Source organism: Anoplopoma fimbria, chromosome 20 (assembly GCF_027596085.1).
Source record: "Anoplopoma fimbria isolate UVic2021 breed Golden Eagle Sablefish chromosome 20, Afim_UVic_2022, whole genome shotgun sequence".
NCBI lineage: Eukaryota > Metazoa > Chordata > Actinopteri > Perciformes > Anoplopomatidae > Anoplopoma > Anoplopoma fimbria.
The window spans coordinates 1,556,737-1,699,184 of NC_072468.1; the positions used below are offsets into that span (position 1 = coordinate 1,556,737).

The 142,448-nt window shown below is 40.4% G+C and overlaps 9 protein-coding genes across 20 annotated transcripts; 1 reads left to right on the forward strand and 8 right to left on the reverse strand.

The window, feature by feature from the left end:
- Positions 1-1,265: 1,265 nt before the first annotated feature.
- On the reverse strand, positions 1,266-6,886 carry LOC129110146 (serum paraoxonase/arylesterase 2-like). Of its 2 annotated transcripts, none has more exons than XM_054622330.1 (9): positions 6,698-6,886; positions 6,523-6,593; positions 5,261-5,316; positions 4,655-4,814; positions 3,480-3,603; positions 3,125-3,328; positions 2,955-3,036; positions 2,160-2,288; positions 1,266-1,971 (listed from the first exon to the last, which is right to left on the reverse strand). In XM_054622330.1, the coding sequence occupies exons 1-9, from the start codon at positions 6,772-6,774 to the stop codon at positions 1,810-1,812; spliced, it is 1,065 nt and encodes a 354-aa protein (XP_054478305.1). In that variant the 5' UTR covers positions 6,775-6,886; the 3' UTR covers positions 1,266-1,809. The 2 variants fall into 2 exon arrangements, with proteins under 2 accessions (XP_054478305.1, XP_054478304.1); XM_054622329.1 differs by having other exon boundaries at positions 3,480-3,606; positions 6,698-6,885.
- A 2,019-nt stretch (positions 6,887-8,905) lies between these two features.
- LOC129110141 (casein kinase II subunit alpha-like) lies at positions 8,906-14,643 on the reverse strand. 3 transcript variants are annotated; one of them, XM_054622322.1, is made up of 15 exons: positions 14,552-14,643; positions 13,697-13,788; positions 13,352-13,428; positions 13,052-13,180; positions 12,835-12,946; positions 12,598-12,699; positions 12,444-12,494; positions 12,292-12,351; positions 12,030-12,113; positions 11,820-11,930; positions 11,564-11,665; positions 10,570-10,670; positions 10,307-10,455; positions 10,050-10,139; positions 8,906-9,771 (listed from the first exon to the last, which is right to left on the reverse strand). In XM_054622322.1, the coding sequence occupies exons 4-15, from the start codon at positions 13,150-13,152 to the stop codon at positions 9,656-9,658; spliced, it is 1,179 nt and encodes a 392-aa protein (XP_054478297.1). In that variant the 5' UTR covers positions 13,153-13,180; positions 13,352-13,428; positions 13,697-13,788; positions 14,552-14,643; the 3' UTR covers positions 8,906-9,655. The 3 variants fall into 3 exon arrangements, with proteins under 3 accessions (XP_054478297.1, XP_054478298.1, XP_054478299.1); XM_054622323.1 differs by having other exon boundaries at positions 13,697-13,785; positions 14,552-14,624; XM_054622324.1 differs by lacking the exon at positions 14,552-14,643 and adding an exon at positions 14,426-14,507.
- A 3,877-nt stretch (positions 14,644-18,520) lies between these two features.
- Positions 18,521-19,590, reverse strand: tyrobp (transmembrane immune signaling adaptor TYROBP). 2 transcript variants are annotated; one of them, XM_054622357.1, is made up of 5 exons: positions 19,444-19,590; positions 19,333-19,353; positions 19,088-19,231; positions 18,935-19,002; positions 18,521-18,822 (listed from the first exon to the last, which is right to left on the reverse strand). In XM_054622357.1, the coding sequence occupies exons 1-5, from the start codon at positions 19,478-19,480 to the stop codon at positions 18,766-18,768; spliced, it is 327 nt and encodes a 108-aa protein (XP_054478332.1). In that variant the 5' UTR covers positions 19,481-19,590; the 3' UTR covers positions 18,521-18,765. The 2 variants fall into 2 exon arrangements, with proteins under 2 accessions (XP_054478332.1, XP_054478333.1); XM_054622358.1 differs by lacking the exon at positions 19,333-19,353.
- A 2,238-nt stretch (positions 19,591-21,828) lies between these two features.
- On the reverse strand, positions 21,829-23,717 carry hcst (hematopoietic cell signal transducer). 3 transcript variants are annotated; one of them, XM_054622363.1, is made up of 5 exons: positions 23,666-23,717; positions 23,071-23,144; positions 22,859-22,879; positions 22,530-22,664; positions 21,829-22,207 (listed from the first exon to the last, which is right to left on the reverse strand). In XM_054622363.1, the coding sequence occupies exons 2-5, from the start codon at positions 23,111-23,113 to the stop codon at positions 22,164-22,166; spliced, it is 243 nt and encodes an 80-aa protein (XP_054478338.1). In that variant the 5' UTR covers positions 23,114-23,144; positions 23,666-23,717; the 3' UTR covers positions 21,829-22,163. The 3 variants fall into 3 exon arrangements, with proteins under 3 accessions (XP_054478338.1, XP_054478337.1, XP_054478339.1); XM_054622362.1 differs by having other exon boundaries at positions 23,071-23,166; positions 23,666-23,707; XM_054622364.1 differs by lacking the exon at positions 22,859-22,879 and having other exon boundaries at positions 23,071-23,166; positions 23,666-23,707.
- Positions 23,718-27,947: 4,230 nt separating this feature from the next.
- Positions 27,948-35,426, forward strand: LOC129110136 (NF-kappa-B inhibitor delta). The gene is made up of 12 exons (XM_054622318.1): positions 27,948-28,009; positions 30,495-30,631; positions 30,722-30,755; positions 31,060-31,250; positions 31,353-31,540; positions 32,019-32,124; positions 32,266-32,412; positions 32,512-32,563; positions 32,726-32,883; positions 33,208-33,324; positions 33,472-33,636; positions 33,735-35,426. Exons 1-12 carry the CDS (start codon positions 27,994-27,996, stop codon positions 33,804-33,806), a joined length of 1,383 nt encoding a protein of 460 aa, XP_054478293.1. The 5' UTR covers positions 27,948-27,993; the 3' UTR covers positions 33,807-35,426.
- Positions 35,427-38,933: 3,507 nt separating this feature from the next.
- Positions 38,934-46,090, reverse strand: LOC129110173 (FXYD domain-containing ion transport regulator 6-like). Of its 2 annotated transcripts, XM_054622361.1 has the most exons (9): positions 46,077-46,090; positions 45,846-45,971; positions 43,853-43,912; positions 42,620-42,643; positions 42,374-42,397; positions 40,843-40,917; positions 39,233-39,269; positions 39,082-39,119; positions 38,934-38,996 (listed from the first exon to the last, which is right to left on the reverse strand). In XM_054622361.1, exons 3-9 carry the CDS (start codon positions 43,902-43,904, stop codon positions 38,989-38,991), a joined length of 258 nt encoding a protein of 85 aa, XP_054478336.1. In that variant the 5' UTR covers positions 43,905-43,912; positions 45,846-45,971; positions 46,077-46,090; the 3' UTR covers positions 38,934-38,988. The 2 variants fall into 2 exon arrangements, with proteins under 2 accessions (XP_054478336.1, XP_054478335.1); XM_054622360.1 differs by lacking the exon at positions 46,077-46,090 and having other exon boundaries at positions 45,846-46,063.
- Positions 46,091-47,522: 1,432 nt separating this feature from the next.
- Positions 47,523-71,214, reverse strand: LOC129109211 (IgGFc-binding protein-like). Its single transcript, XM_054621232.1, is given in 41 exon segments — positions 47,523-47,541; positions 48,142-48,428; positions 48,551-48,931; positions 49,252-49,283; positions 49,390-49,467; positions 49,513-50,080; positions 50,232-50,244; positions 50,439-51,066; positions 51,168-51,320; positions 51,488-51,629; positions 51,795-51,810; positions 51,980-52,057; positions 52,059-52,167; positions 52,299-52,535; positions 52,684-52,864; positions 53,042-53,359; positions 53,486-53,751; positions 54,001-54,559; positions 54,660-55,258; positions 55,371-55,460; positions 55,571-55,931; positions 56,003-56,821; positions 56,938-57,032; positions 60,440-61,013; positions 61,189-61,385; positions 61,461-61,970; positions 62,237-62,387; positions 62,676-63,010; positions 63,083-63,221; positions 63,380-63,579; positions 63,710-64,253; positions 64,747-64,806; positions 64,808-64,947; positions 65,382-65,912; positions 66,473-66,613; positions 68,024-68,162; positions 68,679-68,749; positions 69,111-69,246; positions 69,622-69,818; positions 70,541-70,793; positions 70,879-71,214. Coding segments are annotated over 41 exon segments (10,683 nt in total).
- A 13,487-nt stretch (positions 71,215-84,701) lies between these two features.
- Positions 84,702-93,628, reverse strand: fxyd5 (FXYD domain containing ion transport regulator 5). 5 transcript variants are annotated; one of them, XM_054622350.1, is made up of 10 exons: positions 93,396-93,569; positions 91,785-91,830; positions 91,284-91,404; positions 89,762-89,905; positions 89,624-89,674; positions 89,003-89,077; positions 88,575-88,604; positions 88,413-88,487; positions 88,276-88,321; positions 84,702-87,796 (listed from the first exon to the last, which is right to left on the reverse strand). In XM_054622350.1, exons 3-10 carry the CDS (start codon positions 91,327-91,329, stop codon positions 87,787-87,789), a joined length of 477 nt encoding a protein of 158 aa, XP_054478325.1. In that variant the 5' UTR covers positions 91,330-91,404; positions 91,785-91,830; positions 93,396-93,569; the 3' UTR covers positions 84,702-87,786. The 5 variants fall into 5 exon arrangements, with proteins under 5 accessions (XP_054478325.1, XP_054478324.1, XP_054478323.1 ...); XM_054622349.1 differs by lacking the exon at positions 91,284-91,404 and having other exon boundaries at positions 89,762-89,914; positions 93,396-93,628; XM_054622348.1 differs by lacking the exon at positions 91,284-91,404 and having other exon boundaries at positions 93,396-93,567.
- A 4,431-nt stretch (positions 93,629-98,059) lies between these two features.
- nphs1 (NPHS1 adhesion molecule, nephrin) lies at positions 98,060-136,112 on the reverse strand. The gene is made up of 30 exons (XM_054622365.1): positions 136,059-136,112; positions 132,742-132,828; positions 128,775-128,969; positions 124,951-125,073; positions 119,400-119,522; positions 118,639-118,720; positions 116,946-117,049; positions 115,003-115,124; positions 114,622-114,793; positions 113,109-113,266; positions 112,029-112,170; positions 111,445-111,569; positions 111,159-111,327; positions 110,836-110,965; positions 110,509-110,681; positions 109,649-109,789; positions 108,855-108,995; positions 107,231-107,352; positions 106,465-106,624; positions 106,174-106,330; positions 105,095-105,246; positions 102,225-102,336; positions 101,635-101,816; positions 101,447-101,497; positions 101,000-101,122; positions 100,379-100,427; positions 99,904-100,036; positions 98,884-98,959; positions 98,503-98,669; positions 98,060-98,337 (listed from the first exon to the last, which is right to left on the reverse strand). Exons 2-30 carry the CDS (start codon positions 132,803-132,805, stop codon positions 98,254-98,256), a joined length of 3,732 nt encoding a protein of 1,243 aa, XP_054478340.1. The 5' UTR covers positions 132,806-132,828; positions 136,059-136,112; the 3' UTR covers positions 98,060-98,253.
- Between the last annotated feature and the right edge of the window lie 6,336 nt (positions 136,113-142,448).

The window sequence follows — 142,448 nt, forward strand, 5'->3', positions numbered from 1 at the left end:
GACAATGACTGATGTATTTGTGTTCAGGACATATCTGACTATACTTGTACAGAAAATATAATATTTTTACTGTACAGATTAAGAGATTTTTCAAAGTAAATGTCCTATATTTGTGCACTAAAAAAGATAATTTATGAATTTCTAAATTGCTATAAAAATAATTTTCTCAATAATTCTAGACAATGACAGATCCATATATGTTCAAAAACATCTTTGACTATACTTGTAAAGAAAATCAAACCTTTTTACTGTACCAATTAGGAGTTCTCTTAAAGTAAATGTCCTACATTAGAACAGTCAAATAAGATAAAAAGCATCTCTGAAAATCAAACATTTTTATTGTTTAAAGATTTTAGAAAGTTAAATTACACATTTGAACAGTGAATTAGTTACATTTATGAACATTTAAGGTGCTATAAAAATAAAACCAACCCTTTGTACACACAGACAAAGATGGAAGTTTAGCAAAGGAACAAATATAAAACAATATCAACATAGCACATACTTTTTGTGGAATACTTATCCACACAGACAGCAAATCCATCCAGTATTCTTTACTTTTGTCCATCTGTAGGCACTGGATATGAAACCAGCGGGAGCAGCTGTCACACTGAATCTGAAAAAGGGTAAATTAACCACCTTTACTTGATAAAGAACAAAGTTACATGCTGTTTAGTCATTTTAAAAGTTGCTCCTTAAAAGCAGGCTTTATCCACGTTTCCGAGCGTTAATATGCTCTCACCAAATGTCCCATTGCTGTTTTCATCTAAGCATAGGAAGTGTAGTCAGAGATGTCCTGAACACATACACATCAGTCATTGTCTGGAATTATTAAGAAAAATATTTTTATATCACCTTAAAAATGAAATAAATTACCTATTTGAAGGTAGAAAAGTTATTACTTTGTTAAATATAATATACATTTGGTACAGTGGAAATGTTAGTCAGTCACGAGATGCAAGTAACTGGGTTCATTTTTAATGTGAATAAAATAAAATTAATCTTATTTCAAAATATTTGTACATAAGCTTGTTTATATATTATTTTGAAAACCGGAAGTTATGTCACGTTTTTCAGTGTCTGCTGAGTTGAGGTCAAAGGCTACACAGGAAGACTTCAGACAAGATTGTATTTATGTAGCTGCACAAAGATGGAGCTACAATGCGTCCAGATTTATGATCAGTCTTTTTGTGTACATTCATCTGTCTGCACACTGTTCTGCAACTTTTTATTGCACACTGATTGAACCACAAGACAAACTATAGTTGCATCAAGACTTTCTTTATTGTTTTATTTACAGTCAAATACACAACACAAATGTCACAAAAGCAATTGAAACAAGTAAAACATTCAGTTGCATATAATCCATCTGTAGAGATTTTAAATAACCAGGGGACCAGTGAAAAATATATGAAAACAAATTATGATGCACAGCAAAGCAAATAAATTGGATTGTCTGGTTGAAAATATTCTATTTTGCAAGTACTTATTTCACAGCGGTTCAAGTATCTGGGTAGTTCAGTAACTTCTGTGTTTGAGACCACATTCAAATATGCTGTTGTACCCATAGACTGTAAATAAGAAGGTTGTACACAGGGCTCATTGCGATTAAATCATGTAAAACACAATTTACCTATCTTCCTCCAGCTCCTCCTTGTGGATTTTCAGGCACTCTTTTCGGGGTCTGTTATCAGCATTTCCCCGTAAAACCAGTGCTTTAATATCCATGTAGATCATCATTCAAATCATCATTGCCTTGTCTTATTGAGAGCTCTGCAAAGAGGTCAGTACTTTTCTAGCAGTAATTGCCTACTTCAAATCACAGCACAGAGCTTTATGGTACACAGTACCGATAAGCAACTTCCCCCCATAAGTAGCTGCTACGGAGGAGCCAATGATCACTTGGCCGTCGTCAGCGTACACCTGAGTCACCACTGGCTTATCAGAATGAATGCTCTGGATTTGGATGACCTGAAGAAGACATAATCATGAGAAAGGAAGAATTATCAACAAGATCAATACGTGTGAAAAGCCATATCTGCAGTTTAGGTAAACAGAACATTGCAGATACAGCAAAAATATACTTTATGTTTAGTCTGTTATTGTAATGTTGTCAGGCCTCTCACAATTTACTAACTGGTAAAAGTGAACGGACAAACCTCTGATCCAGCTGGGTCTTTGGGGTCTGACATGAAAAATTTCCATCCATTAGGGTGACAGCCTAACCACAGGTCACCAGTTTCAGGGTCCACCTCAACGTTGTCACAGAGGCTACCCACAGCCACAGACTGGTGAGGTGTCACAGACAAGGTAATGATTATACATGCATCTTGGTGCCTTCATAACTATAATTCTAGCATGACTTGATCTTGTTCTTATCTGTTTGTCATCTGTGTGCATATTGGTTTTCCAATGCTTTATTCACATTACATGAAAAAAAACGTGCTACTTGCACCTACTATTATTTTTATTTCAAAGTATAGAGATTGAAACATAATTAATTTAACTATTTACCTCTTGAAAATAAGTAACTGTTGGTTTACAGTACCAGCTTTTACCAACTGCATCTGGCATAATCAGATGTCCTTCATTTGCATATTTATATAAAAGATTATTAAAAATAAAAAGGTATGCAAAATAAGAAATACTCAAATATTGATATTTAATTCTGCATATATGAGCCAAACTGTCATGTCAATATTGAAAAAATATTATTACTTACATCATGATAATCAATAACATGATATCCATTTTACCCATACTTCCTAGCCCACTAAACTACCACACTAGTCTTGCAGTGTATGGTCTAATATTAGTATGATAATAACAAAAGCAAAAAATGTTTCATTATTAAAGTTGATGAAGAATAATCCTTCATCAGTGGAAAAACTGATTCTTGAAAAGTTCTGTAAGAAATGTGCACTTTCATATTCCTGAAACATTAAATCATTTACCTTAACCGAGACCAATGCATTGTCATCTTTCCGCTCCAATACATGCACATTGTGGTCAAACAGATCAACCACATATACATGCCTATACATGAGAAAGAAAATTAAAATTAAGAAATTCACTCTTTTGAAGTTCGAATAACCACACACACAGCCCTGCATGTCATTCTTACCTTTCGTCTGGTGAGATATTAATGCCATTTGCAAAGTAATATCCTTCAGAGACCACTTTTACTTCCTCAGGACTGTAGTACACAACATTACTCCAAGGCTGAGCCAGAAGAGGCTCCACCGTACCTTTGAGTATTTCATGGGTAAAGTAGTGATCATTGGTGGCATAGAAGCTGTCCACTCCAACTGCCACAATATCGTTTACACTGGTAAGACAAAATCAGAATTGCATAATTATTATATACAATATTTACATTATTAATCATAATATGTACATGTTTTTTTAATAAAGTAAATTTCAAGTGTAGTAATCATGTCATGGTAGGTACTATTTAAATGTGTCACCCTATACTGTACCTGTGGAGAAGTTCATGTTTTATGGTTTTCAGGTGCACCAGTGAGTGGTTGTCCTCAACAAATTCGAACACCTCAATTTGGCTTTTGTGTTGAGGATGACTGACGACAAACAGGTATATTGAGTCTTCTGATGGGAAACAGAGAAAGCATTATAAAGAAAGAAAAAGGAAATGTACTGGTTGTGAATATTTCTATTTACACTTCATTTGAAATATAGTGTCACGCCCAAGATAGTGCAAGAGTCTTAACTACTCCCATTATGCCAACATTATACCCATTGTAAATATCACCCACAACAAACTCAATACATATGTCTCCAGTAGATATACAGTGGGTTGAGTTGAAAATACAATTACTTTTCCATCGCAAAATGTACTCAAATTTCGGCTATTAAAAAGGTATACTTTACCCGCAAAATTACCATCTGTATATCAGTAATTCACCGCATGCCTCAATGATGAACGGAGAATAAAAATAACTGTAAAATGTCTTGATGAACTGAAGTAAATAGTGGCCCATTTAACAACAGCAAAAACAATATCACTATCCCTTTACAAGCTCCAACACACTTTGTGCAGGATAATCCAAGTGTCATTTAACCAGTAGTGTGCTCAGTACTTCTTAAACACATGCATCTTCGCTAAAACCTTCTATTTAAAACACTTGTGAATAAACAGTCTCATGCACTACTCGTCCATCCAAGACCAGATGAGTCCCAAGTGTTTTAAATGGAAAGGTTTTAGCAAAAATGCATGTTTTGCATGTGGGAAGTAGTGAGCATTCAACTGGACATATGAGACCTGGATTATACTGCATGAGCTGTGTGGAAGCTTGTAAACAGATGTTTCGATATAGTTTTGCTGTTGGTAACCGCTCCCCCATTTACTTAAATTAATTAAGACTTCTCTCCATTGTTTGATTCTCCGCTCTCAGTGGAGGCATGAGAGGAAAACTAAGTTTTCTTCAAGAATTCAAGGCAACACAGGGTGTGTAATTGACAAATGGCCATTTTGTGGTTGAGATTTTCCTTGAATGTATGTCATCTGATAAAACAAAATGCTTTTTAATCTGGATCAAATTGAAAAAGAGGTAGATAGGCCCAAGACTAGGGTATTTGCCCTTAAGGTGCAGGGGCTTGTGTGCAGCCACACATAAACAATGAGTGATTTTACCACCTGGATCGATGTATACGCTGATGCCATGAGGGTTGAACGACTCCAGATCAAAGTTCCTTGGCATGCGCAGCTCCATTGGTTTCATCCGGGAATCTTTCAGATCAAGGGTGTAGATCTTTCCGGGGGTATCTGAAGATGCGATTCCAGGATACTTCAAACCCTGGAAATAAAAAATAGAAGAAAAACGTATTCATGCTGAACCTTTGAAACATTGCAGACCAGGTTGGAAAAGATCAGGCCTTAGGTCACACTTCTCATCAGTAACTAAGTTACACTTTTTTCTGCAGTTTATAAAGCCAAATACAGATAAACCAACCAACCTTTATGGAAATTCATGCAGTATTAAGTTGGTTTAAATTAGGTGAGATTAAACAAACATTATTTGAGGTTATGTTGACCATATCTATAACAATAAAATGAATGTAAAACTAAAGAAGAGTAACATTTTTCTCTTTTTTTTATATCGGGCAATGTTAGGTTAGGTCACACAGGTTGACGGCCCTGTCTGAGTCTTGCCATAATGGTATTTTTATTGACAAAAAGCTGACTTCTCTAAGTGGCACTGTTTTCTATTAACACAAGAGGCTCAACAACTCAAATACTCACAGTGCTGATAAAGGCAAGTCCGTCTCCAATGATCGTTATATCCTCTGAGCCAAAATCTGAAAGTACCGTTACGACAGTTGCACAATTAGTTTTTCATGATCACCGAAATTAATCTCAATCTGTGTCTAATCCCACAGCCACAGACTGGTGAGGTGTCACAGACAAGGTAATGATTATACATTATTATTATTATTATTATATTCCTTTATTGATCCCCATGGGGGAAATTCAAGTGTTGCAGCAGCTCAACTACACAGAAACAGATAATAAATACACATATTATACAATAAAATAAAAATAAAAATAGAATAAAATAAAAAATAAGAATACAAATAAAAAAAATGTACATGCATCTTGGTGCCTTCATAACTATAATTCTAGCATGACTTGATCTTGTTCTTATCTGTTTGTCATCTGTGTGCATATTGGTTTTCCAATGCTTTATTCACATTACATGAAAAAAAACGTGCTACTTGCACCTACTATTATTTTTATTTCAAAGTATAGAGAATTAATTTAACTATTTACCTCTTGAAAATAAGTAACTGTTGGTTTACAGTACCAGCTTTTACCAACTGCATCTGGCATAATCAGATGTCCTTCATTTGCATATTTATATAAAAGATTATTAAAAATAAAAAGGTATGCAAAATAAGAAATACTCAAGTATTGATATTTAATTCTGCATATATGTCATGTCAATATTGAAAAAATATTATTACTTACATCATGATAATCAATAACATGATATCCATTTTACCCATACTTCCTAGCCCACTAAACTACCACACTAGTCTTGCATTGTATGGTCTAATATTAGTATGATAATAACAAAAGTATAAAATGTTTCATTATTAAGATAAGATAAGATAAGATAATCCTTTATTAGTCCCGCAGCGGGGAAATTTGCAGGCTTACAGCAGCAGAGAGTTAAAGTGCACACAAGAGACATAGTAAAGAAAGACAAGATAAAAATAAAAATGAAAATAAAAAAATAAAAATAAAATAAAAAACAAGTATGAATAAAAACAGTAAAAAACAAAAACTGAAATATAAATTTACAGTATATTAACTATTATTGCACAGAAAGTTATTAAAGTACCAACTGCATCTGGCATAATCAGATGTCCTTCATTTGCATATTTATATAAAAGATTATTAAAAATAAAAAGGTATGCAAAATAAGAAATACTCAAGTATTGATATTTAATTCTGCATATATGAGCCAAACTAACAGCTAATCCCCCCCCAGTGTTATTTACCAAGGTTTTTGAGAGCAACGCAGTTGGGGAGGTGGTTTTGGACCAGCTCCCTTGAAGCGAGGGTCACTTTCCTGCAGAGTTTTCAACACACACTTAACATTAGGACAGCTGGTCGCAATAAAACTGTGATTACCTGGAAAAAAAAGTCAGGAATTAAGTTTGCATCGAACTTTACCTGAAGTTTACAATCCTCTCTCCGAGCAGCGCCGATAGGGCCGCTATCAGCAGCGAGATGAAGGCTGCTTTCCCCATGTTGGGGAAGTTTCTAAAACATTTGATTCCACAATACTGCAAGACTGCGTTGGTCTGGAGAAGTTGCTGGTTTTACGTACTGGTTTTACGTACTGGTTTTACGTGCTGGTTTTACGTACTGGCAAACCAGCACAGCAGAGGCGTGCCACAGCAGGCGCACCTAATGTTGCCTTCAAGACTGTCGGACAAATGTTACCAAATCTTGTTGCTGATTATAATTAACGTTGCTATCCTGTCGTCATATATATAAAAAAAAAACTGTAAAATTTCTTGATGAACTGAAGTAAATAGTGGCCCATTTAACAACAGCAAAAACAATATCACTATCCCTTTACAAGCTCCAACACACTTTGAACACCTCAATTTGGCTTTTGTGTTGAGGATGACTGACGACAAACAGGTATATTGAGTCTTCTGATGGGAAACAGAGAAAGCATTATAAAGAAAGAAAAAGGAAATGTACTGGTTGTGAATATTTCTATTTACATTTCATTTGAAATATAGTGTCACGCCCAAGATAGTGCAAGAGTCTTAACTACTCCCATTATGCCAACATTATACCCATTGTAAATATCACAGCAGGCGACTCTACATGCACATTTTCACAACAAACTCAATACATATGTCTCCAGTAGATATACAGTGGGTTGAGTTGAAAATACAATTACTTTTCCATCGCAAAATGTACTCAAATTTCGGCTATTAAAAAGGTATACTTTACCCGCAAAATTACCATCTGTATATCAGTAATTCACCGCATGCCTCAATGATGAACAGAACAAAAAAAACTGTAAAATTTCTTGATGAACTGAAGTAAATAGTGGCCCATTTAACAACAGCAAAAACAATATCACTATCCCTTTACAAGCTCCAACACACTTTGTGCAGGATAATCCAAGTGTCATTTAACCAGTAGTGTGCTCAGTACTTCTTAAACACATGCATCTTCACTAAAACCTTCTATTTAAAACACTTGTGAATAAACAGTCTCATGCACTACGAGTCCATCCAAGACCAGACGAGTCCCAAGTGTTTTAAATGGAAAGGTTTTAGCAAAAATGCATGTTTTGCATGTGGGAAGTAGTGAGCATTCAACTGGACATATGAGACCTGGATTATACTGCATGAGCTGTGTGGAAGCTTGTAAACAGATGTTTCCACACAAAAATACTCAAATTACTTACAGTGGCATCTTGCAATTTACACGTTTGCATAGTTTTGTTTTATATCTGCGGTATAATAAAGGCCAGCATGCGTATCTCTTGATTCACAAGATACAATACAAGGCATTCATGCTTGTTGTCAAAAACAAGTCCCAACAAAAGCAATTGAACACGAAAAGTATTTAGTGTTTGTGATTTCCTATTTATGAGAAACACATGAATGCAGCGTCTGAAGCCAAAAGTCATCTGACAACAGCTCTGATGAACCCATGCTTTAGATCTGATAGAGTTAACTATGCTGTGTCCAGTACATGTTCAGTCGGTGTGTGATAGTAGAAGTACTGTTCTTTTATCCAATAGATGCTCTGAATGTAAATGGCCTTTAACGGCAGAGTTGTAACACAACTGACGTGACCTTTTGACCCTAGGCCCATTTATATGTACAGTATAATGGCAGGAGTCAATTTTGTGTGTTATTTGAACTTTTGCTAAACCTGTGGGGACAACCAGGATGTTTTTGTCACAGCCTGGTTTGTGGAAGCCTTTATTTTCCCCACATGGAACATGCATGCAGACTCATCTTCCACTTCATTGTAATCAGTTGGAGCCTCATGTGGTCGTAGGTGACCTCATTTTGGTCAGCAGTGACACTAAAAGATGGGTTCAGAATGTGGTTCACTGCTCGAGTTCACACATTCAGCTTTTAATCTTTTGAAACTTTTATAAACATGTACACCAACACAGTTGATGCCTTCATAATTTAAAATAATGAAAACACCCTATGTAGAAAATGACCTAGATAAATGCATTTCACTCAGGTCGTTCAAACGTGAATGTACGAACAGCGTGGGAAGCTGTATAAAATCCACTTCATAAACACATTAAATCATATGAATTTGAAGCTGTTTTGCTTCAAATTCACCCATATATTGCCAGTGCGACCAGTCAACGGACGGTATACTCAATAACATATAGCTCCGGCAAAGCCCTGTTTAAATTGTTTATTTTTGAAGTTGTTTTTGTAGGTGATGACTCCTCCCAACATAAAACAAAAAGTTACAAAATTGTCTATGTAATCAAAATCATGTGTAAGAGACTTCATAAAAAACAAACATGAACACATACATACACATATAGAAGTGAAAGTAACATAAAATTGGCAAACTATTGACCCTGTGATACTCAGCATTGGGTGCATGCAACCTGACAGTAACTGTAGAATATCTACAAAAGTCCAATTAATGAATTATAGCATCTAACAACTTCAAAACACCAACAACTCCTGCACATTACATTGTGTGCAACCGGCGAGCACTGTTAGTTGGGGCACACCAGATTCCCGACTCTTTGTGAAATCTTGTCAAGGTTCACAGTGTAATACAGCAGGATCCCCATCAAACAGTTTCAAGCAAGACTGTATATTTGGAACATACAAAATAAATTTTATTATCCATTCTCTTCATGTCTACATCTTATTAGAGTTTCTAGACAATGGCATTGTCAAATAACACACTCAAATTAATTCTAATAATCCTGACAGGTGCAACAATACATTTCTGTCAAGTCCAGGTGTCAAAATATAACTGAATGTGAAAAGCAATTTAAATCTTCTTCTTTGTTATTTTCAACATAAAAAGGGGAGCCATGGCCCTGGGCTGCAGTGAGAGCTAGGCAGGACATGGCCATGAGCACACATAAACACGGGTGAGGAAGTGGCTTCAGGGTTGAGCCCCGGTTGCTGCAGGGACTTGTGTGGCCAGGGTGTTGGGAGCAGAGATGACAGGTGATCCAGCAATGTTAGCCAGCGGCTGTGAGGAGGACATTGAGGTGATGCCTGGGAGAGATAAGGCGCACATTAATCATTTGGTTGTAGGTCATATTACCATGTCATCACAATCTCAAATTAGAGATACAATTTTGACTGCATCCAATTGGCAGATGGTACGTTTTTCTGACAATCTGCCTATTTATTTTTGCGGCAAATAAAGTTTTATCTCTAATTTAAAGCCCCCAAAAAACAGTCAGATTATAGTTGCAACTTTCTATACTCACATAATAGTGATTTGACTTTCTTGAAAAGTCAGATTATGAGAGGAACGCAGGGTTACTTACCAGCCATCATACTCGAGGAGCTGACTGGTGTGGAGCTGGCAGCCATCCCTCCAGGAGTGGCCCCTCTTCCCTGATCTTTAACGATGGGATCTGCAAACAAAAGTGGATTTGAGCGGCTCATAAACAAAATACGAGTGTTGACACAATCAAGCCACTTTACGTACTGCACTCAAATATTTGGTTTAAGGCAATTTACTCAAGCAAATAAGTAAGATATGCAGACAGGGTAATGAAAAACAGGCGAGAAAGAAACTTACAGAAGTAGGGGTGATCCATGGCCTCTCTGGCCGTGAGACGGGCTTGATGGTCATAGCGCAGCAGTTTGTCCAGGAAGTCTAGAGCCTCTGTGCTGACCAGGTGCTGGTTCTCGCTGTGCACAAACCTCTCCCACCTTTTGCGGGAGTGTCTATGGAGAACAAACCAGGGATCACGTTTCAATGGGAGGCATTAATTAGCCAAAATCTTGGTCAAAATGTATTTAATGATACCTCGCAGAGGTCAAACAGCCGCAATGTTTTACCTTCCGAGAATGTCATTGAACCGTGGATCCAATTCAATGTTGTACTTGTCAATGTAGTCGTACAGGTCCTCGGTGCCGAGTACTTTTGCAATTCGCACCAGCTGCGAGTTAGAAGAAGCATAATTCAACAATTAAATGAGTACAAAAAGGCATTTGTTAAATCATATGAAATGTATTTAAGGGGCATGGATCCTATTGGAGTTTATTGTGTTAGTCAATTAGGTAGTGAGTCTGTATGGAAAGTATGCTTTGTGTTAATAGAGGTAATTATGGGAGAGTAATGATATAGGAATGTACACATTGTTAATAATGTGCATATTTAATTACATATCTGTTTAGTTAGAGAAGATTTTTTATCAACAAAGCTACCTTAGGTTTATGTCAAGTGTAATACAGCAATAAAAAAAAAAAAAAATAGACGCCATATGCCTGATTACTAAAGAAATAATTACAGTTTAATCTCTAAACCCAGTGTAGAAGCTGTACACAATAATTACTTGAAAATAAAAATATTAAATTAACATCTGCTATTGTGTAGCACTAGAACTGAAACAACAAAAGCCCCAAAGAGCCATGGAATGAACTGGAAACGCTGTGTTAAGGGTGAGAATGTATGTAGGGAAAGCCTACAACACAAATGACCCCATCCATGGGGCTAAAATGTCCTTATATGATCCATATCCTATGGTACAGTCCTACATTTGTCTGTTATAGAATCAGTGTACCCAACTCCCAAAGAGTTATATTAATAAATGTCTACCCTCACTCAATAACTGCCGAGATATTTTTGAGAAAGACCTTAAATCCCAGGTGCTGGGGCAGAGCTATGTGGCCTCTGTCAAGTGTCTGTCAAGGGTTTGACTGTGTAAAACTGACAATGTTATGCTCTATGCAATGTTGAAAAAAACACAGCCCCAGACATAGCTCTCTTTAGGCCACAGGTTTGTGACAACATACACAAAAGGCTTAATGTAAAAGATCTGATTCGACGTACCTGATCATAGTTGTCATGACCGTGAAAGAAAGGCTCCTTTCTGAAGATCATGCTGGCGAGCATGCAACCCAAACTCCACATGTCCAAGCTGTAGTCATACATCTGCAAAAGAATATAGATAGAGAGGTGAAAATGCTGAAAAAAATAAAATCAATAACAGTTCTCTCTTCTTCAATGCTATAAATCCAAAGTGCCATTTTATCCATGTTGTATAAAACCGGTATGAATAGACAGAGGAAGAGTATAGGAGGCTCACCTGGTAGTCTACCAGCAGTTCAGGTCCTTTGAAGTACCTCGATGCGACTCTCACGTTGTATTCCTGGTTTGGGTGGTAGAATTCTGCCAAACCCCAATCGATTAAGCGGAGCTGGAAATTCAGTTTAATGGGTTTAAAAAAAATAGGATTAGCTGGTGTCACAGCAGGGAAAACAAGAAATAGGAGAATGGTCAGCATTTAAGACAATACCTTTCTGTGTTCATGATCAATCATTACATTGTGTGGCTTGACATCTCTGTGCATAATCCCCATACTGTGGCAGTAATCCAGAGCCTATTAGGTAAAAAGAATAATGAACGCATCATATATATATATATTTGTGTGTGTGTGTGTGTGTGTGTGTTAAAAGATATACACAGAATATTAAACGGATGCAAGTAGGGCTTGTTTCTGTGAACTATAAAACAACCAATGTAAAAAAAAAAATTGTGTACCAGAATCCATTTCTTACCTTTAAGATTTCATACATGTAGAACCGTATGTCAAAGTCAGATAGGGTTTGATACAATTGCTGTAAAAAATAAAAATGTATGAGTCATTTGAAATAAAAAAAATAGGATAAGCATATCCAAAATTACAAGTCAACAAAGAACTGATCTTTACCTTGAAATCTGTGTTGTTCACATGTTCAAAGACCAGAGCAGGGGTTCGGGACTGAAAGGAAAAAGAGAAAAAATGTACACATGTTAATGCATGAAACCTTGTACATACATAAGTTCTATGTTATTACAGAGCAGAAAAGGCAAACAACAATTACCACAGGATCCTTGACGATATCTAACAGTGAGATGATATTTGGGCCACCCCTCAGATTCTCCAGGATTTTTATTTCCCTCTTGATTTTCTTTTTCTTGACCGGCTGTGAACAAAGATGGTATTGTTAGGTGCATGAAAGCTCCACTGAGATGACAAAAAAATCATGGATATGTTTTACTGAAAAGCATTTGCAACACTTGTATAAATCATAAGGACAATCAATTAATTATTCCCTTACCTTCAGTATTTTGACGACCACTTTTTCATTGTTTGTGATGTTTATGGCTTCAAACACTTCACTATATTTGCCTCTCCCTAGTTTTCTGACTAGCTGATAGTCGTCTTGGTTCCTAAAAAAAACAAAAAGCCATGGTTAACAATGCTGAGATGGCTTATCATGCAAAGCGATACGAAACAAATACAACTAAGGCACCAACAATTCTCCATTGCCTTACCCCCATTCAACAACATGGGACTCGTAGTCCCAATATTCCCGAGGTCTCTGTGTGTTTACATCAGGGTAAACTCGAGAGCGGCTTGGGACAGGGCCAGACATATTCTACACGGGATCGTCTCTAAATGTCCTAAATCAAAAAAAAATATCAAAAACATTAGTCACTTAAAAATGAGGCAGTGAAAACATATGTACATTCAAAAGCATTTTGTGTACTAATGTACAAAGGTAAGCACTTGAGGACAGCATTTAACTACAAATAGGTGAAATAGGGTGATCTAATTATAAGGCAACGCAATACCTGGGAGCTTCCCTCCAGGATGATGGTGACAGATGAATTGAAACAGGAGCAGTTGAGATGCCTTTATGGTAAGAAAGCTAAATGGGCATACAGACATAAAACAAGCAGTTATACTACTACAGTCAAACCTTTCACACGAGTTCAACACCATATGTAGAACTGAGAACTAATCAAAGCTTTAAAAAAATGATTCACAGGATGTTAATCTGAGTGAGAGAATTTCAAATGAAACTGCAGATGTTTCATGCTGAAGGCAGCAAAAAGAGTAACACACACATATATAAAAAATATCTCAAACTAAAATATTGTTGTGCTAAAACATTGTGGCGTGTAAAATGTAGAGACCTGAATGTTAAATGGGGGCATCCAACCAGTCTAATCAGGAGGTACAGGGCTCAATACAGTCATCACTGGGGACTACAGCAAGGCAGGATCTACTGTTGAGAAGAAGAAAAAAGGCACAAAGTAGGTTGATTAAAATCAATGCTGTCAATTAAGCAAACATGAACTAAGTGAGGTAATGTCTGCCAGCCAGTACAGATAGGTTAGTTAAGGCTCAGTTAAGGCTCCATTAAATTAAAAGGGGTTTATGAAATGATGCATCACAATCTATAAATGCTGTGTCCTGTACAAGACAAGTTCAATTGTAGCCACACAGCTACATACTTTCATGAGAAGGTGAGAGTACGCACAAACCCTCAGTGGCCCAAGGCCCGCACAGGAGCAGTGGAGCTAGCAGCTAGCTAGCTAGCAGCTAGCAGCTAGCTAACAGACAAACCGGGCAGCTGGTCGGGCTGCTAGCTAGCTAGTTAGCATTAGCTCGTCAAAAGCCGGCTGGAAAGTCACAACTATCTTTCGGTCACATTAAAAGGACTGCAACGGGAATACATAACCAAGCTGTCTAAACAACCAAACACTAATCATCGTGGTTGTATTCAACGTGGCTCTGAACAACCAGCTTTGATACATATCTTTCCTAAAGCTATGAAGTGCTAAGCTAGCAGGCTAGGGGAGTGAATAGCCTGCTGGCTGGCGAGGCATTCTGACTGACAACGCCTTGAAAAAACATCTTACAGACACTGAGATCGGGCAGGAGAACACCACCACGGATACGTTACTAGTCCCCAGCTCTCCCTCACCTATAAACACTCAATAAAGGGTCTGAACCCACGACGATTTGCGGTTAAATAACACGATTACCTCTCAGCGTTGCTGGGACGTCAATATGGCGATGCTTGGGATCAAGAGCTTAGTGCGAACAGCCTCTCCAGCAGGGGGCGCTCTCCTGTTTCCTTTTTCTGCATCTCCCTTTGCCACCAACAGGTTTAACACAGGCATACAACTTTTACCTGCTTCCTGTATGAGTGGTTGTTTTGTCAGTGAATCTTATATTTATAAATCTGCAATTCCAAATAGTTTTGTAACACTGCTTTTTTAAGATAAGATAAGATAAGATAAGATAAGATAAGATAAGATAATCCTTTATTAGTTTGCAGGCTTACAGCAGCAGAGAGGAAAGTGCACACAAGAGACATAGTAGAAGAAGACAAGATAAAAAATGTAAATAAAAAAAACAAGTATTATAAATAAGCAATAAAAAAACAAAAAACAGTAACTGAAATATTATATTTACAGACAGAGAAAAAACAAAACTATTTTAACTATTTTAACTTTTTTAACTATTATTGCACAGTGTAATGTGTAATGTATTGCACAGGATTTTTATTGTCATGTGTCATGTGGTCTGCTGGGAGCAGAGCTGGTTGTGCATTTATAAATCTATCCTGAAACGCAATGTTCATTTTGAACAATGTTATAGTCACATTTGTATGTAATAGTTGGAGTACAACAGACACACACATGAAACTGCAATTCAAATAGTTTTGTAACACTGCTTTTTTAAGATAAGATAAGATAAGATAAGATAAGATAAGATAAGGATTTTTATTGTCCTTTATTAGTTTGCAGGCTTACAGCAGCAGAGAGTAAAGTGCACACAAGAGACATAGTAGAAGAAGACAAGATAAAAATGAAAATAAATAAAACAAGTATTATAAATAAGCAATAAAAAAAAACAGTAGAAAAACAACAATAACTGAAATATTATATTTACAGACAGAAAAAAACTATTTTAACTATTTTAACTTTTTTTAACTATTATTGCACAGTGTAATGTATTGCACAGGTTTTTATTGTCATGTTATTATTGTCATGTGGTCTGCCATCACCTGGTTACTGCAATGTGCTCTCAATTTCAGGATATTTCTAGCAAGAGGCCTTTCTATAAACTAATGTTCAGTATATGTTTTTTAAAAAAGGTCTTTGTTTAGGCAAAATATGTGGCTCACTGGTTAAATGGACAATGGTGAACTAGTGACAGAAAACAATGGCTGTGCTCTGTGGCTTCATTTTAAAGGCTACCCCAGTCATAGAATGCCCCTGGCATTTTCCCGAAGTAACCAACCACCTGTAAACAACACATAATAGAGGGAAAGACAAATGCTCTCTGTGAGTTTGAATGTTGAGAACATTTGTTTCCATCTTGAATTGATGTAATGAATAGACCTTTGTAGACTCCTTATGTAGCCTAATTGTTGCCCCTCTGCCTGCAAGTCACGCACTGTTAATCACACATAAATAGTCTTTGACTTGCTACTCAATCTGATGCATCTTGTCCAAATCTATAATTAACTAGCATGAGACCTATTAAAGGTGAAATTCAGGATAAAGCGGCAGTACATAAAACAGCACTCTTGCTGACAAACGGTGGACACATCTGAGGGTCAACGTCAACAATGAAGCTGTAAGTTTTTATATTTTGTCCAATATGTGTCTTTTTTTTTATCTGTCATTGAATATATTTTATTTCCCAGCACCAAATGATAATACCATCAAATTCCATACAAACATGCATTTCAACCTTGAATTGATTGTGGTTTTATTTGTTTCAGCTTCCTGTTTTGTCTACTTCTTCCGTTTTCACTGGTGGTAACTGCCCCAATTAGAGGTAAACCAACCTGAAGAGAGATATCGTCTCTGTCTTTTTTTCTTTTCAAGCGCAAAGAGAAAATGTGTTAAGCGTCCAAAATGGTGGGATCATTCATGTCATTTTTAAAATATAATTTTATGTTTTCCTATTACTGCTTTTTGAAATTATATGAATAATTATTTAAAACCATAGTGGGACATTTTACCACATAACTTGTTCTTCTCTCTTGTTATAGATGCACTTGGCACATCTACAAAAAAGACCATACCTGCAAATATGACAGGTCTGTGATTCAAAATGTAACTTTCAGATACACTGAGGTAGATTTAGTTTTAAAACAGGAAGGTATCATCTCACCAGATCCTCAAAGTACTTTTTGTTCCCCAAAAAAATAAATGTGAGTTTCAAGGGAAAGGGACAAAAACAGAAGAGAGACATACTTGGTATTTGTGTTGCTTTATCGTTTAGCTTAAATGTTAGGGTTTACTGTAGAAACCCCTTTCGACATTATCTAATTGTTACAATATGAAACCACCTCAGTGATTATTATCATATATGTATTCTGTATTTACTGTATAGATCATGTACATTAATAACTAACTCATCACTTTTATTTCTTAATTGTCTTTTGATTTGGTATTTCAGATACAACAAACTCATTAACAGATATGTCAGAGGCGCAATCAATTGGTTTGGGCTCCAATGGATTTACAGGTGTGTGGGCTTTATTCTACTTACAAATGTGTAAACAAATATTCAATTTCATATGAATATAAAAGGTTTTCTCAATACTTCAGGACCTGAAGGAGCTGATAAAAAAGGAGCTGAAAGCAAAGGTGCAGTCCCTTAAATTAAAGTTAAAACTAACATCCCAATGTCTGTCGCAGTGCAGACGACCCGTTGATGCAGACTGTGTAATAACTTTTACTCTTCACAGATGCAAGGAGGAAAACTCATGCGGGGCCGCTGGTTCAGGACCAGGGTAGCAGAGAGCGGACTGATCTTAACATTCGGGTGACTGTGGATTCTCAGCAGGCGGAAAATTTGTCAGGAAAACAAGTTATCCATTTGAGTAAGGACCAAGTGACCGACAGACTCCAAAGAAAGGCAACACCAGGAAGAGTTCATGGGTTGAATGGTGTGCTGGCCCCAGACAATAGCAGAGAACTGATGGATCGGGAAATTTTGAAGGACATTGGCAGACCTGCTCCAGTGGGAAACGGAGGAGAAAGCGACTATGATGGTAAGAGCAGATTCTCAGTTACATAAAACCAAATGCATTTTTTCCAACAATAATGCTCTGACCAATCAAAGAATGAACAATTGGTTTTAATATTCCACAGAAACCAGGGAGTTTATCAGCTCTGAAATTCATCCAATAGGTAAGAAATGTTTTATTCTTCCCCTGGAGAATATTGTAACTTTATTCTTTGATAACTAATGTATACAGTGACTGCTTTCCCAAAAGATCTTTCCATTCTCACGTATGCTCTAGCACCTCAAGAGCACATGCCCAGTAGCTTCTCTGCTCAAGCAAAGAGGAGACCCTCCTGATAATCATACAAAGGTGTGTTTCCAATACATTTGAATTAGACATTTGTTTGTGCTTTATCTCTAGCCATCCTGTCTGGATGGACATTTCATCCTTGTCTTATAAGAAAAAGTTTCCTAGACCTTGCTTTGTCATTCATCTGGTATGAATATAATGTTGAATGCCAATTGTTTTTCGTTCTTTTTACAGAATCTATTTCTTCCTCATAATGAGTCAGGGGCCGCCATCTGTTGAGTCATAGGAGGCTGACTGGCTGCTTCCAAATACAGTTGCTTCTGGGACTTTTTCATCCAATTTTAGATTTTGACAAGCATTTTGTTACGTGATCATGTGAACAAATATAATAAATAAAGATGTTTTGACAAATCTGTGCTAGGCTTACTCATTGGAACTGGTTAAAGCTGCTACAGAGTGATATTTTGGTACAAAGATCATTGTATTTAAAGATGTCACAAAATGAATGCTGAAACAAGCAAACCTTTTCTGATCACAGAATCTTCGAGAGCCTGACATTTTTACTTTTATCTCAATATCTAAAGTCTTTGAATGTTCACTGTAATGTGAAAATGTGTAAGTAATATCCTGAAATCTAAATACAGAAAAAAAGAAAATTTCCTTGATTTTAAAATGTAGTTTAATTTATAATCACTTAAATAGAAATACATATTTGAAGAAAGCTTATGAAAAAAACACGAATGTGTTTCAGTGAACATCACGTTCAACACAAAACAATACTTAATACATTATCCAAAATACATGTATTTTATTACCTATAATGCAGTTGGAGTAGTAGTGGCTCATACACACAAAAGATGTGCAGGGTTTTATAGCTTGCAGTCAAGGCATTGTTCGGAATTTTAAAGTTCTATTGTTTCACTTCCTAAAGTGCTGAAGCTCACTGTACACATCTGATTGGACTCCATGTAACACCTACAAAAGAGTAAAACATTCATCATTGAATCACAAATAATATATAGATACAACCTTAAAAAAACATATTTAGTATCTTTGAGGCTTAAATAATAATATAGTTCTGCTTTACCTGGTAGGGAGATTCTGTGACCTCTGTTGCCATTTTCTTTGATGCTGATGATGGCAGATTTCTTTTACCTGTTAAAAAGTGTAAAGTTACTGCCCACCTGCCATATTACCACCCAGCATGCTCACAAATTAGCAGCACTAAGTTAGTGCTCACCATCACGAGATTCCCATTCCCTCCTTCTCTTTTGGTGAGTCGCAAAGCAGAACACAGAAATGGTGATGAGGACGGTCAAGATGATATCAGAGGCAATAATGCCTATTACAGACCCCATATTTATCAGGTAACAGGAACTGCAGTCTGTCAAAGAGTGAAGACATAGCGTTGTAACACAAAACCAAAACATACAATATTGTATTCCAGAATCTCACAAGTAGTAAAGGTTAAAGAAAGCAAGATACCTTGCTGTCCCTCTGCAGATCCTGAAAGGGTTAATAAAAACCTTTTAATAACAGTTAAGAGAGTGCATACACTCGTCATTTTCTGTCAAACACATATAGAACACAACTCACCAAAAAACGAACCCACAATACAAAGAGCATCAGACATCTTTACGTTGGTCTCTGGCAAAGGAGGAAATGAGAGTGAGAGGTTGAGGGCCGGTCCTTCTGTTCTCTTTCAAATGGCCGTGTTGCCATAAACAAGATGTTGAAAGCCAGAGATATGAGGGTTCACAGATGAAGAACTGTCCACAAGCGACACTGGCAGGGGTGTGAGGAATGTCAGCATGTGACTGCGTGAGGAGGAGGAGGAGGAGGAGGAGGAGGAGGAGGAGGAGGAGGGGATCTACTGCAGAGAAGAGGAAACTGGTGTTATTGTAATGTCACATTCATGTGATGGTTGCAGGTCACATATAAACAGAAATCCTTCCACCCTGTCACATGTGATCATTTAATCATTAGCCTTCTTTTTGACTTCTTAACAGCATTTTGTTTTTGGAAAGTAACACGTCCATGTGGTGACAAAATAAGATCACTGTGTAATATCAGTTTCTTTACACCTGCAGTTTCTGCTGAAATGCATGCGACTATCTCCAAATAGGGCATTTCCTCCTGACCTGTGGTTAAGAGCAGGCGTTGGCCACAGTCACAGCTGCCTGTAGTCTGGGTTCTATCTAATTGTGGTGTCCTTACAGAGAAATGAAAGCAGACCTTTATTGTTTTGTTAAGGAGACTTTAATGTTTCATATTGCTGACATACAAATGTCAAATTTAAAATGCAGACCGAAAATACAAGCAAATGTGTGAACATGATGTGTACCGAGCACACACATACACAACAACAACAACAACAACAACAACAACAACAACAACAACAACAACAAAGACAACAAAGACAACAATAATAAGAATGTTTATTAGTTTAGCAAAGTGCTGCACATTATTAAAACTGATAAGACAGATAATACAAAATAAATGATTAGGACATTAATTGAAAAGAGCCACATATAATGAAAATCCTTTGTAAAATCAAGATTATAAGTTAGCAATTTAATTAAAGATAAAAGCATACAAAGGAAGAAAGCCTGTAGCAAGCCTGGGTTTCTCAAACATGTTGCTCCAGAAGCTATGTGTCCCTTGTAGTTATCGAAATCTAATAGGAACAGTCAGATGACTCATGAAAATATTAAGTAAAATTTTAGAATACATTTATTATGTTAAAAGCGAACTTATACTATGTTTTCTTTTCTTTTTTTCAGTTATAAATGTCTTGCAGCAACAAGAATTGGAGCCCTTTGACTGGATTAAAGCGCATAGAAACAAAATTTGTGAGTTGTAACCAAGTGTTCTATTAATGGTTAATTAATCATTGGCTAATACTACACACAGTAGATGGTTTTGAAACCATGAATAAAATCAACTTTTGGGTTGCGAGGTTCTGAAAAATCCTTTTAATTTCATTTCCCCTTTGTTCTTCAGAAATGTCCTACTATTGGTCAATGAAGAATTAGCTGTACTTAAGCCAGTGACCTTCAGATAGAGTCTTAAAGCCATAGGCCAGCAGGACACACTTCGGTGAGAGCTGAAGGAAAGTTTTGTTTGTCAGTAGATAACCAAACATGTGAGTGGCAATTTCTTGATTTCCCAGGGAGATGAACTGTAGGTGTTGGTGTCATCCACTTACTGAAAGACAGGGATGTACAAGGTTTGTTTTTCCAAGTGGAAATTAAAGCTATCAAACAACAGATGTATTGTCTTATGTAGGTGTCTACATACAATACAATGGTGTAAAAAGCTACTCTTAAGTTTAAGAGTAAAGAGCAGCTCTGAGAAATTATAAACTCAAGGGAAATTCCGAATTGCACAACCACCCTGCAAGAATTTCCCAAATTTTGTGAGAATGAGAGGAGACACTTTAGCTATAACCATTCAAGTCCAATCTCATGGCTAGCCTTTTGAGAAATCCCTCTAGGTTTAATTTTCAAGAGGGTTTCCACTGCATAAATACAAATAACATAGTTCATCTATCGAGGAGGTTGATCAGAAAGATGTTTTGAAGATACTGAAACGGCTTTGGCCTACATGTTATTTATGTTAAACTGAAACAGCAGACAACTTGACCACAGTATCACCTCAACACACAGGGAAACGTAACACCACCTGTCCCGGATCTAATCAGGCCTCTGAAATGCCGCTTTAGTACAGCATGATAGAGTAGTTGAGCTGAAGTGTTTGTGTGAAGAAAAACTTTGAAGCTAACAAACAAGAATGTAAACCAATCAAACACGTGAAAGAAAAATCTTCTTCCAACAGCCAATGTAAGAGATAATTTAACATAAATCTTACCAGATATGGATATTTTTTTTTACTTGATTTTCGTTTATATATTTATTTATTTTTTTATTTGACATCATCAACTTAGCGGTTTGGCAGATGCTACGCTGTAAAACATCTATGTAAAATCACCAGGTCAGTCTTTTATTTTTTGAAATCACTCATATGAATACAGCTGATATGTTTACATGAAAACGGTTGAAAATACAGTATTTACCAAAAGTCAACTGCTGTGTCGTGTTGTTAAGTTGCCAACATTTCGTGAAACTGTTTACCACATAGAGATATTTTGTCCACAAGGTTGGTGAATTGTAATATGTGCAAGGCACTCTGTTTGTGTTTATATTAAAGGAGTTGAATGTTGAATTCATGTTTTTCTTTTAATACATTTAATTTTGTTGAAAAAACAGGATATAAAAACGGAACATAATATTATAATGCACTGCTCCACTTTTGGATTAGCTCTTACAGTTGGCTCGGACATTCATGTACACTTTGTCAGCTGTGAAGAGATGAGAAGAGAGAGAATTTAGTATTTGACAATAGTAAATTACCAAATACAAATAATATAATGAGAGAGTGAGATGGATATAGTGATATCATAGACCACAGGCACTATTGGCAGGGTTAAGGAGTACCAAAGAGGCCAAAAGTTTTACAAATGTAAACAAAGAATCTTGTCAACATTGGAGAATAATGTGTGCGTCACCATGTAAACAAAAGTATGAAAAGCAATGAGCAGATCCGTGAGGCCGATTCCTCATAAACCTTTTCATCTACACTCTTGCAAACAACATTGTTTCATTTCAGCCCGATCACCTCACCCTTGTCTATCTTCTGACGCCGATAGCTGGCACATCGGTAGGTGACAATGACAATGGCAAGAGTCAGCAGCACATCCGCACTGATGATGCCTGCTATCGTCGCCGGCTCGATCCTGTAGCACGACACAGTGCTCTCTGAGAAACACAGACAGACAGAAAGGAGTGGGATGGAAGATGTGAACTAAGACTAACAGGAATAAATGAATCATCAAGTGTTGTGGTCTGGATTCTGCATTTGTGTCGCTTGTTTTTCCAAATAACATGATGATGATGATAATAACATTTATAAACATTGATTTTCAAAGTGGTGTGTGTCTTTTCTAATGTACCTGTTAGTGCCACAGTCAGGTCTAAGAGAAAGAAAAGAGACAAAAAAACTGAGATTCTGCTTTTGTCTTGCTAATGGTGACAAGCAGCAACACCTCTGACGGTTAAGTTTCCGTTGCGCAAGATGTTTGTGGTTTCATTTTCCTGTGCAAGACCACCTATACATTTGCGAATTTACAAGAAGGAGAGGACAAATATGTAAAAAGGTACTTACTATACAGAAAAACTATGACGGTAAAGAATTTGTTGTATGCCATTGTCAAGTTTGTCAACTCTGTCGTGAGCTCTCTGAAAGACAAAAAGAGACCAACTTCTTCTTGTGTTACATGCTTCTAAATGTAGAAACACTTTCAATACAACTCTCACACGTGGTGTTGTAAATACATATCTTTCAAATTTCATTTTATTTGATCTCAGTGAATCACAGCTAAATCATCTACAGTTTCAAACAGTGTTTGAAGGTGTTTGACCTTCTATATCGCCATTCATTTATTAACAACTCCTGTATCACAATGAGTCATAGGTTTCTGAGTAGGTATTTGACAAAAAACAGATGATAAAAGAGAATGAAATGATTAACAAATTCTAAAATGGGCTCCATAAAATCATCAAAATGTCAAACATTAAGCTCTGTCGAATGTGGCAAATTCTGTTTCACAGTTGTATAAAACAACTCTTTTACCAGATATTCCTGTTGTATACATTCAATCTAAAGCTACACACAAAACAGATTTTAAATGTGACAGACATTGAACTGTTAAAAGTTGGAATAAGGAAGAGAAAGTCAGTGAAAGTTAAAATCCTCATACCTGCTCTTCTCCAGCTGCACTGCTTTCTTCTGGAATCCAAAATATGATGTGAATCTAGTTTCCCATTAGTTTTCACTTTCGAAGGCTGACGTCATATTTTCTTCCTTCCTCTGCTGGGCCGAAACTCTGCCTTTTTGTTTTTGTGTTAACACAATTGGAAGATTTTATGTGCCTGAATACAAACGGAGTAGGTTTACATTTTATTAGAATAAAATAGCATATACTAAAATGTCCCCAAAAAGTTTGTCCTTGACTTTGCACTCCATTTCCAAAATAACTAAATAATATACACAATTCAGCTGCAGTGGAAGAAGAAGTGAGATCTTTTACTCAGGGAGTAGCAGAACCAAATTGTAGAAATACTGTGTTACAAATAATAGTACTGCATTCAAAATCTTACTTAAGTTTAAGTATACAAAATATACTAAAAGTAACAAAAGTAAAAACATTAATTATGCAGAATGACCAAATTCAGGATAATCTATATCACTGGATTATAATTATTGATGTCTTAATGTGTATTTCCCTTTGATGTTGTATATAGTAAAGGTAGAGCTAATTTCAACTACTTTGAGAAGTATTATTTATCAGTTCATTTAGTATCTATAAATGTACTTAGGTACAGAATTTGAGTGAATGTAGTTAATTAAAGACCACTAAGGCACCGACATAAAACATTAAAAAAGACAAGAAACGATTGAAAAAGATTGTGACACACTTATACTCAGTATGACGCTGTTACACAAACCCCAGGCGAGCTACATCCTTTACCGCTCTGAGTTTAGAAAAACAAAGATGGAGGTAGAAAAAAACTTTGTGTCTTCTGCCAGAGGGCATAAATTGGAGATGTCAGAAGAGGGCATGAGCTGGATCCTCTTCCGGGCCTGTTCACTAAGATCTCAGATCAAAGTGAGAGAGATCCCCTCGAAATAAAGGCGTTAAGTATGTGGGTTGTTTAAATGTGCCAACTCTTGACTCGCTGACTCTTTACTCGATAAACAGATACTCTCACAATGACATTTAAGGATTAATGCTTGTATCAAACAGATTTTCATACAAACATTTTGCTTCAATTTCTTCTCCTAGCCTGTCAGCCCGTCAGCCTGTGTGCCTGAACAGCCTCCAGAGGGCAGTCAACGCATGTTTATATGATCTGATTCTGGTAGCTGCTTTTGTAACTACCAACATAGATTTTGTCTGTGTGGTTTGTGTTCAGTTTCATTTTAGCTCAGCAGTGCCTTTTCTTTTTAATAGATTGATCCTGACACTTTGCAACAGCAGATGGAGCTGTGAGGCTTTTGTAGGCAGTGTGCATCACTACAGATTGATGCCTTTGAAATTTTGTGACTTTTGTGAAAAGAATGCATACTTAATTGGGGGGAAATGTCCTGAAGGGGGCGCTATACAAACCATGTAATATCTATATAGTCTATATTAATGGTTAGTTACTTGTTTACTCTCACTGGAGAATCTAAAAAAAAATTAAGATTTGTCTTTAATTAAGAAGTCACTAACCTTACCGTGAACATTCACTTTTTTGCTCACCAGCCACTATAGCTAGCCACTCAGCATTTTCACTTTCCACATTTTTATTGTTCGGAAATTAAGTTTCATTTGATTAAAGTTGAATACGATTTGCTATAATTTACTTGAATAACTACATTTGAAAATGACCACTGTAATACCCATATTAAGACTACATAAAATGTACAACACAGTCATCAAATATTCCCTCTTAAAGGGTTGTAAAGCTCCTTTTGTATGAAAACATCAACAGATCAAGGGAAAGACAAAAAGCTTCTTATGGCATTAGTGGTGCAGTGGCATAAGAGACTAGTAAAAGTTAATGTGTTTCACGCCACCGTCAAATTCTACCAGCATTTGGCTGGAGGGTGGTTGCTATTGTCAAGTCATGAAAGTAACTAAGTATTTACTCAATACAGAGTAGTATTTACTGTACTTAGAAGTAAAAATTTCGGTAGTTACTCAAATTTTTATCTATCTAATGCTCCAACATTTTTTAGCCAAATATTGCACTTTTACTCCACTACATTTAGTTAATAGCTTTAGTTATTGTTACTTTACAGATTCATATTAATAATACAAAATATATAGCAACAAATTAATTATGATGTGTTATTTACAAATTAAGTTACCCAGCAGTATACAAAAACAATTTAACCACCTTTACCAGCTACAACATTAGAGTGATGAACAAGCCAATGTTTGAATATTCCAGTAATATAATATATGTCGTTTCTTCAAAATGATTACATTTACTTTGGAAGTCTCACTGAAGTTAGACTGCAGGCCTTTTATTGTTAACAGCATATGTTATACACTGTAGTATCAATTATACTTAAGTAAAAGATCTGAGTACTTCTTCACCACTGATGTCAGACATGTTTTTAAATGAAGTTTCCTTTAGGTCCCTGTGGTTCTCTGGCCATTTGTCTGTTCTTTCCTACAGGAAAGGAGCTTTAAGTTTATTTTGATCCTTAAAACCAAACTGAAAACTTGAGGCTGTCTGAACATTCAAAGATTTTCATAAAAGAAAACATATAAATATAATAATATCACAGATTCTCACATGATAGGACCAATTTATCCATTTTCTTATCATATCCAACTTTTTTCCATTTACCATTTTAATTAATAAGTTTCAACTGCCTTTTATTTAACACTTGGCTCACTTGTTATTTCAATTTGGTCCTTTAATTATATTTAATTCATTATATTTCTCCACATTTTACATCTCTCTATACTGTTGTGTTGTTTGGCAATGGTCTATGGAGGAAAATGAGCTCTTCATGTAAATGTTATTTTGGTGACACAGAGCTTCCTGTAAGGCTGTGTCTATGCCTATAGAGTGTACCAAAAAGAAAAATAGATTTCACTAAACACACAACCTGAGAGACAAATAAACAAAACAGCCTAACTATTAAAATTCAAAACACAGGAGAGAAACTGCTCTCAATCTCATATTGATTGACAGGTACATCAATAGATGGCATAACAAATGATGTGTGTTTTCTAAAGCTGAAAACATTCAGTTTCATTTTGTGATAATTTGTGCTTTAGGAGCAATGTGTAGGACTAAGGGGGATTTATTGGCAGAAATGGAATATATTATTAGTAATTATGTTTTTCTTCAGTGTTGAATCATCTGAAACTAAGAAAAGTGTTTTTTTTTATGCTTAATCAGTTATTAAGCATAAAATGTAGACTTTACACTGATTAAGTATGAGTTTTCATCAACAATATCTTCCTTTTGGGGTAAAAAAAAAGCCTGACAATTCTACTCTAAAACTAAATTAAACTCTAAATCTATTCATAAATAAAGTATTATTGTTATTAGTAGTAATTTGTTGTTATTCTGTTGTGTTGGTGATGTCTCTTTTATTGAGATACAAACCGTATTGACACGTTTATTTATTGTTTGTCATTCAGTATTGTAGCATTGCATTAAAGTAGTTTTTTGTATTGATTGGTTGATTTATTGATTTACGGACTGACTGAGTCAATAAAGTACAAATATCCAAGTTCTGTACAATTTTGAGGCAGTCTTGGTCACTTCTAAAAAGTGCTGCTAACTTTAAGGCAAATAGTGTACTTTTTACTACACTACATTTAATTGACAGTTAAAGTTAGTGAATTTATTTATTTATTTGCAGGTTAACCTTTTTACACATAAACATAAAATCAGCATATAAAATTAGATAATTAAACCAAACAATTGATTTGTTAAAGTATGTTAAAATTACAATCCTTGACCAGCTACAACATTAAAATGTTACTAACACTTCATATATTACAACAACCAATAGTATAGTAATACTCTACAGATGGGAGCCATTCAGCATAATACTTTTACATTGAATTTGAATACATTTTTCTGATCATACCTCTATGCTTTCACTTCACTCATCAAAATGTATTTCCACATAACGCTATTCCTACTTTTAATTAAATGATCTAAACACATCTTCCACCATTGTGCCCAATTACCTTTGTGTTGAATTTTTATACTTGTAATTTGTATACTTTTTAATAACTGTTCATCACATCTGGTTTTATTCTCTACCCTGCTGTGGTTTGACATGTGTGTGGCTTCCCCTTTGCTAGAGGGCGTTGAACAAAGCTCGGGGCAGTGACGGGGAACAACGTGCTCTGTGTATACAAGCAGGCAGCGACAACAAGCCAGTCAGACATCATCACAGAACATCACAGATCGCTCCGGCGCTGTAAATCACTTCATCACCTTTTTGAACAGACTGGTGACCGAGAGGACGACCTGTTGAAGATTTCAAAGCAAAACCGTTTCTGACATGCACTTTGATAAATGTGAGTATACATGCTTTTAATTTCTTAATTATGTGTAGAATACAATTGTCATTGCTGGTATGATTTATTCATTGATCACAGATTTACAATGATCAATGGTTTGTAGGTATGGATGACAACTAATCATTTTTCAAGTTACTGCTTCGCTGAATATACTTGTTTTCAACAATTATTAATGTGTTATTGTGTTAGTGGCAGTATTTTTGATAAAAGCTAATTGATTGTATTTGTAAGCCTACCACATTACACATGTATCCCTCCATCATAAACACATTTGATATATTTAGTTTTGACTTTATTTGGGACTGTAGACCCTAATTCTCATCTTTGATTTTACAGAGGAATTGATCCTCTGTAAAATGGCAACTGTAACTGTATTTTAATGTTAGACTGTGTATATCTAGCCAAAAGGGCAATATGTATATTTTACTTTGAAAACAGTCGTGACACCTTCTTTCAGTTTTCGATGCATAACGTCATAATTCTGGCGAATCCAAGAGTCAGGACATTATTTGGGGAAACCCTGCTGAACCTCCACCCCTGCTTATTGTTTTCATTTCCCCTTTTTGATTAATGCCAGACAAACAAACTTTGTGACGTTACAACTTTACTTTCTTTGTTCGTGCTCTCTTTGACACAGGCTTGAGTGATTACATATTTTGTCAGGCTTGTCGGGCTCAGTTATACCACAAAATGAGGAAATTGTCTCCGCACTACTTCTTTCTTTCTGTACAGAGCAAGCTAAAAGAGAAAGGTCGTCGGAATCCCCAACCTCCCACGCACATGACTCAATGTCCAGGGCTTTCCACAAGTCTTATTTGAATATAGCATAGAGTAGCCCAAAGCAGTGTGGGGGCAGTTTGAGCAAACCCAACATGTATATATGTGTGTGGGCTAAGATGTCCTCGTACTCTTGGAGAAACTGTTAAAAGCCATTTCCTCACTTTTAGTTTCTCTCAGCTGATGTGTCAGACTGTGAAGTGTTGGGCAACTTCTATTATCTGGTAATTTACTGTTCAATATAGATTGTCAAGTTACATTTTGCAGCATTACGTCATCAGTTGAAAAGGTTATGGTTGCCTTTTGTTATAAAGATCAAACGAGTCAGGGTTGAGTAACCTATTGTAACACTTACTGAACTTGAAAATGAAACCTGGCGTCACTGAAATGTACTGACTGATGTCATTTATTCTGATAAAGTGACCTTTACTATTTTGTGGGGGCAGGTCACACACAGCAGCACAAGGCCTTATTGTCTAGGGCAGGTTTTCAGCTGGAAGTGGAAGTGTTGCTTTTGAAAGAGAGAAGGACACGGCTAACCGACAGAAATCTGAACTCCACAAACTCACATTTCTCTCTCACTGGTGGAATTTGCATATGCTATTTTCAGAAGTATACCTTCTTTGTATTTGTTCTGGAGAATAGAGCTGTCTTGTCCCTGTCTGGCTCACCACATAAGTGAACATCCACAGGCAGGAGAATAAGAGAAAAATGACAAAAGAACATAACTCTCTTCTTCTGCTCTGGCTCCGGATCATGTAGGTGCAATAGAAAGCACAAGGCGGCTACACGTGTCGAGGTGACGTGCCTGTGACACACCAAAGACAGGAAGATGTGGTTTTGCCTTTCTGTGAGCGTAACGGAGCGAGACAGGAAGATGTCATAGAAAATAAGCTGTGGCAATCCCATGCTAAAGGTTGTATGAATCGCTCTGGTTTTGCACGGCCACACGATCTGCGTTCCTAATGGAAGAGGTTTCTCAGAGCTTTATCTTTGTACTCCGGTTCCACAGACAACGTGGAAATATCATTTTTATCTTTCACGTGTGGGGTGAAGTTTTGGAGGAAATAACCTGTATAGTCATGGCAGCTGGAAACATCAGAATTCTGTTTTGTAATATGTTTTCCTATTTTTCTCACCTGTTAAATGGAAATCATACTTTTTGATCAGCAGGGGGAAAACATAGTCATAGTATAATGGATTTGATATTTTCTGTTTGATGTACTTTTGTCAAGTCTGGTGCAGAAAAAGGCCAGCGTGGAGAAAGTGAGCAGGTGGACTCCTTTAAGCGATAGCACTGTAATCTTATCATCACACTCTATTAATTGATTCTGCCCTACATTAATTAAAATCCAAGCTTTTACTGCTTTAATAAAACAAAGCCCCTCTTGATGAGATAGAAAGTAAAATATTGATATATTCCAGTGAGAGTAAACAACACACTAACAATAATGTAGAATATGGTGTACCCATATTCTATACAATCTATAAAATGTTTTTGGATGGACAAAACATTTTATAGATCAAATAATTAATCAATACTTGGAAAAATATAATTTGCCGATACATGGATAATTATAAAAAGTAATTCGCTGCAGCCCTTACTTTTGCATTTCCAAACTTTATCAATCTATTATGTCCATCACATGTGGACAAAATATATGACCAAATAGCCATTCCTTTTTACACTTTTTACCTTTTTCAGCGCCAAAAGAGAAGCAGTGTTGCAGTCTGCCCACAGTGAAGAAACTCTTGGAGCAGAAGAGAAGGCGAGAGACGTCGTCTGTCCCACCCTCCTGCTCTACAGCCAGCACAAGTCCTGCTCCTCCAGCTGCTGTTACAGTAAGGCAGCACACAGAGTGGATCAGCATCTCACTAAATATAATATCATAAAGATCTGATTGTTTATGGGTTTTTTTCCTATTTCCGCAGCAGTTACCTTCAGCAGAACAGTTTACCTGTACAGGTAAGAGTAGGACAACTTCTGCACAACACTTAAAGGAAAAGTCTGGTGATATTCTTTATGGCCTGATATAGCTCATTCCACCTGGGACATAGAGCTTCATCGTTGTCCAAAAAGTATTAAAAATGTATCAATAAGCCACACTGTTGCTTTGGGTGACATGTTCCTTCATTAAGATGAACATGGGCACTGTAGTTAAGACACCAATTAAAAAAAATAATTATGTGTTTTTGACCTGTGAAACATCCCCAGACTTGTTATTCTTTATTTTAAGCATCATGTCTTAATGCATCAAAACCTTTTTTAGGTGCATCAAGCAGCTACTCAGACATGGCAGTGAGCTATGAGCAGTGGACCCCGGCACCAGAGTCTGGAGCTGGTTACTACCCCAGCCATCCAGAAACCAGCTACGCTGCAGCCTACAGCCTCCCAATGGCACCTGAATACATCATACAGCAGCAGGTCCAAGGATATGCAGGCACACTGTCTCAAACATACGTAAGGGAAATCCTTTCATCATGGACTTTCTACTAATAAGTTGTATGTATCTGTACCATACCTGTGTGATGGTTTGACCTTTATTACCTGCTCTCTCCTGAGCAGGAGTGCCCTATGAGTGCAGTCTCAGATCCCGGCATGGCTTCCCCTTGGTCTCTTCTGGGTCCCAGTCAGACCGCACAGCTGAGTTTTGGTTCGTCGATGGACTCCACCAAGCTGGAACAGGCCCGGATGCTGCTCAGCGGGATGGAGTACAGCAGAGCTACTGGGCAAGATGAAGACGGAGACACGTGAGTGCTTATGAATGTTTACATATGTGTGAGAATGATGGCATGTGGATTACATGTGTGATAGCAAGACCCAAGATAGAGAACACAAGTTAAAATTGAGCCCTCTGATTTTCTTTGAGATCATAGATTCCACTGATAGTATACAGACAGATACCCCCCCCACACACGCACACAATGCTGACATCACTATTGTGTGTGAATGTGCATATGTGAGTGCACAATTTATCTATTTACTAAGGAGTTTCGATTTCAGTCACGAGCTAAAAGTGAGAGCCACATTTGCAGTTTGGTCATCCACGAGAGATTAAGAAAAGCCAAAAGATGTGAATGAGTCAGCCTCTCATGCTGAATGATTACATAAAATGAAGAGACAAATTCAAAACTGTGAAAGAGGAATAGTGTGAAATTGGTTCCAGGGATTACCATGACTCTCCTGCCAAATTTGAAACAAATTTCTCGTGTGCTCTTGTTCTGTCAGCATCCTGCACATCTACTCTGCCAAGGGGCTCAGGGAGTGTGCCTTTGCTGCTGCAGAGAGGCTGAGGGATTTAGGCAGGCTTGATGCCAAAGAACACAAGGGAAAGGTATGAACCAAAAAATCTTCCAAAGTATGCAAATTGCTCTTTTTTTGGCACACATTTTTTTAAATTTATTTTTTATCTGAAACATTAGCACAGGATGAGAATTTCTCACAATAAAGTTGTTTGATTAATGTGCTTGTGCAGACTGCTTTACTGGTGGCGGTGACGGCTAACCAGCCAGAGATTGTGCAAGATCTGCTGTCCTTTGGAGCGGACATCAATGCCTGTGACGTTAAAGGACAAACTGCCCTTCATCTGGCTGCCCAGTATGGTTTACCTGGGGTTCTTCAGGTAAAGCAGCAGTAGTGATGATGTGATGTGGCATGTCTATTACAGCAGGTCAGAAAAGTAAGCTATACCTAGCAGACCTTAACGCTTCCTCTTTTGCAGGCAATTCTGTCCAGTAGTCCGACTGTCAACCTGGAGGCCCGCAATTTTGAGGGTAACTAAATGTTAATACAATGCAAATGATTAATCAACAGGCCAGTAGTGTTAACCTAGTCATACATTATAACGTGGACTATGTTTTCAGTATCAATTACAAAGTATTTACATCATTCGAGGCTTGATTCAAATGTTACATGTGATTTCTTCTTTGCCTCAGGTATGACTCCTCTGCACAGTGCAGCCATTTCTCACAATGTTACCATGAAGGCGTTGTCCAACAGTGGGCTGGCAGATGTTGGTCTTCAGACCAAGGCTTCAGAGAAGCTCTCCTGTGTACAGATGATCTTCGCTTCCGGGGCGTCCCTAGTCAGCCAGGTGCAATATAGCTCTCCCTTTTCTGAATGTTATGTGAGCGTGTAATAAGCATATATGTGTCACAACAGAGACATCTAAGTAGTTGGTAGGTCAGCAGTCAGGTATGGAGTTTAATATGTTAAACCCTGACCTTTCAGTCAGAATAAACAGTTCATAGGGGAAGTGCCCAGGTTTTATCCAACCATGATGACAAACCATTATCCCTCCCCTACTCCCCTCTCTGTTTTGGTTTATCTGCGTTATTTGATGCTTACATGTCCCAGTCTGACTTGTTGTGTCATTATGTTATTTTTTTAATCATCACTTTCAATTATCTACTTCCAGGAAATCAAAAGTAACAAGACTGTGCTGCACTTGGCAGTCAAGGAGGGGAACATTGAGCTGGTGACTTATCTGCTGAGGATTCCCCTGCTGAACATGAAAGACTTTGTCAACTTGAAAGTGAGTCCCACTCTGACACAAAGCTCAAAACTGGATTTGAATTATGCAGTGTCTCTGGATTAATGTGAATTTATAAGCATATACTGTATACATACCTGACTATGAACAGTCTGAGTCATGCTGCATTCCCCCCCCCCTTTTGCATAGGCGCATGGTCACACAGCTTTACACATGGCAGCTGGTCTCCATGGTAACCCCCATCAGGAGGAGATCCTGCAGCTACTCCTGCGCAGAGGAGCTGATCCCAGTATCCGCAACCTGGAGAACGACCAGCCAGCTCACCTGCTGCAGAGCGGCCTCCAGGGAGAGCGGGTGAGCAGCACATCATTTTGAACAGCCAGCCAGACCTGCACTGTTTCAGTTTTTGTCAAGGGTTATTAGTTATCATTAATGTATGTTTCAATTTCTAGCTCAAGCTCATGCTGAAGAAACGAAGTGCTTCCTCTCGTCGACGTATCGTGTCCTTGCAGGACCAGGAATGACTTTAAAATCCTCACTTGTAATCCCCATTTGGAGGGAATGAGTTTTTAAGATGTGCCTCTGTTAAGAGGATTTACAGTTTATTGTTATGTTGCTTTGGGAATCTCTGGCCTATATTTTGTTAACAAACTAGTTTGGCACATTAAGCTTTATATATCATTTTCATTGGATTAGGTAAATTATGCTTTAATGCATAAATCTTAAATTCTCTGCGATTTGGTGTCTCTAAAAGAAATATCTCTATTTATTATTCTACGCATGGTGCGAATTATTCTTGTGGAGGCGAAGCATTTCATTCCAAAATGTGAAAAAAAAATCGGACTATAAGAGACATTTTAATTTATGTATTTATTTTAACAAACAGAAATGAAGAGCCTCTACAAACAGCAGAGGTTATAGACGTCTCTGCGGAAGGTGGAGTAATATTCATTCCCCCAACAGGTTTCACTCCCAAATTAATGTTGATTTCTATGAAATCGTTTGTATGACCTCCAGGACAATGTCCCTGAAACCCCTCTGACTGTCATGTTAAAACCCCCCATCATGATAAGTTATCATACTGATACACTGAGTGATGGTATTGATTTTGGTCAGCATGTGTGCTTATGTTAAGAATGCGTGTGTTAAGAATGAGAAGTAGCTATCACATTTCTGTATGCATCATACTTATGTGTTTAACATCAAGTACGTTTTTTTCTTTGTGGGAAAAGAAACTTGACTGTATGCAAGACTATTATGTATATGAAACTAGTTGTGACAAAAAAGAGACATTACGTGAGTAAGTGCGGTGACAAATTGTCTGACTAACTGTATATTTTAGTCATGAGTCATGAATAAAGGTACAATAACACTTGGTAGGATGGAAAAAATACACCATCCCACTAGAAAGGGATTGTGTCAGTAGGATTTTTATTTGAAAACCAAAGTTTCCACTGAGGTTTACTGCCGTGACAATACAACTTAGTCACAGGTGAGGTTTGTTTTTCACTCTAATTTGAGAGATTTATTAGGAATCAAGCTGCCTTTCACTTATGTGTCATCTCTATAAGATGTTATACATTCATGTAAAGCCCACAGGAAAGATCAATCTTATTAATAAACAACCTAATGATAATATTGTATATTGTATATGATGATAAGATTATTAAAAGACATTGATAAAATTATCTTGAGTAGACAAGACCTTTATTTGAAACAGGGGTCTTATTTTTCAGCTTTACAGGTTATATATATATACCTTTGCCTTTAGATTCAGACTAAATAAATGACTACTACAAAATTAACACTGTATTACATCCATTCAAATATTTTTCAAAGCATTTTTAAAATAAAAATCATAACTGAACATACCTTTAATTTCTAATCAAGATATTATGCTAGCTATTTCATGTTGGCATATTTAATTTATTGGTTTCTTATTTATTTTGTCATGCTAGATATCAACAGAATTGAAGAAAAATAACAGAAAAAGACAATTGTTACAATTGATCAAAGTGTGCAGTTCCTTTTCTTCGACCTGGAGATTTTGTTAGTTTATGAATATTCAATCATGCTCTTAACTGAATTGTTTTACAAGAGTGAGATGAAAAGAAGAGCGATAACCATTGTTGCATTTGTTTGATTAAAAGTAACCTTTCAAGTCTCATAGTTGGTAATTTTTTATTTTTTTTTTTTTTTTATTTTATTCCCAACACTCACACATTAATGAACAATCTGTAGAAAGATATTTCATCGCTATAGACCTTCTACAGAATTTAGTGAGAGACTCAATAAAACCAGGTAAGGATGCGTTGGAAAACCCTGTTTATTGATCATCCAGCTGGCAGATGTATATTAGCCAAACAGGGATGGCCAGTAATAACCAGTGTATGTTTGTATGTGTGCATTCGCAGGCGTTGTTCTTGTAACGACATCCTCTCTTTCAAGTATATACTATATTTTCTATACAGTTTGAGGAGGCACTGCAAAAGAAAAAGGAAACAAATCAGACAGAATTGCAGAGAGAAAGTGTTACCAAATTGAGTTTAAACACATAATGATCCTGAACAGTGAAGTGAACTTACCCTCTGTCTTTGGGATTTGGGTACCAGATGAGTTGGAACTGCAAACAGAAATAAGGAAAGTAGTAAGTATCTGAATTGTTTTAATTGTTTAAGATTTCAAATTTGGAAATAAAGATTGAAAACTGTGGCCACAACTTTAACTCAGAGTTGGATTTGATCAAGAGAATACATTATCAGGGTTAGAGGATCCAAAAACAGTTGGAGCCACAGGATTCGGAGGTAACTGAGAAGTAGCAGCCCTCCTCTTTCTTCTCGTCTTGCCATACAAGCGGCATGCGATCAGGTCATATCAGATCAATATACTCTGCCCACGTACTACCAACACATGAGGAGTGTGATGCATACATTTTAGGAGCAAGCACTGAGATAAAGAGAACATCAGAGTGTTTTGGGTTGAGTATGCAGAACAGGGAAAATGGGGTATTTTTAGAAGAGGCATCCAGGGCAGGGAAATTAAAAGCTGTGGGGAACTCAATTTTAGTCATAGAACAAGAAAACGTTTTTTTTCCACACTGGTCGGGTATTTCATTCAAGTCAAATTCATACAGCATGCGCAGGCGGATCATCCACTAAGCTTTGCACAATTCTTACTTGGATGAGGATTTTACACAATTTGTGAATTTTTTACCTGTTTGAAGAATGATAGATTAGTTACAAAGGTACAGGTGAGCATGTATATATGATAAAACCTCTGTATTCAAGTGATATGTGAGAGAAAGTCTTAACTTACTGAGGGCTATTAAAATGCCAGAAACAAACATGATTGCTGCAAGGACAACCCCCGTAGTCCGCAATGTCTCATAATCTACAAGGGACATAACCGTGTGGGACTTTATGAGGGTTCGGTTTATGATGAACTTGAAACATACTAGAAAATATCATATGTTAAACATGGTGCTTCTGATTTATGAAAGTAGTAGATGGTGTAAATCTTACCATAATCAAAGTCACTTTGGTCTGGAAAGATAGTTTCTGCAAAGACAGAGAAGGGGTAGTTTTAGGAAACAGGTTAAAATGTTATTTCGAGTGCGGCTCCATTGACAGAAATAATCTTTAAATGGTTGTGTTCAATTCAGCACCATGGAAAGCAAGGTTGGCAGCTCTTCAGATCTGCAGGCTTGGCTCAAAAGCTCCTCAGGAGTATTTTTTTTCCACTGAGAGGAGCTCAATGCAGCATCTTTGCTCAGCAGAAAAAAGCTGCACCATGAAAAAAAGTGGGTTACAAGCTAGCAGCAGGATACGGGGGTATCATCACAGCAGCAGAAAAACAAAGAGGGCTTGCATAATAATAAGAAAAAAGTTTAAGAAGCCACTTGAAATAGCTTCTGTTTATTTATTTTTTTCCAACACTGTTAAAGAAAATTCTCCTCTTAACCAAAACAGTGATTTTTCAGGCTACACCCTAAGCCAGAGTGTTCTGGGCGTCAATAATGCGGCTTGCATGTTGATGAACCCCCACACCCAAGGGGCTGAGCCGGCAGTTTGTGTTTCTTTCCACTGTTCTCTCTACCAAAAAGAGTCTTTGAACCATACTGAATATGTCTCTCTGTAGAGTACAGTTAGTGAGAAACATATTCAGTATGGTTCATTTATTCATCCCAGTGAGGAGTTAACTGAAGAACTCCCTTTGTTATAACACTGATCCATGCATCAGCAGTAAATTGGCTCTCGGCACTGAAGCAACAATGCAGCAAGCTAATTAAAGATATGTATGAAACAAAAACAATTAATTCAATTCATCCAAATTAAATGAAAAATCACAAAATGATTACATATTTAATCACCAAACAAGTAATTCATTCTCAACTGAGTCAATCTGACAAACTGCTTCATGCATGTTACATCCTTTTAAATCCCATAAAAGAAGACAAAAACAGTCAAACCTGTGTCGGCCATGGCTGCACTGCAGAGATGTAGAGGATTCTCCGTCTCCAAGAAATTTAGCAGGTTGCAGTTGGATATGAAAGGAGGTAGCTGGACAGGACAGCATGCACAACTGCTTAAGAACCCTCTCTGTAAACTCAGCAGGGAGCCTCTGGTGGCCACAGCAAAACACTGCATTCACAATGAATGGTGGGTTACTTGTGATAAGATAAGATAAGATAATCCTTTATTAGTCCCGCAGTGGGGAAGTATTATACACTCCTCTGTGCAGCATGGGAGTGTATGGGGGTGTTCACTGCATATAAGAAAAATGATGGTATTTTGGATATCAAAGGATTTATGCGATAATGTGTCTGGATTCTGGATTTTGCACCAGATTATCTGCAGTTTCTTACATATATAATGCTTATTAGAAACGTTGCTTGCATGCTCAATATGAACCAGTATCTTTTTCATGTGCTTTCTTTTGTGCACTGCGGTCAGCCCGTTCCTGCAACACCAGGGAGAAAATATAGTCTGCATATGCAGCTTTTACATTTGCAGAGGCTGCCATATTCACTAGGGTTAAAAAGGTGCCAATAAAATACAGCAGTGAACAGAGAGATCAAATTAAGTGGGTTTTTCCTCTTCAAGTGCTGCACTGTGCAGCATATAAATCATTCACAATCTCACTGCTGGTAGCTACTACTGCATGTGTGGCTGAAGTGTCTGCAGAGTCAGCAGAAGCGGGATTGCAGCAAAATAGAGGGCTGTTCCCTGGATGTCTACATCTAACGGCAGAGAAAACAAAATAACTGCATAAAAACGGAGGAAACCTTTTCAAATGTGTGTTTTATTATTTTGCATCAATTTGAAAGTCAATAAAATACAATTGAGAGTCACACTTTTACCACACTACACTACTAATATATAAGATGGCACATTATCTAATTATTATCTAATTAATAATAATTGATGATATAAACATTTAAAAAGAAATAAAGGAGCACAGTAACATTAAGACATTGTAGGAAGCTTCTTGTGTTCATGGAAAGATTGTTCTCAGATGTGATCAAGGTATTTGCTGCCACCTATTGGTAAGTCAATAACACTGTGAAAAAGAGGTGGAGGAAAAGTTTGATTTGTTCAGAAAAAAAATAAATATAAAAATATTTTAGCCTCCTTTCGCAAAAAAAAAAAATGGATTCACAGATGTTTATAAGACACTCACCATCTCTCTGTTGCTTTGTCTTTGTGTCTATGAAGCTGTGGACAGAGTTTTAGATTACTGTCTTATCTAAAAAGATTTAACATTGCTAGTTATTATAATAGAAGAAAGACAAATATTTACCCCGAGGAACACCTGCTTCCACATCAGGACCTCTGGACCTGAGAAACATTAACAGTTAGATAATCAGGCTGGAGGGATGTTTATCTATCTTACAGAAAACTAAATTCTTTACAGATAAGGGTTTGTCCATCCTAACTCAGACTTCACTCACCTTGACTTGTCACCCTTTGAACAGGTACATTTTCGGGCTGTTTTTTGGGGGGAAACCACAAAAGAAAGAATAATGTGTTGTTGACAAAAGGAACATGAGAAATCATAAAAATGATGTATACAGCTTGAACAGTACCCTAACGCCACCCCCTTTAGTAGGGTATTAAAAGAGGATGAGGCTGTCCTAAGCCTTGATAGGTGCATGATTACAGTCTTGAGCTTGTGCCAATAAACCCATCTGGCTAGCACATCTTGGGAGGCCTTATATGTTTGCTTGTTTAACTCTGCCCAAAATACAGGAGCCAGTGTTTTGCAAAACGTTCAGCTAGCAGCATTTATATCAGGTGAAAGTTTGGAAAATAGTTTTAACATTCATTATTTTTGATTTTCTTTTAGATGCACCTCCGTTTGCCTGTGAATGCATTCACAAAACATGTGCTGCAAGGCTTCATTTTACTCCTTATTATTCTCCTTGTATAAAAAATGAAACGTGACTAAAAGAGGAGTTGTTGTCTTTATAAATATTCTAAAGACGTGGCTGTACGTATATAGTCTTCTACTTAAGGGTGAAACCTAAAGTGAAGCACATGTCATGTAGGTTAATAACTACAGAAATGATTATCTGCACAGTGCAGGATTTCTCAGTAAGGGCAGCTGAACTTCATGGTCAACCTGTTGAAACAGCTTTCAGATATCCAAATACTCTCTAATCTAAGTTTCCCTATAGATACTGAATATATTTTTTCAAGGAACGTCTGTTTATCCTCTTCTAAAGCAAAATGTAGCCTGTATTAGAAATAATGTACCATACTTTAATTGATAACCTGCCCATAAACAGACACGTGCTATTACTACCTGAAGTGTTATGACATGTACTTGCTAGAATAGTTGGCTGGCAAAATATTGGGAAATCCCAGACTAGACCAGTGACCTACATACTCTCAGGACTGAGAATAAAGCTGTTAGCATCTTGAAAGATTACACTCCTTCTTTACTTACTCACGTTGACACTGGGAGGCACAAAAGGGTGCCTATTGCTATCAAATTTGTTTTAAATGCGATATTTTATATGTTTAACAATAATCTTCCACGGTTTGCCCTCTTTATGTTATGTTTTATGCTGTGTTTTTAATGACCTATCAATTATTTTAGTTGTGAAAGCAAGCTCCACTCTTATAACTTGTGGCAGTGTAAGATTTTCTTTATTATTTTAGTGTAATGCAACGACTTCATAGAGTGCAGTTAGGTCTCCACAGTTGTCTTGACTAACAGAAGCAGAGTGTTTGGAACCCAATTCATTATTTATTGGTTGGTTTTGGTTTCAGGGCTAGCCTTGGCAGTGACAGCATGTGCTGGCAGGTGAGGAGGAGGAACCTTGGAAGGACACTGTGATTGAGGAAATGGATAAGTGCTCTGATGCACGGATCATGACAATTTAGTGCTGAGATTGTGAGCATCAGTGTGCCTCCCTTTCAGACATCAGAGAGAAACAGAAGCCTGCTTGTTTTGGGAGTCTGCTAGGTCAACACACACAGACAGGGATCACAGTGTGGTGACGCTGACACTCGGCACTACACATCCACTGTGGACTTAAGGTGGTCAAACACTTACTGACAATGAGGGCGATCCCCATGATGAACAGTACCACTGCGAAAACCAGGCCACAGATTCTCAGAGATTCATAATCTGAAATAAAAAAAAATACTTCATTATGTTTGCAGAAGTGAATGGTAACGTGAAGCTTTGAGATACAAAATTCCAGGAATGCAAAAGCTTTGTAGTTTTTTGCCACATTTTGAGTCAAGAGCACTATTGCAGACATTTTCTGCACCCCCCCTGATGGTCAGGGGACACCACAAATTCCTGTTTGCTCACCGAAACTATCAACAATATGGTCAACTTTAACTCTACTGTATTTGTGTAGAAAAAATATGTATCTGTGTTTTGTTATCTGTGTTTCCATCAATTGAAACAAAATCAAGGTAGCAGTTATTGTTCATGACATGAATGATAACATACTGTTCATGAGGATCACAGTTTTGTGAACAGGCATCCAGCATTGCCTTGTTTAGTAATCTAGTTAACTAGCAAGATGGCAACTATCTGCAGACTTTAGCAAATTTTATTGACTACAATAAAATAAATAAAATAATGTTTTTTATCGGAATAAAGGATAATTTTTTTTTAGCAACCAGAAGGCTTCATCAATCCTTTAGTGCAGTGGTTTCAAAAGGTATCAAAGGCTTGTGACATCTTAAATGAGGTATGGCATATGTTAAATCCCTAGCAGACACTTAAAAAGGACATAAAAATACCCACAATGTCATAAGAAAAAAGACAAATCAGAGAAATATAAACATAACTTTGTATAACATAAATATACTTTTTCCGTCTTTCTTATACCTGTTAATATCTCGTGACCCCTCACATTTATCTTGGGACCCCCTGAGGAAGACCCACCCCTGGGTTGGAAACCACTGCTTTAGTGGTTTTCCAATAGGGCGGCATAATATAGTTGAAATAGTACAAAATGGGAATGGAGAACACTTCCAAAAATTGCTTATAGAGTGCTGTAGGAATGAGTCCTAAAACCTGCAAATTAGTTATCACTTTGCACTTCCGGACCCCTCTTCTGGGAGTCAATGTTTTTTTTAATGGGTTTTTGGTCAGCTTGCAACACAAGCACAAGAGACATCTTAACATTTCGTTATACAATATAAAATACAATATCAAAATCACATGTTGTTTGAAGAATGCATCTTAATAAACTAAATGTGTAACTAGCTTATTTTCAGCAATAATACAATATCCCATTGTCTACTCAAGGAAACCAGTGCAATGCTTACTGCCGGGGATGGCCAATGAAACTGAAAAATAACAACCAACTGATGGTATGTACTTTGAGTCATTTTGTGCACTACTGTGCCTTAGATGGACTTAAAATCAGGCCTACGACACAGTGGACAGGATGAGAAGTATTCGCAGGGGGACTACTCCAGAGGTTTGGCCTTGGGGTGACAGTTTTCCATCACTTCTGGAAAAACAAGTGGAAAATGCAAACTCTCTCGTCTCAACATTCCAGATGTTTCCTGTGTAGAGGGTCTGCCAATTAATAGGCCCTGTTCATCTGCTAAACACTCACCGTAATGAAAATCACTGTCACTGTCTGGTAGGAGAGAACAGAGAGAGGAAACAAATGAGAAGCAGATTTACCCACTGACACACTTCAGAGAGCACTCATGATATGACAGCTATTCAGCACTTTAAAGGCCTCAGTCATCCATCTAGTCATTAGCCCTTTTGGTGTGCCAATTTATATGCCAGCTAAAATGAGTGTGCAGCTTATCTTAATTTGACTTTTCTAAGCTTCTGTTCAAATAATACCCACCTTTGTCCTCGTCTGCCGCTAAGGCTGTGAAAAAAAAATGCAAAAATCATTAATCGTTATAAGACATTCACATGGTGGTGTAGGGGCATGTCAGCAAATGGTAACACTGATGGTAGTGGGGCAAATTCACTCTGCAGAGAGGCCCAAAAGGGTGAACAACGAGCCCAAACTTCTATTTCTGTAAAAGTTTAATGATAAAGATATTACAGTATTAAATTGTCTAAGAATTCACATTGTATGATTCTAATCTCCATACCTTTGTTTACATACTGTTTATTTCTTTGATTGCCCTGATCTGGATGTGGGAAAGTGAAGACCCTTGTGCTCTTTACATCTTCTCTCCCATGCATGTGGAACCTCATGTTTGCCACATTAATGTTATGCTCCAGTCCTTTAAATCTAGCTCGAGAGTGAATCACTATTTCTGCCTTATGTTCATCAAGAAAACAACAGGAATAATTAAAGAGACAGCTTCACTTGGTGAAGTAATAGAGACACAATGCAGACATTGTTTATAATGACTTAAAATGAATTTTTGAGGGGAGAACAACTTAAGCACATTGAATGTTATATTGAAACGTTTCTACCTGTGCTGGGCAACATCTTTATACAGCTCTCATTAAAATGTTCAACAGACTTCGAACAGCATTTTAAATGTCAGCCAGTCATAGTAGCTGTGCTTATGTATAAACTTTGATAACTGATGTTGAATGCAGTAAATGTTAATCTGTTAACCAAATGTCAGTGGACTTGAAGTGTAAATTTGCTTATTGTAACTTATTACACCTTTAAAAAACAAGTTCGGACTCTAATGGACCTGAGAGTCAGAGAGGACAAAAAAAACCTTAGTGTAGGCAAAGCTGCTTAACAAAGAGCTCGACTGATGGCATGCAGTGCGCACAGAGAAACGAATCAAAGACAAGAACTTGGCAGCTATGTGAATAAATGATTGTGCAAACTGCAGTTTAAGGAAACATTTACACTATTCTGACATGGCTTTTCTCACAGCAAAACACTGACATAATGGAAAATATAAGATGGAACTTGTACTGAAAACAGCACCACTGCAACGCTAACAAGACAAGGCATTTTATACACGTTTGGAAAAAAACATGGACATGAACATGAACATGGCAAGCAGCCATTTAAAATAAGGGGTCAGTGTAAATCAAATGGTCATGCATTGCCAGTTAACACTCAAAAGGGGAAGTAACTGAAGAACACCACGCTCACCGAGTGCAGGAGCCAGCCAGGAGCTGAACGCCACCAAGACCACAAGATCCATTGTACCTGCTGATAAGAAACAAAAAAGAAAAAGTACATAACAAAAAAGAAGTCATAAATGTGCTCACATTTTGGGGTAACAGATAAACTTTGTAACTCACTGACTCCCTTTAGACTAAAATAACTTGGCAACTTAAACAGCCTTGCTGAGAACAGAGAGATGGCTGTTGCGGAAATCTTTAGCAACTCCCCTCTAAATACCTCTCAGAAACTCACAAACAGCCAGTTAAGGTTAGTGAGGACTAGTTGTTGTACAGTAAGGGATCAGAAAAGGAGGAACATACTTTATTAACCAACTTGTTTGTTTGCATTAAATCATATTATTTATTAGGCTGCGGCTAACGATTTATTTTCACTGTCAAATATTTTCTCTTGGTCAAAGCCAAAGTTGAGTCCCCTGTATAGGTCAAGCTCCCATAATGCATCAGAATAAGTGTTTCATTTTTGCCCCTTTAATGAAACCATGCCTGGTAGGGACACAAAGCTCTATCTCTGCTAGACCCTACATATCAGTACGTATCAGGATATGTTTCTTAATAGCATGGCCTCCTAAATCTGGGTAAGAGAAGAAGGTCTATTTTAAGGCTCAGTGCCTCAGTACTCCAGCAGTACAGTTGAGGGGTGAACGGCAAGGCTGGTGTTGTGTTGCACTTGATATTTGGTCAGTGGGTTAGGCTCTGTTTTGCTGGCTCATCTGGTTTACAAATGGAACACAAACCTCCGAGGCTGTTTTTCTGTCTATATACTATCGAGGACATTCTCTGAGATTTACTTACACCCGTGTGTTTAGAGGTTGAGGTTCCACATTCAGACTGCACTTCCTTATTGGACAAGAGTGGCCACACACTGCACGACCAAAGAGCACACTGGTTGCAGTTGTTAGTTTCAAAGCCACATTATACCAATAAGAATCCCAAGGCACGACAACGAAATGTAATGCAGGTACACAGAGCTTTAGCTCCACGCTTGCAAAAAAAAAATATCTAAGCCCTGGAATAAAATGTTTTGCATTGCAAAGATTAAAGCCTACGTTAGCAGCGCCAAGGCTTCCCTCCCTGGCCCAGAGCACTGCTGGGGATTCATGCATGACTAGAGAGGGGGGGGTGAACGTGGAGCTGGAGCAGAGAAATGAACACTTCAACCCTGGGAGCAGGATTAACAACAAAGGGCTGCCAATCAGCTTTAATCAAACAAATACAGGGTGAGTTATTCTTACAAGAACCAATCCAATAATCGTGTTTGTTAGCCTTCTGAGTGATGTAGAGGAATAGAATGGGGAGACAGGAAAGACGCCCGTAAAGCAACACTTTAAAAATTAATTACCATGGATTCTAATAAAGTGGGATTAACATGGGCAGTTTGTAATTAAAAAGGGTTGCTTACATTAACCCTTGCACACAAAGGCAAGTCCATGTGAGTGCATTCACACTGTAAATACACATATCAGCCCTTTAGGTCCATTCATAATTAAAACTTGGGACTTCACGTTTTTTTTCTCGCCAATTCACGCGATAATTAATGATGGAAATTGTTGTTTGCTACAGTTCATGGGAGGGCTCAATGTGCAAATGTGATACTTAACTCCATTGAACTTCTCAGATTGCGTGGCAGTGTCAGGCAGGATAGCACAATGAACATGGGACATGAACAACAGAAACTAAACCCGTTTTGCTGGTGGATTAAAATGTGTGGGAACAACATGAGCGGTGGTTGTGTGTAAGTTATCTGAGACATTTGGAAGAATTTAGTGGGAAGTTGGAGATTGGTTGTAAATTGTGTTTCTGGATAACGGTCTAAAGAAAGCAAAACTAAATCCTGTACACATGGATGTGTTTTGGAAGTCTAAAACTGCAGATTGGAGCCGATTAAACTCATAATTGCAGCAGCATTTATATTTGGAAAATTGCATCTATGTAAATGTATTCAGTGTAAATGAACGTACCGTGTATCAGCCTCCTGTAAGCTCTAACGTCAGTCTCTCTCCTTCCTCTCAGCCGAACTTTGCAAAACAACTTTTCCACTTGTTACTTCAGAGATGAAATATGATCCACAAAACCTTCTCTTATAGCTTGGAAATAAAATGAAAAGCAGTGATTAAAAAGGGAATTATTCTGGGGAGATTCAGTAGCTGCTCGTTTGCCCCAAGTACAGCTTTGTTTCTCCTTGGTCTTACCTCGGGAATGAGAGAGAGAGAGAGAGAGAGAGAGAGAGAGAGGGGGGTGTGATTGCTCAGCCTCTGGAGTTTACTTCTTAAACCACCCTGAGCAGAGGTAGAGGAGGGCCACAGTGCTGCTGTGCAGAAATATTACTCCCATGCCATTTGGTGCCAGCACTGATAGTAAAACATGATTTCATAATGAACTGTAAATCGTGCTTATTTCCTCCCCCAACAGCCAAGTACAAGAGACACAAGCAGTGAGCTCGTTGCTCTGTTGTGTGATTTACAGGCTTTGGAGAGAAGCTGAGCTCAGTGGAAATGAAAGCATAAACACTAGTGTGCTTTCACAGGCAGCACAGTCCGTCAGTGAGATAAAGTTCTCCCTCAGCTGTATGAAAACTGCCTCACCAAGGTCTCTCCCACACCAAACTGCCAGATTCCCCCATCAGCTAGTAGCAAACACAGAGCTGGGTGGACTAAGCTTGGATGGCACAGGTCCCGTCTCAATCTGATGAATTCACACTGCTACATCCAGGCTGTTGTCCACATGTTATTGTGCTACATTCTTTTTCACTCCTACACCAAAGATCTTTAGTGCGTAAAGCTTTCTTAATGAAATGTAAAGTTTACCCAGGATTTCTTCTGTCAACAGCTGTGCTGGATGCAGCAGAAGCTGCGCACACATTTCCCATAACCATAAGAGTCATGCATTTTAATTTAGACTGGTACATAGACAGTGCTCTACAGGTCTTGCCTGGGAATCACAAACAACTCATGCAGTGTAATGAAAAAAAGTATTTATTGGTTGGAACGGTAAGGAGAACACATTTTGTAAATACATTTCAGAGCTGTTTCCATTTCCTCCTCCACTAGATGGAGGTGTTGGTCAAGAATGAGCTAGAGTTTTCCCCACCACTCCAAAGTGAACAATAGAGGACCAGATGGTCAGTAAACAACCAAAACCATATCATGAATTAAGAGGAAGTATTGAAGTATGATGAGTAAGACTGGCTGTAGACAAGAAAAGTTTAGCTGAACGTCTTCACATTCCTCATCCCGTTTAAAGGGGGTGTATAGCAGGGATGTGAGCCACATTGTACAGCTGTTTCAATCAGGAGGGAACATCAGTTCATGGTTCTGAGAGGCAACAACCTCAGTTTATACCAGATGCTTTCTATCAACGCAGAACCAACATCTCTACAGGCCACTGAAATGAAAAAGAAAAATTGCAGTCAAAGGGCACTGGAGCAAAGTAAAGACATGTTCACTCGGGCACGACAGAGATTATAAGCAACACTTCTGAAAATTGTATTTCTAAAAAGCAGATGCAAAAACTCAGGAGCAGCTCTGATTCTAAGTGGCATTTTCTTGTGTTGTTTAGTGTCTGGTGCTTAGAAATTGTTGCAAAAAGTCAACTTGTAGAATAAAGTGAGGCAGGGGGGCCTCACCAAACTCAATTCACTAAGGGACTGACTTAAGGCTAGAACACAGAACAAAAGATGAGGGCTCAAATTAATATTGCACCCAGATGAGTCTTAAGTGTCCTTGGATGACAAGCAGTGATTGGATTGCAAGCATGGTAGCTTTTGATGGCCATGCCTGTCAGCCTCACCTGCTTTTTAATCAGTAATTACCATAGGGGTTTCTCTGGAATTTCTTAATTAAATTGGACCAAATGCAATTAAAAACCACACTCTCATTCCTTTAAAAGGGCTCTGTGGAGTCCTTGTTTAGTTCTTACTGTTAAGAGAATAAGCGGTTGAACGGTCATAGCACCGTGCCATCTCTCGCTGATCTGTACTTGATTATTTCAGTGGTCAAATTAAGTTAGCTGTTTGCATAATAAAGGGCAAGAAAGAGTTCAAGATTAAAACTTCCACTCTAACTAGAATTGAAGGTTAAAAGCGGAGACATGGAGGCGAAGCAGTTTATGTTATTACAACAATTAAAGTTAACATCAGGAGTTGGGGAACATTGTGATGAGAGCATGTAGTGAAGAAGATCATTATCATGGCAGTAAATGCAGCAATGTATATTTACCCATTACATTTAAACGGAGGATATACTTTCAAATACTCACCATCTAGAAAAGTCCCCAGCACTCCAGGATCCAACAACCACAGACACATCAGTGGTGATTTTCCCATCTGTAGTCTTCATATCATCTTTGGAGTTGTTATTGTAGCTGCCACAGGCGCCGCACATTTTACCGGACAGGCTACTGCCAATAATGACGGTGACCTCCTGTGAAGCGGAGTAGGTGACCCGCACAGCAGATGCTCTCTCGATGATCACAGTCTTCTCTGAGATTTGGACAGATATCTCACTCGTCACTTTGCTGGGAAGGGATGTTTTCCTGCCATTTACCTGGATGACATGAAGAATGGGGGGAAAAAGCGGGAAAAACTAATTGAAGTAAAAGTTTCTGCATCAAAATGATTACTCTTATGGTTAAACATGTTACTATTATCCCTTCAGAGTCTACTCACCCAAGGCACGTGTTGGCTGTTCACAGTGACGGTGGCTTCCTTGAAGAACACATACACAGTGGCAACAGCTGGTGATGCACCTTTACTGCAGACCCTGACGTCCGCAACCACACGGAACCACAGCTCGGCGGTCTCGTCACACAGAGACGCCACTTCAAACGCCCCCTGAGCTCCTATGGCTCCAGACATGCCGTCAAAGGAGGTGAGGTGGCCGACTGAACTGACGCCGCAGTTGCCCCGTTTGGCGTGGCAACCTCGGATGCCATCTCTTATGCCACAAACCTCCCCACTGGCACATGACAGCTTCTCACACTTCACCAGCCCAGAGGCCTGGCACACACACTTAGACTTACAGGCTTTGTCCACAACTGCTTGGCCCACCTGGAAACATATATTATGTACAAGGCTTTCTTTTCAAGGTGGGAGAATACATTGTTTTACATTTCTATTCATGTGTCAATGCTTTGACAGGAATAGAAAGTATCAGTTTTTTGTTGTAATGGTTAACTGTCAGTTGCGGCACAAACTTTTACCGTAAGGTATTTGCCATTGTGCACACATCCACAGTTGTCCAAGAGAACACATTGAATGCCATCAAATACAAAGCCGTCATCACATTGGCACCCTTCAAAACAGCTTTCAGAACAAGAAAGTAGGGAAATAAAGCTGGCACAGGTCCCACCACAGGTGTCGGCACACACCTCATAGTGACTGTGTGCAGGGCAGGAAGCAGCTACAAGAGAAGAAGACATTTGTGAGACTTCGTATGTGCACCTGAAATATAAATCATCAAAAATATGGACTATTCTTGAGCTAAATTACTGTTGTGTGTAACCTACGGCAGAAAGAGCTGCTCCTCCATGGCTGGATCTTCACTCCTGCACTCTGTGTAACAGTGTCCAGGCCTATGCTATAGCCTGCCAGAGTCAAACAAAAACATAAAAACACAATTTCAAACTCACGACAGAAGGTATCTGTTCTCCAGGAGCCGATGGTGATTCCTTGGCTCTGACAGGCAGAGACATAGAATCCCACAGCATCACAGACTGCTCCATGGTGACCATGATAATGACAGGCATCAAACACACAGTCCTCCAGGTAAGGAGCAGGGTCTACACGACTGTGACAATCTCTGAAAGGCCCTGCCTTGTCAGCGATAATACCACAGTACTTCTGGTCTTGGTACTCTTTCCTCTGGGAGCCTGAACAGGCCTGGCACCATGCCCCCTGGCAGACTGATGAGCAGCCTGGTACGAGGGCCACCTGCCAGCTCTCCCCCAGCTTGGCTCCATTTGCGGCGGTCTGGCCGTTCCGCATGGTCAGATCATCCTGAGTTTTTCCATTGTAGTTGCCGCACAGTCCGCAGACTGCGTCCTGGTAGTTGCTGGGCAGAGTAACACTCACTGTGCTACGCCAGTCAAAGGTCACGGTGATACCAGCGACTGTCTCCACCACGGCCGTCCAGCCGCTGAGAAACACCACCAGCTCATTATTGTAATCCAGTGGTAGCGAAGCGAGCTGCCCATTGAGCTGAGGAGCAGAAAGCGAGGGAGGGAGAAATATTTTTAGGAGATTATAGATTTAATAATTCTGCAGTCCTTGCTAATCCATTCTAATGTGCAGCTGAATTTTAGTTTAATTAAGTCTGCCTGGATCAAAATTTTAATATGCAATTAAATACATATGCAGAAGAGCTGGAGAGATATCAGAATAACTACAATGACAGAAGGTTTTATCATCCACTCATTTGAATGAGACTCAGAATATCTGTCCTGTTTATTTTTAATACTGTAACTACATGGTGTGTCCCATTTCTTTTCTCTCTAAAAATCCACATGAAAACAAGATTACTTATTTAATCTTTTATTAAATCGCTCATATGATTCACATTATCCATACCCCCACATCCATACTTACCAGGACCTTGCTGGGGTATTCTCTGCTGATGGTGAGGGAGAGGTCATATATGGAAAACATGACAGTCCTTGTGTAGGACACGGCCTTGCTTCCCCGGTGGTCATTCTGCACGGTCACCTTGAATGGCTCTAGCCCTGGCTGCTGCGAGCACAGTCCCACCAGCTGATATACACATGTGCCCTGGAAGTTATACCGGCGGCCATCAAAACTCCGGTAGTGTGGGTCGCCTGAGGCTGTGCATGTGGCGTGACTGATCGGTTGGCAGGCCCGCTCTCCATTCACTACGCTGCACGTCTCCTTGGCAGAGCAGGAAGCCTCACGGCATGTCACCATGCCAAGGGTCACATCGCACTCACATAGGCGACCGCAAGCCTCGTCAGCCCAAAAGTCCTGACCGGGCTTGTAGTAACGGCCCTGATAGGAGCAACCACACGTTTTAGCAGGCACACAGACGCCAGCGCTGAGGACGTAACCCTTATCACACACACAGGCCTCCACACAGGCACTGTTACAGGTCTCCTTTTGCTCAGGGAATGGGCAGGATGGCTGGCATGGGCTGGCACAGTCTTCATAGTGGCTGTGACGCTGACAGCTCATTGCTGGATATAAATTATAGAAGTTAAACAAAATTCAAAATACTAAAACCTTTAATTGAAGTCTTTGAATAGAATGAGCAAATGAGATTCTCGTAAATACTCACGGCAGCCAAACTTTTTCCTCCAGTTCTTGATTACTATTCCTTCCTCATGACACTGCTGACTGTAAGAGGCCAATGCCTGGCACAGCATCTTTTTGTCTCCCTTATTCAGACACATATCATACACACAGCTGTTCATAAAGGCCTGGGGGTCCACTTTTCCATGACATTTCTCGAACACATTATTGGTCTTGGGCTTTCTGTGGAGGCTACGAGGCCTCAAAATCTACTCAAAATCTACTGTACATTTATTTACTCAGTTAAAAAGTTAGGACTGGTTAATACAAATATACATAGTATATAATATAGTATTTGTGTCTTGCCTGTATTGTTGCATGCCCTGATTTCTTTCTTGACCATGCATTTGGTACTTTTGGGGCAGGAATGTTTCTCACATATGAGGCCTGTGTCTGGATTGCAGGTACACTTTGTGTTGCAGTCTTCCTCATACACCACCTCACCAGGCTGGGGACATAAGGCACGTTATTCCACAGGGGGAAATAATAGACAGAAGAAAAATGAGGAGGTTATAGTGGAGTATTTTAATTCTTATCAACCCCCCTTCAAATTTAGACAATCTGCTAATGAAGTCTCAGGAGAAATCCTCAGTGCACATATCTATGATCAGACTGGCTCATGTCCAACACTATAGAAAAAGCAAAGGCAACTTAATTGCCATGTCAGCATGAATCGTGCTATGGGTATATGCTTAAGCAACTTTGACACTATAAAACTATAATTTGTACATTAATGTATATGGAATGGCTTTCTTTTTTTTTTTTTTTTTTTAAACAGGAAGCAGCGTTGAATTGTACCTTCTCCCATTGTCATAGCAGCCACACTCAGTCTCTTGAACACACGCATGTCCATTGAATAGGAAGCCAGCATCACATTCCCTCTATACAGCTGTCGGAGCACTGTACGATCTCTGTGAGGCCTGCACAGGATGCAGAGCAGGCGTCCGCACACACCTCATAGTGACTGTTGGCCGGACATTTCATGGCTGAAAGAAAATTGATTATCAAAATCAATGGAAATCATGATTTAGAGATGTGTGCTTATATTTAATAAACACAGTATTAATTTTGCTTTGGAGGAAAACCCCAAAAAAGTGAATTCCTCTTTGTCACTTACAACAGAATGAAGCCGTCCTCCAGTTTTTGACGTCCACTCCTTCCATGTGACAGTTGAGGGCATAGGCTGCTATGCTGTTACACAGCACCTTCCCATCGCCGTCAGAGGCACAAACATCAAACACACAGTCAGCAAAGTACGGCTGTGGGTTCAGTTTACTATGGCAGGCTGCAAAAGGACCGTTGGGTGCTGTAGCAATGCCACAGTAAGTGGATTTTGAAAACACAGCCTTGCGAGCTGGGTCACATATAGGACAGTTACTCCCTTCACAGCCATTCTCACACACCACATTAGGGATGGTGACCTTCCATGACTTCCCAAACACATTCACATTGTTGGAGAGCTGACGGTTGGGCATTTGGAAGTCATCTTTCAAATGCCCAACCACACAGCCCTACGACCTTACCACGGTAATTACCAGGTACTGTGACGGTCACATGATACACCAGGTCATAAGTGACAAGCAGCCCGGAATCTGTTGCAATTACATAATGCTGGCCTTCTTGATGGACGAGCACTGCTCCATCTTTAAGATTCACAGGAAGGTTGTTAAACACTCCATTTACCTAAAAGATAAAGCACAAGTCTTATTTAAAGAAAAGAATACCTGATGATGAAATATTTATTCTAAGCTAGTTTCACATCTCTCAACCCTCTGCTACTGCAATGCGTTTCACTGTATTCCAAATATAAAGCTTGGTTCAAATCAAGACCAAGTGTTTTTGCTCACCAAGACTCCAAACATGTTGTTCCTCATGATGAGAGTGAAGCCGTAGACCTCCACAGCAACCAGCTTGGTGACGGTCACCACTTTGTTGTTCATCATCCGGTTCCAGCGTACTTTCTCCACCTGAACGGAAAAGGGTGCCTTCCAGTTCACCGCTCTTTGATAGTGTGTAGGTGCAGGTGCCCTGGAAATCAAATGTTCGCCCATCAAAAGAGCGGTAATGGGGGTCACCAGAGGCATGGCACACACCCTTACCAATAGGATGACATTTTTGGACGCCGTTGTCCACTTTACACTTCTCATTAGGGCCACATGTGAACTTCTTGCACTCAACCTGAGAAGGACGGTTAAGAAACAAGATAAATTAATTAAAACATCCAACAAATTAATTTCCACTCTGATTTCACACTGATTAGTATCAAATCATAATTTTTTAAGTTGTCCTTTCAGTATCCATTACCTCGCCATCTTGTGCGCACTTGCACTCCTCCTGACACTGACCATTGGGATAAAACACTTGGCCAATGCGGTAGTAGCGGTCATTGTAATTGCAGCCGCACTGTGAGAAGGGAACGCAGTGATCTCCACTGAGGATGAACCCCTCATCGCAGGAACAACCCTCTTCACACTGAGCTTGGCAACCTTGAGGAGGGGTCAGACTCTGGCAAGAGGCAGGACAGCCGGTTGCACAAATTTCATAGTGGCTGTGGACTGAACATTTCACCGCTGTACACAGGGGATGTGACGGACAATAAAGTTCAGATTACAAAGGCACTGATTACAAAGCAACATACAATTCAGAAAAAGAAGAAACACACATTGAAGTATACGTAGAAACAGGAGCAGTAAAGAAACTAAAGACGTTTATTGAGTAATTTTCTAATATTATCGTCATACTTTCTACACTGCTAGAGTAAATTATGCTCACTAGGCCTCTTTTGTAAATGCTTTTATTTAAATGAATGCATGTCTCACCACAAAACTGACTGGTCCTCCAGCTGTGCACCTTGGCCCCCACAGCTTGGCAGGCAGATGTGTATGATGTAATGGCCTGACACAGAACATCCTTTCTGCCCTTATACAAGCATACGTCATAAACACAGTCTTCAAAGTAGCCAGCTAGGTCCACCTCGGCATGGCAGTCACGGAACGGCCCTTTGGTGTCTTTCAACATGCCGCAGAAATCTCCTTTTTCATATTGAACCTTCTGGGTTATGTCACAATCAGGGCACACCCCTTTGCAGCCTTCGACACACCCTGGGATCTCTGCCACTCGCCAGCTCGCACCGAAATCTGCTGGTTTGTCACCATTATTTGGAATCAGGTCGTCCTGGGGTTTGCCGTTGTAGTTGCCACAGAGGCCACAAACGGCTCCCATGTAGTTGCTTGGCAGTGTGACGTACACAGCGCTTTTCCAGTTGAAGGATACTTTGAGGCCAAAGTCTGTGACGACCACAGCGGACCAGCCACTCTTAAACACAGATACCTGTCCTCCATCCAGTTTGATGGGCAGGTTGACCAGCTCATTATTTACCTGGAAAAGAAAACACAATTGTATTTACATACAGAGACTGAATTTTAAAGTGACTCGCAAGAAAGAATGTAATTATATTACATTATAGTATAGTTCTTACCATAATCATGCCCTTGTGTGTCTTTGTAATGACAATGCTGAGGGAATGCACCTTGATCTCCACTAACTTGGTGTAGGAGACCACCTTGCTGCCCCGGTAATCATTCTGCACCAGCACTTCAAAGGGGACCAATTCTGGGTCCTTTGAGCAGAGTGCAACCAGTTGGTACACGCATGTGCCCTGAAAGTCAAACTTCCTCTTGTCAAAGGTCACGTAATGGGGGTCACCTGTGGCCTGACAGGTGCTGTGGGAGACTGCCTGGCACTTTCTAATACCCTCGACCACCTGGCACTGCTGCCCTGCCCCGCAGCCTTTATCCTGGCACACCACGTTTCTGCCTCCAGCAACACACGTACACCTTCGCCGACAGCCCTGGTCAGCCCAGAATGACTCCCCAGCAGGAATGCTTCGTCCTTCGTAGGTACAACCACACTTAGCAGCAGGCACACACTGACCTCTGCTCAAAACAAAGCCTGCGTTACAGGTGCAGGTCTCCACACACGGGCGTTTGCATTTGGAGGGAGCATTAGGGTCAGAACAGGTGGCAGGACAGGCATTGCCACAGAGATCATAGTGGCTATTGGCTGGACATTTTGCAGCTTTAGGGAGAAGGCAGAGTATGAAGGGTGATGAATACTAGGTAATCATTTATGATTTATTTATAATTTATAATGTAATAATTTAAGGATTCATTTAGATATCATTACTTACAACATCGTGCCATCTTCCTCCAGTCCTGGATCGGGATCCCTGCAAGCTGGCAGGCATCAGTATAAGCCTCCAGTGCCCTGCAGAGGAAATGTATACATCATATTTACAGTTCTCCAGGTATGCTTGAGGGTCAATGACGGCATGACATTTTGTGAATGGCCCATTTATTATAAGTGTGATGAGCCCACAAAACAAGTCACCCTCCCATATCTTCATCAGGCTGTGTTCACAGCGCTCATACCCACCCACACACTCGTCTCTGCAAAGAGCATCTTTCACTGGCCCTGGCACTTTCCAGCTGCTCCCAAAGGCCACAGCTCCCCCTGCCTGAGTGCCGGAGGGTGTGGTGAAATCATCATTGGGGTTGTCGTTGAAGTTGCCACAGAGACCACAAGTCTTACCAGCGTAACTCCCAGATAAAGTGACCACAAGGTAGTGTTCCCAGTCATAACTGACAGTTAGGCCAGAACAAGTCTTAATGAACACTGAGCGACCGCTCTGAAACATAGTCAGTTTGTCGTTGTTCAAGGTTACAGGCAAACTCCAAAGAGTGTTGTCAATCTGTAGATAACAAAATAAAAAAACATGTTAAGCTATTACAGTCATAATCTATTCATCTATTCATCCAGAGCCTCCAGTGCGTAAGAGGAGCAGAAGCGTTCTGTGGGCAGGATGGTCATCAAGAAAGGGTCGTAGAATTGGAGCCAGTTCCGTGTGACACCATTAAAGAGCATGAGAACCTGGATGCCATGATCAGCCTGAATGGACAGTGTTTCAGGATTCTGGAGGCGGATCTCCAGTACTTGCCCTCGAGTCAAAGTCAAAACATCTTTGCGGTTGCTGTGTTGGACTGTGGCCCGTGTGGACTGGGAGGCCTGGAGGAAGATGCTGTCAAATGTCTTCTGGAAGGTCAGGGGAGACACGATGAAGCTGGACCCCCACCTGCTAATGGGCAGCAGCTGCTCATATACATGGTTACATTTGGCAAAGCGCCAGGTGCACGTGTGACCCGTGACAACAGCAACGGGGTGTTGGGAGGCAACTCTGCTGCCAGAGAGTTCATACACGCTCTGGAGCTGGACACTCTCATACGGTTGGAGATCTATCACCATTTGGCTGCCACTCCCATAGACGCGACCCTGGAACTTGATGGAGCCACTTGGGAAAACCTCCACTTTGTTTCTCTCTCTTCCATTTGTCACAGAGAACTCTTTATAGGAGCCATAGGGGGTCCCGGCAGGTGTGAAGATGAAATATTCTGTACCCCATTCTGAAACCGGATACACCACAGAGGTGTCTGCTGTGTACAGCTTGTAGTTGAAAGAGGTTACAGTCACATCTGCTGAGGCCTCAATGCGCACCGTGTTCGGAAACCTCTGGCTGCCGTACATCTCAACACCAGCAGGGAGACTGATAGTGACCCTCTCTCCAGCATTTAGAATTTTCTCTTGCTTGAAGTTTAAGGGAGGAACTAGCACTGTCACTTTAGCATTGGCCTGAACTGTTGAATACACTTCCTGGTGATGTACAGTTGAATGTAATGTAACTAGCACTGTCACTTTAGGACTGTCAGTTGATAGCGAGGACTGTCGTACTTTTGAGCATAATTCTGCATGAATGACAGGGCGAACTCCCTCCCTGCCCATCCAGCGTTAGATGGACCTGAAAGATGGGAGGAAGAGCAAGGAAACAGGCAGAAAAAACACATGTCACAAGAGGACTTCTTTTCAAGTTACCTAAAATTATGAAGTTATGCAGAAATTGCTCTTCACAAATCTTGTGTGTGAAGAAAACATGTCAAAAAATTAAGAAATGAATGAGACAATTTGTGCCAAGGCAATCAAAGGATTCACAGACTGGAAATACAAAACTTGGCTTGAGTCTTCTTGGATCGCATACACATTACAAAGTAACAATATGACATCAAACAGAATGTGACTAAAAATACCTTCATTTCAAAGTTAAAAAGCGAGGATGAATGCTATTCTATAAAGGATGGATTGCTTTCCCCTTGATAACCATTGTGAGAGATTTAGACTGAGGAATAGTCACTTGACTGCTTCTCAACAGCACTCAATAAGTCACTTGCACGGACAATATAATTGCATAATGGAAATATTATCAATATCTGTGCCTTTGCTGTGAAAAGAAAATTTTCTGGGCTCTGCCAGGGCCTGAGGGATTTAGATTACACTCCTGTTTCACCCATTCAGTATAATAGTTCCAACTCAATAGCAGCTGAAGGTAAATGCTATTCCCAACAAAAGCAAATTTCAATTTAGATGGCTATCCTTTATGTGCTGCACTCTCGAATTCTTCACCTGTTTAACATTCTGCTTCATACACAAAAGCACCTAGTATGGCGGCACAACAATGCTTTCAACTGATGGGGTTGACAACCTGGATAAATTGCTTCAAATTGAGCAATCACTTGGCTACAATGTCCTGCGGGGGAATTCTGCGCCAAGGTTTAAGAAATGCTGCTGTGATTGATTAATTGAGCTAAGCCACGTTCAGTCGGATTTAAGAGTTGTTAATGTTGGGCAAGCTTTTGATAGATAAAGAAGAAAAGATTTTCATGAGTTTTAAATTGACATCACTACTACTGTGTTTGTTCAGTTTAACACATCTTAAAATCAGCTGTGACAAATTGGAAAGAAGATAAGCAACGTTTTATCACATTGAAATTAAAATGAGTAACATTCAAGTGGGTCCTGCCAAAAGCAAAAATAAAAATGCTTACAGCTGAGTAAAGCCCCCAAAACACAAAGCAGCAACCGGGTGCCCATGGCTGAAAGACAGACATTTTTGACATTTATTTAGTTAGTTAATTTAGCATTAATTGCACCAAACAGCCAAATATATAAACTCAAAACGAGCAGTACTTACCTGTTGAGAGGCATTAATGATGATTTTTTTCATAGTTCGATCCTTTTATGTACTCTGACAGACAAAAACACAACAACGACATAGGTGTGAGGTCCAATACCAACTACATGTATGGGATGAATCATCTTTTGCTTCAGTAACAACTGAAGGACAGGAGTCATGAACATCCTGTTTCTCTGGAATCTAGTGAGAATCCCTGCACGTCCTCCTAAATGATTTTTAGGTATGGGTAACAATAAATACTGTACTTAAAGGGAAATGCTCAACCTCCTTTAAAATTCTTATTGTATGCTCTTTTCTTAACTGGAAAATTGTCAAAATGCAAAAAATGCATTTTATATATATATATATATATTATATATATATATATATATATGCCAGGTCTGCCTTAATTTGTTTTAGAGGAAGGGTATTGTTTTTCCAAAGCCGTTGGCGTTGAGATTCAAGATTTTTGATTGGTTGTGTTTTTGTCTGTCAGAGTACATAAAAAGGATTGAGCTAAGAAAAAAAAAAGAAAGACACACACACGTATAATTACAATCATAAGTATATTCAACATTTTTACCTTTTTTCAGCAGGAAATCCAATGATATTTTAGGTCTAACACCAGTCAGAGTGAACAGGTCAATTTGATCTTTTTCTCATATTCATCTGTATTGTATATTCTGGTGTAACCAAATAATATCCATTTTAGAGTGGGCACGGCAAGAATGTGATAAGACCAAAATCACAGGTCTAATTTGATAACAAGGCTTGGTTTTGAAGAATACATAAAATATGTAGAATATTTGTATCAATAATGTCTCACATCACAAGTTGCATGCATTTCCAAATGCTGGGTTCTTTTAGAAAGGACATTAATATCCTTAGATTTTTTTTTTAAATGGTAGAAGAAAAAAACCCAGCTGTGAAGCAATTGCATTCTAACAAGTGCTAAATCTAAATGTTAAATACTGACATTTTGTAAAAATGAGACATGTTCGTTTCCTTTCTGTACCCTTGATTCTTCAGCCGCTATGTGTTTTGTAATTTGTGCCATCTATCAGTTTGAGAAAAAAAGAAAAAGAAAAACTTAACCACACAACCTATTGTGCATCGCATTGCAAGCATACAAGCCCTACTCAGTGCAAAAATCACAAGTGTTGCCAATGTTAACATCATGTCCTTTAAACCAGATTATGTTTATAAACCAAAACATGCCCTTGTCAGGCTGGAAAGACGGGGATAATCCTATGGACCTGATCGATCAAATCTTAATTAAACTAACATTTCTGCAGAGTGGTAGTAGTTTGTTTTAATGAGCGGTTTCTGTTGGTTTTGTATGTCACCCAGAATAAGAGCACATAGTGGAGGGTGCTCCAATCAGTTATGATAGAAAGAAAGTAAATATGACTTTGCCCTTGTAAACTTGCATTAGATTAAAAAAAACACTCAAATATTGAATTAGTGCTCATTTTGTCAGAACCTTTGGGCAGGGCAACAGTAAGCCTGGTTTAGTTTTTGTACACATTGCGGATTTAGATTAAAAAAGGTGTGCCCTCAATGCTTTTTTTTTTTCTGGAACCTAATCAACATTGGCCAGAGATGACTTTATTTAAAAAAGGTGCATGGACCTAACTGATAAGAGTTCTGCCAGTATTACGTAAAATGTATGAGGGGCATATTAACCTTTAGAGTTTAAATGACAGAAATATTCACAAAGTTGTTTACATTGTTTTTGTATTTAAACATTCAACAATACACATTACACAGGACATACAAATGGGTCATCATCATCCAGTCAAGCCACTGTGAAAAGAGAAGATATTCATTATTTAATTACAATATGTACATTAGTAAATTAATGCCCAATACTGTTGTGGAGGACACCATTTACCAGCCAGGAAAGTCAGGGAGAACCCATGACTTGACTGTGTGAGTAGAGGTCATTAAGGTTTCCACAGAGACCACACAATTTGCCCGAGTACCAGAGAGGGACCTTGACTGTCACTGTGGTTACACCAATCTCTATGTCCAGCTCCGACTCCATCCCAGCATCTCTCCTCAGGATCACCATGATCTCTGGTTTATGCTTTTAGATGCTTGTTTAAGAAAGGAGATGCACTTATGACTTCTGGTGACTAGTAGTTCTCTTGAATACACTTATTGTAAGTCGCTTTGGATAAAAGCGTCTGCTAAATGACTGTAATGTAATGTAATGAACTCTGATGTGTCCTGGTTCACACCAGATGACAGGGACACCCCTGACGGCACGATGTGAGGGAGGGACTCAAAGCGTCCATTCAACTGTGGGGTGAAACAGGTAGTTTTTTTTATTTTGCATTTCAAAATATACGTTTCAGTTTCTGGCATTGAAAATCCTTGGTGGAGTAATACCTTCACTGTGCCATTTTGTATGGTAAATAATGATCCATGCAGGAGGATTTGAAACACAGTGACAAGCCTGGAAGAGTTGCCATCACAAGGTCCATGGTAAGAGATCATGCTGAACCAGTGCACACTTGCCTCGTCACAGAGGGACATCAGACCATAAGATAACCGAGGTTCCAAGCTCAGATGCTGCCTACTGAGTGTGGATACTTGGAGGCTGCCCCTGAGTTCACAAACTTCAGGTCTGTCGTAACAGCCCCAGGAACCATTCCTCAGAGCACACTGTTGCCCCAGACTGCAGCCTGCCTCGTCACATATCACCCCACCCAGAGGATGGCACCAGCATCTCTTGGTGCAGTCCTCAGTGTACAATTGCTCATCCATCTAAGAGGAGAAGGATACAAAACTAATTCTGTAGTTGCTGAAATACTCAATGTGACCTTTAATTATATATATATATATATATATATATATATATATAATATATATATATATATATATATATATATATATATATAAGATTTCCTTGTGAATAAAGGTATTTAGCTTGTGTATTTACCTTGGTATACATATCATGAACACACCCACACTGACTGTAAGGTACACACTCGCCCCCATCAAACACTTTTCCATTGTTGCACTCGCAGCCTTCTGAACAGCCAGTTGAGGGAGAAACAGGCTGGAGCAGAGCAGGACATGAGTTGGAGCTAGAGTCAACACACTCCCTTGGGCTGCTGCGGTCAGGACACTGGAGGGCTAATGGTACGAAACACAAATCATTTAAAGTGGATCACATGCTCATTTAAACAGCCATCACAATTATTCACTTACCGCAAAGGGCATTCTCTCTCCACGATCCTACTGGTATCCCTTTAGCCTGGCAGTCTGCAGATAATGCTTCCAGTGTGAGACATGCGGCCATATGCCCTGCCCCAGCACAAACTGCCCTGATGCACAATTGTGTGTAAATATCGCGCTCCACACCACTGTTCCAGCAGCGTTGAAACTCTGTGCTATTGATCGACAGCATATCACAGACCCTGCGGTCGTGTGGGGCCGGCCTGCATTCATTGCATTCTCTCCCACAGGCCTCAGCGCAATTCTGTCCAGGAGCTACTACTGCCCAGCTGTGCAGGAGTTGGGCAAAACTTTCAGCAAGGTGGCCATTTCTCAGTTCCATGTCATCATATTTGTCCCCATTGAAGTTCCCACAGAGGCCTGAAGCTGTGGCGTTGTATACCTCCACACACATTTTGTTACAGACCGTGGCATTAAATTCACAGGTTGTAGGACAGGCTGAGCCACAGGTCTTGTAGTGACTGTTCGGTGGACAATGCACACCTGAAAAGATTTATTGTTGTGTCATTTAAAGATTCTATTACAATAGTGACAAGAAAATTATAACGGCATTATTTTTCATTCCTCAACACATCTACTTACCAACTGTCACACTCCATCGTGGTAGCAATCACTGGCTTCTTCACAAACAATGGAATATGAATAAATGGCTTGGTCACAAGCAACTTTTGACCCTCCATTATGCATGTAGTCGACTACACAACTTTCATAGAAGGAACCAGGATTGATTTGACTATGGGCCAACAGACCTTTTTGATCCATGAGCACTTTGCACTGTCTCCTGTCATCAGAGACATAATCTTTGGGCAAGGTCACGTCATCCAGTTTCTGCTTAAAGCCAGTACAACAGTTATGGTGCCTGTCAAAGAGCCGGTAAGCCTGAGCAAGCTCTGCACTTGTCTTAATGGGAGGGGAGACAGGTGTAGTTACAGGATATTCATCTTGATTGCTGTTAAAATTGCCCTTGTAGTGTGAATGTAGAGAAACAAGAACAGTGGAGTTCGCACCGAGGACTACATGCATACCAAAGTCAGTTGTCAGTCGAGCTTTGCCGTCCTTGTGAGACCTGATCTTACCCCGCAACAGATTGACAGGAATATAAGTCACTTGACCATTAACCTGAAAATAAAGAGACTCATTAGTAAAGTATAACCTGAGCAGATCTGTCATTCAATAACATTGACTTACATGTATGCTTCCCTTTTCACAACCAAGCTGGATGATGAACCCATAAGCTTTTGCAGTGACCACCTGTGTGAAGGATGCGGCTCGGCTGTCATTACAGCTGTTCTTTTTGGACACACTAAATGGTGTCAGACCCCATTCTGCCCCTTTGCTGGCTGCAAGCAGATAAGTACATGTTCCCTCAAAGTCATAGTTGAGGCCATCAAAGGTGTGGTAGTGGTGGCCTCCCCAGGTCCAGCACAGACCCTGACGCCTCACACAGACGGGCACGCCACTGCTCAGATGACATTTCTCAATTTCATCACACTTTCGCTCACATGGATCTTTGCTTTGATCTGCTAAAAAAAGAAAAAAGAGAAAATAAATAAAATCAGTATCTAAAAATATGTGTCTTCAATTAAAATACTCACCATCCTTGTGGCAACCCATGATGATTCCATCTGAAACTCTACAACTGTGCTGTGCAGGACATGAGTATTGCTCGCAGACAACAGAAAGCCCACAGGTGCAGTTAACAGTACAGTTTTGTAGCAGTTTGCTCTCAGAGGCCTAAAAACAGAAATAACATCAAAGAATCTAATAAAAAAATATTGGAATGTGCTTATTGAAGAAGAGGTAACATTAATTTGAAGCTTCTTAATACAAACAATGCAAACAGACATGGAGCATAAATAAATGTGTAGGACAAATCAGTGTTTACTTCTGACCTCAAACCTCCTCCCGTCCTGAACGCAGCCGCATTGCTTTGCTGGTACACAGGCAAGGCCATCATAAAGGTGTCCAGTATTACAATGGCAGCCTTCCTCACAGTATCTGGGGCACTGCACTGCTTGGCTAATGCCAGGACACAGTGAGGAGCAAGCATTGGCACACCAGCTGTAGTGGCTGAATTCAGGACACTGATAAGCTGTAATAATAACAAAAAAAAAATATATATATATATCTTAATTAGTATGATATCTTACACCATTTAATCACTTGCAATTTGAATAACTAATAATTTTACTAAAGTCACTAAACAATGTGTCAAGACTAACCACAGCCTGTGGCGTTTGTCCAGAGGTCAACCATCCCTCCTGCCTTTTTACATGCTGCATCACACAGGGCCCAGCGTTGGCCCTCTGCAACAAAAAGGCTTTCCATGCAGAGCGTGTAGTATTTCTGTGGGAACACTAAATGATGACAGGGGGAGAATGGGCCCCGAGGATGGGTAAGAAAGTCACAGTACTGCTCAGAAGTGTATTCGGACATAGGGGAGTGGTAGAGTTGACAGATACTGTCACATGTGTCACTGCAGGATGTTTCATTATCAAACAACTTCCATGATGACCCAACGATGTTGGGATCAGAGATCCTGGTGCCACTGGGTAGCTGCAGGTCATCTGAGGGATTACCATTGTAGTTCCCACAAAGACCACACGTTGTCTGGTGGTAGATGTCAGGGATGGTGACCATAATGTGGTTTTGCAGGTCTGACATGAGCTCAACTGACTTTGGGGTCTTGATGGTTAGCCATACAATTTTCTGATGCACAGTGACGTTTCCCTGAGAGAACGGCAGGTTCTCGTAAACTCCATTTACCTGGATGAAATAATTCATGTTTAAAAAACACAATATACATCAGTTTATGTATGCTGTGAAAAAAATCCTTTACAGTGCATGCTAGAAGATTAACACTAAATCATTTTGAAGGCTGTGAAATCATTACCTCGATTTTTCCAGGAAAAGCTGTTGACGTCTTAAAATACATTTTATTGACTTGCATGTAGATCTGCCTGCCCTCACTGTGGTTGCCCTGTGCAGCTATCAAAATAGGCTCTGCATCCAGTGTATTGTGGCACGTCTGCACCAAGGTGTAGTTACATGAACCATGAAATTCAAATGCCTGTCCATCAAACGTTGTGTATTGGGATCCATCAACAGAGCAGTGTGTCACTTTGGGTTTGGGGTGGCAACCTTGAACACCCCTAATAAGCTTACACTCCTCTACTCCACAGGAGACATTACGGCAAGTCATGTGTCCCCCAGCATGACATAAACAGCTTTTCTCACAGGTAGACACCTCCTCTCCTGCCTTGAGGTATTCTTCATGGTAAAAGCAGCCGCAGTTTTCTGCATAGACACAGCGGTTTGCCACTGTGAACTAAACCTGCTTCACAGAGGCAGTTCTCCCCAATATTTGGAGGCATCTCTACTGTGTTATTCTGCCAGCCGAGGCAGAGGTGAACTGAGGCAGAACTCATGTTGTAGCTGGTACTGGACGGACAGGACGATTCTGTAGAGATACAGAGAGACAGTCACTAAGGACAGGAAGACATGAAAATGTAAGGGTTGACCAGTAATGCATTAGTACCATCTAGTGGTATAATAGCACCTGGAAGGTTGTGGCCTCAAAACTACTCAGAGTCACAGCACACTGTCTTACACGTTATACTAACTATTTCAATGAATAAACAAGGAAACAAACTTAACATTCAGCACTTACAGGCATACATCTGACAATATGCACACAATCTTCAATCTCTTTTCCTCATGTTGCGTGATCAATAACAATCTAAACATGATGGAGTGTTGTGTGCTTGCACAGGCATCTGCAAACTCCATATTTCATTTGGTGTTCAATGATGCTGAACACCAAACAGCACAGTTACAATTGCAGAGGATATTAATTCACTGGCACAACAGAGATGGGAGCATATTAACACTTACCACAGAATCCAGGACTTCTCCAGGCATAAACTGTAGCCTCGAGGGAAAGGCAGACGGCAGTATACTCTGCCAGGGAGTGACACAGTGCAGGCTGGAGACCTCCATGTAGACACAGGTCACTGACGCAACGCTTGTAAAAGCTGGAGGGGTTCACTTTGCAATGACAGTGTCTGAATGGTCCATTAACTTCCAAAATCTTCCCGCAAGCCTCCGGGTCAGAGAAGCGGGCCAGCCGCTCAGATGAACATTTTGGACAACTTCCTCCTAGACAGCCCTCCACACACCAAGGATTCTGCCCACTTCTCCAAGCTTTTCCAAATTGCTCAGGACTGAGACGCTCCTTTGGGCTATTTGCAGTGAGGTCATCCTCGGGATTAAAGTTGAAGTTACCACACAGGCCACAAGTAGCATTAGCATATTTACTGGAGAGACTAATTCTAACTATGCCCTCTATGCTGAGACTCAATTCAAAGCCCTTATCTGGGTCGATGTAAGTGTGCAGCACCAAAGAGAAAGCCAGAGCACTTAGGGCTGAAGTGATAGGGCATGTTCCTCTTGAAACCATCAACCTGTAGAGGGGGCCAAAATTGCATTTGGAAATCAGATCAGGGAAAAAAATCTTAAAAGCAATCTTTGTTAAGTCTTTAAATTGTTTTAAATATGATTTATGACCAAACAGAGTGAAAACAACTACTTTGTGTGACATTACAATACAAAAAATAATGCTAATCAACAAGACAACAATAGCACTCACCTTTATGCTCTCAGGGTTTTTGCTGTTTAGCTCCACAAGCACATCACTCACATTGACCAGGACATGAAGTGCTGACTCTAGATGTCCACATAATGCCCAGTAACTGGTACTGGACAGGTGTCATTCAAGTCATAGTCATGCTGGTCAAAGGTGACCATGTGATGGCTAGTGTACATGCATGTCTGCTGTGGATGGGGCACACAGCTTCTGACTCCATATTGAAGACCGCAGTATTCATCGGGGCCACAAGAATCCGAATGGCACTGCGTCTGGTGGGTGTAGGGATCACAAACACACTGAACATTGCATCCATCACCAGCCTAGAAAGTCTGGTTGCTGTGGTAATGGTAGCCGTTGTGAGTGCAGCCACACTGGGACAAGGGAATGCAGGTGCCACCATCCTGGACGAACCCTGGGTCACACTGGCAGGTCTCCACACAAGCTAGGGTGCAGGGGTCCTCACAGGTGGCAGGGCAGGCTGAGCCACAGGAATTAAAGTGACTATTCAGTGGACAGGAAATGGCTGATAAAAGAGAAGGACAATGATCAACAATAGAGGAAAAACTGCAAGCATAAGGAAACAGACCCCTATAACCAGTTAATTATGTTTTGGTTTGTAACAGACATTTTAAATATGCTCACAGCTCTGGCAATTTTAGTGTAGTTAACGACTTCCTGGCACAGGTAGAATGGATTTTGTGTTGACCAAATATACTGGTGCATCCAGATCCATTGATTGGCTACATCTCTTTCCAGTAGCTGCTTGACAGAGCATTGTGGGCATGCATCTCCATAATCTGCTGTGCTTCCTGATCAGGAACTCTCCAGCTCCAGCCGAAGGTGGTAGCATCAACGGCCTCACCCTGCGGAGTCCTGAGGTCATCTTCTGTGATGCCATTATTATTTCCACACATGCCATTGACTTCAGTTGTATTAGAGAGGAGGATAGTGGCAATATTGGAGCAGTCATACGTAACTTGGATGCCAAGACTAGTATCCACGACAGCAAACATGCCCATCTGATAAATCTTAAAAAGTCCAAACTGTAGAGTCACAGGTAGTAGCCTTTTCACGCCATTTATCTGTGGAGCGATGTATAGAAAGCATTTTTCAAGGAATTTGGTATAATTTGTATAATTAAACGGTTAAATCACAAATTGACAGGGAGGCTAAAATGGTGACATGACTGTAGGTACAGTTTCCTAGGAATTCAAACACCTTTCCATCAGATGTGTAGAAGTGGGCACCTCCCAGTACCCAACACTGGGCTTGCCGAAGTTGGCTCTGGACACCACAAGCCTCACCATTTTCACAGATTTTATAATTATCTGAAAAAATTAGGGGGGGAATTATGAGATTAATTGCAATTTAGGTGGACGACAGAACTAATGAAACTGCTGTAAATAAAAGCATATTGATGAATAAAGTTCATAAGCAAATGGGCCGAGCTCGAGTACAAATATTCTGTCTACATAAAAGTAAAAAAGAAAAACTGCGTTATTTAAATGGCAACAACTGTAAATACACAAACTAGTTGTGACCCATCACATTTAATCATCATGTCATAGGCTTCTGTGGACAACAAGTAAAATAAGAGGTGCATTCGTATGTATGATTGACAAGCATTGCAATCATGCTCATGCCTCCAGGCAGAGAGAAGGACATGACTAACTATTCAAAGGGGCAGCAGTTTAACCTCATTCTGGTAAAATTACAGGACACTGAGAAAACACCTGTGTGCCATGTAAGAAGTTTCAAAACAACCCGGGCAGAAAAAGTGAAGTAAAAACTGATGACGCAAGACCATTGAATGGTGCATTGTGCAGCTCAGTGACAGTTAGCCTTTAAAGGAAATGTCACCCAACCCAGAAGAACCAGCTGAGCTTACCTTTACTTGCACAGCCCCGAGTATTGTTAAGGGTGCAGTTTTCTCCCTCCCGGCAAGATGCTGCCTCGCAGCACATGGTGGCAGCGGCAGAGCAGTTACACCGCTCAGGGCACCCCCCATCCCCCAATACCTCCTCGATCTACAGAGAACAGTGAGTCACTGTTGATGTGTGTTACTCAACCGTTCTGTAAAACACATAGCAAACAAACAACCCAAGGAAACACAAAGGCCTAGGATTTGTTGATTAGTCATGTCACATGCACTGGTGAGGCGTATGTACGTTTGGGCAAAACATTAAGAGTGCATCAGAAAAACTAGGGCATGTCAAATTGATAGCTCAAGTGTGGCATGTTTATAATGACCCCTGATTTAGGGCCTCATGTTAATTTGTTTAAACACACCCCAATGAACCAATGGGTTAATCAGAAGTAGAACAAAGCTCCAATGTTCAGGTCACAGTTTTAATATATGGTTTGATTAGGAAAAAATAAATAAAAATAAAATGAATTGCCGAGATGAAGTGAAAGTCTATATGGTAGTTGGTATAAACTAAATGATGTGTAGCTACTCACTTTATAGTAGTGCCCAAGGTAGAGGCAACAACATTTCTCAGCTTTGATGCAGCCATTTCCACTCTGCATGTATCCAGACTCACATTGACATCCTTCATAACAGGCCCACGGGCAGGGGGTATCGGATAGCATACCACAGGACTCAGGGCACGCACTGACACATATATTATAGTGAGTTTTCAGGGCATGAGAGTGCTGTGGGGGGGAACAAATGGGTTCATAGTCCAGCTCTCCTTAATGTACATCAATCATTCAACTTTGCTGTATACAGCTTGTCAGAGTTCTAAAAGTACAAGAGAAGCGTGTGTGCAGACCTGTATGATTTACACTGGCAAGCCACAAAAGACTAAATATTTAAAAAAAAAGAAAAAAAAAGTACGCAAAATAAAGTCAAGATTAATACTCACAGCACTTCTCACCCCTCCACAGTTTGGCCTTGGTACCTGCCTCCTGGCATACAAAAGTGTACCCTCTCAAACTACTGAAAAACAAATCTTCATTCCCATTAGACATACACAAGTCATTCACACAGTTCTGAAAGAAGGGCTCAGGATCTACAGTGGCGTGACATCCACTAAATGATCCAGCAGGAGCAAGCGGCATGCACCAGAGGTTATCAGATGCAAATTCAGCTGCCATGGTAGAGTTGCACTCTGAACAGAGATCACAATCTTCAGAACAGTTCGTTCCAGCTGGTGAAAGTGACCAGGAAGATGCAAAGGTGGAAACATCACTTGCAAGGCTGACATTTGGGCTCGGTTTGTCATCTGTAGCACCAGCACGTATGTTTCCACACAAGCCACACATTTTTCTATGGGTGGCAGGAATCACAATTTGTATCAGATCAGGCCCTCCATAAGTGACAAACAACTCCCGTTTCCAAAACACCACGAGTCAGCAAGCCAGAATGCAGTATTGCTATGTGATCCAGCTGGACAGGAAGACCCCTCAAAACACCATCAATCTGGAAATTTTAATGTAAAAGTTACAATCAAGGCAAACTTTACAGTTTGTGCAACTGCTTACCTTTACTTTTGCCAAATGCTTGTTATCCAAAGACATGTTCACTCCATGGACCCCGAGGTGCAGCTGTCCTTGCTGTATAACAACAGAGATGTTTGACTCTTCCTCGTCACAAGTCCAGGATAGAACATAACGGCAGCTTCCCATATTAAAGTCAAAGCTAAGTCCATCGTAGCTCCCGAAGTGTCTGCCACCCATGACTGAACATTTAACAGGTTGTGATGCATGACATGCCCTCTGGCCATCTTGGATGGCACATATTGTTCCAACTGGACATGTGTGGTCGGTACATTGCACTCTGTTGTGGCCCATACAGAGACAGCGCAGCTGACAGTGCACATCTGGGTAGAAGTTCTCATGGATTTCATGGTAAACATCATTGTGAATGCAGCCACACTCAATGTTTGGTACACATCCCCCACCACTGTGGAAAAACCCAGGTTTGCAGAAACAGCCCTCTTTGCATTTCGCTGTGTGGAAAACCCAAGTCCTTGGTACCGCCTATGCTTCAGTCATGTGACTGGAGCATAGGCGGTATTCACTATTAGGTGGACAGGAGATATCTACAAAAGGAGAAAAATAAATTGAAAAATATTCCTGTACACATTAAAAATAAATGCAATTTCACCATATTTACTCACTGGAAGCCCTCCATTCATCCACTATAGCTCCCATTTCTTGACACACAGCAACATAGCTAGACAGAATCTGACACAGGGTCTGGTTACTATAACAGAGGTCATGGACGCAGTTATTGTAGAAATCTTTTGGATCAACTGTTTTGTTGCAGCTTTGGAAGGCTCCCTCTGTATCCAGTAACCTTGGACAGAAATATTTTCCTTCATAAAGAGCCATATCTTGTGAAGCGCACCCTTGTGTGTTCATAGGCACATCCACGCATTCGTGTTCACTGTTGGTTTGCCAGTATCGAATGGCCCGAGATTATCAGCTTCGTCGTCAAGCATCAGATCATCTTCTGGATCGCCATTCATGTTGCCACACAGGCCACAGAGATTACCAGAGTAGACCCTTGACACTTCAACAGTCAAGACATCAGAGCTGTATGTTACAACAACGCCAAAGTCTGTCTCCACACACTTTGACATTCCAGTCACGTAGAGCTTTATTTTGCCTTTGCTCAATACAGATGGAAGACGCAGTAGCAAACCATTTACCTGAAACAAGTAGAGTAATGTTAACATTGCAAGTGGAGAAAACATTACTTTCTCTAGATGTACTGTGGAAAATAAATGAACCTACCATAACTCTGCTACTCCGATCATTTGACATCTCAATGGAATAACCGGGGACCATCACTTTAACATGACGAAAGGAAACATCTGTAGCATCCACCATCTGGTTCTGGACCTCAACACTAACAAGTCCTCCAGGTCCCCCCCAGGTTGGACAGTGAGAAGTGAGTAGGTAAGAACAGTTGCCATACACATTAAAGTTACGCCCGTCAAAAGTGCTATAATGAGGATCTCCTTTGGCTATGCACATCCCAGGCCCTTCCATGTAACAGCCCAGGACTCCATCCCTAACATTGCACAAGTTTCCATCCTGGCAATGAGACTGAGCACACATGACCCTCATGGCAGCGTTTGTCCATCCAGAAGTTTTCCTTTGGGTGATAGTAGGAGCCTTGGTCAACCACACTTGCTATGTGGCACGCACTCCCCACCACTCAGCAGATACCCCTTGTTGCATTGGCATGATTCCACACAGGGCTGCAATTACGATCTGGCTTACCACAGGTAGAAGGGCAGGCTGAACCACAGATCTGATAGTGGCTGTTCATTCCTTAGCTGTGAAATAACAAAATACTCTTAAGCATATTTTTTTAGCCAACCATGTTATAACTTAAAAAAAAGCTTAAAACTCACGGCAATTGGAGATGGTTCTCCATATTTGGACTCTGGCAGATGTTGGTATAGGCCGTCAAAATCTTGCACATAGAAGAGGCAGCATTGCTGATACACAAGCTGTTCACACAACTATGAACAAATGGTTCAGGGCCAACATATGAGTGGCAACCTACAAAAGGTCCACTGCTTCTCTGCAGCAGTCTGCACCCAATTTGGAGGCTGTTGCCTTTAATGCCAGGAAATGCTTTGGTTTGGCTTTGACTGTACACTGTACACGAGTCACCACCAACACAGTCCATAAAGCTCTGGGCCAACTTCAACCTGAAGATACAAGTCCATACAATGTTAATTAACAGCTGCAAAAACAGTTGTTTCATTTCAGTTTGTTCAGTACACTCACCAAAACATGATTTTTTTTTTGATGTCACATTTGATGTGCTGTAATAAGAGTCAGCCCATGCAGAGCATATCTTAGTTTTCAAAGAGCAGAGTGATGTTCTATCTTTGGTGGAGCACTTCCGTTTGTGACCACAGTGCAGCTGTTCACAAGAAGCTGCAGCTGAAATAGAGAAGAACATGTAGCATGTTAATGTTACACCGATAAACATCAAATTGGTGTCAAATCAAATGCTCAAAATGTAATGCAAAGTGTTAAAAATAAATAAATCAATACTTAATTTTCTCACACACTGCTGGATATAGTTGCCTGTTCATGGTACTCAGATAGTATCCCACATCTGTGTGAAGAGAACTGGACTCATCATATTCATGCAGCTGAGCAAAGTTGGGCTTCTGGGAGAATTTAACACCAGACTTTGAATCTCCTGTGTGCAAACTGTTATCTTGCTGCTCACTCATCAAACAAAGGTGCAGTCTGGCAGATATCCTATACAGATGGCAGTACTGTTAAAGTTGAAGGACATTGTGCATTGTCATGTCTGAAGTAAACAAGTTGAAGGGGACTTTCACTAGTAATGTGGATTTTATCCGAGGTCACAACTGGAATGACCTTCATAATGCCACCAACGAGAGACACGTTCTCTTGCCCGGTGCTGGCGGTGACTTCCAGGTCAGAGTTGATAGCAGCCATTGCCAACAGTAAACAAACTCATTCCTGTGATTACCAAGGGAGGGATAATGTAATCAAAACTCCAGGGTTTGGCTGGTTTCAGTTCAGCAAATCCATACAAGCAATCCCCAAGTGTGTGTCTGGAGCAGGTAAAACCAACCACTACACCTACAGCTTCTTTGGAGACTAACTCTGAGCCAGAGATGCTGGAGTTACTCTGGAGGTAAACACTCTGCAGCCCCCCACACACACACACACACACACACACACACACACACACACACACACACACACACACACACACACACACACACACACACACACACACACACACACACACACACACACACACACACACACACAACTGAAGGACACTACCCTTGGGGTACACCTTGCCCTCAAAAAGCACTTCCCTTGAGAGGAAGATATCCACTGAAGTCCCCCGGTCTGAGCTGGTGATAACCATCTGGCTGACAGCAGTCTGGTTTGGGAAGTTAGGAGTAATGGGATAGTAGTGGGTCCCCCAGGAGGACACATCACAAAGTAGGCTGTGGTCACAACCAGTGTGGGTACAGAATGAGGCAAGGGCTGAAACAGGCCTTACAGATGTTACACTGAGGAGGAAGGAGGAGCAATCACTGGTCATTCCCACAGACGATGGCCGGTGAATACTCTTTGAGTGGTCAGCAGAGAGGTAGATGCGTTGCACAAAGCTGCTTTCCAGAACTTTCACAGTGACTGAGGTCCAAACACCAGTGGCTGCAATAGTAGCTTGATGGCTAACATTTGCTGTTGGGTATTATGTTGGGAAAACATAATCAAAAAGTTCCTTCCCAGACTGGCCACGGACAGGCCTGCAGAGGAGAATACAAAATTGAGTTACTTTTTTATTCAATAAAAAACATTCCAATATGCTCCCACATCACAACAGCAGGATATGTGCATATAAAGTGAACAATAACATGATTAACAAACAAAGATGGACTACTCTGACAGCAGTTGATTGTACAACAGTAAACACCACACTTGCACTAAAGTGAATACATCTATTTACTGAGAGCAGTGAGGAAGTTGACCCATGTGCACAGTGAGTTTGCTTTTGTAAGAGATAAGACTGGTGGTGTCGGATTTCAACGAGCTCAACAGCCAATGAAGAATACAGCTCCTAGTCCCTGACTGGTTACACCTGTATTAACGTGCACACTCACTCTGGCAGTTTCCACCATAACAAGGATCTTGGCGTAGGCGCAACAACATACCAACAGAGACAACACTGAACAACCCATTTAAAAGTAAGTTCATCTTTCAGTTATTATATTAATGGAGTAAGTTGCATATAACCGTTTAATATTTTAGCACAAGCTTATACTCATACTGTTGTCATTGCACATTTAAGTACAATTTAAACTAGGTTCATTGAAAAGGTTCATATATTTTTTTTGTAAGTCATAGCAAAAGCATTGTGACAAGCAAACTGATTATTGGTGTTTTGTGTGATCCATTTTGTCTTCTAATCACATCACAATACGGAGAAAAGACAACTCAATATTTCTCAAGACACCAATTACTGACCATAATTCCCTTTAGCAGTGCACAGATTAGTTTATTTTGTTGTCCCAAGGGCTGAGACATAGCCATACCCCACTCATCACTCACAACTAGACAAACATAAGGTTAGACAGCAAAACTGTTGAGACTTGTTGCAGGTGAAAGAGTAATAAAGCTAATGCAAACATGCTGAAAATATTGAGAGAAGGGATCAGGGTTTAAAAGTGACACAGCTGAGGGAAGAAAGCACCAACACACCGGGGGTCATAGCCCACTCTTCGTGCAAAATACCATTGAATCTAATTTAATCACACCTACAAACAATAGCCTATAAACCATGCCACTCACCAAGTCACAGGAGACACACCTAGAGCAGCAGCACAAACTGCATAACTGCACAACAAGAAAAACATACATATATGGAACAACTTTAATAGCTCGGTTTTCCCTTCATCTGATATATTTTAGGCTATTAGCATGCCATGGAAGACGAAAAACATTGAAGCTTAGTGATGAGCCAGCAACGAGTAAAAGATGGTAAAGATGGCCTATTAGTACACCTGTGCCTGGTAAGCCTGCCAATCAAAACGTGATGACATTGTAATTTGTGTACTAACGCTGCCAGGTGATCCTCATTATTAAGAAGTACTACCCTGAGCATTCCACTTAGCACTTATTGTATTCGTATTAGTTTGTTGCACTTATTGTATTCGTATTAGTTTGTTGCACTTATTGTATTCGTATTAGTTTGTTTCTGCACTATACTTTTGCTCTGGTTTATGCTCTTAGATGCTTGTTTAAGAAAGGAGAAGCACTTATGACTTCTTATTATATTCCTTTATTGATTGAAATTCGGGTGTTGCAGCAGCTCAACTACATAGAAACAGATAATAAATACACATATTATACAATAAAATAAAAATAGAATAAAAATAAAAATAAGAAATAAGAATAAAAATAAAAATGTACAGTATATACACATGGGGGGGCCTGGTCAGCATGTTGACAGACTGTGGTCTCCGCTGTTGTTGTACAGTCTGATGGCAGTGGGCACAAATGAGCGTCTGAAGCTCCGTCCTGCTCTTTGGCAGAATCAGCCGATGGCTGAAAGAGCTGCCCAGCTGCCACAGTTCCTCATGGAGAGGGTGAGAGGGATTGTCCAGGATGGCTCCGAGTTTGGCCTTCATCCTCCTCTCACCCACTGACTCCAGACTGTCCAGCTCCAGACCCACCACAGAGCTGGCTTTCTTCACCAGCTTATTAAGTTTGTTGGCATCTCCAGTCCTGATGCCACCACCCCAGCACACCACAGCAAAGACTTCTGGTGACTAGTAGTTCTCTTGAAAACCTATGTTGAATACACTTATTGTAAGTCACTTTGGATAAAAGCGTCTGCTAAATGACTGTAATGTAATGTAATTAACTACCATAACTTGTTGTGGTATTTCAAAATTTCGAATTAAATGCATGTTCTGGTCCAGCTCAAGTAAATATAATCACAACTCATTACTCATTTTTACCGAAATTGTGGCATTACCACATAAGTATTATAAGTACAATATTATAAATTAAGTTATTTGGGCCTATCACTGCTTTAGGCGACATGTTATTCATGACCTTTAGCTATCATCAGCATCGAAGCAGTATCTGAACCTCATAGTTTTTCAGGAAACTATCGTGACAGCATTTCTGACAGACACACGGAGGTATTTTCCGCAGAAGCAAAAATAGCTGACTGAGAGGCGAACGTTAAGGAGCAGTTCAGGGTGTTATAAGGTGGCTGTGAATCCCCTAGTAGGTGAAATAAATGCGTTGCCCTGAACTTGGCACTTACAGCAGCGACTGCTGGTTTCCTGTTAACGAGTGTGTGGCGGTGTTACACGACTGATCGACTGACTGTAGGTGAGTGCGTCACATTTCAGGGGCAGAGATGGAAAAGGTCACACAATGATATCATTTAAAAATGTAAATTCCCCAACGATGTATACTCTATGCCAGTGGTTCTCAACCTTTTTTCAGTGATATACCCCCTGTGAAATACTTTTTCAGCCAAGTACCCCCTAACCAGCGCAAAGCATTTTTGGTTGAAAAAAAGATGGAATACTATGCGCTGTGCCATCAGTGTCTGATTTATTAAACTGTCAACACTGAAGATTGCATTGTGGCATTGAATTCAGTTCATGAACTTACACTTATATTTTATTGAATATTTATTAAATAACTATTTTGAAAGGATTTTTGAATGGATCTAATTTTAAATATATTCTTTAAAAATCTCACGTACCCCCTGGAGTGCCTTCACGTACCCCCAGGGGTACACGTACCCCCATTTGAGAACCACTGCTCTATGCAATAGAGCTGCATTTTTCTTGTATTGATATGTTAGGCTATGGTAAATTGTATGTCTGTCATGTAATAATACACACATATTATGGCCATTTTTTTGTCAGCTTATTAGCATCAGCATGTTGCCTGCAGGACAACTTCTTCGTGCTTTTCTCACCAAGTTCACCGAAGTTATTGTGAGTTGCTTATCACCTGTTCTCAGAGTGAACCTCATGGAGAGAGATTTCAGCTCTAAACAGCGGTCCTGTTTGTTATACAGTGACTCAGTGCGAGAATAACTTGATTTCATTCACTCAAATGTGCAAACTTCTTCCTCTTCTCTAAGAAGCACTGTAGCAGAAGGTGAGGGTGTTGTAAATAATATATAAAAAACTGACTTTCACACTGCAGCACTCCTTTTCCCACTTCCATTGTCAACCATTTACAGTGTGTTCATGAGTGAACTTTTTGACCTGTTATATTGGTCTGCAAACAAATAAAGTGTTATTCTGCCGTTGTTAATCAAGCTGCTTGCTCAGGAAGGTGAAGCATGGCCACCAAATATTTGCTGAAACAGCTGATCTTTGCATTTCTTTAGCACATTTTGTGGTGCTTGTTTCTTAGGCGAGGGATGAGGCTGCATTTAAGATAGACTTGACTGTGAAAAACCCTCAACGTGACTGGGGGATTTCTTGTGATGGTGTGAACATAGCAAAGACAAAACGGCTTTGTCTCCATCTGATAAAAAAGGTTAAGCTGAGGTGTTCGTGCCCAGAGCCCTCCATGCCCTAAAATCGCGTTGTTGCTATTTCAGTCACAGTAGAGGTATAAAATGACAAATGTCTTTCGGTGTAATGGTAGTCTCATATCTGTTCATTCCTGTGTGTTCACAGGGTTTGTATTTTTACACATGCAGAGAGAGAGAGAGAGAGAGAGAGAGAGAGAGAGAGAGAGAGAGAGAGAGAGAGAGAGAGTAGGCAATTGCAGGATATGTGACAGCTGTACACACTCTCATATCCTCTTAGTTGTTTAGCTGTCGGCCTCATTGGCCTCATGCTCAACAGTTAGTCAGCCACACACCACATGTGTTGGAAATAACTGCTAAGGTGTCACCCACAACTTATCGATGGTGGATTGTTCACTGGTCTGCGTGGCATCAACTGAGGTATTGTGAGTTTTGCTTAATTTAAAGTTGTCATCATTTCCCTTTTTGCCGTGTCTGCGGCCCAGTGGCATAGCAGTGTATGTTATGTTTTAGAAAAAAATTGCATCAACCTCGCTATGATAAACAGCTCTGGTAGAGATGGCAGAGTTGAGTAAACATTTCAATAAGAATATTTTCCTACTTCACTGAACCAGAGTAAGCTACCACTTTTATCAAATCATTGTGTTTTTTGAGCAGGTCTGTTTTAGTGTTAACACAGCCTTACAATAATCAAAGTCCTTTTTCCTATCTTCTGTGTTTGTTTTCCTATGAACTCACTAGGCCACAGCAGTTCTAATATCTTTGACGTTAGCGATTGTTATCACTGGTGTGGGAGTCTTGTCCGGGATGCACAGTGGTTGAGCAGAGAGCTGTTATCAGTGCGAGCTGATAAGAAAGAGATAGTCTGTGTCACTGCAAGTAGTTCTGTTTATGTACATGTAGTAAACCTCCATATGTGTGTGTGTGTGTTTTGTTGGTATAGATTGTACTGTGTATATTGGAAAGAGTGGAATGTGTTCATCATTCAAAAATAAACCTTGTAAACAAGATTTAGGTAGGCTGGCCAGACAGGTATGAGGTTCAGGGTTAATCCTGTCAATGGAGAGCTGCGTCTTGAAAACTGGAACAAAAACAAGACAATTTAACCCTCCAGCAACAAGCAGAATATGCCTTTCTTATATCACTGCAATCCAGTTTTATAAAATTCCCACATTTACTTTCTATAATCTTTGCATCTTTAGCCAGCAGCCAGCTGGCATGTCTGCTTTATAACCAAGCCACTGGTTATTATATGTTGCAAATTGGGTCTGGTATTAAAGAGCAAATTCAATCGGCATTCAAATGTACAAGAATATATTACCCAATTTGAAAAATAATACTAGCGTCCGGAGCCATTTTGATACAGAGGCAGTGGACTGGGTTGATAAATATTTCCAAATTGGATCAGCTTATTATTTTACCCAAAGCGACTCTGAAAAGCAAATTGGATACAGAAGGGGATTTTATTTGCAGCGTCTTAGGTTGTTTGCATTTGGAGATTTACTGCAGCTATTCAAGAGGCCAGAACAGCCCACACTGCACTCCCCATCCAATCAGCCTCAGTTGTGTGATTAGCATCATTTAATATAGTCAACAAAAATAGATCTTAATGCTGTTCCGCTAATTTAGCATCAAGATAATCTTGTTGCGGACTGGGCTGGAATCGTCTTGTGCGGCCCTACAGGTTGGACATTTGTCTCAAATGAAAGTTTTTTTAGACATTGACTACCATGGCAGCATTTATAGACGTGATTACAGTTTATTGCCAGATTCCTGATGCCTAGGTATTATTAAAACTGTCAAAAACCTTTTGGAAAGAATTAACTAATGTTGAATAGTCTACAGTCTTAATGCCCATGTCTCTATCTTTTTCACTTCCTTGCCCCAAAAATGGGAATTAGAATTTACTCACCATACAGTGAGCATAATCCACTTCCATTAATTGTAAATAAGTAGGAAACAGTAAGTTGGTAACTGCTCTGTGCTGTCCCTCACAGCCCTGCACCTTAACAATGAGGGTGACCTCAGTTATTTCCGCATAGTCATTAACTATTAAGGAAAACAAATACACAATGGGCACTGCTAACAATGAAGAAGCGCCTACAGTACAACATTTGGCGCAAAGTTCAATCGGAGAGTTCCATCTGTGCGCAGTATCAAACATTGTATGGCTATTGGTTCCTGATCCCATGCCAAACTCAATGGCTAAATCTGGCAAATTAGTCTTCATCCGGGGCCTAGACTGGAAGAGAAGTCATTCACATGTTTTCCCATTTCAAAAATATCTCCATTCACATTGTGTTGGATACAGCTGGGGCTTTGTTTCAGCGTGCCAAGAACATCTGCGTTTCACATCTATGTGGTTGTGGTGGTGATGGGGAGAGGATGTAGGGTTTGTTTTGAGCCCTGTGTCATGAGGAAGTTGTGGGATTTCTCCTGAAGAACAACAATACACCAAAAAAAAAAATCACAGCCAATGTGAGCCAAGGCTCCTGTAAAGTTGACAGTTGAATATGTGTTCAAGGGAAATCAAGCTCGAACTTTTTCTTTCCCAATTACCATAACAAGAATATTGCTTAGCAGGATAGAATAAACAAAAAAACATTTTTTTCAGAGGACATCATTGGACACTTTTTTGGTTGCTCAACACCTGGCATTGCACCCAGGCTTTGCTTAGGGAGGGGAAAATGTTGAATTGACACTTGGTAAAAGCTGACTGTGACCAAATACTCAGAACAGTTTTTTCTGCTGAGCACTATGGGAAATACGTGTGTCAGTCACTGACCCCCCTCATCACCACCCATCTCAGATTACAATCTAGATTTTGCATGCTTACTTTAAACCAGTTAAAACTGTACAAGGAATTGGTAGCTGGGTCAGAAATTGTGATTTTCCACTCACAGCATTATGTGATCCTGAAACTCAAAGTGCCTCACAAGCCCCAGTAATAGACAGCATTGCTGCTTTCCATCTCACCCTATCTCATAACCAAAATACCAAGACTTCGCACACATCAATGGCTGAATATTAATAGCAGATATTTTTATCTTGGTTTCTTTTCCCCCCCGCAGCATTTGAAGATGATGCGATTGCTGTTCCTGTGTCTGCTGCTGATGCTGCCAGCTGCTACTGGTATGTTCTCATCTCTGTGTGACTCTTGCAGGTGATAAACATCTAATCAGGGTCTTTGCATCCCTGTGCCGGCATGTGTTCCTCACCTATCTATGTATGTGCACTGTCTGTGCAGATAAATGTATGCACTCACTTTTGAATTATACAACCCCCTAAAAATGAGGGTGCAACAGTGAAACTAAAGGTTTGTACGTATAAGAATAACATTATGAAAAACATGCATGTGAAATTAGCAACACTATGCTTAATGCTGTACTTTCTTGACATAAATGATAAGATACCAGAACAGCACAGCTAATAGACTCCACCGAATGTATGCAATAAAAGTTTGCCATTTTAATTTACTGTAGCCCAAATAGTTTGTGGCTGTAAAGTCCTCTGAATGTATAAAGTTTTATGGATTGTGAAAAATATTAACCTTTAAAAATTGTATTGTGAAGGATTCTAACTCTAAACCTTTTTTTGCAGCTGTTTCAGAAGAGACTGAAGGATCCGCTGACAGAGGTATGTAATGCATCTTTATCTGTAAAATAAAGAAAAACAGGAAGCCTTTCAATCAGCTGGACACAGTTGTCATAGCGCCTTTCAACAAGTCAAGTGAATGTAACTAGTTTGTGCTCAAAGTCAATTTAGGGCAATTTAGTGACACAAATAGACAGGTTTTATTTAAACTGAGATTGAATTCGATTTAGAGATCACACCCATACGCAACAACAAAGAACAAGTTCTGGTAATTTGTTTTGAAAGGAATTATCACACCTTGTCCTTAGCTTGTTTCTACATGTCTCCATGACTGTCATCGGTTCCAATATGTTGTCCTTCTTTTGACTTCAGGTAAGTTTAATGGGTCCTTTAGACAACGTATAGTAAGTAATAAACAAGAGTGTGTCAAGAGTAATTCCAGTCAGATTTTAAATGTCAAACAGAATAGCTTAAAAAAAACACCTTTCAGTTCACTAAATGCATGGTTTTGAGCGATGACTCTCACTTGAAACTTTCACAATAACAATTTTTTCTTCCGCATTTTTAGTTTTGTTTGTTAATTACAGGTTTGGTCGTTTGTTTATGGCTGTGTTTTTTTGTTTTCAGTTTTGTTATTGCCTTTCAAATGGGTTATCGTTTTCTGTGCACAATATTGATTCTTGTTTATAGTTTTCATATTCTTTTTTTTTTTTGGTCCTAAACTCACTTCAGAAAAACTTGAATAACATGTATTTCTGTACTGTGTGTTCAAACAGCTGTTTTCTCCCTACTTCACAGGTAATGATGATGATGAGGATTCATATAAACCTCAAGGTGAGTTTATTCCCTCGATTCCAAAGTGTGGATTGAAGGGCAGTAGGATTTTCTAGTTTCTTCTGCATTACACCCACAAACACTGTAACAGCAGCTGTTCAGAGGAGATTATGTGAAGGTTATGGCCTCTGTAAGTATTGTCAGTTAGTCAGCATTGTGTATAGGTTGCTCTAGTCCAGTGAAATGTTCTGGGCTGTGGCCCCTGTTGGCTTTCCCTCCTCCCAACCATTAAGCCCTGAATGGAATCAATTAGCTCCCTGGAGGGGCCCTGTGGATTCTGCCGAAAGGCCAATGAACACGTCAACATCTCCACCATCCTGCTGGTCAGCTAATCAACATTGGCATTCTCATTCTCTCTCCACGCCTCTCTCTGTCGCTCCTCATCTTCGCTTTGATGGACACTTGATAGAATTACAGATCTGTTTAGAACAGGGCAGTCGGCTCCTGGAGAAGCAGCCTTTCTTCAAGAGATGCAATTCTTCTGAAGCCTCTTTGTAGACACAAGTTCATGCCCATATACTTAGTGCGATTCCTTCTTCTTTTTGCCACTTAACTGTAGATCGGGATCCTATTGGCCTCGCTGAATCTGAAGGTCGAAGTGAAACACCAGGTGAGAGACGTATTTCAATTAAAATTTGTGATACAGTACATGTATAAAAAATGTTGAATACATATCAACAAGGATTTATAATATCATATACTGGTATCAACTCACCTTACCTACCTCTTTCTTTTAGATCATTCAACCCTGATCATCATCGTTGTGGCTATGACTGTGTTGACTCTTTCAGGAGCTGCAATAATCAGTAAGTATTCTGTGTTTTGCTTGGACATAATGTAGTTTAATGTGAAATCATTTCTGTTTTGTTTTCACAGCTGACAGATGCATGGCTGAGATCTCTGTAGTCCCTGTTTGCCTTGTTAACACCTAAGCAAATATGAACTTTTCTCTTGTTTAGGCTTGACCTTTTTTCATTTTTCTTTCTTGCAGCAATACTGTTAGTAAGACGCAACTTGCACAATCGACAGCAAGGGTAAGATCAAATTTCTCCACTTTTTAAAGTTGATATTTGAGAGACGCACATTCCACTTTATGCTTAGTCAGCCTACGGGTGACAGAACCAGTCTGGTGGGTAACAGCCGTTCTGCTGCCTTGCCAGTGAACCCTACCTCATCTCACAGCATCAAATCAGATAAAAACAGGTGGAAAAACGTAACCGGCATCCACCCACCTGAGCCTGTCTGGACTTGTACAGTACAATTAGTGTCTCAGCCTGAGGCCCTCTACTGCCACCACTGAACACTCCCCATCTATAACCCTTCCCATGTTAACCATCAAACAATAGCCTTGAGACAGTGCCAATGGGTCTGTATGACCGAATGGGACAGGACCTTACTTGTCCCAAAGCTTACCTCATGACCAGCTGAGTAGATGAGTCAACTCAGAAATAATAACAAATCCTGTAAACATGAACTTGACGTCCTGACAACAATCTGCCAACAGCACTCAGACAGCAGAACAGCCAAAACCAGTTATACAGTTGTACGCTCTCTCTTTGCTTTGTCTTTTGTTCTGGGGTGCAGTTGTAATACATGACCTGCAGGTCGGGTTCAGAGAGGTTACAAAGTTCAAGTTTGTCCCTCGAACTGCCATTGTGGAGCAGACGCCCAAGACAATCTGCAAGGGTTAAATAAATTCCTCTGCAGGATTACTGGCTGCCTCCCGGGGCTGCAGTCAGCTCTGGCAGTGTTTGGTGCTGACTGATCGCTCTGCTGAAAAGGGGCTTAATCACACAGCAACCTCTGGCTTGTTGGATCAACAGTGCCTTGCCAGATTTATAAGTCCCACCTGGGGATGAGCTGTGTTTTGAGGTGGTGCAGTCGCCGTGCACCTGTCAGAGCCCTGCAGCATGAGGCAGACGTGTCGTTTCCTGAATTCTGACATGCAGAGTTGTTTCTTGTGTCTTTCTGCTAACAAACTGAAATAGAGCCTAAAAATATCTTGAAGATGACATACTTTTGCCCTGTCTCCCCCCCTCCCCCTCCCCCTGTATTCCCTTCCTGTTGCCTGTCCTACCTGTCTCTCTTCAGGATCTACTTCGTGCCTACAGAGCAGGACCAGAAAGGGGCCGTCTAGTTCCTGGTGGAGTAGCAGTCTCAATAACAGACAAGAGAGGAGCAATGCATGGGGCTATGTCATCTTCTACACTTTGACTCAGGACAGTTAGACTTCTTTGCACAACATCCTGCTTCTCACCATTCAGTTCATTGCTCGCTCTTATCAATACAAATGCAATATATATACATTTTTTTTTTTTACCGTTGTATACTCTTGTCTTTGTCACAGACGTTTATGCTCCACATACACGCAATTTATCCAGGGACATTTGGAACACATTCAAACCTTCTAATTGGATTCTATTTGAGGAATCCAAATCAAAGCCAGTGAATATGGCTTAAAGCTTCTTTTGTTAAAAGGGATAATTTAGCACAGCCAGAGCTCCCCCTCTTTTTTACTACCTGAAACAAGAAATTATTCCCATCAGCTATGCAGTGAAAATACATTTGCGTTTGATTTGGTGCACATGAAAAAGACCTGTCCTTGTGCAATGGTCGATGAGTTAGACAAACCATGCTAATCCGAGCAAAGCCAGGCCAGTGCTCACTTCATTCTCCTGTTCACTTGTCTGGCACCTTCTGTTCCTGGCCCATTAGCAATGACAGGAGGCAGTGCAAAAGGAAGGTAAAAACTGGTTCCCCCGCTTCTCAACCTCAGTAAAAAAGAAACAAGTGGAAGTAGGCAGTGTGAACATTATTGCAGGGCAGCAAATGTATTGAGCGCAATGAATGATGATGTTTTTCTTTTCCCTCTCTCTGTTTTGTTTTGAAAGGCGTTCAGTGAGTGCCGCAGATTGTAATACAGAACTTTTCTACTGGTAGAAAGTGTGAGTGAGGGATACAATCTCACAAATCAAATAAAGATGGAGATAATTGGGAAAATACCATCAATGCCTTTGTTTCATCCATAGAGAGCATGACGGCTTCTCTGATTTCATTTAAATGGAAATCAATCATGCCCTGTGAAAGAAAGCTTTCTGTCCAGGAACCTGAGGCACTGGTTGCCTTATTGCTTCCAAATTGGAGAAGGAAACTTTCTGTGGTAAATGTTAAAGGGGAATGGGACCTGCTCCTGTTTGACATGACAGTATTTCATTGGTGGCTTGATGAGGACACTTTTAATGGAGAAAGGAACACAGGGAATGGCTACATGGGGTTAAACACTGGATTTGTCAAAGCAGGATCTCACTTTGCTGCCACTAAATCTTGCAGACTTGTGAGCAAAAACAATTCTGCAGTCACGTCCTCTTCAGGGTGTACAGTAGCTATAGATTTGTGCTGAGGCGTTGCCTTAAAAATGATGCATCCCGGTATATTAAATACAAACAAATTGGCAGATGTGATTATTGTTTGTGCATTTGTTTTACTGTTCGTAGTTGAGCACTGTGTGTACAGTTTGTGTTATTTCTAAAAATCATAGCATTGCCCAATAAGCCTTCAATATCTGTCAACATTTCAAAGGGAGTACAATTGGACAAAAATCGCAGTACAAAACAATTTTTAATGTCATGTTTTTATGTTTTTAGTCATATCCACTTTTTCTGTTGGACAAACAAACCACAATTTAACATTTTAGCAGTGTTTCTCTTTCAATGATTTTTTTTTTTTTTTTTTTTTGCCAAATTAGAGAAAGCAAACACACTGCAGAGCAATGCAGTAGTTGTTCCAGCCTGCTCCCAGCATGTGACCAAACTTAACTCAGTTATTCCTTTCTGTATAGCCTCTCTGCTGTGACACTACTCATGGTAGATGTTGAGCTTTTGTTCTTTTTGTCAATGCAATGTATGTTAAGATTGAGGTTACGCTTTTTTATTATTTTTTTAAACTGGCTGATTATTTTAGTACAGTGTCCCTAAAATCTCTATGTACTACAGCTTCAGAACACACAAGGTAATAAACAAAACTCAAGCAAATGAAGAAAACATCTTCATCAATGTGAACGGCATTTAGAAAAAATGTGGCAAATACCGAAAACACAACCAAATACTAACTATAAAGGGTGCAGATCTCCATCAGGCGTGTCTGCAATGACCAACGTGTGATTGAATTAATACAACCCACTATTGGCTAACCTGCAGTCTAGACACATAAGGGCTGTTTAGCGTTGTTAAACACATTTCATTAAAACTCAAAAATAAGTGGCAATATATGCAAGCAGTTTGCTTGATGTCATCATATAAGACACATCATACAATCTTGCAAAAAACTGAATTTAAACTCACAAACATTCTTAGCCCGTGTAGCAGTAGCTGAGTTGCAGTGATGCACTCAGCAGTGTGTACTCGTAGTTTCGTTAGCTGTTATCCAACACACCGTCCAATACAACAAAGTGTGCGACCTATTTCCCTACACTGTGTCTCTAGGCACAGCGTAGCTCTGGGGTCTGTGATGCACTCAGCTGTGCTATCACTAGCGGCCCCCATCATTCGGGGTCTGGTTAAGAGTATTGAGTCAGGAGTCAGCAGGCAGTCAGTGGCAGTATAAAACAGGGAATAAAAGTTGTTTTGAGACCGTGTGATTGACCTTCAACTGGGAAACCAAAATATAATGCAGTTTGCTGCCCCAGATCCAAGATTAGCCGCTGACAGACACAGAGGCGCACACATACTCACGGAGGTAGGGCCACACGCACACACGCAACATTCTTGTATTTCGTTTTCTGTTCTTTTCAGCACGTTTTTGTATCTGGTTGTTTTCTCGCTTTGCAGTTTGTTTGTTTTTCTAAATGTGCATGTACAAAATGTTTTCTCCATTGCTTGTGTCTTCTCGAGTAGCGAAGTAGTGATTGCTGAAGTTGCACAGTATACAGCTTTCAGAACCACCGCTCTAAAGCCATTGTCAGACCTTATCCAGTTATTCTAGCTATTAATATATTGTATGTATTTACTGACCTAAATATTTTCATTGTGTCTCTTAATGGAAATGTTTTATATTTGGCCAAATGGTCCTTTTATATATTTGTTGTTAAGGGGTGATGTCTTCTCTCCATTGTTCAATTATAAATTCTGTGTAAAAAAAATTCCAAAAGCTTTTTTATGTAAAATGATGTATTAATGTATTTTAGTATCATATTGCAGCAAAAAAAGTTAATTTGGACTTAATGTTAAATACATGTTTGTATCTCTTGTGTATCCAGATGAACCCATACTCTACCTATTATTTGTGGCGATGACATTCAGATGTTTTTCATTATATAAATATTTAAGAAGTATATATACATAACCATCTCTAGCTCCTGAGAAGACAATTGCAGTCATATCAAATCATGAATAAATTCTGTTTGTACATCTGCTCTCTCCTTGATTTTGTTCTGATAGCAATTAGAACAGTGAATACTATTGTATATCATATAGGCATGCTGAACTCTGTGTTCCTTTTGACTTTAAATCTGATATAGAATGCTTGGTTTTTTTCACAGTTTATTGTCTGCATCATTTGATGCCACATGAATGCAAAGATAATGCGCCAGTGGATCTTGTTGAATCTAGGGCTTTACTCACTTATAAGCATAGAGCCACTAAGAGGCTTAGACACGCCTTACTAAATATCACGTTTTTGTTGAGATTGAAAGTGTAAAAAGCGTGTAGTATTTATCAGGAGGAGGAAGTGACCCAGGTTCAGTCTTGGTGTTGTACGAGATTTTCAAATATGGGATATTATGGGGTTATTCTTCACAACCTTTAATAATAATCCTGGCTGTGAGACACTGCCTATGGCTGTGTTATCAGTTATAAGATAAAAGGTCATTAGATACAAGCCTGCTTCATGGTTGAAGGTGTGATTAAAATATGAAACATGTCCTCATTATTTGCAAAGACAAATAATCACTTTTCAGTGCAGTTCTGCCAGGTATAGAAATGATGTTAGACAAAGATTAAGCGGGTGATGGTTCCTTTTTTCCACTTGTCAGCATAATTCATGTTTTCTATGTTTATTGAGTGTTTTTCTATGACACTGTTAACAAGCAGCATACAGTCAGTCAATCTACATTCACACAAATAGTGATTTTTTTTCTCTTGCTGGAGTCCCGGTTGGTTGGATGCTCTCTGTCACTATCCTTGGACCACTCAATATGATCTGGAAAATAAACACACAGAACCATTAAGGAATCAAACAAGATTTAAGCCATCAATTATATTTAACATACGCAAACACACGACAGTATGGAAAATAAACAATGTGGTTTTCAGTTGTTCTGTTACGGTTTTGCCCAACAAATGGCTTAATCATAATCTTTTTGACCTATTAATCATCACAGAGATTTTAGTCAGCATTCTGTTGAGCTATAATATGTCTGAAATGAATGATTGTTTGCCATATATCATCCAGTAGCTTGTGATATAAATTACTCAAATCATTCAACTGCAGTTTCCCAAGAGCGTGATATAAGCACGGCTACCCTTCATGCACATGGACTGTAATTTAGACTGTCTATCAGCTTTCATTGTCTTAAATTATTCAGCACTTGTGCTAATCATGCAACCCTCAAACACTGCAAAAATACAGAATTTGAACATTCCCTAGAATGAATGAAACAAAAAGCTGTTTGTACTTACTTTGGTGACCTTTTGTGACATCTGGCCAGCCGACAGGCCCGGCCACCTACAGTTAGAGATAAGCAAAAGAATGAGAAGGCCAGTTCAATATACAGCATAACAGTGTTTTACAAAAATGTTTTCAGAGTAGCACTTACAGCCAATGACCATGATTCCCACCATGAAAAGCACTGCTGCAATGGTTAGTCCAGCATAGCGCAGGGCCTCATAATCTGGACACATAAAACATGAATCAAACACTCAACCATAGACACAAAAGGAAAGAACAAAAAAAAAAACTGTGAAATGTAGCTTCTCACCATAGATGAAATCTTTTTCCCACTTCGGATCTATAAGAAGTAAAAGTGCAATGGAAAGTATTGAATTTAGTTTGACTGAGCTTCTACACAAAAAAAGAGGAAGAGGATCACCGAGGAACAACAGTCAGAGATAGCGTGACAGATCTACTGGCCTCGCTGACATGCCGTTGATGTTGTATCAAAACCCTATCTATGGTAAGCCAGCACAGCAGGAGGACACAAATATCGTATCTCTTCATGCATAAGGTACAATCGAGCATTAATCTGTTGGCAAGAGTGGAAGTGAGGTGCTCTGTTCTACCCCTCCGCCATGGGCTTTGTTTGGAAGACAGGGAATTATGATACTGTCAGTCTGCCATGAGATAACAATAAAACCGCAATGCCTGTGGCATTTAAGGTAACTATGTAGTAGTAAAATTTTTAGATACCCCAGGCAACTTCTTGATAGTTTCCGTTTTTGGTGGTTTTCACAGTTGTGGATGGGGAGGTTGTCACTGACGTTGCTGAAAAATATAGACAGTAAAAACAGTTTCCTCACCTTGTCTTTATTTCCGATTTCCCTCTGTATTTAATATAAGTCATATAATACACAGTTTTATGATGCAAAAGCATCATTTTATATATAGGACCATTTTATTTTGGGACATATTGACTCTTTATCTTTGCCATATGAGTCCATACATAATAAGATTAAGAGGCATTCCTATGTTTAACTCATTTTTCTAATTGAATCTTTGAATATTTCAGTGGAATGGCTCTCTTAGGACATTTAGGCTGATGCTTTTTAATGCATATCAGTGCGCTCTCTGTCGCTCTCACTCTAGTTTTCTTCCCCGTTTCCCTGGTCCTGTAAAATGCAGCAGAAACACTCCTCTTTTTATCTCAACAAGTACAGGGAGTTTTACAAATTCTAATTACCTCACAATTAGTTTTAAAGGAAAAGCTCACTGAAAGCCTTTGCTATTGATGTGAGAGGATGTTAAAGCCAAACTCAATGGCTCCACCAACTGGGTGTTCAAATATATGAGGGAGATGGTGCAGATTATTACCTGAAGTGGGTTTGAACTCTGTTATTGGTTTCGTTGTTCCCTCATTGGGAGCTGCAGGGATAGAAACATAAAAATCACCTCAGGCTGAATTTAAATTCTGGGCGTCACATAAACAGCACTTACTACACACCAGTCTACCTGTTGAAGTCTTCATTTCTGATGGGCTGGGGTTGACATTGACTGGGTTGCTGGTGCTAATGTTGTTGTTTGTGGTTCGTTCAGAAGGCAAAGTTTCCGGGGTGGAGACAGCATCTCTGGTGACACTACTTCCCGCTCCTCCTACTGTTACGACTGTCAAGAAAATAACTGATTTCACATGAAACTGACATTGAAAAGGAGATACCTCAAGACTGGTGAGGCTGCAAAGCGGCATTTCTCAGGATAGCCAAAAACGCCATAACAGTGAGAGTAAGGGTTGTTGTTAGGTTTGCCGTATTGTTGCTAACAGACTGCATTTGATGTGGGTGTGTTAGCCCTTGACACTGCGAGGGAAAAAAAGACACACATTATAATCATCAAAAGCACAAGTCAGATGAAGCCTCACAGCGCGGCCTTGATACAGTAAACTTTATAGGACGAACAAAGAGCAGTGTTGTTTACCCCTTGTGATTTTCTCGAACAATGCTCTGATGTATTCCTGGCAGAGGGCAGACTTGAGAATGTGTCTGGCCATGTCATCAAGAGGGGCCCCGCAGATGTACTGAGAGTATGTCACAGTTAAAGTCCTGTGAGTGGGGCAGGGCCACACACACAAAGAAGGGGCTCTTACAAAACCTCTGGCTACAACAGAGCTGGATTGTTGTGTGAGACTGCAGGACAGAGAGGCAGTTGTCTGTTTACACTCTCAGCACCTTCCAAATAATGCTAAAGCTCTTCAAAAGCTCTACTTTCTTATGCTAATGCTCCGATTCCACTACTTTAATGAACCCATATGCCTGGTACTTGACTAAGTACCAGGCATATGGGTTGATTTTTGATGTGTCAGATATATTGTGTGGATGAAAACCTTAATTTGGTTTGTAGTAAACCTTTTATGTTACAGTCATCTACAGTTCTAAGATGTTTAGTGTGACTGTGTCCCTTCAGTCTTCCAAGCCCACATCAGGATCCACATTATTAATATAAGTATACCTTGTATTCTTAGAAGTTACAACATTATCCTGCACTTGAATATTTGTGACAAGCCTTAAAGAAAACAAAAATCAGCTTTTTTTTAAGGGGAACTCCACCTCTCTTTTTACACATAATGGTGAGTTTAATCCTCTCTGAGAAAATACCCGTGATGATGACATGCATATGGGAATTTACACATAATAGGGTCTGCAGGTCTTTTAAAAAATGCAATACCTTGGCCTTTACTGCATCCATTTTGACGATTCTTTTTAAAATTGGTCTTTTGCAAGTCCCATAATTTTATGGAGTTGACATATTAATCTGTGGGTGTACCCCTTTTAGTTGCTAATTAGAAAGCTGCATATTAAGTGACACAATTTTGAAAGAAAGAAATAACACATTCTTTCTCTTTCAAACAATATTTCAAACTCATGAGAAATAAAACACTACCTTGCCCAATTAAATACACTCAGGGACTTTGCTGCTACAGTTTTACTTCATTTGACCAGTAGCTTATGGCGGCTAACGCTCGGGCAACACTGCCTACCTGAGCAGCGTGTGCGTTGCGGAACCTCTTTCACATCGGCGCCCATGTTAACAGATTAGCGCGTCCAGACAGCACACATGAGTAGGGCGGCAGTGTACAATTGCACACAATTTTTTGCAATCTAAAATGAATATTGATGACATTTATGATGAAATGCAATGAAACATTACATAAATGATGACCATAATCAAAGGCAATATTAATGCAGAAATATAGGGCCTGAAGATTCAGAACCGCAGCAGCAACAATGTGTGTTTTCATGCTCAAGTAGAGGTAGGCAGTGTGGCCCAGGTGCAATATTAGCAACTTCAGATAGATGTTACTGGGCCACTGACATTGGTGCTTCACTTTTCAAACGTTATGGCACTTGTAACCTGTAATACTACTTCATTTTAGCATTTATATTTTAGCATAGCATTATCCTGCTGTTGTGACTTGGGATCAAAATGGCTGCTGTTCATCAAAAGTTACATAGACTCGCTTTAAACTCAATACACTCACCTTTAAACATAATAAGCAGGAAGAATGCCAAGGAGGTAAAATACATCTGAAAGACAAAAAAAAAACATTAGAGGAGAGGAGGTAACACAATATTGTAGAAAGTATAAACAAAGTTGTATCTCAACTGGTATCTTAACAAGTTGATTTTCAACTTGTGCAGTTTTATCACAATTTGTAGGAGCTGCAAAAGTAATTTAGAGCTCCTCATATATTATAGATGAGTCCATAAATGAGGTCAGGTCATGTACTATAAATGCAGACACTGGATCTGTTGCAGAGGATTGGAGCAGATACATAACATGCAAAAAAAACATTTGCTCATGAGCACACAGAAAGACAGGATTTATTCACATCTCTTTAGCCACAGTTATAATGTTACAATTGCTTAACCAGGGCATGAGTACAAGGTACCAGTCAAAAGTTTGGACACACCTTCTCATTCAACTACTTTGAAGAATGTAAAATATAAAACATATTCTGGTTTGTTGAGCATTTGTTTGTTTACCACATAATTCCACATGTGTTCCTTCATAGTTTGGATGTCTTCAATATTAATCTACAATGTAGACTTTTGACTAGTACCGTACACTAAATGGTTAATAAAAGTATTGAAGCGAGAGAGCATTCACTTTGCAATATTTTGTACAGCACAAATCTACAAGACAGGAAGTTGCACTCATTGAGGTTTTGCACCACATGGCCAACTCTCCTTCCTCCTGAAACACACAGGCTACATCTCCCACACATCTCACGCAGCATAACAAAAAACGATTCGTACTTTGAATGTCAAACTTAAGAAGATACACATATCATAACCACACTTTTTGCAGCCTCGATCACTCATTTGTCAAAAATGAGTGATCGAGGCTGCACATTGCGTATGCAATCCACCCACACATGTCTGTGTTGAACTTTGTGGCACTATTGATCAAACTTCAATAAAAAGAAAGTTTGCTACTGTCACCAATTAAAAAATGCCATTGGAGGATGTGTCAAAACAACTCCTTTTACCGTAATGGAAATCCTGTAGGCCTACTGGTGAGCGACATACTCTTTCCTCCCCCTCGCAACATGTTGCCCCTAGCTTGAAACAAGAACACTATAGACCAAGAGAATTACGCAAAAAGCTGTCCGATATTGCATGATTTTGTAGCAATGCAGAGAATAACAGCTGCCAAGCAGGTACATTCAGCAGAGGCAGGTAGAGTGAGGGATGGAAGTCTGGGCCAGTGGCTCGGTTTGAATCCACCCCCAGCAGAAAATGAATCTTGATCTTTGACCTTTCCTGGTGGCAGCTCATCCTCCGGGCGTGGAGCGGTGTGACAGGTGAACGTCTGTGGTTGTCATGAGCTGCGACAGCTCAGATTAGCAGGTCATGCCAATCTTCATTTCACTCCAGAGCATATGTCAAGATGAGGCCTGTTTCCCCAGGGCTGTACAGGCGTCTTTGCCTTCCCCTAGCCTGACCTGCCTGCCTGTTTGTCACATCTAGCACTCTAACTCACTCTCTGTCTGTCCGTTCATCCGTTTGTCTGTCATCCTCCATCAGCCTCACCAAAAAACCCCTCAGCCCTCTAATATTTAATCATCCATCCAGGCTATTATGCTTACCTTAGTATCCATCCTGTGAGTAAAGAGATTCATCCACGGTGCTTTCCTCCGTCTGTCACTTTTGAAAGGCTGCTAACCGACCACACCCATGTGCTCACCATCACTACTTCCTCATCCAATTGTCTGAACTCCGTTTCAGTTTTTCAATCTCTCGCTCACCCACTCTTCCTCATGACATGGCCTCCTCCTTCTGTGGCATTCAGTCTTTCACCCTCCCTCACTGCTACGATCGCTGTCTGCAGTTCAGCTGTCTCTCAGCACGGCAGCTTCTCTTCCTACTTTATTTCTGTTTCTGTATCGTGCGCTCTTTTATTCTGTGTCTTTCCCTGTCTGTCATCCTGTCTAGCTGTCTTAGTCTTTCTCCAGGTTCATACAGTTGTCCATCCATCATCTGTTTCAATGTTGCTGTCTCATAAAAAAAAGAAATGAATGACCTTGTCGTAATGACAAACTGTTGATCTACTGAAAAATGCAATACGTATTGGAAGCATTTCTTGCTTCCTGTTATTTGTGAACAGTTTTATAAAATATCCTCCCTTGTAAACGTCACCATTGAGGATGTTCTAAAATATGTGTGGCTGTGAAGAACTATATTCTTTACTTTAAATACCAACCTTTTCAACATGCACCCACAGAAGAAACAATTGTATTTCTGAGAACATCTTAAAACTTCATTAAAAAAAGATTAAACACATCTAACTCACTTAGATATTACCACAGAAAACATCCACCACTCCATGTCTTTCACATTAATTTGCACTTAAGGCTTTTTAAGTCACAGTCTTCAAGTATTGCTTCAAGGCTGCAAGATTGCAGCATCACCAAACTGAAGAGGACAAATCTTGCTGTTACAACAGACAAAGCCTGCAATTCATCCACACTAGTCTTTGTCGACACGACAGTCAGCACGACAGTCTTTGTCTTTGAGTGCTGTTGATGCTTTTGGATCAGCTTGTACTGACAGTTGGTCACACTTCAATAAAGCAATTGTTAAATATTTTTTATAAGCATTCTTAATGTTGCTAAATTCCAAATTCTGAGCATAACTAGATTGAGGAATTGGCTACATGTGGCCCTCAACATGGTGATAGCTGAGCCGACAGCTAACGCTGCTAACAACACAAACAACGGCAACAGTGCTGACAGAGCTATGAGTTAACGTTAACCTGGGGATACCAGAGGCAAAAGAAATGGATAGTTGGATTAGATAATGTAAGAATATCATTTTAAGTCAATCAAGGCAGAGTATGGCAGATCAGTTACAGAGTAGGGCGAGTCATGCCAATGGGGGGTGTCAGTCGCAAAATATAAGACTGTTGACTCGCCCATTTTATGCTTCCAGACAATCATATTATGAAATGCAACCTGGTTAGTGATAGGTAGCCAATCACATCTGCTTGTACAAAAATATGATTAGAAGAAAATAGATCCTAATATTTTCTTCCTTTTTTCCATTCTTTTAATCATTCTTGCTCAGCATTTTTGTTGTTTAAAAATCATCAGACAATATTTAATTATTTGTGGATGTAGGTTCACAACCTTACATATATGTGTATATTTTCATTTGAAAATACTGTACATTTCAGACAGTGATTAATGAATGCAAAAACATAATGTAAAATGCATTTGTACACTAAGTAAGATCAGACTTAATAATAACAGCTTTTGTTATCTTTATATCGTGGTGTTGGAATGGGAATGTGTTCGCATTTAAATTATTTAAATGAGATGCAGACAGGGACGTTTGAAATGTGCTCACACATGGAAAAAATACACCCAGGTTTAAATGTGACTTGAAAGAGAAAGATATTTGCATGTCTGGATTTGAATTTTGCTTAATGAAGCCTAAACTATTTCAAATAGAGAATAATTTGGACTGTAAGTGTGCATTTTCTCTTATAATAATAATATAAATCCATAACTCCACTTATTCGACTTTCAATATCCTTCGGCTGGACTAGCATAACTACTTTTCTATTGATTTATTTTTACTATTACATTTCCATGTGGTCTGGTGCACGATGGCCAGTCATCAAACTCATCTTTAATTTAAGATGCTTTTTTTAGTTTCAATTTGCTCACAGATCCGCCCTTATCAAAATTAACAATTAATTGTTATTTTCCCTTCCTATTTATCTTTCACGGACTAATGTTATATTAATTCAGTTGTATTCTTTCATCCACAGGAGTATAAATTACATCCTCATTACTGACAACAGGAGAGCACAGCCACAACGTGAGTCATTATAACTGCCAGTAAAATCATGTTCTAATTTGTAAAACCTGCGGTTGCTTTTGATTTGATTTCTATTTAGTTCAAATTATTAGAATCCAAATAATGAGAGCAAAGACAGGGTTTGCAGAGATTTGAGCAAAATTTGAATTGGCTCCCCGCTGGTAGCACAACCTGTTAAAGTGTTAAGGGAGTATTGTTCAATTTTGTATTTTTTTTCCTGGAAAAAACTTTTACGAGAGGGGTTAAAAGGACGTGGAAACACTCTGAGAGCTGAGGTAATTAAAGTCTCTTAATTGTTTCTCTTTTGACTTAATTGTGCACTCCTGCAGCCTGAATGATCGAGCTCCCACGAGATTCTTCTGAACGCATCATATCAAAACCTTCATGCGGCAAGTGAGGAAAAATGGAAGTTGACGTACAGCATTGAGCTGTCAAGCCTGCAGTTTAGCAGATTATTGTTCTTGCCTGAGCAGAAATGATGCATCACGGACAGGCTTTGGTATGAGCACAGCAGTCATCTTGACAGGAACTTAAACAATTGTTCAGTAATGAGACAAACATACCTTGACACCTCATGATGTAGAATAGTGAGCCTAATTGAGGGAACGAAGCTCTGTGAAACATTGAGATTTATCTCCAGGCATTAAGGCCATTGAGGAAGCAGAATATTGTAGTCGGTACAATTGTGTCGACAACAACAACCTCACCTGGATTTAAATAACACCTCTCAGTACAAATTTCATCTGTATTTTACAGTAAAAACACATAAAAGAGTGACATGTTAAGGTTGGTCCAGCTAAAGAACCAGTCATGAGGCAGACCACATCCATCTTCATCAAAAATGAAAAAGTGGACATTTCTATTGAGGAACAATAAATTAAGATTATACCCTTTTTAATTTATATATGTGTCTGATTGGACTATATTTCTTGCCTGTGCCGGTTTCTGTGTTTTGTGTGTGTAGTCATGAGACTGATGTGACGCATCGTGCTTGAGGGAAAAGCAGAAGCTGGAAGCAGAACTAGGATTCATGCATAACGGCTCTGTGTAAAGATGTAAGCCCAGTCGCTATTTGCGTATTTTACAAGGCAGCGAGAACCGAAAAGAGCCATGGAAACTTTGAGGAAGTTTCTGATCTTTGCACAGTGAACATTAAAAGCTAAGTTACACGAATACACAGAGCACTCAAACCTTGTTATTGTCATACAGGAAGACGCCGTCTATTTTTTCTTGTGTTCTGCAGGTTCTCAGACTGGCTTTTCAGCATCAGTCTGCAGCTTAAAACGTACATCATCAAGAAAAATATGGAAAAATAAGAAAAATATTTCTTGACAAAATATATCGAGAATATGTATTGACCAATACATATTTCTTGATGTCAATTTAAGCAATACATGCACATAACAAATAAGGATGTCTTGTACCATTATAAGCTCAAAACTATTATAAATACTACACAAAAAAACTATAAACCATTATATTTTATAATTCGTTGATTTATTTTTTGTAAAGCAACTTTTATTTTGTAAAGTTTTCTATAAATAAAGATTTCTTATTATATTTCTTAATTCTTATCATCTTAAACTGTAGGCTGTGGTGTGACACTATACAGTGGACTGCTTTTCTTTTGACTACAATTTGAACAATCAAATGAAGAGGAGAGTAGCTTTTTTTTGTAGCAGCAGCCACAGTAGCAGCTTAGCCTAACCCTCTCTTCCTGACTCTCTTTTTTTAACTGTCCAAATTCCCTGCACGGTCTTTTCTCTCGCTCACTGATACTATGAGCTAAACTTCAATCCAAGAGAAAATAGGATTAGAGTCTGGCCCTAGATATGGCTTTAGCTCCTGAAGACATAACCATGCTAAATACCACTCAGTACAATTACATTGCAGGGATTCCAATGGACTAACTGTGAAACTCTTTGTATCAGAGTTGTTTGAAAATGTTTGAAAATGTTGACATTGGACGGGTCAAAAAGGATGCTGTATGAATAGGTGGCACTGTGAGTCTGTGCTGCTTCTGCACGAGGGCCAACCACAGCGTTGTCGGTCCATTTTTATCTTTAACTGACTGATTCATATCTACCTGCAGGCCAAAGGGAAAAAAAAGAAAAGGGGGGGGCGGCTTCAAGAACGAGGGTAAAGGTGAAAAAACAAAGTGAGATCCAGGGAGTAAGATTACAGAGGCATAATAAAATAAGGTGGTGGCTGGTTGAAGTTAACGGAAAAAGCTCATACAGTAGCATTTTGACAGTCTTGATTGTATTGCTTGAGACTCAAATATATATAAATATATATATATATATTTAAATCTCTCTGCCATTGTAATTTGCTTCTGTTCAGCTTTTTCGGTTCTCCATACTTTACTGTAGGTCAACTTAGTCTGAGGAATGTAAACAATATACACAGAAAAACTGAGAGTGAAATACTGTATTATATGACATTTTACATCAAGCGTTCAAGCTTCATTCTACAATTGTGACAGGTACGTTCAATGTGACTTGTGAGATACATTTCAAAAGGGTTTTGTTTTTAATGTCGGCTATACAACACTGTACTCAATGACTACTGTTGAATCACAAGCCCTGTCATAGCGTATTTGTCTGCTATGACCTTCTCATTCTAGACTAATTCGCCTCGGAGTTCAAAGGGAAGATCAGAATCACTCCGCAGTTGTCGGACATCCCTCGCTCTCTCTGCTGCCTGCTGAGAGACAGATTGCATCTCAGTTACCATTACGTGTGTGATAAAGCTACAGCACATCATCGACCTTTACAATAGATTTATTTTTCAACCAAATTGTGATATCTACAAATGTAAATAATATATCAAATAGGAGCTTTCATCATTGGTTGGCTTTTGTCTACTGACCTGAGTGTAGGTTGGTAGTCTCCAATCATTCCTTTGATGAGGCAATCTGTGGTCAAACAAGGATGAAGGGGAAGGAAGAGGGTAAGCCAGGATGTCCTGGAACGGACCCTCGTCTGTTACGTCTTCATACAGATGGCTGTTAGAGTTGACAGGGACGTGCGTGACACCTTAAAGAGCATATGGAAATGCATAGGCAAAACATGAATAATTACGTGTGGCTAACAATAAGAGACAGAGAGAGATCAGATAATACTCCCAAGCGTTTTTCCACAAGGTAAAACAACAACAGATTCAGCTCCCGATTGGCTGGGAATGCAATATATTTAGGAAATGAGGTGTTTACTGTTGCCTTGTTTACTCTGAGGTATATTTGTGTCTCACCGAGACCACGCATATCCTCAGGGAGTGGGCTGAGAGGTGGAAGGTCACCAGTGGGGTAATAACAATGGGAACGTTCCTGAAATATCAATGCAGAAGAGATAGTATCAGAATAGCTTGACTTTACGTCACTTCAGGTAAATTACAAAGCCACATCTGTTGAATCAGTGCAGATGGTTGAAGTGGCTTCTTGGAAAGCCCGTTCACCCACATTGTTTTGTCACTAACCTCTAGAAAATTCCAACCATACTGATAGGTTTAGTTTTATTGGTCTTGCTTTATGTAAATCCATCTTTACATTTTATGTTTGATAGTCTGCCTCCTCTCCGATACAACAGAGGTGAATAAACTTGCAGTGACCATTTTTAATTAGAACTACTGAAGAAGACGGAAGAAATAGTCCCTATGAATATGGATGACAGTGAAGTGAACCATCTTATTGGGATTTATAGATAGAGATGTTGCTATTTTCAAAATATATTTCAATATCTGAATTTAAGGCCAGATATCACTACAGGGAGAATAGGAAAATAAGTTTTTGCTAATATGGCTAAACCAATGCTTACTGGTATGAACTGTATTAAAATAGGTGAAAGATAAAGCCTTCCTCTGCTGGGATTTGAGGTTTCATTATACCCCATTCTGACAGCACAGTGCTATCTGTTTTCCTCTACCTTGCTCAACAGTTTTCTTCAAGGTTCAAATCCTTGTTGGCCTTTTTAAAGTACAAAATGATCATTTCTCTGAGATCGATGTGCATTTTCAATGCTAATTGTGAGGTATTGATCTGTGTTCCATCTCTATGCACAGCTAAATGTTCCATTAGTTTATCTATCCATTTTCCCTGTTATGGCTGAATTCTCCACTTCCTCCTCTGTCAGATCCCATCACCCCCTGTCTCACCTCTTTCCTCCCCTCATCTGTTTACTCAGCCCCTCTGTGTCTCTGCATATTTTCTCAATGGCTCTTTTCCCTTTGTCTCATCCCACTCTTTCCTATCTTCCTCCTCTCTCCAGCTCTTACCGCTGCATAGCTCTCGTAGACATTGCTGTTTGTTTCAGATCCAGAGTCGATGAGGAGGGTGCGCTGGGCTGTGGCGTTGATCTTTTCTCTGCTCTCATACTTATTGGAGTTGCTTACAGTTGACTGACTGGACCTGCAGGGCAAAAGCAGATTGTGTCATCTACTTTTACTTTCTTGATTTATTTCTCATTTCTTGATCCCCAATATGAACTACCAGAGATGCAAAAACACTCAGCACACATAGCATACATTCCGTTCTTAATAACAGTGTTTCATGTTACCCATGTACAGGTGTATTGCAGGATTGTGGTGCAAGTTTGAGGACACTAATTTAAATAGAAACTGACAGAGACTTGTTGTTTTGCGTGCCTGGTGGTTTTAGTAGCTCGGTCAGCCAATAGACAAGGTCTTTGACTTCTTAAAGTGGATTTGATGTGTGTCTCTTTATTACTGCTACTGCAGGGCTTTAACTTACCCCCCCTGATCACCCTTCCTTCCATCCAATACACTGCCTCCTCCCCCCCCTGCAGGGGGAACAGAAACAGGAGGAAAGAGGCTTAGTGTTAGGAAATTAGAACTTTAAGAGAAGTGCATCATCTCATAAGCACTGAAATTGATCGGAGCAATAAAAAGGGCCAGAGAGTGAGAGTTAAAGACAAGTAAGCTGTAAAAAATCTATATGTAAAAACCAGAGGGCAGAGGAAGGCGAGGAATGAAAAATAAAAGATAGAGAGGGAGAACCTGGCAGTTAGACTGAAGAACAAATAGAAAGAGACACAAGGAGAGATGGAGGGAGGAAATAACGCTAGCAAATGAGATAAAAGATATGGACAAAACACAGAAGTGACAGCTTTGAAGGATGAATGTGGCAGGAAGTAGAAGCTCAGACAATAAGCAGAAGGAGAGGGGCCAGGATAGACAGATAGAAAGAGGGACATGGAGAGATGAGAAGAGAGTGAGAGGCTGAGCTGACAATTGCATCATGGTACTGGAATAATCTCTTTAGAGCTCTGTTGAGGAATAGGGACATTATAATGCCAGAAAGTGATGGAGGAAACACTTTCACATCCGTGGATAAAAAGATCATTGTTGTTACCTGTCTGGCCTCGCCTCTTTTTCCACCTCAATCCAAAGAAGCAACCCAGTGAATTAAATACCAGCAGGACTCCAAACACCACCGTGAACACCACTGTCAAATAGGCTGGTAGTCCACTTGCACCTAGTTTTGACAAAACATTAAAAACATTATCTCAATGCGGAACAATGAAAGTCAAAAGAGAACTAATATGTACATTTTGGAGGACAAAAAATGGCTGAGACAAGCCCAACCCCTCTATCAATTGTCTTTATTAATTAAAGACTATCAGAGGGGGAAAAGCATGGGCGGGCTCCATGACAACTGCTACTCTCGTAGAGCAAACATTACCAGCCTTGGAGGTGCATACATTAACATGATTTAGCCAAATGAAGCTAGCTGCTGTGCAAACAGCAATTTCCAACTGCCCTTAACAGCTTTTGCTGTGAGTTGTGATAAAAGACTTACTCTGTGAGCGTGAGTCATCACCTTCTGGGACTTCTCCTGGGTGTGGCCTCTCTGAAGAGAAAGAAGGAATAACAGAGACTTACATGCCAAACTTGTGCATAATATGCTTATACTAATGTATTACAGATTATCAGATGGTTGTACAGTACAGTCCTTTCAGTGTCAAGCTGGGGTTACTCTTAACTGACCCTTGGTGGTAATGGTCAGTACTGCATTGTTGTCAGCATAGCCACTCTCTCCCCTTTCATTTAGGGCATTGACTGAGAAGTTGTAGGTGGTGACGGGCTGCAGCCCAGTGACAGTGAATGTTGTTGCTCCGGGAGGAAAGACGTCCACGTACAGGAAACTGGCTGATTTTTCCCAACGGTATCTGTCAACCAAAAGGCACTGTCATCTACAATTATTTAATCATTAAAGAATGTCATTCTAACACCATCATTCTGTTGGCGGCTGTGGGTCCTGATATGGATTGGTTCTTCCACTAATCAGTAGATATGAGGTTCGATCTCTGGCTCCTCCAGTCCGCATATTGAAGTGTCCTTGGGCAAGATACTGAACCCAAAATTGCTCCCAAATGTTTTGCCATCAGTGTGTGAATGAATATTAGATCAGAACCAGATGAGGAGTTTGGCAACTCGTATGGCAGCCTCTGATATCAGCGTATGAATGTGTGTCTGAATGGGCTGAATGATGGCATACAGTGTAAAGCACTTTGAGTGGTCGTTGAAAGGTGCAGTATAAATGCAAGTCAATTTACAATCCTTCCTATGCTTCTCACCTTACACGAAATCTTTGCCACAAACCACCATTGAAGCCAGGGATCCATTCCAGAGTGACTGAGTCGTGGGAAATGTCGACTTGACGAAATGATGAAGGAGGATCTGGGTGATCTGAGGGGGAAAGAAAATGAGAAATGTGGAAAAAGGCAAATGTGCTCTCAATTTTGTGACAATGCTGAAGAGACACCTTCACTCGACAGGGGGCTATTTGAAAAGGCTTTAGGCGCTAAGAAATGGAGATGTGTGGCATGAGATAGTCAAGTGATTATATCTGCAGACTCTGAAATAACACCTGAGGCCCTGCTGGCCTGTACGAGCGTGCCTCTCCTATGGCCTCTCTACTTTGGAGCGGTTATAAATAGACAAATTGATATTATTAAAAGAGAGTACTAGAGCTGATGTTCTTCTTGATAGAAATAGAAGAGAAATAAAATTGATATAAGATATTCTCACATTTCACATTGGTCATATTTGGGTTTGAAAACCACAACTATTCGTATTATTAAATCGGTGTATCAGAAGGAACAGTGATAACTGTTTATCTTAGAGAAATGTTTTTTATTTGTGGGTGAACTGCCTGTGACATATTTTAAGTACTGCAGTATTTTAAGTGCGAAAAAATTAAGTTAAGAAAATTGATAATAACTGCTTATGATAAATAATGAAAAAGACTGAATCAAATTGAATCAAGGAGGAAGAATGACCACCATGGTAAAAACTTAGCTGAAAACTTTTTGTTTTTTGACAGTACAGTGTTCTTAATCCAAAGAACATATTTTCAACAACACCAGCTTTGCATTTTTTTTAACAGCGCACCACTACTCATCTGCTTTTTCTGAAGGTTGTGCTATGTTGTATGAGTGATCAGGAAACATGGGCAGATGGCTGATCCCTCTGCCAACAAAGTGGCTGATTTGTCCAATTTATTTGACCCAAGTCATGCAATGAAGGATGAAGCCTCTTGATTATTATCAATATTGTGAATAAAGATCAAAGGAGGCTAACCAGGCCTTCGGCCAGGCACTGCTCCAGTCAGGGTAGTGAAGGGGAAGTGGATTATTTTGCATTTGGAGCATGGAAAAGGGAAGGGTGGTTTTGAGGGCAGAGGTAGAGATAATCAAGAAGGGGAGAAGGAGAGATAGTTGAGCAGCAATGTAAGAAGGGGATGCTCTACTCGTCTCTGACTCCAGGCTGCAGCCCAGTTTGCCGAGTAAATAATTCCCACTATCAGCTCTCCTCATTAGATTCCTGGGCAAAGAGGTCAGCCTTATTTGGATCTTGTCTCCTTCAAATCCAAAAAGCACCATGCAGAGAAAAAAAAACCCTCTCTCTTCCTCTCGAGCTCTAGAGTGATAAGGAAGCATATACAATCTATTATCACTGCATCAGATGAATTATGAATATTCACAGCACTAACAAAGTGACTGGGGAAAAACAGGGCCAATATTGGATTGTATTTTATGGTTATTATAGTAAACATTAAACGTGTCCAATGATGGCTGTGGGCCTTTGCTGGAGCAGGACTGTGTCGATAATGGCTCTGGTGCAAAGATACACTGGTAGCTTGAAGGCAGAAAAGTCTAAGCACGCCGGGAGAGCAAAGCGTATCACTGCAGCATTATCTGAGGAGTGGAGTACTGCTATAGGCTGAATGATAAGGTAGAGCTAGGGAAAGGAATAAGTACCTTAAAGGGCTGACACTCAGGAGCAACAGCTCTCTCCAGTTTACTGAATTCTGCATTTTCAATGGCCCTCCCACACTATTGTAATATTGCTGGAAAAGGCTGATAAACCTTGGACAAAGCAGCACAGACACAATTATTTTGAGATGCTGCCAAATTACAACCAAAGGAATAGTTTGTGCTCCACTGCCAAGTACGTGATATGCATAATCCCTACATACTGAGTGCCCTAACCGCTGACTGATCATTTGCCGTTCATTTAAAGATGCATTAGGTGATTTCTGACCACTAAGGAGCAGAGACATAGGCCTGGAAAACAATAATGTAGGTTTAGTAGCAAACTATTACTAACACATCTCCACTATCCAACATACACTCATCTTGCAGCTCTTGTTTACTTCGCTAACTATATCTGGGTCTTTTCCTCACTAGACGCTTGGCTTTCTTCACAATCCGCTGCTTCTATTAGGATCTCTGTCTATCTGTGCTGGGTTGGTATATTGATTATGGAGTGTGGTGATGAAAACAGGAAGAAATAGGCTAATCTAAAGCCAGTGTTATATTTGTCCATTTTGGGCTGCTGTAGAAACATGGCGGGTGAAGAAGATCATTCTAAGGTAAAGAAAATGATTCTTATTTTCAGGGGATTATACACTTAAGAAAACATACTTATTAATACTATCCTAATTCTTCTAATAGAGCCCTATACCTACTATACATTGTTCCTTTAACCATGTAGTCAATGTGCAGGCCAGATCACTAAAACAAAAAATGGCTTAAGGCTGCCGAAGCTTTGTAGAACTGCAGAACTGGGTGTTAACTCTCAGTGGTTTGGCATTAAAAGTAACCCGTCTACACAACAGGGAGTTATTTGACTCAATTAGAATAATAAAATTCTTGATCTATTTTTTACCATTTCAATGCTGTCTTTAGAAAACTGTCCCTGAATTTACTGATTTCTAAACGATACTGACGTATCAAGTGTTCCTTAAAATGAGAAAATTCTCCCTGATCAGAAGCTAAATAAACCATCGAAAGAGCTGTTGAATTATCCAATAAATGCATTTCTACATCACTGAGACAGAGTTCTTTTTCGTATTAGAGGTACATGGCTCCCAGACAACCTCAGCCACCCAGAGACACACACCCATACAAACAGAAACCACAAATGTACAAGAATGAAGTACTTGTGCTGACGAGCTGGATGTCTACGGTGTCTTCCCCAAGTGAGTTGCGAGCAGTGCAGCTGAAGATAGCGTAGTCCAGAGCTGCACTCACATTTACAACTCCAACTGTGCTGGTGTGGAAGGAGCCCTCCCTCACGGTTCGCTCCTCATACCTGCAGCACGCACGTACACAAACACACAAACCCAAAGCAAGAAAGGGATAAATCCTGAGCAGGCAGACAGCAGGGATTGCGATGTCCTGCGGATTGCACTAAATCACCCAATTTCACACATCAAAGAAGCATTAAACAGGTATTTGCATAGTCAAAAGCAAGGTGTAAAATGCACTAAATCTGGCTTCAGTGGTGAAATAGCAAGAAATAGAAGAAGAATATATTATATTAGAGTAAACCCTAATCTAATTGAGAGGATTCATCAATATGTAACCAAATGCTGACAGTAGCTCCAAAGTTAATATGAGTGCTGCAGGGATTCATTTTTTTAGGCAAACCATGGAAGTTAGCATCACACTGGTTCCCCCCCGAAAAAAAAGACCATTGGATTTGGGATGATTACAGAAAAGAAGCTCCGTAGCAAACACACGTTTCTGTTTGTTACACGTTTTCTACATCAAGATAATCTTCACAAATGAACTTTAATACTTTAATAATTTTGAGGCGTGAATGTGCGTGAATCTGCAGAAGTAAAAAGCTAATGTTAGGGTACAACATTACATCACTGCAAGGCTGTAAAAGAGGACCAGTTGGCATGACGCTCTGTAGTCTCATTTAGCCACTTGTTGGCAACCGTCTTTTTTATGATATGTAAAACCTTTAAAATTCACAAGAAGCACATTTACGGACGGATTTCCTTTGGTAGAACAAAACATTAAAATCTCTTTAGCTTTTGTTAACCACAGACCTTATTTCAGGCATCCAACCAAAAACCCACAAAAGAAAACCATTGTCTTGAGTGACTCGGGACCCGGAAGTGCAATAATGCTGACTCATTTCAGGGTTTTAGGACTCATTCCTGCAGCACTCTATAATGCAAAAAAATTAAGAAAATAATTTGAAATAACATAATGCATATTCTTTCACCTGGGGTTTGCAAAGTCCATTCGTACACCCTTTTTTTCCCAAGAGAAGTCAACACGAGGAATGCCTTCTGCACGACACACCAACTCAGCTGTAGAAGTGCCATCCCCTCTGCTTGCTACCTTCCTCCACTGGGGTCCTTTCTGAAGCTCTGGTTTGACTTCACAAGACAAAATGGGCATGTAGGTTATTCATAGAGAAAACCAGACACAATACAGAAGTAAATGTTCACAAGTATTTGTTGACATGTTTTTTCATTCTTTCTGATACTGCGAGTAAATAGTACAAACTCACATTGCACTACCAGCTGCACATCTACAGTGGCAGGGGATGCTAAGTCATTACTGGCTGTGCACTGGTAAAAACCAGCATGAGCCCGAGTAACATCATGGATGGTCAGAAGGCCAGATTCGTCTTCCTGGGTCTCCTGTCCCATCTCCACCTCCTCTTCACCCTGTGGAAGACAAAGTACGGGGGAATAAACGGCAGACAGCAGCTCTTCCTCAAAACACACTCCCCTCCTTCTGGGTGAGGGCTAGAGTGTGTGTCTATTGGGGGGGGCTTTGTGAGAGCAAGGCAGGCAGGTAGACAGTGAGGGAGAGTTGAGCAGGTAACCATCAGGGCGTGAGGTGGGGGTGGGGGTGGGAAGGGCGTCGGGGGAACGTGCGCTTAGGACAGAGACAGATAATGCCAAGGGGTCGGAGAGCTCCGGGGAAAGAGAAAGGAGGGGCTGTGCAGGTTGAAAGCGGGACACAGTACTGCCGGGGGGCGGGTTAGACCGGAGAAGGCACCGGTAGATACAGAGACCACGCCACGTTGACGAATGTGCCCTTTAGTCATGCAGCAGTAATGAAAGCTATTTTTCTGGATTTGGGCTGTGTGTGGAGCAGGAAGAGGTGGGGTGGAAGGATAGTTAGAGCCAGTGAAATATGGTTCATCTGGGCATTTAGAAAAAGGCCAGTGATGAACAGTAGGAACAGATAAAATAATAGAAGCAAGCCAGATAAAAGAAAGATAATGGGATGACTGTGTTTCTCCATAAGTGTATAAGAGCTCTCACCAGCCATTTCCAAGAGAACATGTCAGCTATAATGGGGTTGGCATCTGCCACGCATATCAGGTCTGCTGTTTCCCCCAGGTTCACTACCACAGGGTCTTTCTCTGCCTTGACACTGGGAGCATCTGAGAGTAAGAGAAAGGGACAAGGCTAAGGAAGGACCAAAGGTTAACATGCCAACATGGGACAAATCATTTGCCAACCCACTAAACAGGCATGCTATGCTGCATTGCTATAATTACTCCAACACTTGTTTGCCTTTGAAATGGTTCATAACCCTGTCTTAATTGGCCTCTGTGTTTTACATACAATGCCATTAACCTCTGAATATGTTGTGGGATGACAAATGCTTTTGCAACCAAACTGAGTATTGGTCATTTGACACAGAAGGCCCTCCACTGAAAGCACATTCTTATATGGACCATGACAGACTAACCAGTTTCCCTTTCTTCATTAAGTCCTCTCTCCTTCCTGAATGCATGGCTCCTCTTCTTGTCAATATTCGCCCCTAACTCACAAGCTTTTTATACTTCCCATGGGTGCCTTGTACTTGCAACAATAAGGCCATTAGTGCCTACTTGTCTAAACTTATGTTCACACTCGAAGAACAGTGGTAGGAAACACTAGAGAGACGCATACCTCTGGGTTGGCGAGATCCACCCATGTTGGCCTGCTAACCGAGACCGACATTGTTAAGTGGGATACACCGCCACCCATAAAAGCTACTACAATCCTCCATACATAATGAATATCTACAACTGTCAAGCCCAGTCGGATCAGGACGGCAGAATCCATTAGGCTTGTACCATGGGCTCTGGTGAAGCAGGCAGACCTACATTTTCAACACTTCCATTATTAAATCATCAGTATCGGGGCAGAGGGCCTGGAGCTTGAGGCTGGGCCTGGGGCATGAGTGGAGATGCACAGCCTTGCATGAAGGCCTAATGAATGTGGCCTGCTGGTGTTTGCTGGGTAGGGGCTGAAAGTCAATGCTGATATCTCAGTGTATCAGTCGGTGTGGATGCACTGAAAGTTCTGATACTTGGCAGCTTTGGACAGTCCAAAAACATGTAAGAAGCCAACGAATTCAAAATCCAATGCACAAAATGGGTAATGCGGTCGAAAGGTAGAAGGCTATTCGACAGAAATAAATGATGTGATTGACTTGAGAGCGACAGAGCCACAACGTAAACCTGTAAAACTAGCACGATATGAAAAAAAGAGTGATCAATCATGAATGGATGAAAGTAAAATGATGATTTTTAAAAAGTACCATTTCTATATTTTCTTTTTCATCTTTCCTTTCATTTTCATCTTTTTTACTATATTGTTCATTTTCCTATGTGCTTTGGGGTACTTTAATGAATCCATAGGAAATATCGTAAATAATTAAACTTGCTTTCAAAAGGTTACTCTAAAAATTATCAAAACACATGGGGAAAAATGCAGTCATGGTGCAGCTGCCACACATAATCTACAGGTATGGGTGTCCAAATTCTTACATATAGTAAAAACTTTGAATGTTTAAATTAATTTTATTTTCATGATCCCATAAAACACTGCCTTCAACATAAAATACAAAAAAATCTGAAAGTGTGTGGCCACAAGGATGCATGTAGGTCCTTACACTGAACGTCCAGCATAATGGAGATTTGGTTGACACCCTCATCATTTGTACACTTGACCTTGTACACTCCGGCATCTTTCCTCGTCACATTCTTGATCTCCAGTGAGTTCTCTTCTGACCAGTGGTAGCGCAGATCCCCCTCTTTCCAAAAAAAATACATGTTAAACACACACACACACACACACACACACACACACACACACACACACACACACACACACACACACACACACACACACACACACACACACACACACACACACACACACACACATGCATAATGGTAAATTAAGCATTCATTACACGCTCATCAGCTGTGTGTCCTCTGGCCACTGGTCTCTAAGTGACATCTAATCCTGCATTATTGATTGGCCTGGCTGGATTCCCACATCAAGCCAACAATAGGCTGCGTGAGAGACACCTCCTGTACCACAGCAGTCAAAATGTAATAGGTAGGTTTGCCACATTCTAGATACAGTTATGTTATGGTGGGGGCTGCGTATGATGGAGCTAACAAAGTGAACAAAGAAAGAGCGTGGGTGCAGCTGGGCCCTGATGACATCGGCCTGGAGGAGAAGCCAGGTTTAGAACCGTTGTGTTGTATTCAGGGAGACAGCAAACCTCATTTAGACTGCATACATTAGCGCCATAATGAGAATCACATTTGGCAGGGTCCCATGCTGGCTAACCTGCCATGTTTTATTCAGACCCTGAATGGCAGAGCTGAGTGCTTACTTGCTGGCTCAGCTCAACTAGGACCTGGTTTATAGAGCCATCACACAGCCCTGGATCACCTTTGACCAGCGTCTCCCTGTGGTGCAGCCAAATGCAAGAGAACTCTTCTGGGTTAGCTGAGACCAGCAGTGGGATGGTTGCCATGTCATCCTCCACCACCTGGACCTGCACTGGCTGCTCTGGGCTGAACTCTGGTGGGTCTGACACAGAAACAGCAAGCATTCAGCTACAATAAGGTGGATTTACTCCCAAAAATTAAAATACATGTGCAGAGGCATGAATACAAACTCCGGCACACAGAATGACAAGAACCAGCAAGAGAGAATACAAAGACACACAAAGCACATTGAGCGTGACTGCAGAAAGAGACACTAATGAGAGTCAAACCAGTAGAAAGTCGACATCCCACCAATAATTCCAGATCTAACCAACTTCACCTACTTAGACGACGGGGGAGGAAGGCAACGCGCGGGTGAGAGGGACAGGCATTAAAACGACGAGTGACAGTACTGTTGTCCAACTGCAGCTCCGCACAAACACACAGTGACATTCCTTCATGCTCATACACAGCACCAAGCTTTGAAGCAGAGGCTGGCTGCTGCCTGTGAAATGGCATCAAAGACAAACATGGCCATGCAGCAAAGCAAATGCACAATTAGGACACACTGCGACAGAGCTCAACAGACCCACAAATCACAACAAAAGGTTTCTAGTAAACAAAAAACACACACGTACTATACGCTGACATTTCTGTGCAAAAGTACACCAGTAGAGCAGCTTACATCGGCCCCACAATAGATCATCATTATGCATCGTTTAAGATTCATGCAAACCACATCTCTTGGTCAATGGCCAAGATGAATGAAAGGAAACAAACCAAGAAAGAAAGAAAGAAAGAAACGATTCAACCTCTACTTACAAAGCACATTGAGTTTGAAGAATGTGTTAGCCCCCTCCGCCAGAACAGGACTGAAGGCCTGACAAATTACCCTCTGGTTGTGATGCTGTGAGCTCAGATTCAGGGATAGAGAACTGTGCACTGATACGCCACCAAAGTGAGCCTTCTTGGGTGGCTGCTCCACTCCCTGGAACCTAGTTCACAAATGCATTCAGCAAAACCAATCAACAGGGGGAGTTCAAGTTCACCTCAATCAGTCTTATTATGACAATAAATTAGCCATATCATGTCCTTATCAACATGTGTCAAGGTGTGCAAAGGGCCTTTCCTCCCACTGCCTTGACAAACCTGAGTCCGCCCAAGCTCCAGGAAATTCTGGCCTCGGGGTTACTGCTCCCAGACTGGCACTCCAGAGTTAACATCTGGCCCCGACGTAGCTCTTCTTGTTTGGTTGAAATCTTCATACTTATTGCTGTAACTGGAGAACCATGAAGAAAACCAGAAAACACAATCTTACCTCCCTGACAATATCAAGATGAAGAGTACAAGATGATGAAGCAAAAATCAGTGTGAATGGGTTTATATCAAATCCATTTCTCTGATATTGTGCTTTTCTCTGAGCTGAGTTAGAGTGGAGTAAAGCTGTGTGTCAGATCTCCTGTCTAACTCACAGTGAACCGTGAGCTGAGTGTGGGCAGAGATAGTCTTCTTTGCCTCATTTGCGGCATCGCAGCGGTAGGTCGCCATGTTGTCACTCGCCGTCAGGACCAGGACCAGTTCTCGAGCCACACCCCGATCGAAGGACGTCTGCTTCAGTGCGTTAGTCACAGTCTTTCCATTCTAAAACAGGAAGGAAGGATTTTACACGGAGAAGTGTATGCACTCTAGACATACTGTATAGCTAACACACACACACACACACACACACACAGACATGCACTGACAGAGCACACTAACCTTGAACCAAGTCAGAGTCCCAGTGGGATTCCCGCCGGTTGAGAAGCAGATGAGACGGACCGTGGTCCCTGAACGAAGGGGGACGTCTTGAGGTGGAGTATCGAGCCACACTTTTTGAGGGGGGTCTGTTATAAAAGGATCAAAGAGTTTGACATTTCTGTAAAATATTTTCAAAATTTTAGTCTCATTTGGTTACAATATATATTTTGCAATATTGTTAATACTGTATTTAGAGAGCATAACTTAACCCAGCAGATTTTAAAGTTACAGTTTTACAGAATATTTTCAATTAATAAAATTGTACAAAAAACATTTCCTCTACCACAAATATGACAAAGCAGGCCAATGAAAATAGTTGCACTTTAGTATTAATTGTCAAGAGCAATATTTGCCCCTTTTGTGTTCCTTTACATTCAGTTATTGAATTAATTGTAATAGAAAGACATAACATCAATAGGACCCCTCCAAGAAAATAAATAAATGAGTGGTATCAAATCAAAAATTAATTCTCCTTGCTGATTTTCATGTTGGTTATGTCTACCAAGAAATGAACATTTAAAGGAACTACACTAAAGCTTACTCACGATAAACATCAAGTGTGGTGCTCTGGGTCTTGGAGAAGTGTGTGCCTTTGTTGAAAGCCTCACAGGTGAGTTTCAGCCCGTCCTCCTCCCGGGAGACCGTGTGGGTCATGTTGGACATGGTTGTCATCCCACCATTGTCTCCCTACAGACACAACGCACACATGACAGTTCAGTCAGGGGACAGACATCCTTTGTCTCTGGCATTCTCAGTCTTAGGAGAGAGAGAAAAAAATCTGGAAGAAAAACAACCCACATGGCTTTTTCTTGGGCGAATACAGATGGCAAATTAGCTGCTGTAATGACTGATGTTGTGCATGGTCTCTGATAAATAAGCGTATTCATCTGACTCTCCTGCTTTGCATACGGTTATAAATTGAGCAAAGCACCATTTTGCACCTGCCTGATAGTGGTCATGCCTGTGCAGCACATCTGGTTATTAAAGCTATTATTGTGGTGATTACTGTAAAAGCCACAGTCAGAGAGACTAACAAAGACACTGGACAGGAGCGTCAGTCTTCATTAACCTCACACTGTTTCAGATGCATTAAAGCTCACACACAGCACACTGAGTGCCTCGTGTAAGATCAAATGAAAATGCTGCTGCCAGATGAATAAAGAGCTTGTTTAATAACGCTCATCTTCTGTGTCAGCTTTTATTCACTTTGATCTTATTAACATACACAAAAGAGGAGAAGAGTAGCAGAATACTCTTTTTGGAATTGGCTGCGGATTCATTTGCAAAGCCGCAGCAGGTCTATTCTGTCACACTGCTCATGGTCATACCATTTTCTTTCATCTATGAAGGTTTACGAGGTCACATTTCATTTGGAAAATTTTGCTTTAATTTACTGGGGATGTATTATAAACGGGTTTTGTTGCTACCCTAAAGACAAGCTTGACTGAGGGGCAATGCTTTTGTCTTGTGTTCCCAAAAAAGAAACAAAAACATACCCTTTTCAGTTTTCCAACCAAAATGATCAACAATTACATCTCAATGTGTACACTGGCTCGTTTTTTCTTGCCTACCGGCTTAAACAGATAGACTTGAACCTAGTCTTATTGTGTGATGTGTAGTCCCACCTCTTCCATCGTTGCAACAGTGGTGTTGAGCTCCTTGTAGCCCAGCCACCAGCGAATCTGGACTGGTGGATTACTGGAGGTGGCGTAGCAGCTCAGAGTTAAGTCCTGCCCCTCAACAGCTGTGAACAAACCCAACAGAGTCACCTGTGCTGGCTCAACTGTTGGACACACGTACAGACGCACACACACACACACACACACACACACACACACACACACACACACACACACACACACACACACACACACACACACACACACACACACGCACACACAGGGAGCCAAACATACAAAGACAAGTCAGTAAAATATCGCCCATGAACAGTACATTCAACAGCTACCCATTCTGATCACAGTGGCTGTGCAACTATTTTTGGATGTGAAACAGAGATGTATCAAGGGTGAGAAGGAAAATTCCTTTGAGTGGCAACTTGTTTTCTCAGGAGGTTTTCAATGTGGTTTCTAAAGTCTGCTTCGTTTTAACCACAGGGGGAGACGGGGTACAATAGCTGCAGGCAAAGTGATGCAGCTGCATAAAGCCTTCAGGGGAATACAAAGAAAGGGGAACGTGCTGGCAGACATGGGGAAGGAGTGGTCATGTATGTAAATCTTTACACAGATCTGTGTCTATCCCATATGAAACACAAAAAGGGATGCATTGTGCATGCCACACACACAGACTGTTGAAATTAAGCAGGTGCCATGAGGTAAAAGAGGTATATTCATATTTCACCAGTGAGATTTTTTATGTGCCCTCCAGCTTTTGCCAGTGCCTGGAGCGCAGTCAGGCAGTCAGCAGCTCGTTTTCAACAGCCCTGAATGGATGACTATGAGGCATGGCACCAGGGTCTGTTGGGGGCTTTGTGAGGAAAGGAGGGGCACTGGAGTAACCTCAGCCGCCTTTACATAGCATGAGCAAAATATTTCTACAAGGACCGGTCCTTATTTAAAGCATATTTACATAATATAAATGCATCAATCACATAACATTTAAAGCTCTGACTTGGCATCGTCTGGCTCTGTATTGAAAATCAGGCTACTGTTAGGCTCAATGCACCAAGGCTGCTGAATATTAATTCTGTGTTTGTTTTATTGTTGCTGAAACAAACATTTTATATTCAGAGAAAAAATTATAATCTATTAACCATGGGCGTTACTATCGCACAAAGTTTAGGCTTTACCGCCTCAGGATTGTGCACTGAAGCAATTCAGCTGAATTAGTGTAGCAGCTATGAAAGAGCATGCAGACAGAAATATGGGCCGCAGCCATAACAACCATTAGTTCATTAATGATATTAGAACAAAAAATTATGCTGGGACAGCAAAAGAGTTGGTTTTGGGAGGCAAGACTCTTATTATATTCGTCTGCCTCATGTCCATATCCTAAATAATCCATGCTGCAAGACCTGCCAGGGCTTCGTGTGCAAGTTTGTAAGTGTGTGTGTGTGTGTGTGTCTGTGTGTGTGTGTGTATTGCAGCTCTGTGCACTATATTAAGTACTATTTTTACTCACAGAGCACAGTGATTTTGCGGCTGACAGACAGAGGGGACAGGGACACCAGATTGACACTCTCACAGCACACCACTGCCTGGTTGTCTGCGGGGGAGATCTTCAGGTTGAGGACGCTTCTGGACTTCTGCGCCACAACATCTGCTTCCCAAGTCATGGACAGAACTTCTCCATTCTGACACACAGATGAATGCATGAAATTCAAAAAGAGGCTGCATCAAGAACATGTTGTAATGTAATAATTGCACTGTCCAATGTGGTTCAGTAAATGAAGACAAAGAGGTTACAAATATTGTGATACTTACACTGCAAGTAAAATAGCTAATTTTGTCAGTGTGACAGTGTGTTACAAAGCCTGCTTAACAGATGGTGCTGAAGATTTACCTTGGTCCATTGGAGAGAGGCTAGAGGGTTTCCACCATGAGACACACACTCCAACATGAGTATTCTCCCCGCTTTGACTTCCTCTCTCTCCAGACCTACAATAACTGGAGGCTGAGGTGGGACTGCCAGGAAACAAGACACAAAAAATGAAAATTGACTTGACAAAGGGGAATGGCAGAGAGAAGGGTGAGAGAAAATGGAGGAGAAAAGGGTGAGGGAAAGAAGGGTAATAGTAACTCAGGGTAACAGGGATAGAGCGTGGCCATCAATAGGATGACATAAAAAAGAAACTGCAGTGCAATGAGAACACTCTTAGCAATTGAGTAGGGAGCTTCCATATTTGTTGAGACAGGGCAAATAAATTGGGCCCAATCAACATGACTGTGGAATAAGAGGTCCAGATTTGATGAAAGTATTAACTATTAAGGGAGCAGTGAGCTGGATCAAGTCCATAAAGCAAAATAACAGATGTTCAAACAGTAATAAGGCAATGTGAAATATGAATAAATTACAGGCCCCTTGAATAAAATATATGCAGTAAATAGAGGAGGACAGGCCTTTGTTATTGCTGCAATCAGTTTCAGAGAGCAGGCTGCAGACCCTGGGCCAGCGTGACAAATTGCCACCTTGCTAACAATCTGGCTGGCGGAAAATGGCCACCGCGCTGGCTTTGATGGGCTGGCATGCTGAGTAAGACTGCAGCGGTGGTCCCCAAGTTCTGCAACATTAGCACTTAGAACAGGGCCCGTGTTGTTTAATACAGAGCAGACAGACAAAGAGGAAGGGAGGAGTGCTCACGGTTATTGGTGATTGTTTAAACAGCAGCCGCGGCGTCTAATGTGGAGGAGTATAGATAGAGACAACATTAAGGTGTCTAGTCAGCCTGTGGATAATACGGCAGCTGAGGTGGAGGGAGCGCTCGCCCTGCTGAAGGTGTCAGCAGCCCTTCTCCACTTTAATCAACAACATGATTTAGGCCTGGGAGAAGCAGGTGGGTAGACTCTTAAGCCCAAACAATCAATTACCTTAACTGATCAACAGAGTAGAAAATACTTAACCAACCGTAGAGAACAGTAGCTGTGGTGTCACACTGTACGTGCATGCAGCAACAATGGCTTTCATTGTTACCTCGCCAAATAAGAGGGAAAAAAATTGCAAAATGCAATGAGATACAGGGACAACATGTATTTCAACTCACCTTTTTGTGCTGCAGTAACAATTTTATTATATAATGTTGCACGGTTTGTGATAATTACATGAAAGAAAAAGCAACAGAAACTGCCTCCCCTTCTGCCTCAGTGGATTCTAAATTTAATTTGAGCTGATGAGCACAAAAGTTGCTGCACTAGTTCTGTAGGATTCATTATTATTAACTGTTGTGGCTTTAGCTTCCCTTATTAGTTATTAAACTGGTTTAAAATTACATACTTGAAGCCTCACTGAAACTATCCATCTGAGTTTGTTTTGGTTAACATTGGGGAAATACGACTAAGGGTATAGATAATTCTAAGATTACAGAACAATACATTAAATAAAGTAAAATAAAAGTAATAAAGTAAACTAAACTGATTCAAATTTAATTGCAGGGTTGGTGTTTGATTCTAAGCTGCTAGCCACCATTGTGGAAACTGTTACCTGGTTTTATTGTAAGAAACGCCCTCCATCTCCTGCTATGGTCATATCAATCTCAGCCCACCAAGGGCAGCCCTGTGAACTGGAGGGAGTCACACTCATGTTGTCTTGAAGTAGGTGTGAATTTTGCCTTCAGGTTGAATGTTTGTCCTTGGACCACTAATACAGACTGAGTGCACAAGGCTGGATACCCTTGGGCCTCCCTGATGTTTGGTTCCTGTGTGGTTGAGTTTGTTTGTACAATGTTTTTTTTTTGTTTTTAAAGAGAGGGGGTGTTGACTGTCAGTTTACAGACAGGTTGAGACACTCACAGTACACGTTCATGGTCATTGTGGACTCCACAGGCCGGAAAAGGGCGGGGTTCTTAGCATGACATGTCAGCTGCCTCCCGTTGTCAGAGCTCAGAGCGGTGACCCTTTGGGAGTTAATGGAAAGACAAACAAAATGAGAAGGATAAAAGAGAGAAAGTTTATATTGAGCCATACAAAGTGCTAAAGTGCAGGTAGTTAAAGTACCAATACATCAATGTAAACACAGTACATAGTCAAATCCTTTTAATTAAAAGTACAGAAGTGCTATCAGTAAAATGTGCTTACGTATCAAAGTATAAGTACTTGTTAGATTGCAAATACTGGTGCATCAATGTGCATGCAGCATCGTAATGTTGTAGCTGGTAGAGGTGGAGCTCATTTTCACCACTTTATATACAGTTTGGTAGTTTAGTCTACCCAATCTAGGAGTCACAAGATACGTCTGAGGGGTCATTAGATGATTAATGGGGTAGAAAAGAAAAAAAAACTGAGTTCTGGTACACAAATGTGTAGTCATTTTTCTTTTCTTTTTTAAAAGGTATCTTTTTAGAAACAGGAAAGGCAGAGGGGAGAGAGAAGGGATAACATGCAGCAAAGGGCCGGGGCTGGAATCAAAGCCAGGTCACTGCAGTGAGGACTCGACTTGAAACATGATGTACACACTCTACGAAGGGGGGCTACCAGAACAACCCGTATAGTCATTTTCAGACTTTTTTTCCAGTCTTTGCTTTAAATGAAATACTGGATAGTTAGGAAAAAATGTGTTTAATTGAACCATCTGAGGAGATAAGAAGGAAAAGCTCTCCTTGGGGTAACTACTAAAAGCCACAGACATCTGAAAGGTGACAATAAACCTTGATTGTACACTGATTTTTTTTTTTTTAAGGGGTTACGACCCTGAAAAATCTTGTCATATGTTGTCATTTATTGGCTTATCATGTGTTTTTTCCACCCCTTAAGTTTCTTAATTTGAAAAGTATCTAGTAACAAGAGGTGTCAGATAGTCGAGACTGGAGAGTGTAGTTTAATATTTACCTCTGAAATTAGGTTAAGTAGAAGAAGTAAGTAGCATAAAATGGAAATACTCAAGTAAAGTATAATCAGCTCACAAATGCACTTTGTGATGTACATTGAAAGATCCACTATGGAGTGGATTTATTCTGAGCCTAGTTTACTTTCTCACTTCGTGTCTTCTGTATCGAATTACACTACAATGTCAACCGTAACAATCACACATGGCCCACTGCTGTGCACGCTCAGTGTGAATATGAGGAAGGCGCATCAATATTGCTTAAGACCTTGGCTGTTCTGCAATAGAGCTGAACAACGTTGCAGCTCCTCAGTACCAATGTTATCTCAGGATATGACAAGAGGTTATTATCTTTGACACAGAGGAGACAAGCAGGATTAAAGTAATCTATGGCCCTGTTTAATGTATAGGCACCTGGCGAACCGGCGAGGATCGGATCTGTCTCGCTGCCGGAATGTAATTTTGTGCATTTGACAGAAGCTAATTCAATCGCACAGTGCCAAGTTACAGCTCGCTGTGTGCAGAAATTCATTGTGCTCAATAAGACAGAGTGGGAATATAAGAGCGGGGTGAAAACAAGGGAAACAAAAAAACAAAGACAGACTTGGAGAGATTGAGCAAGTTGGTGAGTAGAATGAGTCTGGCAGGCAGGCGAACACATACGTTACTTCAGCATGCGTGTTCAGGAGCTGATCCTTTGAGCCAGACACGGTGAAAGACTCTGCACCTGTCAGCTCGACTCCATCTAAAAGACACAATGGAGGGAAGGAACACAAAAAACGGAGAATACTATGTGTAAATTTGTTCACGTGAAACAGAAACATCAGTATTGTTTGTGTGTGGAAAGGTAAATACTGGAATATGATGAGCATGTGCTCTGTTCTGTGTGTGTAGTGTATATATATGCCACTGTCTCAACCGGTCTAGTGAAATCAAATCAGTGCTGAGATTACAATATTAGAAAAACAAAACTACATTTCACTGAACACAATAAAGATGTACAGAACAAATTCACACCAAGAGAAAACAATAGAACATCTCTCCCTCGCTGTAATATTCAGTATAATGGGTGTGACAGGAGAGCAAAAGGCAAAAACAGAAAATGGAAATACTGCTGTTGTTTTTGTAAACCACTACAAACTTGCGATACATTCTCTGTATATGCAATTTGAAAGTCAGTGGAAATTGGAAATTCAAATGTTCAGGCTATTTCCTCCCACACAGAGTCTGCTTCCTTCAACTCTGCTGTTCGAAGACTATGAAACAAGGGATCTTTAATGAAAAATGTTTTATGTATAAATATTCGGGTTATAACCTATAGAGATCCCAGAATGTAGAGTATCATAGAGGCTGTTGCCCTTTGTTCTAAGCTGTCAAGTTGACCATCTCTGTCACATTTAGTGCTGTTGAACGGGGTGACTCACCTTTATAAAGTGTGATTTCAGCCTCGGGCTTTGCGTCAGGGACGATACAGGTGACGGCGTACTTCTCCCCTGCCACCCAAGGTGTTTCCATGTACACCTCAAAGTATGGCTTGGAAGGAGGAACTGAATGAGAGAAACAACAGCTCCAGTTTAATATTTATCACATCATTAAACTAATATTCGTCACAATATATTTGGTTAGCAGAAGCAAGCGCTATCACAGATGGATATTCGCTCATGCAATGATATGATAATATCCACTTGCAACATTTGGGAGTCACTGGAATGTCACTCTGTCAGCTTTTCAGTGATTTACTGCACCGAGGTTGGATGTGCTGTTGAGTTAGAATACAAATTGTGAACAAGAAGAGATGAAATAGTGATGAAACCGATCCAGTGCTAATGTATCATAGCAAACACCAAACACTTCTCTTCTCAGATCACCCCCCGAGCTAAATTTGTGCTTCTTGGACTGATCAAAGCAGTTTTTACTTCTCCACTGCTCTACTCTACAATCCATTTATCTGACCATATATTGGGGAAAAACAACAACACCGCTTTTAACACAAGGGACTGTTTGGCAGTAAATTGCAAAATCTGTCACCAACAAACTATGAAAGAGATTTCTGCACTTCTGTGAGTCACTTATTACCAAGACTATCGGTTCAATCATGCACGAGCAACAGAAACCTATTGTGCCAGCTTTTAGAGAGTGGGTGAGCCAGTAGAATTACAAACTATGGTTACTGTTAAGGTTGTTTTCTTTCATCAGAGATCAAGTGCAAAGGCTGCCTGAGTTCAGAGACAGAACGAGGAATTGGAAAGTACAGGGTGGATACATGCCGTGTGTGAGAGAGACATGAAAGAGTCTTGCAGGGGAGTAAAGAGATACGGCAAGAATAAAAAGTGAGTGTAAGACGAGCTGCAGAAGAGAGCAGAGGCAGGAGGATAGCTGCTGCTGAATTCTGAGCTAAATCCACAGCTAATGTGTGTGTAAACGGCTGGACCACAACCAAACCAGTCAGCCATTCAGCTCCTCTCCGTCTCTTTGTCACATACAATCAAATCCTGGCCACTAGGAGGAGCTGTTGCTGTGTGCAGAGTCGCCCATTGGCTCCAGTCGGCTATTGAGACAGATGAGATGTGGCTGCAGCTTCAAACTGATTTAAAAGAAGCAATTGAATCTGTGTGGACTGTGATGGGTTACCCAGAGCACTGCAGAGGCGCACGCTGCAATAATGAGATGCATTTGTTTGTTTTCCCCCCCCTCTTCCCTGAGAAGATGACTGGGCCATGCATCTATTGACAGCCCCTGCACTCTCAATCTACTAAGGCCTGCACGATTCAACATAGGCGCATCACTTGTTGTGCTAGAGTAGTGCCTGGCAGCCTAACAAATCCTAGAATAAGAAGAATGATATGTTAGCAAATGAGCCGGGCTGGTATCTAATTTTTTCCTCGCTCGCTCACGCTGGCCCCGGTCCTCTTATCTCTCGTTCACTCCATCATCCCTCTCGAGCAGCACAAGCCCCCCCTCTCCCCACGCTATCCTTCTTGACCACTGCAGTTAAACTGCAGATGTGAGGGGGGGAAGGTGTGTCACAGCCATTCATCACATCTGCAAAAACCATGTGACCTAATCAGCCCAGTCAGGATGAACATTTGTACAAATGTAATAGCATGTGTGGACAACAACAAAACACACTCTATTCAATTTACTGGACATGCACTTAGAGCAAAAAAACAGACAGCAAACAAGCTGTTTTTTTAAATTAACTCTTTCTGCCCCTTCTTTGTCTAATTGCCTGTCGGCTCTGCTATTTTGTCTCCCCGTCTCTCTCTCTGCTTTCTAGTCCCATCGCTCTTATTAAGGTACATGTATGAACAAAATAATAGATAGGCACGCAAATACTTGCTCCCGCCTTTTCAGACGAGAAACAGTGAGCCGCAAAATTCGATTCATTAGACAAATACAGACGGATGGATGGATAAGGCAGATAAGAAGCAGATTAGCAGACACACATCAATATGCATATCCACCTATCTTTCTCTCTCATTCACATACAGATGCGCACACTCTCTTTTCTCCTTTGCACACAAACAGTCTCGAGTCTACAGTGCATGCAGATTTGCATGCACAAACACACACAGGCGAGTGAGTGTGCAGACAAGCTACATTCACCTCACTTCCATCTTAAAAACAGGCGCCAGTAGAAAGTATTGGAGAGGGCCCGGAGGATAAAACAGTCTCTAAAAAGCTTATTATGCTGAATTAAGAAAATAATGGAGACCAAAAGATCCGACTTCTCAATATCACACAGGCACAACTCATCGGTTTTATCTCCGGGAAACAAAGATTGGCATGCACAAGGGTACATTTTTGTACTCATACGTGCATAAACACACACACACACACACACACACACACACACACACACACACACACACACACACACACACACACACACACACACACACACACACACACACACACACACACACACACACACACACACACACACACACACATCGTAGGTCTCAGGTGTGTGATCTCTGGCATGAAAGCCTCTGAACAGTGATCTTTTTTCAGCTTTCCCTTCCTCTCTGTCTCCCCCTTCCCGTCTGCTCTGTTCTGTTCTGGGGGAGAAGTGGAGCAGCAGCACTATCTCCCCTCACCCACCGTCACAACTCTCCTCCCTGACCCACTACTACTGTCCCTCTTAGTGTTTTTAGTTTTGGGACCAAAATTTGTATTTGTCCACAACCATGACCATTTACGGGAAATATTTCACATTTGTGCAAGTATTGAAAATGTACCTTTTTGATAGATAAAAACAAAAGAAAAGATTTGAAAACAAAGTAGAGAGACAGAACATTTTAGTTGTCTCTTTGGTGTCTCATTTTCCTATTTAGCAGGGCCTCCTTTGCAAATTGTCTGGCACTGTAATATGCAAACCGTCATACCAATGTATAACACGCCGTCCTCTGATGAGGTTATATCTTGGGCAACTGTCAGAACTTTTTCGCGAACGAAGATGAATAAAGTCACCATGTTCCACGTTGCTTGTGCCCCCATTTATAAGTTGTTCCATTATTCATAACAGGGAATCGTAAAATGAAGGCTCATTATATACTCTTCAAGTGCTAAACTCATTAGCTACCGCAAAAACCTCACCATAGCCCTGGTTCCTAAAATGTCCTCTAACCTCCAACCAACACTGATAATAAGCTTACCCACATGGCCACACACACACATACACACACACACACACACACACACACACACACACACACACACACACACACACACACACACACACACACACACACACACACACACACACACACACACACACACATACATCTCTCTGTAAGACCAAACTATAACTGTAACACTGTCTAAAACCAGAACACATCAAATAAATGTTTTGAACATTTGCAGGAGGCATCTGTACAGGAATGCAATGCAGTGAGGGAGAGAGTTGTTCATTAATAGGATTATATGCTAACACTAATGGTATAAACCGAGACACAGGATGTGTCAGGTATGTGACGGGCACAGTGCGGGGTAAGTTTTAGATGAAGGTGGGGGGGGGTAGAGGTTGTTATTGTCATGGATTACTCACTGCCACTTGATCTGCCTATTGCAGTAATCCCCTATATAAGCTCTGCAGGAAGGCAAAAACACACAGGAGTTATGTTGCGCCGATGGAAATGTCTTGAAAACATCTCTTTGTAAGCTCACGGACGGGGCTTATTGACATTTTTGTCTCTGTCCCTGCTACTCACTGCCTGTGGTGATCCATCTTAAATTAGCCAGTCATGATAGCACTCCCTCTGACCCACGAATCCAATTATACCATCAGCAATCTCTGTTTTGTTTTCACATTCCTCCCCTCTCCCCTACTGTATCTCCTCATAAAGAGTTTATAGTGTTTTGATTTGATGTAGAGCTTGATGGGATATGGCCATGGTTGACTGGCCAGGGGCGAGGGGCCTTGGGAGCTGTAGTTCAGTGATGGAGAAGTCCGCGGGGAACTCATCAGAGATGGTGCTCTTCAAAAGGATGCAGAGTTTCCAGTCCCAGTTCAGCACTAACAGGAGATTGAATTCATCAGCTCATTATCTAGGCCCAGATTAGTCATGTATTTTGAATCAGTTGAGTTGGTGGGGTGGAACAAATGACCCTTTAGGACCAAGGCTGCAGAGTGCTTTTTAAGTCAGTCGCTTCACTCGTTGCCCTTTGCAACAGTACAGCTGCAACTGTCCATCTTAAACAGTCAACAGCTGGAAAGTGTTCCTAAGACACCAGCTGAGAATCAGATCCGAGCAAATCACGCACACGCACACACACACACAGTCTATGGGTACACAGGGCAGCAGTAGGTTTCAGTCATGGTAAATACAACTACCAGTGATCCCTGATGCAACACAAACATAATTCCCACACATTTTGACCTTTTCAACAACGCCCAAGGCAATCTGTTGACTTTGTGCATGTGTGGGTGCACATGCAATACGCATCACAGAGGTTATAAATGTGGGAGTCAAGCCTGCTGTGGCTGCAGGTGAAGGCCTGCTGTAGGACTTAAGACTGCTGCAGTTTAATACAGAACGCAGCAATTCAAAGGAGACGTCTGCGGTCTATCCCACGCCACCCGCCATCCCTCCCAATGGCCCATTGATGTCAGAAAAACCTGCTTTCTTCTCAGAAGGGAGTGAGGCCACTAGAATCGCCACGGCAACCCCCCCTCTGAACCCCCCCTCCATGGTCACCAAAGAGAAAGCCGGAAAGTGAGGGAGGGAGGGAGAAATTGTGCAGAATGGAGAGGGGGATGTAAGCAAATGAACGGGGCCTGAAGAAGAAAGGTTCTTTTAGAGTCCTTTCCTCGCCACATATGGGCTCGCTCCCACAAGCAAGAGAGATAGGGAGAGAAGGATTCCGGTTGTTTTAGAGTTACAACAGGTGGTCTAATGTAGTCACGCAATTACATCTCTCCCAGCCCATGTCTGAGTAGGAACTTTTCAATCACTTGTGTTATAATTTATTCCAGTGCAAGGGGAAAGACATGGATCGCCTCGAGGCTCGCCTGGGAAGCCAGGTTGTTCTGATACTTTATATTGTGTAGCTGCTGGTTAAAGCCATAGACCTACTGTACTGGAACACGTAAGGATGGCGTAGTGCTTCTTAAAGAAATAAACACTGTCAGAAAAGTTAGAAAAATCGTAACTTGCTTCATGGTTCATACATTCAAATATGATTTACGCTTGACTTAAACTGCTGGGTTCTACTGTGCCAGGGACGCTTTAAATTTAGTTTGTAAATTCAAGTGTGAGCCGCTTCAAATGCCTTGTCGTAAGCAAATTAAAGCTCTTTATCAATAGAAATGAATATTTAACAGCTCTTTATATGCTGATTACAAGTCAGGAGGTTGTGTATGTTACTGGAGTACTGAGGATGCTCACTGTATCTTTCTGTTACTCCGACAAAAAAGACATGTTTGTAAGACCCAACATCCCCTCTATTAACATTCTGTATGGTTGTGCTCACTTAGAATGTTGACCCAGGCTGTACTGGAAATGATTGCTTGGTTGCTCTCAGACTGGCCCACTTGACATGTATAGGAGGAGTCATCTTCCAGTTGGGCCTTCTCAATCTGAAGATGATACTGCCCTGGAGAAGAGAGAGGGAGAGATTAATCGGACACATTATGTTGTGATAATCGTAAAAAAATAACAAAGAAGAAAAGCTCATGTAGTTTTCTTCCTCCCTGTGCTTTGAACACTCTTTGTTTAGAGTCGTTGCACGTATAATCGATAAGTACCTCCTGTAGGCCCCTATTTATTCTGTGTTGATTTCAGAGTGTTTGAATTATAGGTAATTTTCAATGTGGGAAATGGGAAAATTAACAAAATAAGCAATTTGTAAAATGACAGTCTGGCATTCCAATTCAATACGGTAATATGCCCTACCACTGGCGTTTGGGTATTTGATTTGATTATAAATAGACTATTTTTCGTATTTCTGTAAAATGGAAACATCTCACTTGCTGATAATCTCCTGCTGGAGGCTTTTCCATTGACATGCACGTCACTGTCTATACTCATAGCAGAGGCATTTTGTTTCAGAATGACTTTCCAGCATGTTAAATGAAATCCAATCCCTGATTCACAATGCCGTCCGAATAAACTGTCTATTAATTGATGCCAGGCAGAGTCCTTCTCTCTGTATCTCTCTTCTGATAGTCTGGCATGCCAACAAGGCGTGATTTGTTTGATGCATTGCCATAACCTGTGGGGATTAGGCGATGTTCAGTGTAGGTTTTCCAGCTCCTGATTCTCTGGCTCTCAGCCTACTAACATGTGCAAAATAGTATCTTGGTCTGACAACCAGGGCCTAAAATTGCTTGTGTCAAGTAAGCTGGCAAGATAATTAACACCAACCAGAAGCAATTTTCACATCTAAGTTATCATTGAGTGCAGAGAGAGAGAGACATTGAAGTTATTAATCATATTCCTCTTTCCTGGAATTACTCACAAATAGTGCAATCAAGTTGCAGGGAGCACGGATTTATGGAAGGGGAGATGGCGGATGGCTGCAACGTGATTTGCTTATTTGTCCATTACTCTGTATTTATTTCAGCTAGGGCCTTCAAAATTTGGGGATACAGTATAACTACATAGCCATTATGTCAACAGCAGAGTAACGTTATATCCTACACACGCAAATCTGCATTTGTGCATTGGCCCTAAAGCTGAAAACACATATTTTACGTAATTGGGAAAGGGAGAAGCCTCACTAATATCAATTGTTGAACTTTATTCAGAGAACCTTTTGCACCACTTAGTCAGCAGAGTATATAGAATATAGTTCCCCTCACTTTCTTTTTATTTGTCTTTTCTTTTTAAATCAGGCAGTATTTTATAAAAGAACTTGCCACATTTCTTTCAGGAAAGATAATATATTGTCATGTGTTTAGTGTGATACAAACTGATTAAATATAAAGCATGTTCTATATTGTATTTCTAAAAGCAAACATATAATGGGATCAGTTTATTTCTGGAACTATGTACTATATATTATACTTTGGAGTAAAGAATATTTTTGCAAATCCAAACACCTACAAGATTCATTACACTTGATTAAACAAATACATTTGCAAAGACATTCTAGTGCTGCCACTAACAGTGTTCAAGGTGTCCTATACCTTATTCAGAGCATTATTATAGCAGCAAACAACTATTTGCAATATACAGATATATTGGAGTAATGTCTGCCTGAGCAGAGAATGAAGTAGCTCTCTCTCTGTTTGTCTTGTAGCCGGGTCGGCCTGCATGTCTTTTTGTGCTCTTCAGTGCATGTGAGCATGCCCCACTGATTTGCTCATCGCAGCAGCTCTGCACGGTGCTCATACGGTGCTCATAAGGCGCTCATAGGGCGGTTACAGTTGAACTAAGGTGTCTTCTCGGAAGAGTAGCGCCAATCCCCTGGTTCAACCTCAGATAAACACTGTTAGCTCTATAAGCACTGTTGGCGTTATTTGCACTCTTAGCGCTTTTAGCACCTACATCTGTGAATTGTCGGCTCAGCTGATGCCATATTGAGAGCCACATTGCACTTGATATGAATTTCAAATTTAGCACCTTTAATATTCACCTGACTATAGTTTACCCCTTTATTAATGATGATTGGTTAGTTTGAGTTATATAAGAAAAATATATACATTTGATGACTGAGTGTGAATATGAGTGTTCATTCATGATAGTCTGATTGACTGTCTGCATGCCATGTACTATAATCAAATTACACCTTGTAGACCAACCATTGAAAATAAATTGGTACAAACTCTCTTAATGCTTTGGTGCCTTTAATAAACAGTTGTATCTGTTTGTCTGTGTATTTGTCTTTACAATGCTCTAGGATGTGCACAATGCATGACATCCTAGATTTAGGCTTACATCCCGATACACTAACATTATTGCTTTCGCTTGGTGAAACTAAGCGTGCTGCATTTACTCTAAGTATATGTTGAAATCAACGCGGGCCTCTTTTGTTTTTGTGAATGTCTGAGGCTTTTTTAAGCATCAATAAACATCACTGACGGTGACAATCAGTGGAACCTGCTGGAGTATCAAGTGCAGTCAAGTGCCATCTTAAATGATTTTGCTCTTTCCTTGCAGAGTAAAGTGATTGCTTACATCAGTGTGCAGTTTCTTTTCCTGCTAAAGTGTACCTGTGCAGATGGGTAGTTTATTCATGAGTGTATGTTTGAGTGTTTGACAGCTTGTGTGTGTGTGTGTGTGTGTGTGTGTGTGTGTGTGTGTGTGTGTGTGTGTGTGTGTGTGTGTGTGTGTGTGTGTGTGTGTGTGTGTGTGTGTGTGTGTTTGTCGTCCTTGTGTTCATTTGTTAACATTCTTATTTTATTGTTATTGAGGTAAAAAGAAAGTTTTTTTTCCTAACTTGAACACGCTGTAATGCTTACTGTAATTTGCTAATCAGCGGACAAAGTGTTTTACATGCTGGTTTTTCTGTAAACTCTAGGCGTCAATAAGCATGGACAACGTGTGGATGGGCATCTATGCAGTGTTTATGTGTCGCTGGCGGTCTCCCACACTGTGCAACAGTAAAGTGCGGCTTGCCTTGTTGCGGGCTCATCAGGAACAGATGCTCTTCTCTTACTCGGGATTGCCTTCTAATTGGCTATTACTTTTTATAGACTGTGTTGCAGATTCTGCAACACACTTTATGCCCTGCCACATTTCACAGATTTGCTGACACTGACTCAGTTGCTTTAATTTTCTTTTTTTTCTCTTAACATGTGAGTGACAGTGAGGGCGATGCGTGAAAGGCTGTTGACAATCACATCACCTCCTCGTTCCCAGATGCTCCCTGTATAGAGAGCCAATGTGCCATAAGGTTCCCGTTATTTCTGTGTTACTTTATAACAGCACTTTGAAGCCATAGCAACAACATCATCTCATTTACTTACTTACTTTACTGAGCTGACAGCAGTACTTCTTAATTCAAACTACATGAACTATATGTCACAAGAACATAAAGTATATGTAACAATTAAACATTGTTACTTTCTTTGGCACATCAAACATTCATGTTCCATCCCCACATCAGACATCTTGTTCTAGCCCACACAGTGGCATTGCTTTACATTGACCAGTGTTATTTTAGCTTATTCCACTCAACTGGATCTCAAACCCATAAACTGCAAGCCTCACTCAAACATAGGCAATTTATGATGACTAATTATGGCATCTTTTTAGTGCCGCTTTTATCACACAAGTTCATTTATTTAGCTTGGATAGGTCCATCAAAGCCCAATAGGCCATAGACCTTATTCTGTGAGTATCCCTGTTTACCTCTCTTGGGATTTCCAATCATGCTGTAGCGCGGAAAGCCTGGCAGGCTTCTCTGTGGTCCCAGGAGGAGGCCATCTTTCACCCACTGCACAGTCCCTGAGGCCCGCAGCACCTCACACCTCAACACAGCTGTGGCTCCCATCCGCACAGTGAGGTTCCTGGGCTCAAACCTGAAGGCCTGCTGGGCCTGCGTGCCTGGAGACATAAAAGGAGGAGGAGGAGGAGGAGGAAAGTAGTTGGAGTGGAGCGGGGTAGGGGATGTGATGCGATTTAATGTAAAGAGGTGGAGAAGATCAAGAACTGAGCATGTGTGAGGAGTGTTATTGAGGAAGAAAAAAGGAGTAGAGCGAGAATATCATAAACAAACACCACAGGGATGCAGTCTTGTGGTCTTTTGTCTGAGAAGGCACCCCATTGTGTCTGGCCACATTATTCATCTTGGCATATGTTTTATTGATGGGAGACTGCAGTCCTGAAAATGAGTCAATAAAGTAATTACTGCGAATTAAATCCCCCCCCGGCCATGCAGATAGGGTATTGGACGGAGGGGAAAAAGCATGGGGTATCAGAGACCTCGTTCACCTGCAGGTTTTTCTTCAGTGTCGATGTCCCACCAGCTAATTCCTCCTGGGAAGAGTAATGATTATCACTTTAATCCCTGTTGTTTGTCATAGGTGCTGCTGGCCATCCTTCAGCCAGGCTCTTAGGTGGCATTCTGTGGTGCAGTGCACTTGAGTCAGGAAGGTAACCTTAGAACAAGCCATCTATTAGCCTCTAACACCGGGTTAGGATTATTATGCATAGGGTTTATGAATAAATTCAGTTCAAGGAGCAAAACAGAACTGCACACTTCAATTAATGCCAAATATCTAAGCGTGATTCTCGTTTAGACAATGCCCCACAGAGAAGGAAGCCTGATTCTGCCAGGCTTTTTGAATCTTGACCTTCATTGAAGCAATGACCAAGTTGTTTGTGAAGTGCATGCTCTGTTGCGTCTGACAACATGAGTGAGAGGCAGAGCTCTCAGATCAAGGCTGAACCAGTCACCTCACGTCAAATATGAAGGGCAAGATTGGCCATTACAGAGGATGCATACAAACAACCAAACACAGGAGAACATTTGCATACAGTTTACATAAATGAATACTCAACAGTGGTCCACTGTGGTTTCTGAAAACGTTTTCCTATATTATTCTGAGATATAGAAATACTTAATACCATATCAAAATGTAGTGATAAGACTTCTCATGTCCTAAAGGGAGTTTATGTCACTTTTAGATTAATAAATAGCACAAGCTTCCTCTCACAACGTGATTTTGATAACAATAGATGGAACCCTTGCTAAGTTAGTTCATTACATCCAGAGGTTTTGCCACTAGAGCTTTAGCATACAGTACTTAAAAGTGTAACATAGTAAATGTAATATTGTGCGACATGTTCTCTTTAACAGTGACCTAGGTTTCTTGCCAAAGTTAAGAAATTGAAGAAAGAGTTTAAAATAAAGGGGGATAGGAAAAGTTTTCAAGTCATGGATGTATAAAAGGAACTGGATGCAGCTTTACATGCGGGGCCCCGATCATTCTTCTAAAAGTTGCTCAGTGGCACATGAAGCAAAGAAAGGTTTGACTTCCAGGTATAAAAGTACCTGGATCTTATGGCAATCTTTAGTATTCATGGGGCGCCTAGAGCAAGATCATTAGTGTTTAATTTAACCCTGCATCCCAACCTCGGTCTCTGGCTCATTCACATGAACAGAGAAAGGAAAATAATGCAATTTACAACTTTTAGAACTAGCCAGCTTTTGAGCTAGCTGTGTAGGTGGTATTACTGATTCACTTTACTGACTTAATGTCTCTTCTCTGCTCATGCTACTGTTAACCTACATTGTCACAGGTAAACATTTCAATGGTTTTGTAACAGAACACCAAGTTAATACCTCATTATCTTGGCTGCTTCTGGTCCCACTCAACAACACTTTTCCTCCGGTCAGGCTGCTTAATGATGATGTGCAAGTCTTTACACCATATGAAGTCAGTTGAAATGAAGGGGAATTCAATGTTCCAGTATCAACAATGGCTATTATGCTGCATTCTACCAATGTTGAACTTAAGTTTTTATTTTTTATTAATTATTTTGGGAATTTTGGGCTGCACGGTGGTGTAGTGGTTAGCACTGTCGCCTCACAGCAAGAGGGGCCCGGGTTCAGTTCCCGGGCTGGACAACCTTCTGTGTGGAGTTTGCATGTTCTCCCCGTGTCAGCGTGGGTTCTCTCCGGGTTCTCTGGCTTCCTCCCACAGTCCAAAGACATGCAGCTTAGGTGCATTGAAGACTCTAAATTGCCCGTAGGTGTGGATGTGAGTGTGAATGGTTGTCTGTCTATATATGTCAGCCCTGCGACAGACTGGCGACCTGTCCAGGTGAACCCTGCCTTCGCCCATTGACAGCTGAGATCGGCTCCAGCACCCCTGCGACCCTTAACTGGATAAGCAGGTTACGGAGAATGGATGGATGGATGGATTTTGGGAATTAGCTGTAAATTTGTCAATGCAGCTGGCCTTCACACATTACAAGTAATTGACCCATTGCTGATATAGGAATACGTATTACTACAATCAGACCTTTTGGAATAAACTGACTGACTGCAAGCAAGCATGCACAAAAACCGCCAGGGTGCTGGAGCTGCAGCACCTAAATGGAATGCAGCCATGCCATCATTAATTAATGTTATTAATTACAAATATGCTTTCCTTCTATGACCTGTCAAAATGTCTGCCGTGAAATATTGATTTCCATTCTCTATTCAAGAGTAGATAATAACATATGCATGCAAATTCCCCACCCTGATTTCTACATTCATTTTCACACTACATTTTTTTAAGATTAGATAAGTGTGGCAAATTCTTTCCAGACAATGTTTCACAGCCTCCACTTCTTCTAGCTACAGCATGCAGCTCACATACTTATGTACTAGTATTGTCTAAAAGCTGTCTGTTGATGCAAATGTTCATTTACAGCTTAATCTTCCTCTCACATCATAAAGTGGCAGTATACGATTGAGAGCATGTTATCCACTATATTGTCGGATCATTTAGGGTTATGTTGAGCTTATGAACTGGAAGTCTTTGTGCTATTCACCATGGAAACTAGTCAGGAAATACTGTGCACATAATGCCCAGTAGCAGTTGGTGTTGTTAATGTTCTGTATAAACTAGTAAATGCTGCAGGTTGGATTATACCGTGTATAAAAAAAGGATAACATGTGCATGCTCACATTGGACAGCTTTACCTTCAGCTTAAAAACTATTTTGGTACAAAAAGTCACTATGGTCACATGTAGCAACCCTTTGCAACATTTTAGGCAGTTTCAGATTAAAATATTTGCATAAAACACTAATACCCTGAGACTGGGTTCCCCTGATGCCATGAATAAGTCAACAAGTTAACAAAATGTGTTTTTCTACCTGAGATAATAGAAAGAATGACTCCCCTGCAGAAAAGTAGATAAAAAGATGCAGCTGCTGGTTTTCCTATTTGACAACAATGATGATGTTCATAGTTGGTCCTGTTCACCATTTTAATTTTCTGATGTCTATTTGCTCAGATGCTGAAAAAACAAAAGTGCGAGTAGAAACATATATAAATGCCACAGTAAACCCAATGACACTGCAGTAAATGTGGTATATTTGACAAGATTTCCACAAGATTAAGAGATAAGTATAAGATTAACCTGGTTAGTTTAACTGACTTACATCCACAGTACATGCATCACCGTGAACCTTTGCGAATTGAGAGGGCAACCGATACACATAAACATAGAATCGGTATTATAAAACAGAGAAAAATCATTTAAGGCTTTGATAAAGTCAAGGTTCCCATTGCTCAGCTGAATGGCCTGATCTGGCATGGGACTTTTAAAAGGCCACAGTTAGTGTAATGAGAGCTCCATGGGGACATTTGTTTATCTTACCCCAGATGAGACATAGAAAGGGTAGAGTTGAAGGAGACACAATCCATGCTGAGAAGAAGTCCATTTCACCCCTGACACCTGACGATCCTGAAACAACCACGAACAAAAAAAAAAATCGATGTGAGATGTACATACAACCATGAACCCTACAAGATGAATAAAGTAGGTATAAGCTTTAAGGAGGTATTTGTATTAAGTCTAGTAGTGTAGTACAAGACTTTAGTCATTCCATGTTTACGTCTTTGTTTTATTTTCAAGGTTTGACTTTCTGAAGAACATACTATAGCTTGTGTTGTAATACTAATTATTATTCACTTCAGCATCCGACTCCCAAATCCCACAAGCTCCTGACGAGCACATGATTACAACACAATTGCGCCACACTAATCAATCCATCAATCAATCAATCAATCAATCAATCAATCAATCAATCAATCAATCAATCAATCAATCAATCAATCAATCAATCAATCAATCAATCAATCAATCGATTCTGCATTAGCGTTCAATGAAAACATGAACAACTTAAAAAAGCTATAACGCAATTTCAAAGCATTGTGTTGGTAACTTGTGTTTAAGGATGGCTGAAAAACTTTTCTGTGTTTGAGTGGCTTAGTTTGTTTCAGCTAGTTTTAGTCTCGTGATGACTCACAAGGAGAAAACTATTTTAATGAGAACTGTATATTTTAATATGTGATTATTAGTTGTTGTGAAGACCTCTGTGGGTTCTTTTGGCATTTCCATGAATCAAAATCTGCCGATCATGAAGAACAAAGCAGATATGATCTCTTGCACATACTTATACAGGGCAAATAGATACCTTTTGAATTACTGCAAGTGGATTTTTACTCAGCACTTAAAATAATGGAAACCGGTGGCTGCATGGGAAGCAGAAAATGCCTTCAACGGTATAGAAATTGCAACATGATATGAAAAACATCAATAATGTTAATGATATAAAACGTGTAGTGAATAGAGAGTGCCTTGTCCAGAAACACAGCTTTGGACACTTTTCAAAAAGCTTTAAACAAGCTTTTTTTATAATTAGTGTCAGCACAGGACGTGACAGTGTCGCCTACTGTGCCTAAAGTTACAGTAGTTACTGCAAAGCTGGTGTCGAACCCCTTCCCCATCATTTGTCAAGAGTTTTAGATGTGGAAATAAAATATGCTGCCGTTTTGGTATCGTATGGTCAATGGGAATAATGTTTGTTAATTGCCTAAACTATACATTAACATTACAGAGGATCTTATTGTGTGGTTTAGGCGTGACGACTTGCAGAGTAAATAGGTTAAAGCCTGGTTCTTAAAGACAGTCATGTCAACATGCCTGTGTATTTGTTTTTTGCAGGTCATTCCCATGGATACATGATGTTTGGATCATACCATGCTCTTTATGAGAACAGATCAGACATAGTTTGGAATTAGGTCTGTAGGCCATGCTGTGGGTCTGTGCCCATTGCATCCAATACTTTCCTTATTTGACCTGGAAGAGCCCCTTTGGTGATTTAAATTTTCTATAAAGTGTGTAATCACTTCAATTTATCTGCTGCAGGAGTGGAACAAATAATAGTGATTTACTTAATTGAAAACTAAATATTTTCTCATCTGAATAGACAAAATGAATTGAAGGCAACAGCTCTATGACGCATCTCCCCTCAGTCGATTAGTTGCACTCCAACAGGCTTTGATAAGAATTAACTCACACTAATTTATTTTTTCTCAAAACATTTGTGTATTTCAGAGCCCCCAGTATACTCTTCTAAAATAAAAAAAATAAAAAAGGACAATTATTATATATATATATTATATTATGCATTGAATAGAAATTATTTTCTCAGGTTGAAAGTGGTCATCTTCTATATTTTCTCTTTTATCGTCTCACGTAGGTAAACACAATCATTATATCCTGCCTAATGTTGACATTTCTTCTCATATACAATTAACAGTTATCCATTTATTGATAACAACTACTGGATTTCTTTTCCACCGTCTACAGCACAATGAAAACACTCTTCCTTTGGGATTTAGAGCTCAGTTACAGCAGGTGCAGCAAAGAAATGTTTGGCCGACACAGAAAGGTTGCTTCTGGCCTCACAAGTCACCTTTTTCATTTGGACTCAGACACAGCCTCCCTGACCTCCACACATTTCCATTACCTAGTCAAACAACCACCATAATTGCTTAAAAAATACAGCCTGTTGCAAGAATGTTAATTTGCTGAAGCCTGTTTGTTTTCTTTGTACGGTTTAGCGCTTGTGGAATAATTGTGATATGTAACTTAACGGTTGCTTCAAATGTTACATTAGATAAAAACCAGACCAAATGGAAATTTAATTTGTCTTCAAATATAAGAAAGACTCATACTTTACTACAGCAGTACTCATTGCCACAGATTTTTTTTGACCTTGTTCTTCCCCGGCTTCTTACAAATGCAAATTAGAAAGTTTGATTTGAAATTTGATTCGCTTTCAGAGACAGGGCTGCCACTCTCCCTGCGAGGGCATTAGAAGTAGCTGAACCATTCAGCGTGACCCCGACAGGTAGATTTTTAATGGCGTCTTTCATATCATCATCAAACGACTCAATACACTCAATCCTAGACCAATTTAACGTGAAACCCCATGAAATCAGTCAATGTGCAGAAAATGAAGTTTCAAACCCCGTGCAGCTATCCAATTCAGATGTGGTCCTACATCTTAATACCAACCTAAACTCTTACCAATATCACCACTTGCCTGTGGCTCCAATTACTGTAGCTTATAGAAGCTGCATTGTGAACCATTACTGCTTTAACACTGAACTGCTGATAAAGAGGGTTTCTAAAAGATTCAGATTAGATTATCAACAGAATCAAATTGCATCCGAATCATTGATTTGGCATTAAAACATGGCATTATTTCAGCAGTATGACTAAGACCTAGCTGGATGTGCTAAAAATCCTTGAGAACAGACTAAATCATACACTATCAGCTTGGTCAAGCAGCTTGACATATCCAGTAGAAACGCAAGTTAGGTGTTTGTGTACTTTGTCTCAACTCCCCTCAGTTTAAAGTGTTCAAGTTTACTGGATTACTCTGACTTGACTGCACACACTCACAAACCTGCTCTCCCCAGGAAAAAGTTGCGAGACAGAGAGGCAAAACCTTCTTTCAACCTCCACCATCTCAAGCACATCTGCCTGCCTAGGGTGCACAGATAGAAAGAGAGCGAGGCAGGCAGACAGACACACAGAGAGGTGGTACCTCTTTCTTAAAAAAGCTTGGCATCTTTGAATAGGTGTGTGGATTTGCATGAGAGAAAGAGAGCTGCTCTTACCTGTTGAGTGACGCCGAGGCTCAGGAGCGTCTTTTTGTCTTCCTGATCTACAGATGGCTCTCTGAACACAAGTGAGCAACAGAGATGTTAAAGAATGCCAATGGGACTCCCCCCCCTCTCTCACTCCTAAGTCTAAGACAGAAGCAAACAGATAAAGAGAGGGAGAGAGAGGCGGTGGTGGAGACTGAAGAGTGAAGGAAGGGGTGCATAAGAGAAGTGTTGGTGGTGGTGGTTACAAAGGGGTCACCTGAACAGGAGACTTAATGTCGAAAAACAATAACAATGTCATGGCTCCCCCAAGGATTCAGAGCATTTTTAATACTTTAAAGGCCCCGCAGTAACAAAATGATCATTTAAAAAGTTGTCGGACCTCTTGTTTCAGCAGAATTGAATAAATAACTTTAATAGCGTAATAAAGTTGCAGTGAGCAAGTAATAAGAGCGGAGGAACAGGCCTTTAGTTTCTTTCTATTCTGCCTCTCTGCAGAGTATTCAGGATCCCAACATTTAGTATTTCACTGTGGCGGGTTGGAAGGAGCAGTGCAGCCCTCAAAGATACAGATGCAACATGGATGTCTTCACAGCTGCTACTTTGTAACATTTATGCTCATACATAATGAATGTAATAGAAAGTATCCACATAACTGTATTTCCTATATGGAATACTCCTAGGGTGGTCTGCTCTGCTGCAGAGATGGAGACAGGCCAAATAATTCACTTTCATTTGCTCAGTGGAACATACTGCAAGCTCTTCTAGCGAGACAACTTAAAGGTCATGTTTATTTTCCACATGCATGTATTTTTCATTTGATCTGCTGATAGTCCACGCTTGTGCCACGGCTCTGTGTTGACTATATGTTCAAGGGATTTGCACTGTATAAACACCGAAGCAGTTATACTGCTGCATCTGTTGTTCCACTATAAGTCAGCCATGCAGTAATGACAGACCAACCGCTGGATGTGATAGTAGTGCTTAGAAACTCCCACATTTGTGCAGCAGGCAATAAAGAAAGAATGATAATGACACACAGTATAATGGCACAAATTCAAGGACTGTAACCGTATGTTGTCCATGCTACACAGTGCCAATGTCCAGTATAGCTGTCTACGTAGTGTGTGTGCGTGTGTGTGTGTGTGTGTGTGGCCCAGATGTTAGCAGCTGGGTTGTGTAGCCAGAGCTGGCCCCACAGACAGTCATTAAGCCCAGCAGCCCAGGGCTGGAAGGTTAATTCCCCCGCCTGGAGGCGTATGTAGGTGGGAGGCAGGAGGAATAGAGGGAGGGAGGTGGAGGATGAGGTGGAGAGGCGGCAGGGAGGGGAGGAGATGGGGGGAGGCAATGGGAGGCGAGGGGGCTGTGAAGCTCAGCACCCAGTTCACACAAACAGCACTGTCAGCAAGAGTGGAGCCGCTCCAGTGCCAGACGAAGGAAGAGGAGGGAGAGAGCCGGGGCCTGACAGAGAGCTGGTGCAGGAAGGGAGGGAAACGGACAGAGAACCTGAAGATGAATGGGGAGAGGGGAAAAGCAGGAAAGAGGAGGGAAATACAGTAAGAGGGTAAAAAGAATTCATGTCAGGAGGTTGGACAGGCAGAGGGTGAGATGAAGGGGACTCGAACGAGCAAGGTAATGGGGCGAAAGAAACGGATGGAGGAAGGAGACAGAAAGATACTGTAAAATGGGCTGCGGAGTGATGAATAGAAGACGAGGGAGGAGCACGGGAAGGGGGTGGGGGGTGGGAGGAAGGAAGGCTGACATGAAGAGTTGTTTTGAAAACCAACAGGAAGTCTACTGACTCACACCACTGCGGCAGGGAAAGCAAGGAGGAAGATTAATCAAAGAAAGCAATAAGCAGTACGGTGGAAAGCAACACAATACGTGGAAGAGGCAAAGATGGGGTCATGTCCAGGAGATTGATTCAGAGAAGTGGTGGAGGAGTGAGACTGCATGCAATATTGTTTGTGTGTTTGAGTTCCTGTGTATGCCTATGGATGTTTGCAGTATTTGTGTGGAAGGTGCATGTTGTAGGAGGAGGCGTGCTTAAATCATCCAGATCGCCATTAGCAATGTGGCAGCTCGGATTCTGTCACTTGTCAAAATAGAGAAAAAAAAATGTTTAATTACAAAACAGATATGACAGCTTGGAGTCAGAAGCTTACAATTTAGACAGGCAGAGAAATTCAACGCCCAATGTGCTATCAACACCCAAAATGAGGATTTAACTAGTTCAGCGCCCACAGATCTTAGGAAGTGGTTAATTTAATGAAAATGGGCCTCGGCAAAACCTTCAAGACGGCTGAGGGTTCTTGACGAAGGCCCTGCAAAATGATCTTTGTGCGTTGAGCGCGAGAGTATTACACCCACACTGTGAGCCTCGGCATTAACTACAGCCGTCTGACCTGATGATCTGATTGGAGCCCCGGCTTCTGTTGCCTGCCACAGTACAGCTGCCATATCAGTGATGCCTCTGGGTTCTAAATCTGTAGACAAGGTCAACATGGTTTTTTTTTTGTTTGTTTTTTTTCTTTCCCCCCCGGCCAATCTGGCTTTCAGTTGACCACAGGAGAAGGAGATTTTACAGGCGAGCGCATGCATCACCAGAAACCAGAAATGACAATTACAGGCATCACTAAAATAACAGTAGCATACAGAGATAAGAGGACTTTTAAAAGTCAGACAGCATAGATGGTTGCTTAATCCCCTGAAAAGTATGCAATGGTGATGAAGTAAGAATAGGAACCTTGTGCCACTGTTTGAGAGTTTGCAAGCAGAATTTCTTAAGTTGGGTGAACTGCAGGCTGAGTGAAGCCGAAGCATGTGGACATGGACAAGGACATGTATCGGGGTTAAGAAGGATTTGGAAAAACCCAATTAAACGAACCAACACACTCTTTGCTGTTCCCTTTCAATCCCCATCTCTATGTCCCTATGCATGTTGGCAGCCACATGTAGTACAGAGTTGGCCGTGTGTGTGTGTGTTTGTCAGGATGGATGGAGGGGCTTGAGACAACCAGCTGTGGTGACCAGATTGGGGAGGGATTATTTCTCAAATCTCCCCCATTTACCTCAGCTGCCTAACAAGCTCCTACATAACCATGTTAATTCACTGATATTGCGACTTTGATTCCGATAACAAACACACGCTGTCGGCCAATCGGATGAGATGTTGTTGATGAGGTACTATACAGATATTTATCTAGGTGAAGTACAACATGGCGAGGCTTACTGATTGACTGTGAGAAGGTCTTCTGTTAGATCAAATCTTCACCAGACTAATAAACAGCATTGTATAGATAAATGATGGCCGTATAATGCTCATACAGTTGTAGTAACATTTAGATAGACAGTAAAAATAAATATCACGGAGTTGCTGCTAGTGCATATGATCACATCAGGGCCAAGGAAAAGCAAATGCTAGAAAGTAAACTCTTCATCTTACAGATTCCTGTGTGAAGTCATGAGGTCAGAGGCTGAACAGGATCGCTGAAACAATATTATTAGGTCACTGAGGAAGGAGCAGCGGGGTCAGATAATAAGACTCAATCCGGCTGAGTGAAAATGCATGGGAGGGAAAGTGCTGACGCCTCCCTCGCTCTCGCTCATCCAATTCCCAGAGCTTCACTCTGTGCCACTGATATTCATGCGAAGCTGTCCGTCCACGGCCCACAAACTTTAACGTTTACCGCCCAATCTACCGCCCCGCGGTGGTGATGGACGAATGAAGGGGGGGGGGACATGCCGGTGGGTGGAGAGGGAGGGCGGAACAGATATGAGGGGACAATATTGAAATTTGAGGTCAGAAAAGACAATTGTTATATCCACTCTTGTGTGTCCCATTCATTCATTCAGAGTCACCTCATCCATGTACAATAAATACACGCACAAACATATGTGCTTGGGGGCCTGCGCACGCACACACACACACACACACACACACACACACACACACACACACACACACACACACACACACACACACACACACACACACACACACACACACACACACACACACACACACACACACACACACCAGAGCCTCCTATCACAAGCAATGCAATATAAAGATACACAGAGCTCAGGCAATAACCTGATCCTAGTGAGAGATGTTATAGGCTTTGACAGGCGGGGCTGAGCCACACAGCCCAGGCGGTTCTCCCAGTGTCAGTAACAAAACAGAAGGATTAGAGGATGAAACTGAGCTAAATCTGGCCGTGCTAAAAATGGGGGCAAAAACAAGGCATGGAAAGAAACAATATTGAATGGATCCAAAGCAAGCCTTTAACAAAAGCTATTAAACAATAAAAGGCCACTTTAATAACAAAACCCTTGTGTTCTATTATTTATGTTCTGCTGTCCACAAATACACCCACACACATACCAAAAAATGTGTATGCCCCCTACAAACATTTGTACTTCTACAGTTTTCGATGAAAGAGCCTCCAATGACTGGATTCTTTCTTCTCCAAAACATTAACAATAACTCTAACACCAATACAGTTTTACCTTCAGTGAGCAGAGGTCAGCAGCAATGTTCCTGTTCACCTCTCCTTCACAGTATTAGAGAGGTGAAGATTTAGTCATTTCTTTTCTTCGTAGGAGAATAGGATTATTTTTTTTATTACTGAAGGAGATCAGGCAATGCTGTTTTCAAAAGGAATTATTCAACGGTACAAATTCCGTTTACATTATTTGTGATTATTATCGAGCGATGATTACTGCTGGAGGGGTTTTGTCACCTCAAACCGGCACCCAAGGCAAAGCTACTATTAGGACAGGCTCTAAATCTAATTCACATTATGCATTGAATAGACAATATGTCTTCTATTCAAAGCAACAATTGCAATTTGGAGCCCTGTAACTTATTCAAGTATTGTTTCTAAAATGCTATGGTTGTCGAGGTAGAATCATATGTGCTGTTCCTAAGTGTGACTGTTTGTTATTTAAATGTAATGCTTCTGCTTTGTGCAATAGGAGCCTTGGGCAGTGGACAGTAGCAAAAAGCAAGAATTTGAAATATATTCAACTTGATTTATTACTTGTATGGCCAAATTTACCAAGAAGTAAACCATGTACCTCAAAGTATTTAAAGAAACGGTCCATCTATATCCCAGTAGCTGCAAGAGAAAACGGTCGGCCACCTGCAAGCGTGCCTCATATTTTATCGACTTTAACTGTCACACAAAAACTGACCAACTTTTATTTTAGCTGTGCTGGCAGAAAGCTACAAGATAAAAAAGTCAATAGGCTACTGCAGATTGACCTGTGCACATTACCTACTGCAGAAGAAACCATTTCATAACACAAGATGACCATAAGCACAATGCAGTGCAGATAACCAGGTGTGGGAACAATCAAGGAAATATGGTGGTGTGACATTACATGTATATGCTGCAGAAATGTCCATGTTAATTCCATTAATCCATTCCAAAGTCTCAAACCTTAATGAAACACATTTTTTCCCCTTATTTTTGCGGTACAGCAAATTTCCTAAATCATGACGCCATGATAACATTTTAACGGAGCAAGGAGTTTGGATCCTAAAATTAATCACAGACCAAAATGACCTCACTTCTCAAATATGTCCTTGTACTGAAAGGCTCAGACTGGTTCTCACAGGGATAGAAGTACAGGAGCACACAGACATTGAAAAAAACACACACAATCAGGCCAGAATACACCTCTGCCAACAGATGGGCTTATGGCGTTGTTGAGGTGGAGTTTTCCATCCTGCCCGTCCCATTTTCAGAAAATCCACTTTAATTAACATATCAGGACTCCAAACGAGGCTAAACCTCTTCTCTGCAAACTGCAATCTGCCCAGTTTGAACCGACCAACCATAGAGCCTACATGATAAGGCTTGCCAACTGAAACACAAGGATAATCCAGTTATACCTGCTTATACAGCGGACAGCTAAAAGCACTGATCTGACAGGCTCCCTCTGAAGTGCCATAGCTTGCATTTTGATCAAACCAAAGTGTTTTGATTTACTTATGTCATGCGGCTCAATCTGATAGAATTCTCTAAGTAATTTTAGGCGCATTATCTGGCATGTGCTCCACTTGAACAATAAGATTAAAAAGATATCGACTGCTAGCAGGTTGCAGAGCATATGCCTTTCTTTTATTCTTCCCCTGTGCCTTCTCTCGCTTTATTTCCAAGCACACAGCCTCATCCCGCCCTGACACTCTCGCCTAATAATCTAACCCTTAACCTACCTCTATAGCACGTCATCCTTCATAAAAATGTATTTATTTTCCTTCCTTCACTCCCAAAACATTCTAGCACTCCCCCCATCTTCTGCCCTGCTTCGGAGTATCTATTTTGATCTGGAGGTGTCACAGGAGCAATGGCAGGGTGACTGTGGTTCCCTCCATCTGCAGACTCACAACCC

What these genes read in the sequence shown, in the direction of transcription:
- LOC129110146 (XM_054622329.1), bottom strand. Translation starts at nt 6,774, where the DNA reads ATGGGGAAAGCAGCCTTCATCTCGCTGCTGATAGCGGCCCTATCGGCG. An exon ending in CAGCGTATACATCGATCCAG is followed by an intron (nt 3,607 to 4,654) that starts GTGGTAAAATCA and finishes GTTTCCCATCAG; the next exon opens with AAGACTCAATATACCTGTTT. An exon ending in AAACATGAACTTCTCCACAG is followed by an intron (nt 3,329 to 3,479) that starts GTACAGTATAGG and finishes TTGTCTTACCAG; the next exon opens with TGTAAACGATATTGTGGCAG.
- LOC129110141 (XM_054622322.1), bottom strand. Translation starts at nt 13,152, where the DNA reads ATGTCTGGCCCTGTCCCAAGCCGCTCTCGAGTTTACCCTGATGTAAAC. An exon ending in ACATGTATGAAATCTTAAAG is followed by an intron (nt 12,114 to 12,291) that starts GTAAGAAATGGA and finishes TTTACCTAATAG; the next exon opens with GCTCTGGATTACTGCCACAG. An exon ending in TTGATCATGAACACAGAAAG is followed by an intron (nt 11,931 to 12,029) that starts GTATTGTCTTAA and finishes CTGAATTTCCAG; the next exon opens with CTCCGCTTAATCGATTGGGG.
- tyrobp (XM_054622357.1), bottom strand. Translation starts at nt 19,480, where the DNA reads ATGTCTGATGCTCTTTGTATTGTGGGTTCGTTTTTTG. An exon ending in ATCTGCAGAGGGACAGCAAG is followed by an intron (nt 19,232 to 19,332) that starts GTATCTTGCTTT and finishes ACTCTTTGACAG; the next exon opens with ACTGCAGTTCCTGTTACCTG. An exon ending in GGAATGGGAATCTCGTGATG is followed by an intron (nt 19,003 to 19,087) that starts GTGAGCACTAAC and finishes ACTTTTTAACAG; the next exon opens with GTAAAAGAAATCTGCCATCA.
- hcst (XM_054622363.1), bottom strand. Translation starts at nt 23,113, where the DNA reads ATGGCATACAACAAATTCTTTACCGTCATAGTTTTTCTGTATA. An exon ending in CGTCATAGTTTTTCTGTATA is followed by an intron (nt 22,880 to 23,070) that starts GTAAGTACCTTT and finishes TCTTTCTCTTAG; the next exon opens with ACCTGACTGTGGCACTAACA. An exon ending in GCGTCAGAAGATAGACAAGG is followed by an intron (nt 22,208 to 22,529) that starts GTGAGGTGATCG and finishes ATCTCTTCACAG; the next exon opens with CTGACAAAGTGTACATGAAT.
- LOC129110136 (XM_054622318.1), top strand. An exon ending in GGGCGTCCCTAGTCAGCCAG is followed by an intron (nt 32,884 to 33,207) that starts GTGCAATATAGC and finishes ATCTACTTCCAG; the next exon opens with GAAATCAAAAGTAACAAGAC. An exon ending in AAGACTTTGTCAACTTGAAA is followed by an intron (nt 33,325 to 33,471) that starts GTGAGTCCCACT and finishes CCTTTTGCATAG; the next exon opens with GCGCATGGTCACACAGCTTT.
- LOC129110173 (XM_054622361.1), bottom strand. Translation starts at nt 43,904, where the DNA reads ATGGATCTTGTGGTCTTGGTGGCGTTCAGCTCCTGGCTGGCTCCTGCA. An exon ending in AGCGGCAGACGAGGACAAAG is followed by an intron (nt 42,398 to 42,619) that starts GTGGGTATTATT and finishes CTCTCCTACCAG; the next exon opens with ACAGTGACAGTGATTTTCAT. An exon ending in GGGGATCGCCCTCATTGTCA is followed by an intron (nt 39,270 to 40,842) that starts GTAAGTGTTTGA and finishes CCCAAAAAACAG; the next exon opens with CCCGAAAATGTACCTGTTCA.
- fxyd5 (XM_054622347.1), bottom strand. Translation starts at nt 89,996, where the DNA reads ATGCCGCTTTGCAGCCTCACCAGTCTTGAGGTATCTCCTTTTCAATGT. An exon ending in AGAGTTCAAACCCACTTCAG is followed by an intron (nt 89,078 to 89,623) that starts GTAATAATCTGC and finishes TATATTTTTCAG; the next exon opens with CAACGTCAGTGACAACCTCC. An exon ending in CTATCAAGAAGTTGCCTGGG is followed by an intron (nt 88,605 to 89,002) that starts GTATCTAAAAAT and finishes TACTTCTTATAG; the next exon opens with ATCCGAAGTGGGAAAAAGAT.
- nphs1 (XM_054622365.1), bottom strand. Translation starts at nt 132,805, where the DNA reads ATGGACTTCTTCTCAGCATGGATTGTGTCTCCTTCAACTCTACCCTTT. An exon ending in CCTCTCTCCAATGGACCAAG is followed by an intron (nt 114,794 to 115,002) that starts GTAAATCTTCAG and finishes TCTGTGTGTCAG; the next exon opens with AATGGAGAAGTTCTGTCCAT. An exon ending in CTGTTGCAACGATGGAAGAG is followed by an intron (nt 112,171 to 113,108) that starts GTGGGACTACAC and finishes TTGTGTCTGTAG; the next exon opens with GGAGACAATGGTGGGATGAC.